General features: G+C 44.0%; 1 protein-coding gene across 1 annotated transcript; it reads right to left on the bottom strand.

Moving 5' to 3' along the window:
* Window positions 1-72,195: 72,195 nt before the first annotated feature.
* On the bottom strand, window positions 72,196-140,982 carry LOC132834690 (ras-related protein Rab-8B). The gene is made up of 8 exons (XM_060853649.1): window positions 140,821-140,982; window positions 91,233-91,293; window positions 84,358-84,418; window positions 84,041-84,118; window positions 81,086-81,175; window positions 80,896-80,961; window positions 77,948-77,998; window positions 72,196-75,081 (listed from the first exon to the last, which is right to left on the bottom strand). Exons 1-8 carry the CDS (start codon window positions 140,942-140,944, stop codon window positions 74,986-74,988), a joined length of 627 nt encoding a protein of 208 aa, XP_060709632.1. The 5' UTR covers window positions 140,945-140,982; the 3' UTR covers window positions 72,196-74,985.
* Between the last annotated feature and the right edge of the window lie 973 nt (window positions 140,983-141,955).

The following is a 141,955-nucleotide window of genomic DNA, read 5'->3' as shown; positions in this document are numbered from 1 at the left end:
CTGGATTCTGAATAGTCAGGTGTACTGAAGAAGGGTCTTCTCCACCTCCTGATGCTGCCTGGCTTGCTGTGTTCTTCCATCCTCCTGCCTGTCTATTTTGGGCAGGATTCCAGCATCTACAGTTTAATTTTGTCTTTAATTCTGTTATAACTGTCCTCTTTATCAATTCAGCTTCTGTTCATAAGTGATCTTCCAGTCATTTGGACTGCTGCAACCAATACATTATTATATTCTAATGATATCAAAGCTTTATACATGATAAACTTACTTTGAAATCTGACTCTCGATGTTAAGAGGTTGTAACATCTGCATTTGTCATTACATCTCAACAGTAAGCACAGGTACTGTAGGGATGATTCATTGTATAAGCTTGAGTGGTTCAGAATAAAAGGCTTGCATTTAAAATGTTTAAGCAGAATCTCTCAGCAGACATTCACAAAAAGTATAATCATGTTTTAATCTCCAGGTAAACTCCAGGCTCATTCCTTTTGAAGAAATACACAGGCTGGTATGAAGATTTTCTTCTGGTCTGAAGCAAGGAGCACAAAGTTGATGTCCTCTGCTTTGGCAGCAAGAATAGAAAAGCGATATTTAATTATTGACTACAGAATGAGACAATACTGATGAATCTAGTACGTGAATCAGTGTTAGCATGCACGTGTAATTGGGAATGTAAATGCAATACAGGCCTTTATTGCAAAGGTGATAGTGTTAAAAGGATGGCACTTTGCTAAAATTGGAGGACTTTATGTAGAGCATTTTGTGCAATTTTGTTCCCTTACTCTAGGGTGTAGTTGCATTAGAAACAGAGAAGTGAAAGTTTACTGGGCTGGTTTCTGGCCTAGATGACTTGGAGAATGATTGGTCCTGTACTTGTTAAAGTTCAGAACAGGAGATAGTGATCTTACTGAAATGTGTAAGATTGAGAGGATGTTCCCCTTGTGGAAACTAAACTGAGATACAGTTAATAAATAAATGGCTTTCCATTTAATAGAAACGAGGCTTTGACATTGTCTTCTGCAAAGATTAGGAGAAGCTAGGGTCATTGAATATGTATCAAAGTCAGGTCAGATTTAATGTGCAAGGAGGTGGAGTATTATGGACAGTAAGGAGGAAAGTGGGGTCATGGGGGCAAATCAAATGAATCATAGTTTTACGAAATGGTGGAGCAGGCTTGCTCTGGCCTGTTCCCACATTTTGTCTTTGGATCTTGCATTACTGAAAAGTAAATGTACATCCTTTTGCTGCACTAATGTGGAATATACTTTACATCCCATTTCGTGAATGACTAAGATAATTGTAAAGGTTCTACAAAATTGGGTGCAGTTTTTAATCAATGGTCATACATTTATTCTTGGGATGTTGTCAATGTGGGTGAAACTGACTTTATTGCTCACTGCCATTTTGAGCGAAGTTGTCTTAACCAGTTTGGTTTAAGACTTAGTGGTTAGGCCAGACTGGTTTGAGGAAGGGAATGTGAGGATTTGGATTCAATGACTATATAGCATGATTGTATGCAAATCAGGTGAATGTGACTTGGATGAGATGGCATTGTAAGCAATTGCTATTCTTGTTTTACATAAGGTCTTAGCAGTTAGTGTGTATTCTGCAGATCTGACATTATGGTCTGATTAAACCAGTGGAAGATATTTTATCTAATGTTAAGATATTCAGGTGTTTATATGTTCAGTTCTCATATTTCATGCTGTGACTGCACATTGAAGTGAGTATTCAGTCAGTCATTTGAGTCTTACAGATGGTGAGAAAGGTTGAGATGTCAGTGATGCACCATTGATGTTTAATGATAGAGGCAGAACCTCTGAACTAAGTATCTAGATATACACTTGCATACAAGGTGATGAGCCAAGTGCTAGAAAATGGGATTGGATACTGTAGTGAATTTTGACAGGCACAGGTCTAATGGGCTGAAGGGGCTCTTTCTGTAATGTATTTTCTGCTGTTCAAGATGGTTGTTACCTGCATAAATGAAATTACCTTCCTCTTCTCGGGCTAGACACTAATTTTCTTTAAGAAGTTCTAGTCTGGCACCGATCTCTTCCATTAAAAAGGAAATTGTGAATGGTACCACTCACTGCAAAATTGCCAACAATTTGGGATCATGATACTTCTGTACAGACACTGCTGCTTCAATGAATGTATTAGTAGCCTCTCCTAAAGTGGATATTGAAGAGGGGAACAGTGCATGAGTTCAGTATCGAGTCCAAAGTTTAAATCCCTCAAGAACATTGAAGTGATCACATGACAAGTGGTACAATTTCTGGTTCTGCCTTTAAGTTCTTTTTCCATTTGTTGAGTTGGTCTATGGGCAAGGCTGCCAGTATCTTCAGCTCCATAATATCTCTTGACTCACCCTGCCAAAAATTGGCCATAATTACCACCAGCATAATGGACAGGATGAAAGCCTAAGTCAGAGTTGAACCAGACCATTCAGCCTGTAGAATCCACACTGACCTACCAAGGAGCATCATATCCAGATCCCTGCATTCCCCATGGGCTACTCCACCTATGCTGCACATTCCTGGATAATTTAGCATAGCCAATCCACGTAACCTTTTAGACTGTGGGAGGAAACTGGAGCACCTGGAGGAATCAATAGACGTGGGGAGAATGTGCAAGGTCCATACAGCCACTGTTGACAGCTGTTTTGATTTCAGACAACCAAATAGTCATACAGCTTGGAAGCAGACCTTTTGGTCCAACTCCTCTGCACTGGCCTGACATCCCAATCTGACCTAGTCCCATTTCCTAACGTTTGGTCCATATCCCTCTAAACCCTTTCTATTCATATACCCATCCAGCTGCCTTTTAAATGTTTGTAATTGTACCAGCCTCCACACATGATTTAAAAACAGCTAAAATGCAAGAATAGAACAAGTGAATAATTTAACTTGACATTTTCTTACACAACATTTTCACACAAAAAGGATTGTTATAATTGAACACGCAAGTAATCTTTATATGATTGTCAAGTGATTAATTCTGTTAAAGTGCATGCATATGACAGCCTCAGTACATGCCCTGTGGCAAAAACAGTACATTGTGTAATTTAAATGGACTATGCGTTAAAAAGCGCTCTGTATGTAATGACAAAGTGTCATCATAGATTCCCTTCCAGATAATTGTAGCAGAATATCATTTCTACTCCCATTTCCGTGCTACTTGATACAACAGTGAAGTTAACTAGACTAAACAAATACTTCAATATTTAGGAGCTCTAACTATGCAAATACAATGGTGATTAGCATTCAGCTGCTTTTGTGTATTAGTCTCACTTTCGGGGTTTATTCTGACCTTCAGAGGAATGATATTCATGTTTGAGCCAGTCAGTGGAGTGTCTTGTGCTTATGTCATTGCCATAGCAATCTGCAGTGCAAACCTACAGCCTATCATGTCAAAGACAAACCCTAACTATTCTAATCCCAATTTCCAGCACTTGCCCTAGTGATTGCAAACACACATCTAAATTCTACAATGTTGAGTGTTTCAGCCCCCACCACCCTTCCAGGCAGAGAGTTTGATTTTTCTACCACCTTAGCCTAAGTCTATGCCACTGAGCTAATAGCTATCACCTGTTTTTGGATTTGCTTTGCAGATTGTTTTCTGCTCGAGCATCATTCCGCTAGCCAATCTCTACCTTGAGTAGGGCAAAGAGACGGGTCGTGAAGTCATCCCAAGTGGAACTGGGATTGAATCATGTTCTTGTAACACAGAGTTGACCCACTTTCTGTCCAGTAAAAAGTGAGGTCTGCAGATGCTGGAGATCAGAGCTGAAAATGTGTTGCTGGTTAAAGCACAGCAGGTCAGGCAGCATCCAAGGAACAGGGAATTTGACGTTTCGGGCCAGAGCCTTCCTGATGAAGGGCTTTTGCCCGAAACGTCGAATTCCCTGTTCCTTGGATGCTGCCTGACCTGCTGTGCTTTAACCAGCAACACATTTTCAGCCCCACTTTCTGTCCAACCAACTGAGTCAACCAGCCTGACCAAAGAGTCAGGGTTGCTATGACAATGTAATTTTACATGTACTTGGTAGCCTGGATCATAATGGTGGAAGCGGCAATGCTTTAGCAGCATATGTCTGACCAAGAATCTCGTGTCCTCAGTGCTGGTCAGTAGAGTGTCTTGGAAGGATTATTGTTTGGCCATGTCCTGAATTGGTCTTTCTTGGCTAACACTGCTTGGAGTCTAGCTTTAACTTAGTGTTTTTGGTGCTGAAGCTTAGGAGAAAGCGAGGATTGCAGATGCTGGAGAGTCCAAGTGGGAAAGTGTGGTGCTGGAAAAGCACGGCAGGTCAGGACATCCGAGGAGCAGAAGAGGTGATGACTGGAAAGGGTTCTGAGAGATAAATAGGAGGGTGGGGTGGGGGGAGGAAGGTAATTGGGAAGACAATAAGTAGATGCAGGTGGGGGGTGATTGTGATAGGTCAGTGGACAAGTGGGACAGCTCTAGAGGGCGGTGCTGAATTGGAGGTTTGGATCTGGGATGAGGTGGGGGTAGGGGAGATTTGGAAACTAATGAAGTCAATGTTGATGCCATGTGGTTGGAGCGTTCCAAGGCAGAAGATGAGGTGTACTTCCTCTAGTCGTTGTTTGTCTTGGATTTGGAGGTAGAGCAGGCCCAGGCAGTGCCCACTACTACAGAAGAACATGTTCTATCGTAGTCTCTGGGTTATCTAAGAAAATAATTAGTCTGTATAACTTTGATAATAAGACAGGGTTAATTGGCCTTTCCCTTCAGTAGAAGTCAGAAGTCTCATTACAGCCTAAAGTTTTTGATGATGTGAAACAGATTATATACCTTAAAAAATATTATATTTCATCTACTGCAATGACACTAGTTAAAATAAATTTCAGGACAAAGTTGTATCGAATCCCTACAGTGTGGAAACAGGCCATTCAGCCCAACAAGTCCACACCGACCCACCGAAGAGTATCCCACACTTAAGAACAAAATTCACTCCATGTTTCACTTTGAGTTATGCAATCTGCCAGAAAGGTGATAAGCTAGAGAAAACAACAGTTTTGTTTATATGGCTTTGATATAATAAAATGGTCTAAGGCCACAAATCTAAGTAAAATGAAGAGGGTGGTCATGAGCTCTTGAGAGTTTCTATGTGATCCCTTTAAACAATTCAGACTGTTTGAGGAGATAACAAAGGTGCTTGTGATTTACAGAAGATCACAAAGGCACATTTATGTTAAAGGATATCTCTTCCTTGTGCAGAAGAAACAGTTCCATTTTCTCTTAAAGAAGTGCAGTAAGTCATTGTACACATTAGTACCAATGACATAGGAAGGGAAAAGGATGAGATTCTGAAGGGAAAATATAGAAAGTTAGGCAGGAATTTAAAAAGGAGGTCCTCGAATGTAGTAATATCTGGATTACTCCTGGTGCTACGAGCTAGTGAGGGTAGGAATAGGAGGATAGAGCAGGCGAATGCATGGCTGAGGAGCTGGTGTATGGGAGAAGGATTTACGTTTTTGAAATCATTGGAATCTCTTCTGGGGTATAAGTGACCTGTACAAGAAGGGTGGATTGCACCTGAATTGGAAGGGGACGAATATACAGGCAGGGAGATTTGCTCAAGCTGCTCGGGAGGATTTAAACTAGTAAGGTGGGACCCAGGGAGATAGTGAGGAAAGAGATTGATCTGAGCAGAAAAGGAGCAAGTCAAACAGGGCAGGCAGGAACAAAGAAGAGAGCAATGTAGGACTGATAACTAAACTGCATTTATTTCAATACAAGAGGCCTAACAGGAAAGGCAGGTGAACTCAGGGCATGGTTAGGAACATGGGACTGGGATACGTGATATCATAGCAATTACAGAAATATGGCTCAGGGATGGACCGGACTGGTAGCTTAATGTTTGAGGATACAAATGCTATAGGAAGGATCGAAAGGAGGCGAGAGTGGAACAGGAGTGGCGTTTTTGATAAGGGATAGTACTACAGCTGTGCTGAAGGAGGATATTCTCGGAAATATATCCAGGGAAATTATTTGGGTGGAATTGAGAAATAAGAAAGGGATGATCATCTTATTGCGATTGTATTATAGACCCCCAATAGTCAGCAGGTAATTGAGAAATTTGTAAGGAGATTTCAGTTATCTGCAAGAATATTAGGGTGGTTTTGGTAGGGGATTTTAACTTTCCAAACATAGACTGGAACTGCCATAGTGTCAAGGGTTTAGATGGAGAGGAATTTGTTCTGATTCAGTATGTAAGGTCCTAGAGAGTGTTGCTGAACAAAGAGACCTTGGAGTGCCGGTTCAAAGTAGAGTTGCAGGTAGATAGGACAGTGAAGAAGGCGTTTGGTATGCTTTCCTTTATTGGTCAGAGTATTGAGTATAGAAGTTGGGAGGTCATTTTGCGGCTGTACAGGACATTGGTTAGGCCACTTTTGGAATATTGCATTCAATTATTGTCTCCTTCCTATCGGAAGGATATTGTGAAACTTGAAAGAGTTCAGAATAGATTTACAAGGATGTTGCCAGGGTTGGTGGGTTTGAGCTACAGGGAGAGGCTGGATGGGCTGGGGCTGTTTCCCTTGGAAGCTGAGGAGTGACCTCATAGAAGTTTATAAAATCATGAGGGACATGAATAGGGTGAATAGACAATGTCTTTTCCTTGGGGTTGGGGAGTCCAGAATTAGAGGGCATAGGTTTAGGGTGAGAAGGGAAAGATATAAAAGAGACCTAAGGGGCAAATTTTTCATGCAGAGGGTGGTACGTGTATGGAATGAGCTGCCAGAGGAAGTGGTGGAGGTTGGTACAATTGCAACATTTAGAAGGCATCTGGATGGGTATATAAATAGGAGGAGTTTGGAGGAATACGGGCCAAGTGCTGGCAGGTGGGACTAGATTAGGTTGGGATATCTGGTCGGAAGGGTCCATTTCCGTGCTGTACATCTCTATGACTCTATAAAGTGCATATTTATTTCTCTCTCCTTTCACACATTTTTAAGCTTATATCGAAATACACACATTATTAAAATATCAAGCAGAATTGTTAATTTCCATTTCATAGAATACTGGGAGCAAAGTATAAAGAAGCAACGGAACAAAGATACTTCTGAGGTCTTTCTTCCTTCTCTACATGACTTGATTCCATAACCTACAGTTTGCCTTCAACCCTACTTTTAAAAATTCAATTATAGAGAGCCTCTTACAACCTCCAGATGTTCCAAAGTACTTCACAGGCTACTGGAGTGACATAGTAAAAATATATTTTTAGAAAATGCAGCAACAACTTTGCTTATTTCAACCTGCAAACAAGAATGAACTAATGACCAGAGACCCGGGTTCAATTCCCGCCTCAGGCGACTGACTGTGTGGAGTTTGCACGTTCTCCCCTGGGTTTCCTCCGGGTGCTCCGGTTTCCTCCCACAAAGATGTGCAGGTCAGGTGAATTGGCCATGCTAAATTGTCCGTAGTGTTAGGTAAGGGGTAATGTAGGGGTATGGGTGGGTTGCGCTTCGGTGGGTCGGTGTGGACTTGTTGGGGTGAAGGGCCCGTTTCCACACTGTAAGTAATCTAATCTAATGTTTGTAGTGATGCTGAGGGAGGTGGTGGAGGGCTCTGCTATCATAGCATCTTTGCTGTCACTTTAGCTGGTAGACAGTGCTAGTCTGTGGTGCTAATGTGTACAAAAATTCTCATCTGGGATGTGCTATCCATGTTTCTCAAATCAGTCGTCCTCATCATCAACTTCTCTCACACTTTATCCTCTCCTGAAAGAGCAACATTGGTCACTGCTGCTTTTTGTAATATATCAAGCTTAATTCAAAATTTCAATCATCTTCCTATCCACAGTTTGTTCATGTCCAGCCATGACTCTGAGAGGAGCACGAATGGTTGGCATGGACAAGTTGGACCAAAGGGTCTGTTTCCATGTTGTATGACTCTACAGTGGAATGATGATACAAGAATAATTAAGGTAGGGTTTGATGAACAATTTCCATTGCAATGGCCACGCATCAGAACAAGCACCACTTTAGTGATTCACCATTTTCCTATAACTTTAACCCTCTGAATAATTCTTCTTCTGGAAAAAGGAGTTCAACTGTATCCATCATAACGTTTGGAAGGCTTCACCAAAATGTTCCATCTTCAAATGTCATATTGAAGGCCGTGGTTCCACATGACTTCTCTCACCTTGATTTGGTGTCCATTTCCTTGTGCATATTTGTGACAGATTTCAGAATGTTTTACCAAGAATCCCTAGAGTGTGGAAACAGGCCCTTCGGCCCAACAAGTCCAAAGAGTAACCCACCCAGACTCATTCCCCTACATTTACCCCTGACTAACATGCCTAACCTACACACCACTGAACTCTACGGGCAAGTTAGCATGGCCATTTCACCCTAACCTGCACATCTTTGGACCACAGGACAGAGAGAATGTGCATTTCCACACAGTCACCCAAGGCTGGAATCAAACCTGGGTTCCTGGCACTGTGAGGCAGCAGTGCTAGCCACTGTGCCACCCTATGTTGAAGTTTATTTTCGAGGGCAGGTTGTTAGATGGGGACTGACAAAGCCAGCAGAGTTTTGGTATGAGCCAACATAGATTTTGATATCCCCACAAACCTTCAAATATTTATTCCCAACTTTTGGGATTATATTTTGTATATGAGCTCACACTAGGTTTGATCCTATGGCATATTGAATATTGCAAAAAGTGTATGTGAGGGAGTTGTGTTGTACGTTATCTCAAAGAGACAGCTGGATAGTTCAAAGAATGTGCCATACATATACGATCATTAACCAATTCTACCAGCCTGTGGAGCAACAGTCATATGCTGATACATTGTCAGTGTTACGCAGCAATTGCCTGGGATAATTGGAATGACTCAGAGCATGACAGAGTGATCAAGTATCATATTGTTAGGGACTGTTGTGGTCAAGCTAATGTTTTTTAAACAGTTTTCCACTGACTGGTTTAACCTAGTTGCTGCTTTGCAATGCAGAGTGATGCCAACAATGTGGGTTCAAATCCCGCACTGGCTGAGGTTATCATGAAGGGGCCTTCTCTACCTGTTCCCAAGCCTGAGGTGTGGTGACCCTAATGAGAGAGTGGGACTATGGGGACTTACATTATGACGTGTCAGTGATTGGCCCAGACATTCGTTCTCATTTTAATGTTGCCATGCAATGGTCTTCACTTACCAAAGCCTTATTCTTACTATCAATGTAGAATGCAGTTAGATAAGCATTGAGTTTTTTGTTTTGAAGGAATTCCAAAGACTGCAATCCTACAATCGTACCAACTTCAATAAGAAAAACACTTATTAAAAATAATTGCTAGGTTTTAAGTGGGAAAATAAAACCTACCAATCTCTTGAAACCCAGACTAAGTGTTAGCCATGGATAGAAAATAACATGAATCCAAAGGTTACAGATTCACAATTCTGTTCCAGAGATTTGAGAACAAATAGTCCTGAGAGGGTAGTACCTAAAGGAACCTCATGGTCAGGGGGTGCTGTCCTTTGGGTGAGATATGAGGCAGCTCTCCTTCTGCCTTTTGCAGTTCCCATCCCCTCAACCTGTTCTTACCTTCCTGAGGTTGTGAAATTTGAAACGCACTTTCATGCTGGTGATCCATTTTACAGAAGGGACGCCTCCTCAACTAAATAGTAGATCCAAGAAAGGCAGTTGGCTGCGATAGTCCAGCTCAGTTCTGCAGAAGGATGATATCATCTCTCTCCACTCTCTGCAAGGTGGGGGGGGGGGGGGGTGGTGCAGTGACTTAGTGGTTAGCACTGCTGCCTCACACTACCAGGGTCCCAGGTTTGATTCCAGCCTCAGGCATCTATCTGTGGAGTTTGCACCAGTTTCCTCCCACAGTCCAAAGTGTGCAAGTTAGGTGAATTAGCCAAGTTAAATTGCCCCTAGTGCTTGATGAATTAGTCAGAGGGAAGTGGGTCTGGGTGGGTTATTTTTTTGGAGGGTCGGTGTGGACTGGTTGGGCCGAAGGGCCTGTTTCCGCACTGTCGGGAATCTAATCTAAACTGCTGAGTTTCTCCAGCATTTTCTATCCTAATATTCTGGCTTGTCATGTTTAGCTTTCAATGACAATATGAGACTTCAGTTGCCATCAATGTTATACACTCTTTGGTGGGATGTTTGGGGACACCGGGGGGGTGGCAGAGGAAATGCTGCATTCTTAGGCAGCGCTGGTTTTTGTTCACTGTCGGGGCGAGTGGATTTGTTTATCTGTTTGAATCCACCCCCATGTTGTGTTATTAATAACATTGACATTACGGTTATGTAACACATATCAGTTACAGCAAGGAATTCAGGTCTCACAGTAATGTGCAGTGCTATTAATGAGAATTTAATCGCAGCTCGCTGCTCGTATTTCACTTCCAGGATGTGGATTTGGTGCATGAAGTGAACTATTCTGGATGGCTACATGCTCTGGACAGGAATACATCAATCCAGCCTGACAACTGAATTGCAAGTTACCTCAACTACTGAAAGCACCAAGCCTTTAACTTCACTCCTTCCTGTAAAAGGCTGCTAGTCTTTGGCACATGAAACTCCAGGAAAATGCAGGTCATCCAACTGCCCAGTACTTGTGATAGATAATATCATATAATGTGAAAGCTTTTACTGTCATGTTTGCTGACCTGCATTGATCAAGCAAAGTCTTAGCTTTAAAAATCTCTGTCGAATGTCCCCTCCATGGCTTTACCTCTCCCTAACTCTATAACCTCCTCCAGCTCATCACCCTCAGATACATCGGTGACTGTCTCATTCTGGTCGCTGCAGCTTTCCCAATTCTAATTGCTTCACCACTGGTCAGTATGTCTTCAGTTGCCTAGGTCCACAAGCTCTGGAATTCTGTTCCAATCCCTCTCTCCCTCATTTTCCTACTTATTCAAGACATTTCTTGAATCCTATCTCCTTATTGAAGTTTTACACGATCTGACCCAATACTTCCTTAGTGGACTTGGGGTCACACATCCTTTTATAACATTCTCTATCTGGAATGTTTCACTACATTGAGGGTGCCAAATAAATATAAATTTATTAGAACGAAACATTATAAAATCATAGAATGATTGCAACATAGAATGAGGCCGTTCAGCCTTACATGTCCATGCAAGCTCTCTGTGCCTCATTGAATGAGGCCATTCAGCCTTACATGTCCATGCCAGTTATCTGTGCCTCATAGAATGAGGCCGTTCAGCCTTATATGTCCATGCAAGCTCTCTGTGTCTCATATAATGAGGCCGTTCAGCCTTACATGTCCATGCAAGCTCTCTGTGCCTCATAGAATGAGGCCGTTCAGCCTTACATGTCCATGTCAGCTCTCTCCAGCAGCTCATCTAGTTGCACAACCTCATGTTTTCCCTGTAGCTCTACAATCTTGTTCCAACCAGCTAATGATGCAATTCCTTTCCAAAAGCCTCATTTTACTCTGCTTCTGCCACATTTCAGATCCCAAACCACTCGCTGTTTATAACATGTTTCTCAGGTGACAAGGTAGGACTAATAAATTAAACTGCATTTATTTCAATGTAAGGTGCCTAACAGGGAAGGCAGATGAACTCAGGGCATGGTTAGGAACATGGGACTGGGATATAGCAATTACGGAAACATGCTCAGGGATGGGCAGGACTGGCAGCTTAATGTTCCAGGATACAAATGCTACAGGAAGGATAGAAAGGGAGGCAAGAGAGGAGGGGGTAATGCTATCCCTTTTGATAAGGGATATCTTTACAGCTGTGCTGAGGGAGGATATTCCCAGAAATACATCCAGGCAAGTTATTTAGGTGGAACTGAGAAATAAGAAAGGGATGATCACCTTATTGGGAATGTATTATAGACCCCCCAATCGTCAGAGGGAAATTGAGAAACTTGTAAGGAGATCTCAGCTATCTGTAAGAATAATAGGGTGGTTATGGGAGGGGATTTTAACTTTCCAAACATAGACTGGGACTGCCATAGTGTTTAAATGTAGAGGAATTTGTTAAGTGTGTACAAGACAATTTTCTGATTCAGTATGTGGATGTACCCACTAGAGAAGGTGCAAAACTTGACCTAATCTTGGGAAATAAGGCAGGGCAGGTGACTGAGGTGTCAGTGGGGGAGCACTTTGGGGCCAGCGACCATAATTCTATTAGTTTTAAAATAGTGATGGAAAAGGATAGACCAGATCTAAAAGTTGAATTTCTAAATTGGAGAAAGGACAATTTTGACGGTATTAGGCAAGAACTTTCGAAAGCTGATTGGAGGCTGATGTTCGCAGGTAAAGGGACGGCTGGAAAATTGGAAGCCTTCAAAAATGAGATAATGAAAATCCAGAAAAAGTATATTCTTGTCAGGGTGAAAGGGAAGGCTGGTAGGTATAGGGAATGCTGGATGACTAAAGAAAGTGAGGGTTGGTTAAGAAAAAGAAGGAAGCATATATCAGGTATAGACATATGCTTCAGGTATATATATGACAGGATAGATCGAGTGAATCCTTAGAAGAGTATAAAGGAAATAGGAGTATACTTAAGAGGGAAATCAGGAGGGCAAAAGGGGGATATGAGATAGCTTTGGCAAATAGAATTATGGAGAATCCAAAGGGTTTTTACAAATACATTAAGGACAAAAGGGTAACTAGGGAGAGAATAGGGCCCCTCAAAGATCAGCAAGGTGGCTTTTGTGTGGAGCCACAGAAAGTGGGAGAGATACTAAATGAGTATTTTGCATCAGTATTTACTGTGGAAAAGGATATGGAAGCTATAGACTGTAGGGAAATAGATGGTGACATCTTACAAAATGTCCAGTTTACAGAGGAGGAAGTGCTGGATGTCTTGAAACAGGTAAAGGTGGATAAATCACCAGGGCCTGATCAGGTGTACCAGCGATCTCTGTGGGAAGCTAGAGAAGTGATTGCTGGGCCTCTTGCTGAGATATTTGTATCATTGATAGTCACAGGTGAGGTGCCGGAAGACTGGAAGTTGGCAAATGTGGAGCCACTTTTTAAGAAGGGCGGTAAAGGTAAGCCAGGGAACTATAGACCGGTGAGCCTGATCTTGGTGGTGGGCAAGTTGTTGGAGGGAATCCTGAGGGATAGAATGTGCATGTATTTAGAAAGGCAAGGACTGATTAGGGATAGTCAATACGGCTTTGTGCGTGAGAAATCATGACTCACAAACTTGATTGAGTTTTTGGAAGAAATATCAAAGAGGATTGATGAGGCCAGAGCAGTAGATGTGACCTATATGGACTTCAGTAAGGCGTTCAATAAGGTTCCCCATGGGAGACTGATTAGCAAGGTTAGATCTCATGGAATACAGGGAAAAATAGCCATTTGGATACAGAATTGGCTCAAAGGTAGAAGACAGAGGGTGGTGGATCTGAGGAGCATAAGTTGGGAGCATAGGCTGTCAGGGAAGGATGTCATTGAAATGTGGAACTTTTTCAAGGAACAGATACGACGTGTCCTTGATATGTATGTACCTGTCAGGCAGGAAAGAGATGGTCGTGTGAGGGAATCTTGGTTGACGAGGGAGGTTAAATGTCTAGTAAAGAGGAAGAAGGAGGCTTACATAAGGTTGAGGAAACAAGGTTCAGACAGAGCGTTGGAGGGATACAGGATAGCCAGGAGGGAGCTGAAGAAAGGGATTAGGAGAGCTAAGAGAGGGCATGAAAAATCTTTGGCGGGTAGGATCAAGGATAACCCCAAGGCCTTTTATGCGTATGTGAGAAACATGCGAATGACAAGAACGAGGGTAGGTCCGATCAAGGACAGTAGTGGGAGACTGTGTATTGAGTCGGAAGAGATAGGAGAGGTCTTGAATGAGTACTTTTCTTCAGTATTTACAAATGAGAGGGACCGTATTGTTGAAGAGGAGAGTATGAAATGGACTGGTAAGCTAGAGGAGATACTTGTTAGGAAGGAAGATGTGTTGGGCATTTTGAAGAACTTGAGAATAGACAAGTCCCCCAGGCCTGACGGGATATATCCTAGGATTATGTGGAAAGCAAGAGAGGAAATTGCAGAGCCGTTGGCAATGATCTTTTCGTCTTCACTGTCAACGGGGGTAGTACAGGGGACAGGAGAGTGGTGAATGTTGTGCCCCTGTTCAAAAAAAGGGAATAGGGATAACCCTGGGAATTACAGGCCAGTTAGTCTTACTTTGGTGGTAGGCAAAGTAATGGAAAGGGTACTGAGGGATAGGATTTATGAGTATCTGGAAAGACACTGCTTGATTAGAGACAGCCAGCACAGATTTGTGAGGGGTAGGTCTTGCCTTACAAGTCTTATTGAATTCTTTGAGGAGGTGACCAAGCATGTGGATGAGGGTAGAGCAGTGGACGTAGTGTACATGGATTTTAGTGAGGCATTTGATAAGGTTCCCCATGGTAGGCTTATGCGGAAAGTCAGGAGACATGGGATAATGGGAAGTTTGGCCAGTTGGATAGAGAACTGGCTAACCGGTCGAAGTCAGAGAGTGGTGGTAGATGGTAAATATTCAGCCTGGAGCCCAGTTACAAGTGGAGTTAAGCAGGGATCAGTTCTGGGTCCTCTGCTGTTTGTAACTTTTATTAATGACTTGGAAGAGGGAGTCAGTAAGGGTGGGTCAGTAGATTTGCAGACAATACAAAGATAGGTGGAGTTGTGGATAGTGAGGAGGACTGTTATCAGCTGCAAAGGGACTTAGATATGATGCAGAGCTGGGCTGAGGAGTGGCAGATGGAATTCAACCATGTCAAGTGTGAGGTTGTCCATTTTGGAAGGACAAATAAGAATGCGGAATACAGGGTTAACGGGAGGGTTCTTAGTAAGGTGGAGGAGCAGAGGGATCTTGGGGTTTATGTTCATAGCTCTTTGAAAGTTGCCACTCAGGTGGATAGAGCTTGTAAGAAGGCCTATGGTGTATTAGCGTTCATTAGCAGAGGGATTGAATTCAAGAGTCGTGAAGTGATGTTGCAGCTGTACAGGACTTTGGTTAGGCCACATTTGGAGTATTGTGTGCAGTTCTGGTCGTCTCACTTTAGGAAAGATGTGGAAGCTTTGGAGAGGGTGCAGAGGAGATTTACCAGGCAGTTGCCTGGAATGGAGAATAGGTCGTACGAGGATAGGTTGAGAGTTCTCGGCCTTTTCTCATTGGAACGGCGAAGGATGAGGGGTGACTTGATAGAGGTTTATAAGATGATCATGGGAATAGATAGAGTAGACAGTCAGAGACTTTTTCCCTGGGTACAACAGAGTGTTACAAGGGGACATAAATTTAAGGTGAAGGGTGGAAGGTATAGGGGGGATGTCAGGGGTAGGTTCTTTACCCAGAGAGTGGTGGGGGCATGGAATGTGCTGCCTGTGGGAGTGGCAGAGTCAGAATCATTGGTGACCTTTAAGCAGCAATTGGATAGGTACATGGATAGCTGCTTAAGCTAGGACAAATGTTTGGCACAACATCGTGGGCCGAAGGGCCTGTTCTGTGGTGTATTGTTCTATGTTCTATGTGGTGGAGGGTTGGGTTTCAGACTGGAGGCCTGTGACCGGTGGAGTGCCACAAGGATTCGTGCTGGGTCCTCTACTTTTTGTCAGTTACATAAATGATTTGGATGCGAGCATAAAAGGTACAGTTAGTAAGTTTGCAGATGACACCAAAATTGGAGGTGTAGTGGACAGCGAAGAGGGTTACCTCAGATTACAACAGGGTCGTGACAGATGGGCTAATGGGCTGAGAAGTGGCAGATGGAGTTTAATTCAGATAAATGCGAGGTGCTGCATTTTGGGAAAGCAAATCTTCGCAGGACTTATACACTTCATGGTAAAGTCCTGGGGAGTGTTGCTGAACAAAGAGACCTTGGAGTGCAGGTTCATAGCTCCTTGAAAGTGGAGTCACAGGTAGATAGGATCGTGAAGAAGGCGTTTGGTATGCTTTCCTTTATTGGTCTGCATACTGAGTACAGGAATCGGGAGGTCATGTTGCGGCTGTACAGGACATTGGTTAGGCCACTGTTGGAATATTGTGTGCAATTCTGGTCTCCTTCCTATCGGAAATATGTTGTGAAACTTGAAAGGGTTCAGAAAAGATTTACAAAGGCATTGCCAGGGTTGGAGGATCTGAGCTACAGGGAGAGGCTGAACAGGCTGGGACTGTTTTCCATGGAGCGTCGGAGGCTGAGAGGTGACCTTATAGAGGTTTACAAAATAATGAGGGGCATGGATAGGATAAATAGGCAAAGTCTTTTCCCTGGGGTCAGGGAGTCCAGAACTAGAGGGAATAGGTTTAGGGTGAGAGGGGAAAGATATAAAAGAGACCTAAGGGGCAACTTGTTCATGTAGAGGGCGGTACGCGTATAGAATGAGGATGTGGTGGAGGCTGGTACAATTGCAACATTTAAGAGGCATTTGGTTGGGTATATGATTAGGATGGGTTTGGAGGGATATGGGCCGGGTGCTGGCAGGTGGGACTAGATTGGGTTGGGATATCTGGTCGGCATGGACGGGTTGGACCAAAGGGTTTGTTTCCGTGCTGTACAACTCTATGATTCTATGAGTCACCGAAGTGTTTTTCACCAATCTCCTTAAATCAGTGTCGTCTGGTTATTGACTCTTCCAGCAATGTCGTTCTAACCCTGAAGATCACGTTGTAATCTGTGGACTGCAAATGTTAATGACTCCAACAGTCAGTCATGGTCTACCCACAGAACTGCTTTCATTGGAATGGCAGGTGTTCTGAGTATTTCTTTTCCTACACTCCTTCCTTAAAGTCACCCTTAGATGACTGTCCAAGACGATGACAGTTTTTGATTCTGACCAAAACTGCTGGATGTTTGAAGTAAACCTTACATTCCATATTTTTGTTTGTAGGGGCCGCACCGACTAAAAAAATATTTCTCATGTTTAGTTGGATTGATTGCCTGCTCAGACAGTGCTCGAGTGCTTCCTGTTTCACTGAAGTGAACTGTGAACTTCAGAATAGAATCACCCAAGTGTTAGAGTGCAGAAGGTGACCATTCAGCCCATCATGCCTGTACCAGCCCTTCAAACAGCATCATTACTGAGTGTCAATCTCCTACTTTCTTGTCACACCCTCACGAATTATTTCAATCGGAAATAATCATCCAATGCCCTCCTGAAGGTCTCAATTAAACCTGCCCCCTATCAAACACTCCCAGAACTGGGACAGCACGGGGTTAGATACAGAGTAAAGCTACCTCTACACTGTCCCCCATCAAACACTCCCAGGACAGAGACAGTACAAGGTTAGATACAGAGTAAAGCTGCCTCTACACTGTCCCCCATCAAACACTCCCAGGACAGGGACAGCATGGGGTTAGATACAGAGTAAAGCTGCCTCTACACTGTCCGCCATCAAACACTCCCAGGACAGGGACAGCACGGGGTTAGACACAGAGTAAAGCTGCCTCGATACTGTCCCCATCAAACCCCCCCCCAGAACAGGGACAGCACAGGGTTAGATAAAGAGTAAAGCTGCCTCGATACTGTCCCCATCAAACCCTCCCTGAAAAGGGACAGCACGGGGTTAGATACAAAGTAAAGCTGCCTCTACACTGTCCCCATCAAACACTCCCAGGACAGGGACAGCACGGGGTTAGATACAAAGTAAAGCTGCCTCTACACTGTCCCCATCAAACACTCCCAGGACAGAGACAGCACAGGGTTAGATACAGAGTAAGGCTGCCTCTACACTGTCCCCCATCAAACACTCCCAGGACAGGGACAGCATGGGGTTAGATACAGAGTAAAGCTGCCTGTACACTGTCCGCCATCAAACACTCCCAGGATAGGGACAGCACAGGGTTAGATACAGAGTAAAGCTGCCTCCCAGGACAGGGACAGCACGGGGTTAGATACAGAGTAAAGCTGCCTCTACACTGTCCCCATCAAACCCTCCCAGTACAGGGACAGCACGGGGTTAGATACAGAGTAAGGCTGCCTCTACACTGTCCCCATCAAACCCTCCCAGGACAGGGACAGCACAGGGTTAGATACAGAGTAAAGCTGCCTCTACACTGTCCCCATCCAACACTCCCAGGACAGGGACTGCACGGGGTTAGATACCGAGTAAAGCTGCCTCTACACTGTCCCCATCCAACACTCCCAGGACAGGAACAGCACGGGGTTAGATACAGAGTAAAGCTTAGTCTATACTATCCTCTGATCAAATACTCTCCTCTACCCTTTTAAACACAAAGTCTAAAAATAGTGAAAGAGCCTTGCTGGGACACTGTACCATAAAACAATGCACAGATTAACAGTTGAATAGAATCTGAATGCCTGTTAAACCACAGTGATGTAAACCAGGTCTGGAGCAGCATTTATATTCCACTAACTCATTCCTCGTTTGCGTGTATGGAAATCGATTGGAATTAAAATAGCATTCAGGGTTCACATTCCCACATGTGACACAAGACGCCTTTTTCAATTTGATCACAGGATGTGTTTTGGTGCCTATCCCATCCCAGAGGGCAATTCAGTCTGGAGTCACATGTCGGCCAACAAGTTCCCCTCCCTCAACAGTGTTTGTGATCCTGTTGGTTCTTTTTGTAACAACATTTGGCAATGTTGCATGATCGCCATCAGTTTAGTTTTTAATTCCAGATTTTTATTTTTCTGAATCTGCCCCAGTGAGGTTTGAACCTAGAACATTAGCCTGGGGTTCTGGATTATGAGCCCAGTGGCATCATCATTACCCCTCCACCTCCCCACGTATGCCCTTGTGTTGGTGTTGTGAGAGATAGATTAGATTAGATTACTTACAGTGTGGAAACAGGCCCTTCAGCCCAACAAGTTCACACCGACCCACCAAAGTGCAACCCACCCATTCCCCTACATTTACCCCTTTACCTAACACTACGGGCAATTTAGCATGGCCAATTCACCTAACCTGCACATCTTTGGACTGTGGGAGGAAACCGGAGCACCCGGAGGAAACCCAGGCAGACACGGGGAGAATGTGCAAACTCCACACAGTCAGTCGCCTGTGTCAGGAATTGAACCCGGGTCTCTGGCGCTGTGAGGCAGCAGTGCTAACCACTGTGTCACCGTGCCGCCCACATAGGTGGTAAATTTCTCACTCCCTCTGAAAGGGAGGACCTAAATGTTAACACCGACCCTTACACACTAACTCTGACCTCCAACCCTAAGCTCTAACGCTGACTCCTAACCTGAATGCCAATGCCCACTTCAATGCCAACTCTAATCCTAACTACTACCTGGATGCTCCCTACACTCGTCCTAACGCAAGATAAACTGTAACGGTAGATATCACTGTGTTCAGCTCAGATGTCAGTGACTGATGTGTTAGCAGTTCATGCCTTCTGTAGGAGACTCACCGGATTTGCAAATGATAACTCTGCTATCTCTCCACAGATGCTGCCAGACCTGCTGAGTTTCTCCAGCTGTTTTTGTACAGGTCTTGCTGCATTCGAACACGGATTGCTTCAGGACCTGAGAGGTGGCGAATGGTGTTGAACATGAATGAACATCCCCGCTTCTGACCTTGTGATGGAGGGAAGGTCATTGAAGAAGCAGCTGAAGATGGTTGGGTCTGCGACACTGAAATAACTCCATAGAGGCTGGTATCCTGTCACCAGGACCCCTTTTATTTACACATGCACAGTACTCCACACTGATCCAGCTCCCTCGGAGCCAGCTCCCTCGGAGCCAACTCCTGACACTCCTGTTTATGCCTGTCAGCCAGGGCTCCCTGATTGGACCAGCTTAACAGCCCCAATCAGGATGCCCATCTGGCTGACCATCACTACAAACCCAACCATGAGGAACTCCTGCAGTGATGTCCTGGACCTGAGGCGACTTACTTCGAGCAACCACGACCATCTTCCTCTGTACCAGATATGACTCTAACCATCGGAGAGTTTGCCCCTAATTCCATTCACTCCAATTTCGTCAGGGTTCCTCAATGTTACCCTCATCTTGAATGTCAAAGGCTATTGCTCTAACCTGTTATGGACCAGGCCATACCCCCACAAACCATTTCAAGAAAGTAGCCCAGACCCTACCCTTGCTAGTTATTTTAAACAGGTATAAAATGTGTATCCCAGGAGGGATGCAGTTGGCTTAACCACTTAGTTTTAAATAAAAAAGAATTTATTTACAAACTACTGAACGAAACACAAGCAAAAGAGAATTTAGAATAACTAAACCTACCTGAAAATCGACTCTTTGGCACTCATAGAGTCATAGAGATGTACAGCATGGAAACAGACCCTTCGGTCCAACCCGTCCATGCTGACCAGATATCCCAACCCAATCTAGTCCCACCTGCCAGCACCCGGCCCACATCCTTCTAAACCCTTCCTATTCATATACCCATCCAAATGCTTCTTAAGTGTTGCAATTGTACCAGCCTCCACCACTTCCTCTGGTAGCTCATTCTATACACACACCACCCTCTGAGTGAAAAAGTTGCCCCTGAGGTCTCTTTTATATTTTTCCCCTCTCACCCTAAACCTATGCCCTCTAGTTCTGGACTCCCCAACCCCAGGGAAAAGACTTTGTTTATTTATCCTATGCTGTTCCAAATATAGGTATCCCTTGCTTTTCGAACGTCTGCTTGAGGCAATTTCGCTTTTACGAAAGACCTACGTTATGTGAATCTGAAGAGAATTTTTGTTTTTATGAAAAACAGCCATATTGTTTTTCCATACAAAACATGCACCTTCACTTTACGCCATTTTCAGCTTACAAAAGATTTCTTGGGAACGCTCTACTTTCAGATAGCGGAGGCAACATGCTCATAAACGCACCCTTGGCAAAAAAACTAATAAAATCAGACACAGGTTCTTACAGGAGAGATGTCAGAGAGAGAGAGAGAGAGAGAGAGAATCAGCAAGGAGCTAAAACCTTGACCAGCAGCATCAAAACCTAACCTCGGAGAACTGGCCACTCCCCTTTGGTTGTGCAAGTGTTTTAAAAACATTTCAAAGCCTTTTGCCTGAGGCAGTACCTGTTCTCCATAATCAAATGGCCACACCAGCCAAATCGGACCCTCTGCCTTTTATAACCCCTTTTGGAAAAAACCAAGGGTGACCTAACCTTGTCAAAGGAACAACATCATGACACACCTCATCTTTAAGATTCAGCTCTTTTGTCCGATCCCTCACCTCCAGGTTTCAGCCCAGGGACTATTTGCATGCGTATTCTGAACACTCCGAGGATGGGATCGACAATGCCAATGGAAAGCAGAGAATCAGACGGCTTGTCAAGGCAGTGTCGCCATGGTAACCCATGACCTTCATGAGTGAGTGACTGGTTAAATTGGTCTACCATCGCCGATATTTGTCTTAACAGCTGCTAAACCAAACTGCGCCAAGAACATAAAATAGACACAAGTTTCTGAATGCCTCTATGATTCCTCAATGACATCCATAGCAGTGTCCTGGACATTAACTAACAGGTGGTGGATGCATCAGGGCAAAGGGGCTATTGTGGGACAGGGTTAGTATCTCTCCCTTTGGTATGAGTTCAAATCCCACCTGTACCAGAAGTGTGTAAGAATATTTCTCTGAATAGCTGAAACACGTGTTGCTGGAAAAGCGCAGCAGGTCAGGCAGCATCCAAAGAGCAGGAGAATCGATGTTTCGGGCACGAGCCCTTCTTCACGATTCCTGAAGAAGGGCTCATGCCCAAAACGTCGAATCTCCTGCTCCTTGGATGCTGCCTGACCTGCTGCGCTTTTCCAGCAACACATTTTTCAGCTCTGATCTCCAGCATCTGCAGTCCTCACTTCCTCTTATTTCTCTGAATAGGTTGATTCAGGACAATCCCAGAGGTATGCTAACCTTAGTTGGCATTTTAGAAAGCATTTGCTCTGGGGATGTAGACGTCGCTGGCTGGTCCAGCATTTATTGCACATCCCTGGTTATCCTCGGAAAGGTGGTGGTGAACTGCCTTCCTTGAACTGCTGAAGTCCACTCGGAGCAAGTTCCAGGATTTTGACCCAGCCACAGAGAGAAAGATCCAATCCCACGTTGAGTGGCTTGGAGGGAAACTTGCAGGAGTTTCCATAGATCCGCTGCCCTTCTGGGTGGTAGAGGTCGTTGGCTTGGAAGGTGCTATTGAAAATGCCTCAGTGAGTTGGTGCGGTGCACCTGGCGTACAGTGCTGCTGTGGGAGATGGAGGAAAAAACAGGGACCCTACCTCAAACATTGAACTCATCTCTGGCCACGGGAGTGGTGCCAGAGGACTGGAGGAGAGCTAATATGGCTCCACCTTCAACAAGGGTGTAGAGATAGTCAATTCACTGAATCTGACATCAGTGGTGAGGAAACCATTGGAGAAAATAGTGAAGGTGAAAATGATTCTCCAAGTAGAGGGGCAAGGCTTGATCAGGGATAGTCGGTGTGGCTTTATCAGAGGGAGGTCATGCCTGATGAACTTGATAATATTGTTCAAGGAGGAGTGCGTGTGTAGAAGAGGGTAGGCTTGTGAATGTGGTTTATATGGATTTCAGCCCAGGCCTTTGACATTGTCCAACTTTGGAGAAACTGATGAAGAAGGTGAAAGCTAATAGGATCCAAGGTAGGTTGGATCCTAACTTGGGTTAGTGACAGGAGACTGAGGGCAGTGGTAGAAGGAGATATGCGTGACTGCAGCCCAGTGTGCAGCGGTGTAGTCCTTTAGTGGACCACACCGCTGGTCCCTCACTGCTTGTGATATTCACACATGATGAGAATGTAGGTAAGTGCGTTTGTGGATGATGCAAAGATTGGGCAAGTGATTGACAGTGAGGACAAAGGTCTTAGGTTACAGGAGGTTTGGTCAGATCAGTAGCAGATGGAATTTAATCCTGATAAGTGTGAGGAAGAAGGAACAAGGCAAGAGAGTACTCAATGAACAGCAGGACACTGGAAGCTCAGAGGAACAGAGGGATCATGGGATGCTTGTCCAAGATTGCTGAAAGTGGAGGAATAGGTCAACAGGGGAGTTAAGAAGGCATACAGAACACTTGCCTTTATCAGTCCTGGTATTGATTGTAGGCGCAGGGCCGTGATGGTGGAATGTTGTTTCCACACTCTAGAGATTCAAATTCTAACAGTAATTGGGAATGGGTTTGAGTGGGATACTCTTCGGAGGGTCGGTATGGACTTGTTGGGCCGAAGGGCCTGTTTCCACACTGTAGACATTCTAATTTGCAGAACTTTGGTTAGGCCATGACTGGAATAGCTAGGCCACTGCACTATAGGAAGGATGTGAGCACACTAGAGGGGGTGTGGAGGAGATTCACCAGGATGTCGCCTGGGACGGAATACTTCAGCAATGAAGAGAGGCTGGATAACCTCGGGTTGGTTTCCTTGGAGCAGAGAAGTGGACCTGATAGAGGTGTAAAAGATTACACGGAGCATGGACGGGGTGGGGAGAAGGCAGCTGTCTTCCTTAGCCAAAGGGACAAAAACAAGGGGGCAGAATTTTAAAGTGAATATGAGGAAAGCCTTTTCCCCTTGAGGATGGTGGGTGACCTGGAATGCAGTGGCTGGGAGGGTGGCTGGGGGTGAGAAACTTCACAACCTTTGCAATGTACTCAGCTGAGCACTTGGAGTGTTGTACTGTTTGTGGATATGGGCCCAATATGGGGAAAAGGGACTAGCATCAGCAATTGAGTACTTTTGACAGTACAGGATCAATGGACCGAAGGGACTCTTCTGTACTGAATGATTCTTTCTGCTGCTTATTAATTAGATTAGGTTCCCTACAGTATGGAAACAGGCCATTTGGCCCAACAAGTCCACACCAACCCTCTGAAGAGTAACCCACCCAGACCCATTCCCCTACCCTATATTTACCCCTGACTAATTCACCTAACAGGTAAAAACAATGACTGCAGATGCTGGAAACCAGATTCTGGATTAGTGGTGCTGGAAGAGCACAGCAGTTCAGGCAGCATCCAAGGAGCAGCGAAATCGACGTTTCGGGCAAAAGCCCTTCATCAGGAATAAAGGCAGAGAGCCTGAAGCGTGGAGAGATAAGCTAGAGGAAGGTGGGGGTGGGGAGAAAGTAGCACAGAGTTTAAAGGTGGTCCGGAGTCCGTGTGGGATGAGTTGGTTACGGAGGCAGGCACTGAGGAAGCAAATGTGGCTGTTGTAGCGAGTTTACACAACTTGGTTGAAGAGCTTCAATGCACCTAACGCTACGGGCAATATTGCATGGCCAATTCACCTGACCTGCACATCTTTGGACTGTTAGAGGAAACCAGAGCACCCGGAGGAAACCCACGCAGGCACAAGGAGAATGTGCGAAGTCCACACAGACAGTCGCCCGAGGCAGGAATCGAACCCGGGTCCCTGGTGCTGTACCACCCCTGCTATTGGGCATCAGTGAAGAATGTGAATTTTTAAAGTGGTGAATGAAATGCCAATGAAATGCACCCTTCCCCACACCAATCCGCACCCGGATGGTGCTAAATCTCTTGAACTCCTGCTCTGTAAATTATTTCTGACGGTAATCGTTCCATACTGACCCCATTCCATTTCTAGGAGGAATTGAGCACTGCAGATGCTGGAGATCAGAGTCGAGAGTGTGGTGCTGGAAAAGCACAGCAGGTCAGGCAGCATCCGAGGAGCAGGACAAGGGCTTATACCCGAAATGTCGATTCTCAGATGCTGCCTGACCAGCTGTGCTTTTCCAACACCCTTCTCTCGACCCCAGTCTGTTTCTGGCTAACACTAAACCATAGGATATTGATGGTGGGGGGGTTCAGCAGTGTTAATGCTGATTAGATTCTTTCTCCTTGGAGAATGTTATTGCCCGGTATTTGTGTTGCCAATTTACTGACACAAACCTAGATATTGTCCAGCTCTTAGTAATGAACACACAGACGGGTTACCCTAAGTCACGACAGTGACTGAGAACACAGCCTAGCAACAAGGGGTAAGCCATTCTGGGAGAAAGGGAGGACTGCAGATGCTGGAGATCAGAGTCGAGAGAGTGATGCTGGAAGAGCACAGCGGGTTAGGAGCATCCGAGGAGCAGGAGAGTCAACATTTCGGGCATAGGTCCTTCATCAGGATTTGTAAGCCATTCAGGATTGAGATGAGGAAGAATATCTTCATTCTGGGAGTTGTGAACTTGTGGAATTCTCTTCCACGGGAAGCTGTTGGGGCCGGTTCGTTTGATGTACTCAAGTGGGGGCTGGATATGCCTCTTGGGGCTAAAGAGATCAAAGGGGGATAGGGAGAAAGTGGGAGTGGGATCCTGAGATTGCAGGACCATATTGAATGAAGGTGCAGGCTCAAAGGCCTACTCCAGCATCTATTTTCAATGCTATGGTGTTTCTATCTGCTTAACATACTGGGATCATACAGTTATCATTTATCTATTTTCTTACATTGACGGAAAAAAAGCACACATTAATAAACAGCCCCGTACAATGAGATCAATCCCCAGACTGGACCCTGCACTTTGGCACATGCAGCAGTGCCTTGGTTCCAGATCTACGCACATCTTCATCAGAGTTTGCATGGTGTGCGTGACTCGATGAGGAAACCTTCGCCCGTCTCCTGTTCCAAAGTGACAGCAGATAGAGACACAGCGGAAGGAATCCTCACAGACAGGGAAATGTCACGAAAATTCTTCATCTTGCTCCTGGCTGTTAAAATATCCTGTAGGAGCCTGACCTGGGCACGGCTGGGGCTTCCCGTTTACACTCAGGACGTGTAGACCGTTGTCTGCACTCGGTATCCAAACAAAGGTGAACTCAATTGTTAACAAGACCTTTGAGCTCCCAGCGCATAGAGGATAAATAATCAGAATATCCGCTCTCTCTCAATTCCCGGTCTGACACTGTCTCAACTTGGTAGCAAGTGCAGAATTAGCTCCAAGACAGCTGGGAAAGGAATTAATTTCATTGATATGGTGTCACTCATGACCTGAGGATGACCCGAACAGCGTTACAGCCTTTGTGAAGTGTTGCTTTAATTGTGAATACAACCCCATAGACAGCCAGCTCTCTCAAGCAGCTTTGATAATCTGGTTAAGTGGTGTTGGATGACAGGTATATATTGATCATGATAGCAAGGAGACGCCAATGGTGACTAGAGTCTAAGGTTTCTCATTAACTGCAAAGCATTTAGAAGTTTCTGAAATAAAAGACGCAGCAAATTCATTCTGAAAGCTTTGTGTTTGTTTATAAGATATTGGGTTAACCTTTACGTGGGCTGTTTGTAACATTTGTAAGGTATTTGTAATTGTCTTGAACAGCCAGGCATGTCTACCCTCAGAAATGTCAACTGCCAATCTCTAGGTGTCCTATTTACTTGAGACATCATTTCATATTTCCGAAGAAATCTCTGAAATGTAAGGATGGGACATGGCTTCAAAACCTAGAATTGTCAGCCAATGGCCATCAATCTTTCCCAGTTCCTGCCCGTTCTGGCCAGCTCAGGGCCATTGTATGAACTGGTTTCTGGGCCACTTTCCATTGGGGCGCATCATCCCCCTACACTTCACCCTCCACCGTCAAAACTTACCCCAACACTCCCTCCACCGCACTCCCCCTCAACACTCCCTCCACCGCAATCCCCCTCCAACACCTCCTTCACCGCAATCCCCCTCCAACACTCCCTCCACTGCACTGCCCCTCAACACTCCTTCCACCGCACTCTCCCTCAACACTCCCTCCATCGCACTCCCCCTCAACACTCCCTCCACCGCACTCCCCCTCAATACTCCCTCCACCGCAATCCCCCTCCAACACTCCCTCCACTGCACTGCCCCTCAACACTCCTTCCACCGCACTCTCCCTCAACACTCCTTCCATCGCACTCCCCCTCAACACTTCCTTCACTGCACTGCCCCTCAACACTCCTTCCACCGCACACTCCCTCAACACTCCTCCACCGCACTCTCCCTCAACACTGCCTCCACCGCACTCCCCCTCCAACACTCCCTTCACCGCACTCTCCCTCAACATTCCCTCCACTGCACTCTCCCTCAACACTCCTTCCACCGCACTCCCCCTCCAACACTCCCTCCACTGCACTCTCCCTCAACATTCCCTCCACTGCACTCTCCCTCATCACTCCTTCCACTGCACTCCCCCTCCAACACTCCCTCCACTGCACTCTCCCTCAACACTCCCTCCACTGCACTCCCCCTCAACACTCCCTCCATCGCACTCCCCCTCAACACTTCCTTCACCGCACTCTCCCTCAACACTGCCTCCACCGCACTCCTCCTCAACATTCCCTCCACCGCATTCTCCCTCAACAATTTATGAAGGGGAAATTAGGCTTGACTAATCTTCTGGAATTTTTTGAGGATGTAACTCTGAGGATGGACAAGGGAGATCCAGTGGATGTAGTATACCTGGACTTTCAGAAAGCCTTTGATAAAGTCCCACATAGGAGGTTGGTGAGCAAAATTAGGGCGCATGGTATTGGGGGCAAAGTACTAACTTGGAATGAAACCTGGTTGGCTGACAGGAAACAAAGAGTAGTGATAAACGGCTCCATTTTGGAATGGCAGGCAGTGACCAGTGAGGTACCGCAGGGATCAGTGCTGGGACCGCAGCTTTTTACAATATATATTAATGATATAGAAGATGGTATTAATAGTAACATTAGCAAATTTGCTGATGATACAAAGCTGGGTGGCAGGGTGAAATGTAAGGAGGAAGTTAGGAGATTACAGGGTGACCTGGACAGGTTAGGTGAGTGGACAGATGCATGGCAGATGCAGTTTAATGTGGATAAATGTATGGTTATCCACTTTGGTGGCAAGAACAGGAAGGCAGATTATTATCTAAATGGAGTCAAGTTAGGTAAAGAGGCAGTATAAAGGGATCTGGGTGGTCTTGTACACCAGTCAATGAAAGCAAGCATGCAGGTACAGCAGGTAGGGAAGAAAGCCAATAGCATGCTGGCCTTCATAACAAGAGGGATTGAGTATAGAATCTAAGAGGTTCTTCTGCAGCTGTACAGGGCCCTGGTGAGACCGCACCTGGAATATTGTGTGCAGTTCTGGTCTCCAAATTTGAGGAAAGACATTGGCTATTGAGGGAGTGCAGCTTAGGTTCATGAGGTCAATTCCTGGAAGGGCGGGACTATCTTACGTTGAATGATTGGAGCAACTAGGCTTGTATACCCTTGAGTTTAGAAGACTGAGAGGGGATCTGATTGAGACATATAAGATTATTAAATGATTGGACACTCTGGCAGCAGGAAACATGTTTCCGCTGATGGGTGAGTGCCGAACCAGAGGACACAGCTTAAAAATAAGGGGTAGGCCATTTAGGACAGAGATGAGGAGAAACTTCTTCACCCAGAGAGTGGTGGCTGCGTGGAATGCTTTGCCCCAGAGGGCAGTGGAGGCCCAGTCTCTGGATTCATTTAAGAAAGAATTGGATAGAGCTCTCAAGGATAATGGAATCAAGGGTTATGGAGATAAGGCAGGAACAGGATACTGATTAAGGATAATCAGCCATGATCGTAATGAATGGTGGTACTGGCTCGAAGGGCAGAATGGCCTACTCCTGCACCTATTGTCTATTAACACTCCCTCCACCACACTCTCCCTCAACACTCCCCCCACCGCACTTCCCCTCAACACTCCCTTCACCGCACTCCCCCTCGATATTCTACTCACCTCACTTTCCCCTCCAACATGCCCTATACCTCACTCCCCATCAATACCCTGAACAGCATTGATGACCAGTGGGATCTTGGGGTTCAAGTCCACAACTCCCTGAAAGTGACCCCACATGTAGGTAAGGTGGTAATGAAGGTGTATGACAAGCTTGGTCTGAGAACTGAGTACAAGAGTCAGGATGTCATGTTGCAGCTTTATCAGACTTTGGTTAGGCCGCACTTAGATTATGACGTTCAGTTCTGGTCACCATGTTACAGAGAGGATGTGGAGACTTTGGAGACGGTGCAGAAATGGTTTACCAGGATGCTGCCTGGATTAGAGAGTACGAGCATATAAGGAGGGAGGCTGAAAAAAATCAGGCTGTTATCTCTGGAGGGGCAGACACTGAGGGGAGACCTGATAGAAGTCTATAACATTATGAGATGCATAGATAGGCTTGATGGTCAGAATCTTTTTTTTCTGAGTTGTAATGTCTAACGTGAAGGGGCATGCATTTAAGGTGAGGGGGGCAAGTTCAAAGGAAATGTGAGGGGCAAGTTTTTTACCCAGAGTGTGGTAGGCATTTGGAACAGGCTAGGAGAAAGTGAGGACTGCAGATGCTGGAGATCAGAGCTGAAAATGTTTTGCTGGAAAAGCGCAGCAGGTCAGGTAGCATCCAAGGAGCAGGAGAATCGACATTTTGGGCATGAGCCCTTCTTCAGGAACAGGCTGCCAGGGTTGGTGGTGGAGGCAAATATAACAGGGTCATTTAAGGGGCTTTTAGATGAACGCGTGAATATCCAAGGAATGGAAGGATATGGACCAAGGGCAGGCAGAAGGAATTAGTTTAATTTGGTGTCATATTCAGCACAACATGGTGGGCCGAAGGGTCTGTTCCTGTGCTGTACTCTATGATCTAACACTCGCTGGGAGAAGAAATGTTTTCACATCTCAGTTTAAGTGAGTATCACCTTATTCTGTAATGATGTCCTCTAGTTCGAGATTTTCTCATGAAGGGAAACTACTTCTCAACATCGACCCTGTCAAACCCCTCCTCAGGAACTCCTCAACATCTACACTGTCAAACCCCTCCTCAGGAACTCCTCAACATCTACACTGTCAAACCCCTCCTCAGGAACTCCTCAACATCTACACTGTCAAACCCCTCCTCAGGAACTCCTCAACATCTACACTGTCAAACCCCTCTTCAGGATCTCCTCAACATCTACCCTGTCAAACCCCCTCCTCGGGATCTCCTCAACATCTACCCTGTCAAACCCCCTCATCAGGATCTCCTCAATATCTACACTGTCAAACCCCTCCTCAGGACCTCCTCAACATCTACCCTGTCAAACCCCTCCTCAGGACCTCCTCAACATCTCCCCTGTCAAACCCCCTCATCTGGATCTCCTCAATATCTACTCTGTCAAACCCCTCCTCAGGATCTCCTCAAAATCTACCCTGTCAAACCCCTCCTCAGGATCTCCTCAACATCTACCCTGTCAAACCCCCTCTTTAGGATCTCCTCAACATCTACCCTGTCAAACCCCTCCTCGGGATATTCTCTACATCTCCCCCGTCAAACCCCTCCTCAGGATCTCCACAACATCTACCCTGTCAAACCCCTCCTCAGGACCTCCTCAACATCTCCCCTGTCAAACCCCCTCATCTGGATATCCTCAACATCTACTCTGTTAAACCCCTCCTCGGGATCTACTCAACATCTTGCCTGTCAAACCACCTCCTCAGGATCTCCTCAACATCTTCCCTGTCAAACCCCTCCTCTGGATCTCCTCAACATCTACCCCGTCAAATCCCTCCTCAGGATCTCCACAACATCTACCCTGTCAAACCCCTCCTCAGGATCTCCTCAACATCCCCCCTGTCAAACCGCTTCTTGGGATCTCCTCAACACCTACCCTGATAAACCCCTCCTCGGGGTCTCCTCAACATCTACCCTGTCAAATCCCCTTGTCAGGATCTCCTCAACATCTACCCTTTCAAACCACTCCTCAGAATCTCCTCAACATCTACCCCGTCAAATCCCTCCTCGGGATCTCCTCAACATCTACCCTGTCAAACCCTTCCTCAGGAACTCCTCAACATCTACCCTGTCAAATCCCTCGTCAGGATCTCCTCAACATCTACCCTGTCAAACCCCTCCTCAGGGTCTCCTCAACATCTACCCTGTCAAACCGCTTCTCAGGATCTCCTCAACATCTACCCTGTCAAACCCCTCCTCAGTGTCTTCTCAACATCTACCTTGTCAAACCCCTCCTCGGGATCTCCTCAACATCTCCCCTATCAAACCCCTTCATCAGGATCTCCTCAACATCTACCCTGTCAAACTCCTTCTCAGGGTCTCCTCAACATCTACCCTGTCAAACCTCTCCTCAGGGTCTCCTCATCATCTACCCCATCAAATCCCCTCCTCAGAATCTCCTCAACATCTACCCTGTCAAACCCCTCCTCAGGATCTTCTCAACATCTACCCTGTCAAACCCCCTCGTCAGGATCTCCTCAACATCGACCCTTTCAAACCCCTCCTCAGGATCTCCTCAACATCTATACTGTCTAACCCCTCCTCAGGATCTTGTATGTTTCAATAAGTTCAACTATCATTCTGATAAACTCTCATGGATAAAGTCTTGACCTGTTCTTGATAAATCAGCCCCATTCAGGCGGCATGGTGGCACAGTGGTAAGGCGGCATGGTGGCACAGTGGTTAGCACTGCTGCCTCACAGCGCCAGAGACCTGGGTTCAATTCCCGACTCAGGCGACTGACTGTGTGGAGTTTGCACATTCTCCCTGTGTCTGCGTGAGTTTCCTCCGGGTGCTCCGGTTTCCTCCCACAGTCCAAAAATGTGCAGGTTAGGTGAATTGGCCATGCTAAATTGCCCGTAGTGTTAGGTAAAGGGGTAAATGTATGGGTGGGTTGCGCTTCGGCGGGTCGGTGTGGACTTGTTGGGCCGAAGGGCCTGTTTCCACACTGTAAGTAATCTAATCTAAAAAATTCATCCCCCTTCAAGAATCTCTTTTGAACTGCCTCCAAAGCCAGTCCGTTGTACAACGCAGGGAACGAAACCTGGGCACAGTTCCCTCAAAACTTCCCTTTCGTCAGAACGGTTTCAGGATGGAGAGATGCCTACCTTTGAAAACGATTTGCCTTGACCAGTTTACACATCACCCTATTTACATCAATACCTCCTGGTGGTTAAGTAAAAGCACTGGCTGTTGCCTAGCAACCTTGTGCTAATTCTAGATGATTAAATATTGATTTTGACACTCATGAATACAATCAAGTAATTAACTGGTTAGTAACCTGGGCATGGCCCAGCCTACTATAACACCATTACCCCAGTATGAGGCGACCAAGGCTGCTGACCTGGATGTACATATCCAATTGAATGCGCTAACTTTGCAAAGTCATATTCAATGTCAAATTCAATGGACGCGGAGAATCAAAGAAGCAATTATTTCACCTTGGTCACTTCACACCTTACAGTTCAGGATAGAACATAGAACAGTACAGCACAGAACAGGCCCGTCAGATCACGATGTTGTGCCGACCACTGATCCTCATGTATGCCCCCTCAATGATGATTAGGGAAGTATATTAATGTCTGTGTGTACCAGAAGACAGAGAGCAAACAGTGCCAGCTCACCCTGAGATCGGGCTGGGTCATTCACAGAGAAGGTCAAAGTGACGTGGGGAAATGTTTGAGTGATGAGCGAGGGCTAAAGAGTGTCCTTGCATTTACCGATGGGCCAAATAGCCTCCTTTCTGCACCATCACGATTCTATGATTTGTTGTTGCATCTTTCTTTTCGACAAACAATATTTATAAACCGTTAAACAATAGCCGTGGTCCCACAAGAGTGTCACACTGAACAGCTGACTGTGACATTCACTGTTGTGTTGTGCACACTGCTGTTTGTCTCTGGACGTGGGTCTGTACTTAATGGAGCTCAGAAAAATCAGACTTGACCTGTCTGAAACTAATAATATTTTTAGGACGACTTGTCAGGGTCGATGCAGAGAGACCGCTCCCCCTAGTGGGAGGTTGAGAACTAAAGGGCACATCTCAGAGACAAGGAGTCACACACCTATGAGTTGAGAGTGTGGTGCTGGAAAAGCACAGCTGATCAGGCACCGTCCGAGGAGCAGGAGAGTCAATGTTTCGGGCAAAAGCCCTTCATCAGGAATGAGGCTGGGAACCTTGGGGGGGGTGGAGAGATAAATGGAAGGGGGGGGGGTGGTGGGGCCAAGGGGAAGGTAGCTGCAAATGCAACATTTGGATGAAGGTGGAGGTAAAGGTGGTAGGTCAGAGAGAAGGGTGGAGCGGATAGGTGGGAAGGAAGATGGACAGGTGGGATAGGTCATGGGGACAGTGCTGAGCTGGAAGGTTGGAACTAGGGTGAGGGGAAATGAGGAAACTGGTGAAATCCACATTGATGCCCTGGGGTTGGAAGTGCCGAGGCGGAAGATGAGGTGTTCGTCCTCCAAGCGTCAAGTGGTGATGCAGGAGGCCCAGGACCTGCATGGCCTTGGCAGAGTGGTGGGATTGGTTGGTGCGAGTGTCCCAGAGATGTTCCCTGAGGTGCTCTGCGAGTAGGCTTCCTGTTTCCCCAATGTAGAGGAGACCGAATTGGGAGCAACAGATACAGGAGATGACGTGTGGAAGTACAGGTAAAACTCTGGCAGACTTTCTGTCCTTGGGGTGCGCAGGTTTTGCACTTCCTGCAGTGGCAGGGAAGGTGCCGGGAGGGGATGGTGGGCTGGTGCGGCGTGGACTTGACAAGGGAGTCACAGAGGGAATGGTCCTTATGGAAAGCAGATTGGGGAGGGAAATATATCTCTAGTGGTGGTGCCCGTTTGTAGGTCACAGAAATGGTGGAAGATGATGCGATGTGTATGGAGGTTGGTGGGGGGGAAGGTGAGGACCAGGTGGGGGTTCTGTAGAGAAAGGAGGAGAATTTCTTCAAGGTAGGAATCCTTGGAAGAGGCTTCGCAGTAAGGTTAAAATCAACTAGGAGACAGTGAGGACTGCAGATGCTGGAGATCAGAGTTGAGAGTGTGGTGCTGGAAAAGCACAGCAGGTCAGGCTGTATCTGTGCTCCTCGGATGTTGCCTGACCTGTGCTTTTCCAGCACCACACTCTCAACTCTGATCTCCAGCATCTGCAGTCCTCACTTTCGCCTAGTCATAGGCATAAGACTGAGATGAGGAAACCTTTCTTCTCTGAGGGAACTGAATCTGTGGAATTCTTTATTGCAGAGAGCTGTTGAGGCTGGGTCATTAAGTGCATTCAAGGCTGAGACAGATCTTTAACCAGTAAGAGGAAGAAAGGGTTATGGCGAAAAGGCGGTAAAGTAGAGTTGAGGATTATCAGATCACGATCTTATTGAATGCTGGAGCACACTCATAACATCCCTAGTGTGGAAACAGGCCATTTGGCCCAACAAGTCCACACCAACCCTCCAAAGAGTATCCCACCTAGACCCATTCCCCTACCCTATTACTCTACATTTCCTATTCCTAATACACGTAACCTACACATCCCTGAACACTATGGCCAATCCACCCTAACCTACACATCCCTGGACACTATGGCCAATCCACCCTAACCTACACATCCCTGAACACTATGGCCAATCCACCCTAACCTACACATCCCTGAACACTATGGCCAATCAACCCTAACCTACACATCCCTGAACACTATGGCCAATCCACCCTAACCTACACATCCCTGAACACTATGGCCAATCCACCCTAACCTACACATCCCTGAACACTATGGCCAATCAACCCTAACCTACACATCCCTGAACACTATGGCCAATCCACCCTAACCTACACATCCCTGAACACTATGGCCAATCCACCCTAACCTACACATCCCTGAACACTATGGCCAATCAACCCTAACCTACACATCCCTGGACACTATGGCCAATCCACCCTAACCTACACATCCCTGAACACTATGGCCAATCCACCCTAACCTACACATCCCTGAACACTATGGCCAATCAACCCTAACCTACACATCCCTGAACACTATGGCCAATCCACCCTAACCTACACATCCCTGAACACTATGGCCAATCCACCCTAACCTACACATCCCTGAACACTATGGCCAATCAACCCTAACCTACACATCCCTGGACACTATGGCCAATCCACCCTAACCTACACATCCCTGAACACTATGGCCAATCCACCCTAACCTACACATCCCTGAACACTATGGCCAATCCACCCTAACCTACACATCCCTGAACACTATGGCCAATCAACCCTAACCTACACATCCCTGGACACTATGGCCAATCCACCCTAACCTACACATCCCTGAACACTATGGCCAATCCACCCTAACCTACACATCCCTGAACACTATGGCCAATCCACCCTAACCTACACATCCCTGAACACTATGGCCAATCCACCCTAACCTACACATCCCTGGACACTATGGCCAATCCACCCTAACCTACACATCCCTGAACACTATGGCCAATCCACCCTAACCTACACATCCCTGAACACTATGGCCAATCAACCCTAACCTACACATCCCTGAACACTATGGCCAATCCACCCTAACCTACACATCCCTGGACACTATGGCCAATCCACCCTAACCTACACATCCCTGAACACTATGGCCAATCAACCCTAACCTACACATCCCTGAACACTATGGCCAATCCACCCTAACCTACACATCCCTGAACACTATGGTCAATCAACCCTAACCTACACATCCCTGAACACTATGGCCAATCCACCCTAACCTACACATCCCTGGATACTATGGCCAATCCACCCTAACCTACACATCCCTGGACACTATGGCCAATCCACCCTAACCTACACATCCCTGGACACTATGGCCAATCCACCCTAACCTGCACATCTTTGGATTGTGAGAAGAGACCCACGTAGACACAAAATGTGCAGTCACCCATAGTTGGAATCGAACCCGGGTCCCTGGCGCTGTGAGGCAGCAGTGCTAACCACTAGGTCACCGTGCCACTGATGGGCTGCCTGGCCTACTTCTACTCCTACTTATGGTCATCCTGGTTTCAACGTCAATCCCCATGCTGATCCCCAGAGTGTGTTGGATCGGTTTTATACACCAATGTTATTCCCTGCAATGGACTGCTGATGAGCAAAGACTAACGTACCCAAGTTAGCACTTAACCTCTTGTTAGCGTTGTCTCAGGTTTGTCCACTGCCTCGGATCCCTGACAGCGCAGTCAGCTCCTGGGTTTTCTCTGCACGGCTCCAATTGTTAAATATCTCTCTGTGTGACAGGAAATGGGCCAGGAGCAGGCAGGTGGGTCTAGTTTAGTTTGGGATTGTGTTTGGCATGGACTGGTTGGGCCAAAGGGTCTGTTTCCGTGCTGTGTGACTCTGTGACTCAGGGTGAACGTTGTCCACAGCACGACCATGATCATCATCCACCTCAGGTTTCTGTTTATGGAGCTATTGGTGTTGGCCAAATCTCAACTGGTTTTGATTGTTCCACTCCACTGACTGGACATATGTACTGTCCTGGTTACTGGGACCCTTCCGTTCCTTCCAACTTCATCCTTGGCTCTTTCAATATCCTTCACAAAGGTTGCTACTATATTTGCTAATGTTATTTAAAATTAACCCTGGTTCTGCATTCTTACATACAACCTCCAATTGTTAGAGTCACACAGCACGGAAACAGACCCTTCGGTCCAACCAGTCCATGCCAAACATATACCCAAACTAAACTAGTCCCAGCTGCCTGCTCTGTTGATAACTTCATCAGATATAGGAGCAGAATTAGACCATTCGGCCCACTAAGTCTGCCCCACCATTTGAATGGGGCTGATATGCTCCTCACCCCCATTTTCCTGCCTTCTCGCCATTTCCCTTCAACCCATCACCAACTAAAAATCTGTCCAACTCCTCCTTAAATCTACTCACTGTCTGAGCATCCACCACACTTTGGGTAGCAAATTCCCCAGACTCACAACCCTTTGAGGGGGAAGTAGTTTATCCTCAACTCCATCCCCCATCACGAAGGAAAATCTCCATCCCCCATCACGAAGGAAAATGGACATCCAGTCCCTGTACACCTCCATCCCCCATCACGAAGGAAAATCCGGGATTTTCGCTTCCCCAGTCCCCAACGCCTTATTTTCACGATGAACATCCAGTCCTTGTACACCTCCATCCCCCATCACGAAGGAAATCCAGGATTTTCGCTTCCCCGGTCCCCAACGCCTTACTTTCACGATGGACATCCAGTCCCTGTACACCTCCACCCCCATCACGAAGGACTCAAAGCCCTCCACTTCTTCCTTTCCCGCCGCACCAACCAGTACCCTTCCACTGACACCCTCCTTCGACTGACTGAACTGGTCCTCACCCTGAATAACTTCTCTTTTCAATCCTCCCATTTCCTCCAAACTAAAGGAGTTGCCATGGGCACCCGCATGGGCCCCAGCTATGCCTGTCACTTCGTAGGGTATGTGGAACAGTCCATCTTCCGCAACTACACTGGCACCACCCCCCACCTTTTCCTCCGCTACATCGATGACTGTATCGGCGCTGCCTCGTGCTCCCACGAGGAGGTTGAACAGTTCATCAACTTCACTAACACCTTCCATCCCGACCTCAAATTCACCTGGACTGTCTCAGACTCCTCCCTCCCCTTCCTAGACCTTTCCATTTCTATCTCAGGCGACCGACTCAACACAGACATCTACTATAAACCGACTGACTCCCACAGCTATCTGGACTACACCTCCTCCCACCCTGCCCCCTGTAAAAACTCCATCCCATATTCCCAATTCCTTCGTCTCCGCCGCATCTGCTCCCAGGAGGACCAGTTCCAATACCGCACAGCCCAGATGGCCTCCTTCTTCAAGGACCGCAGATTCCCCCCAAACGTGATCGACGATGCCCTCCACCACATCTCCTCCACTTCTCGCTTCTCCGCCCTTGAGCCCCGCCCCTCCAACCGCCACCAAGACAGAACCCCACTGGCTCTCACCTACCACCCCACCAACCTCCGTATACAGCGTATCATCCGCCGTCATTTCCGCCACCTCCAAACGGACCCCACCACCAGGGATATATTTCCCTCCCCTCCCCTATCAGCGTTCCGCAAAGACCACTCCCTTCGTGACTCCCTCGTCAGGTCCACACCCCCCACCAACCCAACCTCCACTCCCGGCACCTTCCCCTGCAACCGCAGGAAATGTAAAACTTGCGCCCACACCTCCTCCCTCACTTCCCTCCAAGGCCCCAAGGGATCCTTCCATATCCGCCACAAGTTCACCTGTACCTCCACACACATCATCTATTGCATCCGCTGCACCCGATGTGGCCTCCTCTACATTGCGGAAGGCTTCAGAGAACACCTCAGGGACGCCCGGACCAACCAACCCAACCACCCCGTGGCTCAACACTTTAACTCTCCCTCCCACTCCACTGAGGACATGCAGGTCCTTGGACTCCTCCACCGGCAAAACATAACAACACGACGGTTGGAGGAAGAACACTTCATCTTCCGCCTGGGAACCCTCCAACCACAAGGTATGAATTCAGATTTCTCCAGTTTCCTCATTTCCCCTCCCCCTACCTTGTCTCAGTCGGTTCCCTCAACTCAGCACCGCCCTCCTAACCTGCAATCTTCTTCCTGACCTCTCCGCCCCCACCCCACTCCGGCCTATCACCCTCACCTTGACCTCCTTCCACCTATCACATCTCCATCGCCCCTCCCCCAAGTCCCTCCTCCCTACCTTTTATCTTAGCCTGCCTGGCACCCTCTCCTCATTCCTGATGAAGGGCTTATGCCCGAAACGTCGAATTTCCTATTCCTTGGATGCTGCCTGACCTGCTGTGCTTTAACCAGCAACACATTTTCATTTGTTTTACATTTGCTGACCCTTACCCTAAGACCGTGACCTCTCGTCCCAGAATGCCCCACAAGAGGAAGCATCCACTCCACATCTATCTTATCCACACCTTTTATCGTCTTGAATACCTCCATTTGATCTCCCTTCATTCTTCTAAATTGCAGAGAGTCTAGGCCCTAAACTGCTCAATCTCCCTTCATATGACGAACCCCTCATCTCTGGGATCAATCTAATGAACCTCCTCTGAATTGCCTCCAATGCCACTCCATCTTTCCTCAAATAAAGGGACCAAAGCTGTGCCCAACATTCCAGGTGTGGTCCGTTGGCCCATATCCCTCCAAACATTTCTTACTCATATACCTATCTAAATGGCTTTTAAACATGGTAACTGTACCCACATCCCCCACTTCCTCAGGAAGGTCATTCCACACACAAACCACCCTGTGTGTAAAAAAGTTGTCCTCACGGTCTTTTTTAAATCTTTCTCCTCTCACCTGAAAAATACACTCTCAAGTCTTGAAATCCTTTATTCTGTGGAAAAGACACCTGCCATTCACCTCACCTACACCCCTCATGATTTTATAAACCTCTAAAGGTCACCTCTCAACATCCTACAGCCCAGGGAAAGAACCCAGCCTCTACATTCTCTCCTTATAACTCACACTCTGCGTTCCTGGCAACATCCTGGTAAATCTTTTCCGAATCCTCTCCATAAGACCATCAGACCATAAGACATAGGAGTGAAAGTAAGGCCATTCGGCCCATCGAGTCCACTCCGCCATTCAATCATGGCTGATGGGCATTTCAACTCCACTTACCAGCGTTCTCCCCGTAGTCCTTAATTCCTCGAGACAACAAGAATCTATCAATCTCTGCCTTGAAGACATTTAGCATCCCGGCCTCCACTGCACTCCGTGGCAATGAATTCCACAGGCCCACCACTCTCTGGCTGAAGAAATGTCTCCGCATTTCTGTTCTGAATTGACCCCCTCTAATTCTAAGGCTGTGTCCACGGGTCCTAGTCTCCTCGCCTAACGGAAACAATTTCCTAGCGTCCACCCTTTCCAAGCCATGTATTATCTTGTACGTCTCTATTAAGTCTCCCCTTAATCTTCTAAATTTCAATGAATACAATCCCAGGATCCTCAGCCGTTCCTCGTATGCTAGACCTGTCATTCCAGGGATCATCCGTGTGAATCTCCGCTGGACACGTTCCAGTGCCAGTATGTCCTTCCTGAGGTGTGGGGACCAAACCTGGACACAGTACTCCAAATGGGGCCTAACCAGAGCTTTATAAAGTCTCAGTAGCACATCTCTGCTTTTATATTCCAACCCTCTTGAGATAAGAGACAACATTGCATTCGCTTTCTTAATCATGGACTCAACCTGCATGTTTACCTTTAGAGAATCCTCGACTAGCACTCCCAGATCCCTTTGTACTTTGGCTTTACTAATTTTCTCATAATTTAGAAAGTAGTCTATGCTTTTATTCTTTTTGCCAAAGTGCAAGACCTCGCACTTGCTCACGTTAAATTCCATCAGCCATTTCCTGGACCACTCTCCCAAACTGTCTAGATCCTTCTGTAGCCTCCCCACTTCCTCAGTACTACCTGCCTGTCCACCTAACTTCGTATCATCGGCAAACTTCGCTAGAATGCCCCCAGTCCCCTCATCCAAATCATTAATATATAATGCAAATAGCTGTGGCCCCAACACTGAACCCTGCGGGACACCGCTCGTCACTGGCTGCCATTCTGAAAAAGAACCTTTTATCCCAACTCTCTGCCCTCTGTCAGACAGCCAATCCTCAATCCATCCCAGCAGCTCACCTCGAACACCATGGGCCCTCACCTTGCTCAGCCGCCTCCCGTGTGGCACCTTATCAAAGGCCTTTTGAAAGTTTAGATAGACCACATCCACTGGGTTTCCCTACTTGTTACCTCTTCAAAGAATTCCAACAGGTTTGTCAGGCATGACCTCCCCTTACTAAATCCATGTTGACTTGTTCTAATCAGACTCTGCTCTTCCAAGAATTTAGAAACCTCATCCTTAATGATGGATTCTAGAATTTTACCAACAACCGAGGTTAAGCTGATTGGCCTATAATTTTCCATCTTTTGTCTTGATCCTTTCTTGAACAAGGGGGTTACAACAGCCATCTTCCAATCATCTGGGACTTTCCCTGACTCCAGTGATTCTTGAAAGATCTCAACCAATGCCTCTGCTATTTCCTCAGCCACCTCTCTCAGAACTCTAGGGTGTATCCCATCGGGGCCAGGAGATTTATCAATTTTAAAACTTTTTAACTTTTCTAGCACTATCTCTTTCATGACGGCAACCATACTCAACTCAGCCCCGTGACTCCCTTTAATTTTTGGGATATTACTCATGTCTTCCACTGTGAAAACTGACGCAAACTACTTGATAAGTTCTCCTGCTATTTCCTTATCTCCCATCACTAGGCTTCCAGCATCAGTTTGAAGTGGCCCAATGTCTACTTTTGCCTGTCGTTTGTTTCTTATGTACTGAAAGAAACTTTTACTATCATTTCTAATATTACTGGCTAGCCTACCTTCATATTTGATTCTCTCCTTTCTTATTACACTCTTCGTTATCCTCTGTTTGTTTTTGTATCCTTCCCAATCTTCTGATTTCCCACTGTTCTTAGCCACTTTATAGGATCTCTCTTTATCTTTAATACATTTCCTGACTTCCTTTGTCAGCCATGGTTGTCTAATCCCTCCCTGGATAATCTTTCTTTTCTTGGGGATGAACCTCTGTACAGTGTCCTCAATTATACCCACAAACTCCTGCCATTTTTGCTCTACTGTCTTCCCGGTTAGCCTCTGCTTCCAGTCTATTTTTGTCAGTTCCTCTCTCATGCCCTCAATAATTACCTTTATTTAACTGTAACACCATTACATCCGATTTTGCCTTCTCTCTTTCAAACTCCAGACTGAACTCTACCATATTATGATCGCTACTTCCTAAGGGTTCCCTTACTTTAAGATCTTTTATAGAGTCTGGTTCATTGCAAAGCACTATGTCCAGATTAGCCTGCTCCCTTGTGGGCTCCATGACAAGCTGTTCCAAAAAGCCATCCTGTAAGGATTCCATGAATTCCCTTTCTTTGGATCCACAAAGCTCTCCAGCTTAATATAATCCTTCTTATAACATGCTGTCAGGTAAAGAGAATTGTAATTTCATTCCAAGTATAGCTATGGAATATATGTAAAATGAGCTACAGCCCAGTGGTGTCAGTTTACAGAACAGGTGTGTGGGTGCATAGGGTTCTCAGTAAGATGCCCTTTCATCCCAATGCTCAATAAAGCCTGCTTCTGTTCCTTTACAAGTGTAAGGATCTCACTTTAAGACATTGTCTAATTTCATTGATGATCTTGGACTGGCGTCATCTAGCCACTTTCCATTGATTTTTTTTCTGCAGGTTATTGATGTAAATGAGAAGGATTAGTAGTTACAGCATTGAGCCTCATATAGCCTGCTCGCGGCTAGCAACCCATCTAAAATTACTTTTCTAAAAGGCATGATTGTTTCCCAACCTTTATCCAGTTTCAGGGTTTACCCCGAGTCTCTAGAACACCAATCGTAATTAACAGCTTTACATGTGGAACTTCGCCAAAAGCCTTCTGAAGTTGAGGATGCCATTTTTCTTTTGGATTCAAACTCTTAAATCGGGGAACTTTAAGAGTACCATTTGGCATGGGGGTGGGGGTGGGGGTGGGGTGGCATGTTACCTTTTGCAACCAAATTGCAATCTAATACTAGCCCAGACACTGGTGTGTTTGTATGTAACAGAAAGCTGTCAGAAACGTTCTGTTGGATTCTTCAATACCGCTTTGAAATATTATTCCATCCTCCCTCTAACTTACGACATGTTCTGGGAAAGTTTCCTTCTACCTCTGAGCGACTTAGGTCTAACTTTCATGCGTTTATTCAAAATTGTTTTATTTACACCATTGTACATTTTACATTTCAAGTTAATTTCCTCTGTCAGTGCAAAGAGGAGCTGAATAAGAAGAGGGGGCTGATTGGTTGGCAAGTGGACTTTTTTGATTGGTAGAGTCATTGTCATAGAGAACACTGATGGACTATTCTCCCTTCCAGGCTCTTGCACATGACCATTGGTGTCACTGCCATATCACTGTGCATGTCACTGTTCCATTCTCATGGCAATTAACCCATTAATCTATAAGGAAAGTTGCCTTCTTGAACCGCTGCAGTCCCTAGGCTGTACCTAGATCCACAATGCCATTAGAGAGGGAATTCCAGGATCTTGGCCCAGCAACATTGAAGGAACAGTGATATATTTCCAAGTCAAGGCTGACAAATGGAAGAGAATCTTCAGGTGGTGATGTTACCATAAATCTGCTGCCCTTGTCCTTCTAGATGGGAGTGGTCGTGGGGGTGGAAGGTGCTGTCTAAAGATGTTTGGTGAATTTCTGCAGTGAATCTTGTAGATAGTACACACTGCTATTGCTACTAAGCATTGGGACTGGAGTGAAGTGAAAGTTTGGATGGTGGATGTGGTGCCAATCGAGCGGGGCTGCTTCGTCCTGGATGGTGTCGAGTTTCTTGAGTGTTGTTGGGGCTGCCATCATCCAGAGCAAGTGGGGAGTATTCCATCACACTCCAGACTTGTGCCTTGTAGATGGTGGGCAGGCTTTGGGGAGTCAGTGGGTGAGTTACTCACTGCAGTATTCCTAGACTGACTGTCACTTAGTCATTGTCTCTTTTTACAACAATATTTAAGTTGACAATGAGCCAAAGATTTTCATCTGCCACTTAGAGTCATAGAGAGGTACAACACAGAAGCGGACCCCTCGGTCCAACTCAACCATGCCAACCAGATATCCCAACCTAATCTAGGCCCATTTGCCAGCACTTGGCCCATATTGCTCTAAACCCTTCCTATTCATATACCCATCCAAAATACCTTTTAGATGTACCAGCCTCCACCACTTCCTCTGGCAGCTCATACCATACATGCACCACCCTCTGCCTCTTAAGTCCCTTTTAAATCTTGCCCCTCTCACCCTAAACCTACGCCCTCTAGTTCTGGACTCCCCCACTCCAAGGAAAAGACCTTGTCAGTTTATCCTATCCATGCCCCTCATGATTTCAGGACTTCAGTGAGAATGCCTGGATATGCATTCACCGATCAACATCAACCTTCAAGATTTAAATTTAGTTTGGTGGCGAACTCTCAATTATGCCGTCTCCATAGTAACACACCTACCAATTAGAGTCCATTTGCCAACCAATCAATAATGTCTTCTCATACAGTACAAAGTGCTGTTTCTTTCTAAGGGGAGTGGAAAACTCAGGAAGATGCCGACAACAAAGTGTGAGATGATTAGATTAGATTACTTTTAGATTACTTACAGTGTGGAAACAGGCCCTTCGGCCCAACAAGTCCACACCGACCCGCCGAAGCGAAACCCACCCATACCCCTACATTTACCCCTTACCTAACACTACGGGCAATTTAGCATGGCCAATTCACCTGACCCGCACATCTTTGGACTGTGGGAGGAAACCGGAGCACCCGGAGGAAACCCACCATGATTTCAAGTGACAGCTGCCAATGAGGTCAGGCTGAATTAATAAGGGTGCGAACATAAAAGAGAAAGGTCTGACACTGACCCCATAACCTTCTCTAACCCTCATGCTCTAACAGCAGTAAGTGGAGGTGAGTGAAGATTGAGCCCAACAGTCACAGGGCCCAGAGGGGAGCAGGATGCCATAGTGGGTAAGCTGGTGGTCGATGGTCTTAGGTCCAGTGTGGTCAGCCTGTCACAGGGGGTGGTCAGTGGGTGGACTGGAGCCCGGTGTGGTCAGCCTGGAGCCCGGAGTGGTCAGCTTGTCAGAGATGGCGGTCAGTGGGTGGACTGGAGCCTGGTGTGGTCAGCCTGGAGCCCGGTGTGGTCAGCCTGTCAGAGATGGCAGTCAGTGGGTGGACTGGAGCCTGGTATGGTCAGCCTGGAGCCTAGTGTGGTCAGCTTGTCAGAGATGGCAGTCAGTGGGTGGACTGGAGCCCGGTGTGGTCAGCCTGGAGCCCGGAGTGGTCAGCTTGTCAGAGATGGTGGTCAGTGGGTGGACTGGAGCCCGGTGTGGTCAGCCTGTCAGAGATAGCGGTCAGTGGCTTGCGAGCCCAGTTGGGTTTGGCCCAGTGTGAGAGTGGAGAGCGAGACCATGTGTGGAAATCCCCCAGTGTGGATCAACTGCAAACTGTAGAATGGCTCTAGTGTAGAACCCTGGCATCTGTGGAATCGGTTTCTGTGGTTTCAGTTATCTGCTGTTTATCGTGGTCCGAAAATATTACATGGAACATTCCAGAAATAATCCTGGGGGCTGCTGAGAGGTACATGTCCCATTTAAATGATAGGATTCACTCCTATCCGGGGTTTCAGGTATCAGCGATAGGTCTAGCAACGTATCACCCGCGGATACAGGAGACGCCTGAATGCTTATCTTTTAACTTTATTTCTTTATTTCTCTAATGCATACTATGAAAAACTGCAGTGTAGAACTTCTCACTTTTTTCTTTGTTTCTCTATTTTCGTACCTAATCTATTTTACCAACTAAGATTTGTACCTAGGTACTTTGTATCCAGGATAGCGCTGTGTATGTCAACATTGTATGCTTTTCACTGTACTCCTGTACTCGTGTACACGTGATAATAAAACCTAATTCTATCTCGAATGCCTCATGCCTGAACACCCTCTCTGAGCTGAGCGGTGAGATGTTCTGCGTTGCTGGATTCCGAACGATGCCAAAGAACTAAAGAGCAACCCATGGACAATAAAATCCAAGTCAAACCCCCAAGGAACAAGCCACAGATGGAGAAAGAACAAGCAAATGTCTCAAACATCCCCCAAACAATCTAACTGAACCACAGAAAGAGATGATTTGCCTCATGTTTCCAGTGTTGGGATTTGTAGTTGGGGAGGGCACTCAGATCCCTGTTTTAATCTCGTAGAATCTTCACCTTTTTGCCCATTTGCAATCTCTGAAGGGCAACATTTCTTGATTAGGTACTGTCATGTGTACCTAAGTACAGTGAAAAGTTTTCTTTTGCATGCAATACAGGCAGGTCATACAATACAAAGTGCATCAGGGTGATAGAACAGAGTGAGAAATATAATGCTGAGGCTGCAGAGAAGGTGCAGAGAGAGAGAGAGAGATCAACATTTAAATTTATAATTTGAGAGATCCATTCAGAAGTCTGATAACAACGGGGAAGAAGCTGTTCTTGAAGCTATTGGTCCATGTGTTAAAGCTTCTGCCCAATGGAAGAGGTTGGGAGAGACTATAACCGGGGTGGGAGGGGTCTTTGATGACCTTTGCTGCCTTCCTGAGGCATTGAGAAGTGTAGATGGAGATGGAAGGTGGTTTGTGTGATGAACTGGGCTGTGTTCACAACTAACGCGGTCAATAAAGATCGAACATTTCAACCTGAAATGGACCTGAATCTCAGCAGCAATTTTTCCGGTTGTTCTCAGAAAAGCAATCTCATTGTACTTCAATCTTTCTTTTTGAAATGGTTTTCACGGCAAATGTAAGGATAACCTGCACTGAGCCCACCAGATGGCAGTGTTGTCTTACCAAGAAAACATGATGCATTTTAAAATTTTCTTTTCAAAACTGCCCATAACAATTATGTCAAAAAGTAATTGAGTGTGTGTCATCAGCCTGTCTGTGTAATAATTTCTAGCATCTTGTGGGAACACCAGAGTCACAGAGATGTACAGTGAGGGAAACAAACCTGTTGGTCCAACTCGTCCACGCCGACGAGATATCCTAAATTAATATACTCTCAATAGCCAGCACTTGGCCCATCTCCCTCGGCAGAGGAACCTCGATTATCTGAACGAGATGAGCGGACACTATTTCATTTGGATAATTGATTATTCGGTTAATGGATTCTTTCCTCTGGGGCTGGGAGTTTCCTGTTAAGTCCGCTCTCCGTTCAGGAGACATTTCAGCAGCAGCACATGGCACGCAAGCACCTGCCCACCACCCCGTCCGCCCCCACCCCATCCACCATCCAACACCACCCCGTCCGCCCCCACCCATCCACCGTCCAACACCACCCCGTCCGCCCCCACCCCATCCACCGTCCAACACCACCCCGTCCGCCCCCACCCCATCCACCGTCCAACACCACCCCGTCCGCCCCCCACCCCATCCACCGTCCAACACCACCCCGTCCGCCCCCACCCCATCCACCGTCCAACACCACCCCGTCCGCCCCCACCCCATCCACCGTCCAACACCACCCCGTCCGCCCCCCACCCCATCCACCGTCCAACACCACCCCGTCCGCCCCCTACCCCATCCACCGTCCAACACCACCCCGTCCGCCCCCACCCCATCCACCGTCCAATACCACCCCGTCCGCCCCCACCCCATTCACCGTCTAACACCACCCCGTCCGCCCCCTACCCCATCCACCGTCCAACACCATCCCATCCGCCCCCACCCTATCCACCGTCCAACACCATCCCATCCGCCCCCACCCTATCCACCGTCCGCCCCCACCCCGTCCGCCCCCTACCCCATCCACCGTCCAACACCACCCCGTCCGCCCCCTACCCCATCCACCATCCAACACCACCCCGTCCGCCCCCACCCCATCCACCGTCCAACACCACCCCGTCCGCCCCCTACCCCATCCACCGTCCAACACCACCCCGTCCGCCCCCACCCCAACTCCCGTAAAAGCCCCTGCCTGCAGTCTGACTTGGCCACCCTCTACCGCCCCGTGCGCCCCACCCCCCCAAAGGCAGCTGGACTGGACACCAACAGTAAGACTGCTGTTTGGGGAGGTGGGTGAGTTTCCAAATAGTGCACACACCCACACACACAGACACATCCACACACACATACACACATACATGCACACACACATATACATACATGCACACATAGACAGGCAGACACACACACAGACGCACAAAACTTTTTGACAGGTTCCACCTTTGCCCTGTACACGACACTATTGGAGAGGTTATCTGGGGAAACGTGGTTCAGGGTACACCCCTGTGTAGGACTCCGGGAAAAGTGCGGGGAGAGAGAGAGGGCCGGAGGTCAGTCATCTGGAGACGGTACCTGGGCTCCCATCGATGTCCAGGACTGTTCTTGGCAGCATTTCAGTAAGCCGAGTCCGTTTTTAATCACTGTAAACAAAACACACGATCAGTGTTGGAAACATGTCTTTGATGTAATGTTTCTATCGAATAATTTGATATTCAGATGATTGACACTCGGATAATTGAGGTTCCTCTGTAAACCCTCATGCACCCCAGATGCCTTTTAAATGCTGTAATTGTACCAGCCTCCACCACTTCCTCTGGCAGCTCATTCCATACACGTACCACCCTCTGCGTGAAAAGGTTGCCCCTTAGCTTCCTAGCGAGTTTGTATTATCAGCAAAAGGTGCTGAAGATTCCATTCAGAGCCAGAAAACTGAGTGAATCAGTGACCTGGAGAGAAAAACAAACTGATCAGAGCAATCAAAAGCAAAATACGAATGCTGTAAATCTGAAATAAAAACAGAAATTGCTGGAGAAACTCAGCAGGTCTGACAGCATCTGTGGAGAGAGAAACAGAGTTAACATCGTAAGTCAGGTATGACTCTTGTGAATGAAAGAGAGCTGTAAAATGATCGTTCTTACACTGTTAACAAAGTGTGGTGGGGAGAGGAATGGAACTGATAGTGAGAGTGCAGAGAGGAAAATACAAAGGGACAGTTAATGGTAGTGGAGGAGTGATACAGATACAGAATAGGTGTTAATGGTATATGGGAATATTAGAAAATAGGTCAGCTCTGTTGAGTCACGTAAACAAGTGGTTGGGGGTGGTGGGTCAAACCAAGATGGAGAACACTGTTCTTGCTCTGAAGTTATTGGACTCTGTGTAGAATCCTAAAGTGCCAAAAAGGAAAGATGAGGCACTGCTCCTCCAGCTTGGATTGAGCGTCATTGGAACACCGAAGAAAGGCAAGGACAGAAACATGAGGGGGACAGCAAGATGGCGGTCAGAGAAGTTTTGACAATCACGAAATGTGACTTTTCTGTGGTTACTGCTGAGTATCCCACAGTCTTTCAGCTTGTTTTTAACAGAAGAGCGAAGTTCACCCAAACCCAAAGCTTATGTCACATATAAGACTCTTGTGCTAACATTAACAAAAGCCTGAACAAAACTTTAATAACATGGAGCTAAAAGGTGAACAGGGTGGCTCAGTCGTTGGCACTGCTGCCTCACAACCCCAGGGACCCGGGTTCGATCCCAGCCTTGGGCAACTGTCTGTGTGGAGTTTGCACATTCTCCCTGTGTCTGAGTGGGTTGCCTCCCACAGTCCAGAGATGAGCAGGTTAGGTGGATTGGCCATGCTGCGTTACCCATAGTATGCAGGGTAGGTGGGTTAGCTGTGGGAAATGTGGGTTTACAGGGATTGGGTGGGATGCTGTGTGGAGGGTCATTGGCACAGATTTCCGGGGCCAAATGGCCTCTTTCTGCACTGCAAGGAATTCCAAGTCCTCACAAATGTAAACAAGACGCTCCTCATATGAGTTTATAAGTAAGGCAAACCCTAACATGGTGAATGTAGCAGTTCCTCATGAACCCCAACAAACTCCATAGGCTAATTACAATTAAATCCATAAGAAGTTAAGGCAGATCTAAACACCCAAATCTAAATTCAATCTGGGCTTGAATCTAATCAATGCTTGGTCCTGAGTCTAACCAACAGTAATGATCTTGGTCTAAATTCATGAGTTTCTTTAGGAGGGGGCAGGTCCAATCTTTTAACCCGACACATTCTCCTGAAAGGCGTCATTTCATGTCTCAATCTTCCACGGTATTGCCAACAGATTGTGGATGATGGCACAGGAAAACCGGGCAGGCAGAACCTGAGATAATTGGAAATGGCAGATGCCAATGAAGTAAGGCTGAATTAACGAGCGAGCAAACACAACAGGGGAAAGGTCCCACGCTGACCCTAAAACCTTCTCTCACCCTAACCCTCTCAACAGGAAGTGAGGGAAGATTGAGGGCAGACTCCAAGGCAGAACATGAACCATAAACAGTGACAAATACCTAAGGCCTGAACATCCTACTCCAGAGGAATAGTCATACACACTCTGCTGCTACTCAAGGACAAAATAGTCCTATGGACAATAAAATCCGGGTCAAACACCCGAATAAAACACTCTCTGAAAAAGGTGACCAAATGTGACAAAATGTCTAAAACACAAGAAGTGAGGGAGTGACCACACAAGAGCTGATTACTCCCAGCCCAGTCGTCTTTCCCTAACCATTCCCTCCAAGCCACTCATCGTCCTGACTTGGAAATATATCGATGTTCCTTCACTGTCACTGGGTCAAAGTCTTGGAATTCCCTCCCTAAGGTCAGTGTGGGTCTACCTACAGCAAATGGACTGAAGCGGTTCAAGAAGGCAGCTCACCCTCACCTTCTCAAGGGGCAACTAGGGACAGGCAATAAATGCTGGGCTCAGCCAGACATGACCATATCCCATGAGTAACTAAAACACACCCTTGAAAGTGACACTTTTTTCATTGTGGTAGTTCGAGTGGTGCTATAAAAGAAAATCATTGACAGGACAATACAGATTGGGTTTATAGCCAATTTCAAACTGAACACACACACACACACAAAAGGATTAATGCTGGATGACTAGAGAAATCAAGGCTCTGGTCAAGAAAAAGGAGGTACATGGCAGATATAGACAGCTGGGATCGAGTAAATCCCTCAAAGAGGATAAGAGCAGAAGGAGTATACTCGAGGGATATCAGGAGGGCAAGAAGGGGACATGAAACAGTTTTGGCAAATAGGATTAAGGAGAATCCAAAGAGATTCTACAAATACATTAAGGGTGAAAGAGTAATTCAAAGTTTGGGAGAAGATTTGTAGCTCGGGTGCTCGTTGTTGTGGTTCTGTTCGCCGAGCTGGGAATTTGTGTTACAGACGTTTCGTCCCCTGTCTAGGTGACATCCTCAGTGCTTGGGAGCCTCCTGTGAAGCGCTTCTGTGATGTTTCCTCCGGCATTTATAGGGGCTTGTCTCTGCCGCTTCTGGTTGTCAGTTCCAGCTGTCCGCTGCAGTGGCCGGTATATTGGGTCCAGGTAGATGTGCTTATTGATTGAATCTGTGGATGAGTGCCGTGCCTCTCAGAATTCCCTGGCTGTTCTCTGTTCTCTAGGAATCCCTAGAGGCATGGCACTCATCCACAGATTCAATCAATAAGCACATCGACCTGGACCCAATATACCGGCTACTGCAACGTACAGCTGGAACTGACAACCGGAAGCGGCAGATACAAACCACTACAAATGCCAGAGGAAAGATCACAGATGCGTTTCACAGGAGGCTCCCAAGCACTGAGGATGTCACCTAGACAGGGGACTAAACGTCCGCAACACAAATTCCCAGCTCGGTGAACAGAACCACAACAACGAAAGAGTAACTTGGGAGAGAATAGGGGCCCTTACAGACCCAAAAAAGCCATCTTTGTGTGGAACCGCAGGAGGTGGGTGTGACGCTGAACAAGCATTTTGTGTTACTATTTACCATGGCGAAGGATATGCAAGCTAAAGAACTTGGAGAGATAATTTGTGGTATCCTGAAAAGTGACCATATTACAGAGGAGGTGGTGCTGGATGTCTTAAAATGCATAAAGGTGGATAAAACTCTGGAACCTGATCAGGTCTGTCCCAGAAATGTGTGTGAAGCCAGGGAAGTGAATGATTGGCCCCTCGCTCGACAACCATGCCAGAAGACTGGAGGATGGCTAATGCGGTGATCTTATTTCAGAAAGGTGGTAAGGAAAAGCAAGTAATCCAGGTGTAAGTGGTGGGTACAGTGTTGGAGGGGATTCTGAGGGTCAGGATTGACCTGTGTTTGGAAAGGCAAGGACTGATTAGGGATAGTCAACATGGCTTTGTGTGTGGGAAATCATGTCTCACAAACTTGATTGCGTTTTTTGAAGATGTGACGAAGCAGATTGATGAGGGCAGAGTGGTGGACATTGTTTATGTGGATCTCAGCAACACTTTTCACAAGGTTCCCCATGGGAGACTGATTAGCAAGGTTAGGTCTCACGGAATCCAGGGAGAGCTAGCCATTTGGATACAGAACTGGCTCAAAGATAGGAGACAGAGGGTGGTGGTGGAGGGTTGTTTTTCAGACTGGAGGCCTGTGACCAGTAGAAGGCCATAAGGATTGATTAGATTAGATTACTTACAGTGTGGAAACAGGCCCTTCGGCCCAACAAGTCCACACCGACCCGCTGAAGCGCAACCCACCCATACCCTTACATTTACTCCTTTACCTAACACTATGGGCAATTTAGCATGGCCAATTCACCTGACCCGCACATCTTTGGACTGTGGGAGGAAACCCACGCAGACACGGGGAGAACGTGAACACTCCACACAGTCAGTTGCCTGAGTCGGGAATTGAACCCGGGTCTGAGGCGCTGTGAGGCAGCAGTGCTAACCACTGTGCCACCGTGCCGCCCACACGGTGCTGGGGCCACTGCTTTTTGTCATTTATATAAATTATGTGGATGTGAACATAGCAGGTATAATTAGTAAGTTTGCAAATGACACCAAAATTGGAGGTGTAGCGAAGAAGATGACCTCAGAGTACAATAGGATCTTGATCAGATGGGCCAATGGACTGAGGAGTGGCAGGTGAAGTTTAATTTATATAAATGTGAGGTGTTGCATTTTGGAAAGGCAAATCATTGCCGGACTTATACACTTAATGGTAAGGTCCGGGGGAGTGTTGCTGAACAAAGAGACCTTGGGGTACAGGTTCATAGCTCCTTGAAAGTGGAGTCACAGGTAGATAGGATAGTGAAGGTGGTGTTTGGTATGCTTTCCTTTATTGGTCAGAGTACTGAGTACAGGAGTTGGGAGGTTGTATTGTGGCTGTACAGGACATTGGTTAGGCCACTGTTGGATTACTGCATTCAAAATTCTAGTCTCCAAGCTATACGATGTTGTGAAACTTGAAAGAATTCAGAAAAGATTTACAAGGATGTTGTCAGGGTTGGAAGATTTGAGATTTAGGGAGAGGCTGAACAGGCTGGGGCTGTTTTTCCTGGAGCGTCGGTGGCTGAGGGCTGACCTCACAGATTTATAAAATCATGACAGGCATGGATAGGGTAAATAACCAAGGTCTTTTTCCCTGGGTAGGGGAATTCAAAACTACAGGGCATAGGTTTAGGGTGAGAGGGGAAAGATTTAGAATGGACCTAAGGGGCAACTTTTTCACGCAGAGGGTGGTACGTGTATGGAATGATCGAAGTCTGTGAGAAGATTTGTAGCTCAGGTGCTCGTTGTTGTGGTTCTGTTCGCCGAGCTGGGAGTTTTTCTTGCAAACGTTTCGTCCCCTTTCTAGGTGACATCTTCAGTGCCTCCTGTGAAGCGCTTCTGTGCTGATTCCTCTGGCATTTATACTGGTTTGAATCTGCCGCTTCCGGTTGTCAGTAGCTGTCTGCTGTATGGAATGAGCTGCCAGAGGAAGTGGTGGAGGCTGGTACAATTATCGCATTTAGAAGGCATCTGGATGGGTATGTGAATAGGAAGAGGTTAGAGGGATATGGACCAAGCTGGCAATTGAGACTAGATTAATTTAGGATGTCTGGTCAGCCTGGATGAGTTGGACCGAAGGGTCTGTTTCCGTGCTGTACATCTCTATGACTCTATAACTGAGAAACTGAAGTCCAGTTTTACTTGTTGTTAGGATTGGAGTTAGTACCATCCAAACGATGCTTATCAATAAAGGTTCCCGCCCAGAAAGAGGTCTGATCTCTCCAACCTGGGCCTGTTTGTCAGGTAAGGCAGACAGTCACACTTTTGTTCACATCTGTGCGGCAATCCTGCTGGAACTTCCCCAAAAAGAATTTTTTTTATAATTCCCACAGAATTCGTAGACAATGAAATCCAGCAAATTGCATAAAATGCCAAATTTGCTTTCTCAGAATCACCCAGCTGTGTTGGATTTCTCTTGGAGAAGCGAGTTAATTTCAGTCAAACACACCTTCTTAAAATACATTATTTATTTCACAATCTTTGCAAATGTTCAGGTGGCCTGCAAGCCCACTAGATGGCAGTGCTAAATTACCGAGATAGTTACTTATTTAAAGCAGACAACGTATGAACAAAATTTGGAGATGCCGGGGTTGGACTGGGGTGTACAAAGTTAAAAATCACACAACACCAGGTTATAGTCCAACAGGTTTAATTGGAAGCACACTAGCTTTCAGACCGTCACTCCTTCACCTGATGAAGGAGCGTCGCTCCGAAAGCTAGTGTGCTTCCGATTAAACTTGTTGGACTATAACCTGGTGTTGTGTGATTTTTAACTATGAACAAAATGTTCACCTCAGAAGCTGGGAAATGTAATATCTCTCAGAAGACACAAAGCTGGATGGGAGGGTGAGCTGTGAGGAGGATACAGAGGTGTTGCCGTGTGATTGAGACAGGCTGAGTGACTGGCCAAATGCATGTTAGGTGTGGCATAATGTTGATAAATATGAGGTTACCCATTTTGACAGCAAAAATGGGAAGGTAGGTTATTTTTTGCATGGCTGTAAATTGAGAGAGGGAATGGTCAATGAGACAATGGGTGCCCTTGTACATCAGTCACTGAAAGTCAGCACGTGGGTGCAGCAGGCAGTAAAGAAGGCAGACTGTGTGTTGGCCATCATAGAGAGAGGATTCGAGTACAGGAAAAAGATCTTTTGCTGCAATTATACAAGGCACTGGTGAGGCCACACCTGGAGTTGTGTACAGTTTTGGTTTCCCTATCTGGGAAGGATGTTCTTGCTATAGAGGGAGTGAAGGTTTACCAGATTGATTCCTGGGATGACAGGAATGAGGTGAGATGGAGTCGATTAGGATCGTATTCACTAGTATTTAGAAGTATCAAGGAGAGGTCCCATAGAAACCTTTCATACCTGTAACAGGACTTGACAGGCTAGACGCAGAAAGGATGTACCTGATGGTGTGGGAGTCCAGAACCAGGGGTCAGAGTCAACTTGTAGTCTTATTAAGTGGTGCAGCAGACTTGAGGGGTCGAATGGCCTACTCCTGCTCCTACCAACATTGGGCCCAAGTCCCTCTAAACCCTTCCCATTCATGTACCCATCCAGATGATTCACCGGTTACCTTGTGTCAGTAGTAGGATGACCTACAAGGCTGCAATGAATGAAGAAATAATCCTGTTTTTTGTGTGTGTGTGTGTGTGTGTGTGTGTGTGTGTGTGTGTGCGTGCGCGCGCGTGCGTTTGTGTGTGGGGCGTGGTACGAGGGAGGGAAAGCTGCTTAGCAAATTCACACACTGGCTATACATTCAAGACAGAGAACACGACCCACAGACTGGCAAAATGAGTTGAAACTGGCAAGTTAGGAAGTTAGAAAAGAGCAGCCCAGGAAGTTTTCTTCGCAGTATAGTTCAGGTTTGTTAGAGTTAATTTACATTATTTAGCTGGATGGCTGGTTTATACTGCAGTGTGATGCAGCCATTCCTGATGAAGGGCTCCTGCCCGAAATGTCGATATTCCTGCTCCTCGGATGCTGCCTGACCTGCTGTGCTTTTCCAGCACCACACTAATCTTGACTCTGATCTCCAGTATCTGCAGTACCCACTTCCGCATAAATTTACATTATCCCAGTCCCAGGGCAGTGAAAGCAATGAAATCACCATCGTACCAGAGGGCTGCTGTCACAATGCAGAGAGACGGCTGGTGGTGGTTTAACCTGAGGGTCACCGTGCCTCAGGTGAGGGGAGAGGTTGGGAAGGAGACTCCTTTGTGACAACCTCAGCTGGTGCAGGAACTGAACCCACGCTGTTAGCATCGCTCTGCAGTATAAACCAGCCGTCCAGCTCACTGACCTCAGCAGGATAGAGAAACAAACTTCCTCCACACTCTGTCATCAAACAATCCCAGGAGATGTACAACTTGGGCTGGATGCAAAGTAAAGATGCCTCAACCTTGTTACATTTAAACAAACCAGAACCAAGTGCAGGATTGAAAGAGAAAAACATATAATACAGCAAAAATTAGTGGCAAGACTCACATCACACTATGCAATTAAATATTTCCAGAATGTGTTTAATACCGAAAAAACAAACAACACTGTTCCGTAGGTTAGATACTGAGTAAAGTTTGACAGAGCAATCTTAGTGACAGAACTTGATTATACTCTTCTATTACAACCTCTGTCATTGACACTTTCCCATTGACAGATGTTAAGTGAACTACCTTATAGTTACCTGCTCTGCAACTTAATTAAAATATTACATCAGTAATATCTTTCCAATCCTCTTGAGACTTTCCCAGAATCTAAAGAGTTTTGGAAGATTACGGCCAGTGTATCCATTACCAGTTGTATAAAATTCTGGTGCGGCCGCATCTGGAGTCTTGTGTGCAGTTTTGGTCGCCATACTATAGGAAGGATGTGGAGACACTGGAACGGGTGCAGAGGAGGTTTACCAGGGTGTTGCTGGTATGGTAGGAAGATCATATGAGGAAAGGCTGAGGCACTTGAGGCTGTTTTCATTGGAGAAAAGAAGGTTTATGGGTGACTTAATAGAGGTGTACAAGATGATTAGGGGTTTAGATAGGGTTGACCATGAGAACCTTTTTCCACGTATGGAGTCAGATATTACGAGGGGGCATAGCTTTAAATTAAGGGGTGGTAGGTATAGGGGTAGATTCTTTACTCAGCGAGTCGTGAGTTCATGGAATGCCCTGCCAGTAGCAGTGGTGGACTCTCCCTCTTTATGGGCATTTAAACGGGCATTGGATAGGCATATGGAGGATAGTGGGCTAGTGTAGGTTAGGTGGGCTTGGATCGACGCAACATTGAGGGCCGAAGGGCCTGTACTGTGCTGTATTTTTCTATGTTCTATGTATCTCTGTAGCTATTTCTTTTAATATCCTACAATGTATCCTCTCAGGTACAGGTGATTTATCAGGCTTTAGTCCCATTAGTTTCCCATTCACTTTTTCTCGACTTGCTTCAGTGCTCCGGGGAAGAACAGCACCTCGTTTTCCGCTCAGGAACTGTGCAGTCTTCTGGACTTCATGTCAAGTTCAACAACTTTAGGGCTTGAACTCTCCCATGTCCTTACTCCAACCTCCACACACCAGGCCTTGTCGTTATATAGTCTGCTACTACAGGCAATCCATTGTTAGGCACAAACGGTCCCCATTAAGAGCTATTCACCCTCCCAGCCAGATCGCTATCCACTCCTTTGTCTGTCCAAATGTTTTTCCATCTTTGGGCTCTATCCCAACCCCCCTATTGTTTACTCCTTATCCCCTCCCCCACCCTATCTTCGACAAATTAACCAACATTTTCCTAGCTACTGTCAGTTCTTGAAGAGTCACTCAACCAGAAACATTAACTCTGGTTTCCCTTCAGTGACGCTATCAAACCTGCAGAGTTCTTCCTGCAATTTCTGCTCATGTTTCTGATTTACACCATCCGCAGTCGTTCTAGTTATTATTTTCTCTCTAGTCATAGTTATTGTGTTTATTTCCTTTACTCTTTCCGCCCTTTGATTATTTAGTAATTTTCGAATGCTATCACCGTCTCCTAAATGAAGACTGATGCAAAGTACTGATCCAACTCCTCTGCCACTTCCTGGCTCCCCATCATTATTTCCTCAACCTTATTTTCAAAAGGCCTATTTTAAATTTAGTCTCTCTCTTCCCTTTCATTCTTAAAGAAGCTCTTGTTGTCCATCTTGTTATTACTTGCATGTTTACCCTTAGAGCTTATAAGACCATAAGACACTGGAGCAGAAATTAGGCCATTCTGCCCATCAGGTCTGCCCTGCCACTCAATCAGGGCTGGTACATTTCCCAACCCCATTCTCCCTGTAACCTTTGACCCCCTTGACAATCAAGAACCTATCAATCTCTCCGTCAATCTTATCATCTCCTGTTATTTCTCACCTTCTGTAGGTTTTTAAAACCTTCCCAATCCTTTAGCATGCAACTAATCTTTATCATATTGTATGTTTTTCTCATTCAATTTGATGTTAGACTTAACATCCCTAGTTAACATTGGCATCTTATTCCCTTCGGAGAATCGTACTCACAGGGATATATTTTTGTTGTAAGCCAGGAACCATTTTCTTAAAAGTCTGTCATTGTTCCTCAACCATCTTCGCTGCCAAACACCTCTCCCAGTTCACTCCAGCCAGCTCTGCACTCATTCCTTTGTAATTAGCCTAATTTAAGTTTAGCACAGTTTCTGACCTAACCCCCTCGCTCTCAAACTGAGTACTAAATTCTCCCATGTTATGGTCACTGTTTCCGTGGGTACCCTTTACTCTGACATCATTTATTAAACCAGCCTCTTCCTTACTCATTATATTAGATCCAAAATAACCTGATTCCTCGTTGGATCCATGACATATTGTGTCCCGAATACAAAAAAAAGTGAATTCTTGCTCACAGCCACCTGTCAGTCAGTCTTTCCCATGAAGATTAAAGCCACACATGATTAATTATTGCCTTTTATACATGCTCTCCTGATTTATTTCTTTTTACTATGCAACTAATATTGGGGAGTCGGAGGTGGGGGGTGGTGCTACCAGCATTCGTGGGCGGCACGGTGGCACAGTGGTTAGCACTGCTGCCTCACTGGCTGGCAGGAAACAGGGAGCAGACGCTAATGGGCCCTATGGAAATGGCAGGTTTTCATAACAAACATGTCCACTATCTAGTAGGCACAAGTTCGCAGTGTGACGGGATTCTGCCTGGATCAGTTTAAAGCTTGAACAACAGTCAAGGAGCGTGACACCATTGTGGGAACACCACCCCCTGCAGGTTTCCCTCCAAGACACTCTCTGTCCCTACTTGGAAATATATCGCTGCTCCTTCAGTGTCAAAATCCTAGAACTCCCTCCCTAATAACACTCTCGATGTCCCTATACCCCAGTGACTGCAGACTTTGGCTTAACTTTACAAGGTAAGTAGGGATGGGCAATAAATGCTGGCCCCATCAGTGATGCCAACATATAACTAAATAACATTTTAGGCACTTACATCAGTCTCAAGTTCATTTTCAGCATGACTATTATTACAAACAGGTGATCTTGTCAATGTCAGCAAAGCAGACTATTTGAGGATGATAGGTGGAAGTGGGTACTGCAGATACTGGAGATTAGAGTCAAGGTTAGAGTGGTGCTGGTAAAGCACAGCAGGTCAGGCAGCATCTGAGGCAGTATCATCTGAAGGGCTCCTGCCCAAAACGTCAATTTTCCTGCTCCTTGGATGCTGCCTGACCTGCTGTGCTTTTCCAGCACCACTCTAATCTCGACTCTCTTTGATGATGATGTGGTAGTGTCCCAACCTCTGAGCCAGCAGGCTCAGCTCCAACTCTCCCGGGATGCACCAAAGCATTTCTGAACGTGTCGATTAGAAATATCTGCAAAGCGAGAATGTTGTTGGGCTTTCATGGAGCTGCTCCTGTGAGGGCAGATACAGGAAAAAAAATCTGCTGCTGCTTGAAAGCAATAGGTATTCACCAGAAGTGACAGAAAACAGTACTTGTTTGGTGGATTTTCCAAAAAAAACCCCACACACTTTCAGAGGCTTGTCAGAGTTGGAAGGGAAATTACTGTATTCTGTGGTTCGCAAGGAATGAGGAAGTTCTGGGGACTGTTGAATATTTTGCCTCCCACAACACTGACATCTATCTATTCCTTTGTGGCCGATGGTCACTGGCAATCGTGAGTGCTTGTGTTTGACAGTGATTACCAACGTGTATCCAGCGTCATTTACCCCGACGTTGGTTCGAGTCTCTCATCCTCTTTTTGGTCTGGGTGCACGCTTCTGGTAGTATCGATTGGGGAACTTGGTTTTTTGCCAATGAGTGACAAACACGAACAAAGTGTTTGAGTTGATCTCAATATTGTTTACTGCGAACAGAAAACCCTTCCTGATGTGGGTAAACACCTCACTGCATTTTCTGGTTAAGTCCCAATCTGTTTCGATACTGCTGCTGCAAAGGTCAGTGAGGAACTGTAATGACCTCCTCAGGAGACAGACACATGCTGCAACCTTCATTGTCCAGTACATCCCCAGGAGCTGCAAAACTACGCTATGTTCTTCGCAGCCTGCAGCACATAATCAATGAGGGTCAGCACTTCACCAAGATCTTCCCCACACCTCGCCTTTAAACAACCGCCAAACCTCAAACAGATAATTGTTTGCAGCAAGCTGCCCAGCTTTCAGGACAACTCCATACAACCCTGTCACAGGAGACGCTGCAAGATGTGTCAGCGTTTCGACACGGATACCATCATTAGGTGTGGGGACACCTCCCAAAATGTACATGGCAGGTCCTAATGTGACTCAGCCAACGTTGTCTATCTCATACTCTGCAGGCAAGGATACCCTGAGGCATGGTAAATTGGTGAGACCGAGCAGAGGCTACGGCAACAGATGATGGGCACCGCACAACAATCAACAGACAGGAGTGTACCCTCCCAGTTGAAGAACACTTCAGCGGTCCAGGACATTTGACCTCAGACCTTCAGGTGACCATCCTCCAAGTCAGATTTCAAGACAGGCAGCAACGCAAAGTGGCCAAGCAGAGGCTGATAGCCAAGTTCAGTCCCCATAGGGAGGGCCTCAACCGAGACCTTGGGTTCATGTCACACTACAGGTGACCCCACTGCACTACACACCGACGCACACACACACCCTCCTACAGAGCCACACACTCACACAGACCCTCTCTCAAAAACAAGCTCTCTCATATGCTCACATATACACTCCCACACTCAGGCATCCTGTCTTAGACTTATAACCCTTTACACTCACACACATACACACACTCTCTCACACACACTCATAACACCATGGTGCGTGTATGGAACGAACTGCCAGAGGATGCGGTGGAGGCTGGTACAATTACAACATTTAAAAGACATCTGGATGGGTATATGAATATGAAGGGTTTGGAGGGATATGGGCCAGGTGCTGGCGGGTGGGACTAGATTGGGTTGGGATATCTGGTCAGCATGGACAAGTTGGACCGAAGGGTCTATGACTCTATGATCCTCTCCCTCATCGCGCCCCCCCCCCCCAACCTCTCCACACACACCCACATGCACGCACACATACACATTTGTGGGGGTGAATTTGTACTTGCAGAATTACATTTTATTTTGCTCAAAAACTACATGAATCCATGTAAGATTCTGTAAATCCATACTTTAGATTAGAATCAGCCTAACCATTGTGGCACAGACAGCCTCACACAGGGCAGCACACACCTTAAATGCATTGTCTGGGTCGACATGACACCAATTGCTCAAGTTCACTTGAGAATGCAACTTTAGAAAAGTTCTGTGATTTACATGTGAAAGAACCGAAACCAACGTGGTCATTCTAAAAGATGAGACTTAACAAACAATCCAGGTCTTTTTTAATATATAATTTCAGTTACATCACAGTCAACTTTTGCTATAAATTCTGTGTCTTACGATCTTATACTCCACAACCACCTGATGAAGGAGCGTCACTCTGAAAGCTAGTGCTTCTGAATAAACCTGTTGGACTATAACCTGGTGTTGTGGGATTTTTAACTTTGCTTTCCCCTTATACTGTGGATCAGTGATTTCAATGGTATTTTGGGATGGCAGTGGTTAGCCCTGCTGCCTCACAGCACAAGGGACCCGGGTTCGATTCCCACCTCGGGTGACTGTCTGTGTGGAGTTTGCACATTCTCCCTGTGTCTGCGTGGGATTCTTCTAGGTGAAAAGGTGTGCAGGTTAGGTGAATTGGCCATGCCAATTTTTCCATTCTGCTCACGGGTGTGTACGTTAGGTGTATTAGTCAGCGGTAAATGTAGAGTAACTGGGAATGGGTTTGGGTGGGATACTTTTCAGAGGCTGAAGGGTCTGATTGCACACTATAGGGATTCTATGATTTCTGTGCACCCACTGCTCCCATGTATCCATTTGTGCTGTCACTAAAGTAGATGATTCAAAACCTTAATGAAGTAACCTACAGGACATTTCAGCATTTACCCCAGAATGAGTGTTATCATAGAATCCCTACAGTGTGGGAATGGGCCTTTGGGCCCATCAAGTTCATGCCAACCCTCTTAAGAGTATCTCTTGCAGACCTAGCCCCACTATCCAATCTCTGTAACCCTGCATTCCCCATGGCCAATCCACACCCCTGGACACTATGGGGCAATGTAGCATGACCAATCCACCTAACCTGCACATCTTTGGACTGTGAGAGGAAACTGGAGCACTTGGAGGAAACCTACACAGACACAGGGAGAATATGCAAACTCCACAGAGTCACTCAGGGATGGAATCGAACCCTGGTCCCTGGCGTTGTGAGGCAGTAGTGTTAACCACTGAGCCACCGTGCTGCCCTTTTCACTGTATTTTGTAACAAGATACCTGTGACAATAAATGAATCAAACACTAAGCGAGAATGGAACAGGAAAAGAAATGTTCAGATTGCCTTCTACTTGGTAATAAGGGTGAGCATATTTACGTTGTTTGGATTCCTTTAGGCTATGGGGCTGTGGTTGGGAGTCTGGGTGAGATGCTCTTCGGAATGGCCTCTTCATGCACTGTAAGGGTTCTGTGGTTACTTTGAAGGTCATTGCCTCCCATGTGAAGCATTCACAGGAGCGTGCAAGTCATTTCCAGCAGCATCAATCCAGAGCGATAGCTTTGTCTTTCTCCAGTGCTCTGTGGCACAGTTAGTGAGACAATCTTCGAATCTCAGACATGTTCATCACTGCAGGTACATTTAGTTTGCTCAATCTTGGTTAATGGTCTCATTCAGTTCTCACTTAGTATTTGATCTACTTATTGTCACGTGTATTGTTACAAAATACAGCGAAAAGTATCATCTAGTGTTATCATTCCAGCACCATCTCAATATACAGAAAAGTAAATCAAAACATAAAATATGAAGGCAGAAAAAAGAAATAATGAACATTAAATGTTGGTTGTTTTGTGCATCATATTCTACTATGAAATATATTGATTCAGCAAAAAAAAATGCTTTTGGTGACTTTACTCAGACTCCAGAATCTCAGAAACATTATCCAACTCTTCACCACATAATGAAGTAGTGAGGCCACTTATTTTTGCCGTCTATGAGTGCAGCACCTGCTATTGCAACTTCAAAACAGCGCAGCTACATTTGCCAATGTGGAAATTCACACGATGCTTCTGGGAGCACACCAAGGAGCAGTAGATAGAGATTGTTATCTTGTTCAATCTGCAATGCAGTTATACAACTTCTCTGTAATGACTAGAGATTAATTTTTTTAATTGGATGGTTATTTTTGCAAGAGTTGCGTGTGTCCACAGTGTGCAAGCTTTCTCCTTGGTAAATGTGATGTGGAGTGCCTTGTGTTTGCTAGTGTGTTACCAAAATCCCAATTTGAAATGCTTTCTGCAGCCTGAAAGGTTTCTTACCCGAAAGCCACGTTTCTTACATTTCACCATGCTGTCACCATTGGGAAGTTGCTCTTGGGACAGAATTCATAGCTTTAACCCAATACATTTACAATAAGAACCATATAAGCTGTTAAAAATTGATCCTTGCAATTGACAGCTCTTTCCAACGTACTGCCTCTGGTGGTACGCATGTGTCATAGCCTCAGGTGAACAGAACCCCACACACAATACACTAATGCAGGTGTGCTGCAGAGATTGTGATCTATTGAGACCAGAAAAATAACTGAAAGATGAATAAATGTTGACTCATTGACATGTATACTCGACAACAAACAGCATGGTAAAACACAGTGAAACACTTCAACTGTCACCACAATCCATCACCATTCGAATATTTCAAGAATAAAAAGACAAAAAAAAGTCCATCTTCACTCTGCCACCTCCACCACGATGCCCAGCCCTGACCCGGCCGACCAATAACATTCGCCCTGTCACCTTGCCAGACCCAATATTGGAGTTACCACTCTTCAAACACCATCTCTTCGTCGCTGGGCCCACCTCGCTGATGGGCTATCGGTGCTGGGGTCCCATGCTGACCAGACTAGATTCCCTACAGTATGGAAATAGGCCCTTCAGCCCAAGTTCACATCAACCTTCCAAAGAGTAACCCACCCAGACTCATTTCTCTACCCTGGATTTACCCCTGACCAATGCACCTAACACTATGGACAATTTAGCAGGGCCAATTCAGCTGACCTGCACAACTTTGGACTGTGGGAGGAAACTGGAGCACCCGGAGGGAACATACACAAAGGGAGAATGTGCAAACTCCACACAGACAGTCACCCGAGGCAGGAATTGAACCAGGGTCCCTGGTGCTGTGAGGCAGCAATGCTAACCACTGAGCCACTGTGCTACTGGACCCACACTTACCGCACAACCAGGATGCCCCTGCTCCACTGCCTCACTGACAGCCATGGGTCACCGCTGCTGCTTGGTCAATGCCTGAAGTCCCTGTTCTGGGCCCACCATAACCAGCAGTCCTTGGCTCAACTGAAGCCACCACTCCAGGAATACCACACCGCTTCACTTGCCACCTGTACTTCCCGCTCCAGGCCCACCACAATCAGGAGTCCCTGGCTCCTCCGCCAGGCTGCTACCTCGCTAAGAGTCCTACTCCGGGTAGCCACTCCCCCCCCCCCCCCACCCCCCCATGACGTGACTCCCAACACAACTCCAATGAAACACCCACGTAGGAGATGAACATCCCCAAGCTTATGCTGATCTGGTTCACTCTTCCAGTGAAACTCAAATACAGAAACAAGCATGAACACAAGCTGGAGAAATAAATCAGGCTTGTGGACTAAGTGGAAGTGTTCCAAAAAGTGATCAATCGGCATTTGATGTGGAGGAGGCAGTGTTGGACTGGGGTGGACAAAGTTAAAAATCACACAACACCAGGTTATAGTTTTTAAATTAAGTCTAACTTTGTTTACGAACAATAACCTGGTGTTGAATGATTTGTAACTTAAATTGTTTAACATACCATTACAATTCCTTTTTGCTATAAATTCTGTGTCATATGGTCATGTTCTACAATCACCTGATGAAGGAGCAGTGGTCTGAAAGCTAGTGCTTCCAAATAAATCTGTTGGACTATAAAACCTAGTGTTGTGTGATTTTTAAATCTGCTTTTGTTCAGTAAGCCCCATTACAAAGATATAATTAGGAACAAAAACTGATCAACTACCACCACCCACCCCCTCCCCAACCTTTCATTACGATCAAGGCTGATTGGTTTGTGTTTGAATTCCATGTAGTCACCGATCACTGACAATTTTCGATCTCACTGCCTAACTAACCTGAATCTACCTCCACCTTCGCTACATTCTCAGCCGCACAACTCTGAGAAAAACACTTCTGTCTTCTTACCTAACAGGGAGTCCCTTAACTTTTACACCGCATCTCCCCTGCTCCAGGGCTCAGTCAAAGAAAACATCCTTTCTACATGCACCTTGTCAAAACCATTCAAGATATTGTATACTTTTATTAAAAGGTGAAAGTGGGGTTGCAGGTTAGAGTCGAGAGTGCGGTGCTGGAAAAGCACAGCAGGTCAGGCAGCATCCTCGGATGTGGTGTTTTAGATTAGATTAGATTACTTACAGTGTGGAAACAGGCCCTTCGGCCCAACAAGTCCACACCAACCCACTGAAGGGCAACCCACCCATACCCCTACGTCTACCCCTTACCTAACACTCTGGGCAATTTAGCACGGCCAATTCACCTGACCGGCACATCTTTGGACTGTGGGAGGAAACCCATGCAGACACGGGGAGAACGTGCAAACTCCACACTGTCAGTCGCCTGAGTCGGGAATTGAACCCGGGTCTCAGGCGCTGTGAGGCAGCAGTGCTAACCACTGTGCCACCGTGTTTCCAGCACGACATTCTCCACTATACTTTGATTACGTCAGCCCTCAATCTTCTAAACCCCAGCAGAAACAAGCTCAGTCTGACCAAATGTTCCTCATAAAAAGGGGCGCAACCTCCAGGCACTAATGTAGTAAACTAGATGTCCACATTGTCAGTAGTGAATAAAATAGATTACTTTGGAAAAGATATATGCAAATTGCTGTTTTATGTGGAACGTGTGTTTAGGAGATTTAGAGATCTCAGAGAAATTAGCATAGGTGAGCCAAATAACCATGTTCACCAGTGCCAGCACCTTCCCTCCCCCAACCCTCTCTTGGGAGGGTTTCATTTTTATTTTCTATCTTTCTTTTCGGTTTTGCTTTCAGACAACAGTAAACTTTCACGAGTGCATTGCAAATTGTTATTGTGTTCTGTTCACTTGAGGCTACCAGAGGGAAGACACTAGAAAGAACCACAAGTCATAAGGAACAGGTTTTAACAATTCTGTCCTTGCAATTAATAATCCAATACCCTCTTGAATTTCTGCATTGAACCTGCCCCCCACCACATTCTGAGGCACTACATTCCAGATCCTACTGTATCGAAAAAGTTCTAGAGTCTCCGTCGCTTCTGCTGTCAATTACCTTCACTGTGCCCCCTTGTTCTCAGTCAAGATTAGAGTGGTGCTGGAAAAGCACAGCAGGTCAGACAGCATCTGAGGAGCAGGAAAATCGACGTTTCAAGCAAAAGCCCTTCATCAGGAAATGCTTTTCCAGCACCACTCTAATCTTGACTCTAATCTCCAGCATCTGCAGTACCCACTTCTGCCTCTTGCTCTCAATCTATCCAACAATGGGAAACATTTCTCTAATCTGCTCTTCAGGACTTTAAGCACCTCCGCAAACCTCCTTGTAATCATCACTTCTCCAAGAAAATCTCCAACTTCTCCAAACTGTCCAAGTAACGGGAGTTCCCCAGCTCTTGAAGCATTCACGTGAATCTTTTCTGCCTTCACACTTTGCTAAAGTGTGGTGTCCAGATCTTGACTCGATTCTCCAGTTGAGGCCCAATTAGTGGTTTTTCTAAGTTTAACAAAACCTTCTTGCTTTTTTTTAAAAGATTAGATTAGATTAGATTAGATTACATAGTGTGGAAACAGGCCCTTCAGCCCAACAAGTCCACACCGACCCGCTGAAGAGCAACCCACCCAGACCCATTTCCCTATATTTACCCCTTCACCTAACACTACAGACAATTTAGTATGGCCAATTCACCTGACCTCCACATCTTCAGACTGGGGGAGGAAACCGGAGCATCCGGAGGAAACCCACGCAGACACGGGGAGAATGTGCAAACTCCACACAGTCAGTTGCTCGAGGCCTTTTGTAGTCGAAAAGTGTGGTGCTGGAAAAGCACAGCCGGTCAGGCAGCATCCGAGGAGATGCTCTTCCCGAAGAAGAGTTGATGCCCGAAACGTCAACTCTCCTGCTCCTCGGATGCTGCCTGACCGGCTGTGCCTTTCCAGCGCTACACATTTCGACTCTGATCTCCAGTACCTGCAGTCCTCACTTTCCCTTTTGTACTTTTTATCCGTTAATAACATCTCTAATACCGTGCACTTTTTGTAACTGCTTTCTCTGTCTGTCCTGCCACCTTCAATAGTTCAGGCAGATATATATCCAGCCCTTGCTGCAAACACCTGCTTGAGATTTTGCTTCATTTATCACTGGATTCTTCTTACCAAACTATATCATTTCACTTTTCTCTGCATTAAAATACATCTCCCACTTGTATGCCCATTGTCTGTGTCCTTTTGCAGATTTACACTATCCCCCTTACAATGTTTCCAACTTCTATATCATTTGTAAAGTTTGACATTGTGCTGTATACACCTTCAGGTCACTAACATAGATCAAGAAGAAAAGTAACATTAACATCTGAGGAACTCCACAATAAACCTTCCCAGAGGGAAAGATAGCTGCTACTCAATTCTATTTTCTACCACTTGACAATTTCATATAAAAACATAAAATAGGTGGTAGAGGCCATTCAGCCCTTTGAGTGTGATCCGCCATTCAATATGATCTTGCTGATCATCTAACTCTGTTCCCAGTTCCTGCTATCCACACCATTATCCTTTGATCCCTTTAGCCCAAGTGCTATATCCAACTCGTTCCTGAAATTATGCAATGCTTTGGCCTTGACATCTTTCTGTGGCAGTGAATTTCATGGGCTCACCATTGTCTGGGTGAAGACATTTCTCCTAATCTCAGCCCTAAATAACTTTGTCATATCCTTAGACTATGATGCCTGGTTTACGACTGCCCACCATAAGAAGTATCCTTCCTTCACCTACCCCATCCAGTCCTGTTAGAATTTTACAAGTTTCTACGAGATTCCTCTCACCTCTACTCCCATTCTTCTAAACTCCAGCGAATATAATCCTAGCCGATTCGACCTCTCCTCAGGCATCAGTCCTATCACTTCAGGTATCGGCCTTACGGACCTTCACTGTACTCCATCTCCAAAACATCCTTCCTCAGATAAGGAGACCAAAACTGCACATAATACTCCAGGTGTGGTCTCACCAAAGTCCTGTATAATTGTAGTAAGAAACCCCTGCTTTTGTACTCAAATTCTCTTGCTGTGAAGGCCAACCCATCGTTCCCCTTCTTCACCTACAAGCCTCCCTTCAGCAACTGGTCTGAGGGGACACCCACATTTTGTTGCACATTCCCTCTCAGTCCAGACAATCCAAGGTGGATAACTTTACACTTATCCACATTATCCTGCATTTGCCATTTGTTTACTCACTTGCTCAACATGTCTAAACTACACTGAAGCATCTCTGCATCCTCCTCACAGCTCACTCTCCCACCCAACTGTGTATCAGCTATAAACAGAGATATTATTTCACTTCCTTATCCAAATCATTCATATATATTGCGATTGGTGAATTCCTGCCACTAATCCCATCATCACTGGCTGCCACTCTGAAAAAGACCCATTTATTCTACTTGGTTTCCCGTCTGCCAACTTGATTTCTATCCACCTCAACCTTCACCTAATCTTTGTATGTGGGACAGTGATGTAGTCTGAAAATCCAAAGAAAATATATCCACTAACTCTCCTACATCAACTCTACTAGTTGCATCCTCAAAGAGCTCCAGTAGATCTGTCAAGCATGATTTCCGCTTCATAAATACATGCTGACTGTGTCCAATCCTGCTATGATGCCTCACCACATGGATACTGTCTTTATCATTCTCCCGGCTACAATCTTGCTCACAAATCTGTTGGGTGGTACCTTTTGCAAAATCATCCACTGTTTCTTTCACCTTTTCAAAGTCTTTAAAGCGCACAATCTATTTGTAACAAATTTACACAGGCTTTCCTTAACTTTTTTTTTTAAATGACTACTGACTGTGTCTAATTATTGCTGCTAGAAGCCTCCTAAAAGTTAAGGTATTAGCCTATGGTCTCTGTGCTTAACCTTTTGAACAGTGCATAAACATGGGTTGGCACAGTGGCTAGCACTGCTGCCTCACAGAACCAGGGGACCCGCGTTCGATTCCAGCCTCAGGCAACTGCCTGTGGGGAGTGTGCACATTCTCCCCCTATCTGCGTGGGTTTTCTCCAGTTGTGATGGCTAGCTCCCATAGTTCAAAAATATACAGGTTTGGTGGATTGGCCTGGGTGGGATGCTCTGAGGGTCAGTGTGGACTCGATGGGCCTAAAGGCCTACTTCCACATTGTAGGGATTCTGTGATCTGCAATTCTCCAGACTTCCGGCACCACTTCTCTGCCCACCCAACCCAATGTAAGGGAGACTGGAAAACTCTGGCCAGTGCTTCTGCAGTTTCTGCCCTCACCTGCCTCTGTCCTCGGATGAAACTTTGTCAAGACCCAATGACTTACCAACCTTGTGGTATTGGGATAGGCTGTACCCAAAGAGAAAATGATGGAAAATCTCAGCAGGTCTGGCAGCATCTGTAAGGAGAGAAAAGAGCTGACGTTGAGTTTAACTGACCCTTTGTCAAAGCTAGGTTTGACAAAGGGTCAGTTAGACTCGAAACGTCAGCTCTTTTCTCTCCTTACAGATGCTGCCAGACCTGCTGAGATTTTCCAGCATTTTCTCTTTTGGTTTCAGATTCCAGCATCCGCAGTAATTTGCTGCTATTCAATACCAGCTTCTATATAAACTTCACACCTTTCAAGGGGCTAAATTTTCTTCTCTATTCACCACAAACCATGCCCCTGCATCTTCCTTGGTGAAGACCGATGCAAATTATTCACTTAAATCTGCTTTTAGATCCTTTATCTTCGTTGGTGCTGGCACACCTTGGATAACAAAGGGACAGCAGTTAAAGGGGCAAGTGTTATAATCTCCTGGATTTGAACAGAAAGGTGCTGACAGGAGAGTTCAGGGTGACTGAGGAATGGACCAAGGGATCAGAGAGGGTCTCCATTCAGAATGTTTAAAGTAGAGGGGATAGGGGGAGATACATTTTGAAGGCATCATGCTTGGGGTAGACAAAATGGTAGAAAATGTTCCATCGAATATAAAGGCTGGTGGGATGCAGGTGGAGGACAAGGGAAACTCCACTGTGGTTTCGGAGGGAGGGTTCTGGGAGCACAGCCTGAGTTCTAGGTTTCTGATCTCCCACTGGATCATGACCTCCACCATCAGACTGTTGTGACCTAATCTTCTCTAGTGATTTCCACTCCACGGCTTTTCATATTCAAAACTTTTTGTACCTCCTTCCTATGATCCAAAGCAGGACTGTTCTGGTAGATCTCGCATTTCAGTTTGTTCCTGCCCCACTGCACTAGTGCCTTCTTGCTTCGAGTTTGATTTCTTCTTGTCCAACTCTCCCTACCAACATCCATGCACTTCTGCTGCCCTCCGTTACTTCAAAGGTTTCTAATTTTCTGGTCTTCTCTTTGCCATGGGCATCCGAGTGTTGCACGGATCACACTGTAAACCTGAAGGCATGAGAGTTCTCTGCTTCTTCCTTGAAGAAACAGACAATTGCTACCCACCACTGACCTCTTCCATCTGGCTGAACTTCTTGCCTCAATTCTCCTCTAACATACTGCACTTCCTCCTAGAAGGTGCTGCTCAGAGTACTGGCGTGAATGCTCAATACCCCTGTCTTTTTGTAGCATGTCAACTATTTCTTGTTCCAATCTGACTTGTGCTCCTCCTCGACTCTTTTTCCAATACATTGAGGATTTGACGATGCTGCGGCGGGCCGTTCCCTCAAATTGAAAAACAGCAGAGGGCAGTGTGCTGGTTCAGTGGGTAGCAGTGCTGTCTCACAGCACCTGTTCAATTCCACCCCCAGGCCTCTGCCTGTGTGGAGTTTGCATATTCTCCCCGTGTCTGTGTGGGTTTCCTTCCATAGACCAAAGATATGCAGGTTAGGGCAGATTGGGAAATACAGGGTAACAGGGAGAGGGTAGTGGGCTGCTCTTCAGGGGGTCAGTGTGGACTTCATGGGCTGAATGGCCTGCTTCCACTCTATGATTCTATGATCAATTTTGTGAAGCTGAGAAGGGTGAATGTTGGAAGCAGAGAACATTGTCAACTCTTCCTCCTTTGATGTCATCATTCCCATTGATACACTATCCAAATAGCATTCATTATAGGCCAACTGACTCACATCTATCTTGACTGTACTTCCTCACATCCTGGTAAAGATCCCATTCCACTCTCCCAGTCACTTTCTCACACTGACAGTTGAGCTAAGGGTGAAACTTTTACTTTCTTCAGCCTCAACAGAAGAGCCCATCACTTGATGCGGTTGCTGTGATCCTGAACTCATAAGTAGGCAATACCAGGGAAGAGCAACACACTTCCATCCCAAAGAAAGTCATTAGTGAACCAGAGGGACTGCTATAACAATAGACGACAATCTCATGGTCACCATTATGGAGACTAGCTTTACATTTCAGAATTTCTTTCTTTCTACATCAGTAAGGGTTCTTCCTCACAGCTGAACGCTGTTTTATTCACCATTACCAAATCTTCCACGACATTTCATCCCCCCACTATAAACCACCACCAGTAAAAAGCCGAGGTTTTCCAATTGACTAATTTATATGCAAATATCGTTAAGGACAATGCAGACTACCAAAGTTGAGGGGGGGGGGGGCAAGAGGGGATCAAAGTGGAGCTGGAAGGGGAGATAAAGCACTCTTATCCCCTGCGGAACCCACCTCTCTTTAAAGGCATCGAGAGTACTGGTGTGCTCCATCTCCAAAGGCACCTGGGAACAAGCGAGGCCACGGATATATTCTAGACTTTATCAACTTATTTAAACCCCCACCCGTGGTTCTGTTGGAATTTGAACTGGCATCTCTGACATATCACACTCGCCTTAAAAGGGACTCCAGCAGAATGTGATAACTCTAACGAAGTACACCGATGTGCAGTACTTCAACCAACAACAAAGCAGATGATACCCACCCAGAGTGCAGTTGCGAGTACGTGGAACACAGTTTAAGTATGCTGTGGACATCGTCCTTCCTGTATCAAACACCTGTTCAGGTGCTTTTCCATTTTTTGACATCTTCTTGAAGCTCGCATACAACTTTCTCCTGAAAGTCACGGACAATCATTTTTGACCCACAACAAGTGAATCAATGCGGGTAATGATTTGCAGTATAAGTGAATTTAAGAGATCAGGCAATGCGAACCGTGGGAATTTACTGAAGCCATTCTCCCAGAATGCAACATTCGAAACATAACATTACGTCAACTGAAGACCACGGTGCTAGTTTTGCCATTTAATCTTTATTTCAGACTCATTATAAAAAAGTCCACACAGAATAATAAAACCCATCAAGTTTACTTAACAGAACATCAGTACACGTGAATTAATCCAATTCAAATGTTAAAACACTTGTCATAGGAACCCATCCCATTCATTTAGATGCAAGATCTTTCAATACTGGCAGGGACTTGCAAATATGCTTACAGATGCTTATAGTTTTAAAAAAAAAATAAAAATTTCTAAAGCGGCTTCTTTTTATAATGGGGCAAAAGAAAGAGGGAGTGCATGTAATTTAGCTTATGTAAAACAATGGACTAAAATTATAATGGTCCCTGTTAAGTGTCTTCAACAATCTATTGGTAAGGCCGTAGAAAAATGCTATTGTTATTTCTGTCTAGAAGTGAAGTGGACAGGTTTTATGCAACATGATACCATCATGGACATAAACTTGTGCTGAGTTACCATAAACTCACTTATGCCACACTGCATTCCACAGGACCTAGATTAAAAATAAACACTGAAGTAATTTATTAAGAATTAATAATAAAGTGCAGCCCTGGAAACAGTAATACTGCTGCATGTATGCATTTTCATCTATAGTTGAGTCTCTTGTAAACCATACACAATGATCATTTCATGAAATAAAGTTATTCAGTAAAATCCACAGGAAATAGTCTTTCTTCACAATAATTAGTATCTGTACTGCAAGCCAACCCCCAGTTTTGCAGTCTTACTGTTACAGTGTTGTGAATTAAGTTCACAATAAGAAAGCATTTATTACCAATGCAAAACGTTTCTTTTAGAAACCTCACTCTTGCCATGTGGAAAGTGAACTTCCTACGGCCTTCCGCGATGTATTTACAATCTAGCGTAGCTACATTTAAGAAAATAGCAAACATTTTATACATCAGAGCATATACTCCAGCGTACTGCTGGGTTAAGAAGCACATCTGATTTAGTCGTCACAGGCTGGAGAAAGTTGTACTCAGAGTTGGGCATATACAAGTGTACACATTCTTAAAGCAAGGCAATTGCAAGTAAATAGTCACGGACAAGTCAAATGAAGTTACAACTTCGAGGACACCTGAGATGCAACTGAAAGTTGACATGTGTTCTTGTCTGTAGCCAGTTTATGTAAAATAATTAAATAAGGGAATTAGTTCAATGTTGTTAAACACACTTTGTAACTGTAGATGATCCAAAGCATGCTACTGAAGTTTGTCAGATGTAAAAAGCATGTCAGAGACACTCTGCTACCACACAATGCATCAAAGCTATGGTTTGAAAGGAAGAGTGATTGCTCTAATGCTTCAGCAGTTAGTGCACACAGATCTTGGCGCTGAGAGAGAAAGTCAGTTTTTTCTGAGCGTATAGTTTGTTCACATCAGAAGGGAGCCAGAGGCAGTCCGTGTCCAGTAGCAGGAGGCAGTTAATAGTAAAAGTGCAAAAAACAGAGGGGCTGTCAATGAAGTATGTATGGGCATCAGTGGGTAGGTTGGGCTTTGAAAGTGCTACAGAGAGATATGGAGAGGCAGAGACGGTGCCGTCATTTGATTGCGGTTCCAAATAGGGAGTGGGGCAGACAGGAATCAAAGCACAGTCTGGCAGAGCCAGTGAAAATTTACATTCAGTCAATACTTGAAACCTATCACACATTTCATTCAAATTTACTTTTGTGTAGTTTGAAGGGATATTCCCTTCTGTTGTGAGTTACGCCAGTTTTTCCATTGCTCTGCTCTGAACTCACTGCTACTATATCAACATCCTGTGTTATACGACTGCAGTGGCCATGCAGATGTGAGAGCCCTAAACAGCCAACCAGGCTAGTTAACCACAAGGAGCAGCACACCAAATCCTAACCTGCTTCGCACCACCTTGTCGCACATATATTTCAGCTAAGGTGGAGGGGTGCTCACAGGGAGAGGCAGATGGCAGAGAGCATACAGACCATAAAACAGGTGGTGGGGGTTGGCTAACATCCCCCACACTGGCTGAAGGGCAGGGGGTCCCACTGTAGCACTTCTGCTTATTGGCCGGGAGCGGTTCATTCATTCTCGGATGGATGGCACAACCAATCATAAAAGGGGGAAGTTTCACTGAAAAAAAATCAACTCACCAGGTTTTACTTCAGGGCACTTGAGAAACAAATACTAACTATAGAGGTTCCACCAGCCCAGGACCACATGTGCTGCCACATATAACAGTAATTTTCTGCTAATGTTTATGAAGTTATACCAAACTCTGCTACTCAAAGTGAAAAAAAAAATGAGGAGATACAAATTTTTATTTTGGGTAATGGATGGGGCTGGAGAGGGGTAAAGTAGGGGAAGAGATCAACAATGGAAATACTTCTGGTTCTAGATAATCAGAACAGCATATGACCAACCAGTAAAAGCTTTTTGGAACAGGATAGTTTTTGGCGTAGATAATTTGTGGATGGTTCCAGACACCGGCGACAGCTTTTGCGATAGGCAGTTCAGGTTAAAGTCTACACAGAATATTCTCATGTCTCCAATCCTGCAATTACCATTCTCATCATTGCGACGAAAAACACCAGCCAATGTTTGGGGAGTGGTGGGGAGGGTCGGGGAGGGGGAGGGAGGGTCGGAGGGGGCGGTCGAAGAGAGACACTCGAGTGTGTACCTGCACAGCCCACTCAGCAAGACCAACAGGTCCTCTGCAAAACAGCGAGCTCTTGGCAGCAGAAGGTGGAATTTATTTCAGAGGTTGATCAACACTGTGCTTTCAGAAAAGCAAAGAAGGTTGCTGCAGTCTGTCAGTAACAAGTCCATCAAAGCAATGTACATCGAAAGAAGCTGCTTCTCTTTGACTGGTTCTTTGCAGTGATTTTAACTTGCCCACTGCTTCCTGGAGGACTGTTTTCATTCTGGAAATGGAGGAATGTGTAGGCAATGAGATGTTATAAACAGACAAAGTACAAGCTGTTGACATGCAGAGCCACAAGACCCATCAATAAACAGTGCTCATCATTCTAAGAACAAGCTCAAAAGATTCCTGCCATCATCCGGTGAAAAGCTTCGGCTCAAAATATTGACTTTCCTGCTCCTCGGATGCTGCCTGACCAGTTGTGCTTTTCCAGCACCACACTTTTTGACCCTGATCTCCAGCATCTGCAGTTCTCACCTTCTCAAATCACATTAGAGGGAAATGGGTCTGGGTGGGATACTCTCCGGAGGGGTGTGGACTTGTTGGGCTGAAGGGCCTGTTTCCACACTGTAGGGAATCTAATCTAATCTGATCACATTTTATACTTCTAAGTGCCTGCACTTCGATCTTATACATATGTTAATAGATATATCTCTGGAGCAGGTGGGACTTGCGCCTGGGCCTTCTGGCCCAGAGATAGCGACACTACCACTGGTGCCACAACACCCTGAAACTCTTGTTATATAAGAATGTGTGAAAGTCGAATTATTTAGATTACTGATCATGCACTGCTCAGTTCCAATGCCCATTTATTCATCAGTGTGACAGGAAAGTAAAACTAATCATAACTAGAGTCGCTGGGTGATAGAGATATATGGCATGGAAACCCTTCAGTGCAAATCATCCATGCCAACCAGATATCCCAACCCAATTTAGTCCCACCTGCCAGCAGCTGGCCCATATCCCTCCAAACCCTTCCTATTCATATACCCATCCAGATGCCTTTTAAATCTTGCAATTGTACCAGCGTTCACCACTTCCTCCAGCAGCCCATTCCATACATGTACCACCCTCTGCGTGAAGACGTTGCCCCCCGTAGGTCTCTTTTATATCAATCCCCCCTCACCCTAAACCTACTGGGCCGAGAGATGGCAAATGGAGTTCAATGCAGATAATTGTGAGGTGATTCACTTTGGGAAGAATAACAGGAAAGCAGAATACTGGGCCAATGGAAAGATTCTTGGTAGTGTGGATGCGCAGAGGGATCTTGGTATCCAAGTACATGGATCCCTGGAAATTGCCACCCAGGGTGATGGTGCCGATAAGAAAGCATACGGCGTATTAGGTTTAATTGGCAAAGGGATTGAATTCCGGAGCCATGATGGCATGCTGCAACTGTACAAAACGCTAGTGCAGCCTCACTTGGAATATTGCATACAGTTCTGGTCACCCCATTACAAGAAGGATGTGGAAACATTGGGAAAGGTGCAGAGGAGATTTACCAGGCTGTTGCCTGGTCTGGAGCAAAGGTCTTATGAGAAAAGGCTGATGGACTTTCATCTGTTCTCATTGGAGGAAAAAAGGCTAAGAAGGGATTTAATAGAAACATACAAGACGATCAGAGGATTAGATAAGGTGGACAGAGAGAGTCTTTTTGCTAGGATGATGACGTCAGCTTGTACGAGGGAGCACAGCTGCAAATTGAGGGATGATTGATTTTAAGACAGATGTCAGAGACAGGTTCTTTACTCAGAGTGTGTTAAGGCCGTGGAATGCCCTGCCTGCCAATGTAGTTAACACAGCCACATTACGGGCATTTAAACATCTCTTGGATAAAGACATGGATGATGACGGGATAGTGTAGGGGGATGAGTTTAGATGAGTTCACAGATCAGTGCAACATCGAGGGCTGAAGGGCCTGTTCTGTACTGTATTATTCTATGTTCTATATGCCCTCTAGTTCTGGACTTTCCCACCCCAGGGAAAAGACTTTGTCTATTCATCCTAACCTTACCCCTCTTAATTTTATAAACCTCTGTAAGGTCACCCCTCAGCCTCCGACTCTCCAGGGAAAGCAGCCTGGGCCTGTTCAACCTCTCCCTGTAGCTCAATTCCCCCAAACCAAGCAACATCCTTCTAAATCTTTTCTGAACCCTTTCAAGTTTCTGACTGGAGGGAGACCAGAATTGCATGCAATATTCTAAAAGTGGTCTAACCAATGTCCTGTATAGCCATAACATGACCTCCCAACTCCTGTATTCAATACTCTGACCAATAAAGGAAGGCATACCAAACACCTTCTTCACTATCCTATCTACCTGTGACTCCACTTTCAAGGAGATATGAACCTGCACTCCAAGATCTCTTTGTTCAGCAACACTCCTGATGACCCATTATCATTAAGTGTATAAGTCCTACTAAGATTTGCTTTCCCAAAATGCAGCACCTCACATTTATCTAAATTAAACTCCATCTGCCACTCCTCAGCCCATTGGCCCATCTGATCAAGATCCCATTGTAATCTGAGGGAACCTTCTTCACTGTCCAATTTTGGCGGGGCAAATTGAAGCCAATGAATAATCAGGTCTCAGTAAATTCATTCATTGCTCTCATCGAAGATATCATGACAATGGAAAATTAAGCAGCTCACAAAAAATTAACAAAAAAAAAAGAGAAAACCAACAAAATTAGCACTTGCACACAGAAAGAGTATTGCTGATGGTTTGGAAGTTCATCATGGGACACTAAGTATACACATGGGAAGACTCAGTCACCGCCCATGTTTGTCATATTGTAGAACTGAAAATGGGACTTATAGAAACGCCAGCCACTACTTACTTTCCAGCTCTGAAGGAACCCAGAGAAAAGTCTGGAGACATTCCCAAATGTGAAGACATGCAGCACATTTAGGAAAAGTGGTGGCGAGAGAGCAACCACAAAGGTGTACTGTGAAGTGCGGGTGAAATGTCAGACCCTTAATATTTATAAGCACTCAACATGAGCACAGGCAATTCAGAGCATTTCAAACTGCATCTGGATGCCTAATTCAAAAACAGAACCCTACTGCTTTGAAAATATTCACATACCATTTTCCTGTTGAGTTTCGTCATGATGTCTCGTGCAAGTGTAATAAATGCCTGCAAGGTAAAGATGAAGAAATCATTGACACATGGGTAGCTGATTTTCAATGTACCTGTCATTCAGGAAATGACAAAATTGATCGTTCCAGTTTAGCCCGTGATTTCATACAAGTGTTCGAATTGATGTAGGAACACAGGAATTAGGAGTGGGCCTTTCTGCTTGGTCATTTGATGCGGTGAAGTCTGATCTGACTGCAGCCACAGTCCAATGTTCACACCTACCCAGGATAACCTGTGAGGAATGTTAAGCTCCACCAGGCTGCTGCCAACAAGCTGGTCCTCACACAGCAGCTTACCAGCTGAGTTTCTTCTTTCTGCCAATAAGAAGTTTCAAGACTGGAAGACTGAAGTGTTTAGAACATGCAAACAATTTGCAGGCACATCTGGAACTACTGCCATTTGTAATTCATGTCTCATAGTTGAAAGAGACTGTGATCTTGCAAATACTAATCATAGTTTTTTCCAGAATTCCACTTTTGATGTTATTGATTGAAATAACTCCAGTCTACCTCAAGATTTGTAATTTTGGAGAAAAATTGAGAGAGTTCCATAGATGCACTTTTAATTTCTGTAGATCATTACCCACACACTTAATTATTTAAATCCTCTGGTAGTAATTTTTTGTTTTAAAGTTTAAACATAACTAAGAGCAGTAGTTAGAATCTACACCTCCGTTAAAATCAATGCAATTTGGCTGGGTCCTGCAAAGTCACTTATTAGTGTCATAGAGTCCGACAGCAGAGACCGGCCCTTTGGCCCAAACGGGTCCATGCCGACCAAAACACCACCCATATTAACTCCGTTTGCCTCCACTTGGCCCTTCTAAACCTTTCCTATCTATGCCTTTTAAATGTTGTTAATGTACCCACCTCAACCACTCCTTCTGACAGCTCATTCTATTTACGTACCATTATTCTGTGGTTAAAACTGAACTGGGAGAGTGTTACATCTTTAGCTTTGGCAAACACTATGTTTAATATACTAAGGAGTAACTGATACACTAAGTTTACCCTATTTGTGGATATGACCACTTAATCACCTAACTCTACAGTTGGTACAACATTAAGAAACACTATACTTGTGAACAGAATTAAATGGTTAATACATTTACTTTGTTAGGAAGAATTCTTGGAGGCGGTTTCAAGGCAGAGCAGATCCAAAGCCTGGCAGTCAGAGGGGCAAAGAGGAGCAAACAAGGGAAATGGCAAGGTAGAGGCAGAGGGACATGATACTGGAGCAGAATAGGTCACTGCTGGAGGTGGGAACATGGTTTCAGCTTAGGTAAGGGCACCATCCCAAATCAACTTTACTGCGGAGTTTGACACCTTTGACCACTTTGCCTCTTCTAAATCTTTTGCTCCCACTTCCACTCTTCCCAGTGCTGAACCTGTGAGATGAAATATACTTGATCAGTAGTCTATGGGGGACTCAGGGCAGCATGGTGGCACAATGGTTAGAACGGTCTCACAGCGCCAGGAACCCGGGTTCGATTCCAACCACGGACAACTATCTGCATGGAGTTTGCACATCACCAGATTAGATTATTACATTACTTACAGTGTGGAAGCAGGCCTTTCGGCCCAACAAGTCCACACTGACCCTCCGAAGAGCAACTCACCCAGACCCATTCCCCTACACCTAACACTATGGGCAATATAGCATGGCCAATTCACCTAGCCCGCGCATCTTTGGACTGTGGGAGGAAACCGGAGCACCCAGAGGAAACCCACGCAGACACAGGGAGAATGTGCAAACAGACAGTTGCCCGACGCAGGAATTGAACCCAAGTCTCTGGCGCTGTGAGGCAGCAGTGCTAACCACCGTGCCGCCTCATTCTCCCAGTGTCTGCGTGGGTTTCCTCCGGGTGCTCCGGTTTCCTCCCACAATCCAAAGATGTGCAGGTCAGGTGGGTTGGCCACGCTAAGTTGCCCATCGGGTTAGGTGCATTAGTCGGGGTAAATGTAGGGGAATGGGTCCGGGTGAGTTACTCTTCGGAGGGTCAGTGTGGACCTTTTGGGCAGAAGGGTAGGGAATCTAATCTAATTTAATTGAAAACTGGGAAAAATAATCTGCTGAGAAGTGGGAAAAGGCAGAATTAGGTAGAGAGATCTTCAATAATTGGGACAAATCAGAGAGAAAGTTGAGTAAATAGTTTTCTTTGTGAGGGGTGATGTGAAGTGGAGTGGGGGAGGGGAGTGTTGTGGTGCTCAGAGGAGATTTAAAAAAAGGCATAAATGCAGCAGCAGAGGAGATGGGATTACATGCTATATCTAACGTGGGTCAGGAAAGGACTGGAAAGAATCCAGAGCTGTGGTCGGAGGTCGAGGTGGGAGCAAGGGAATAAGACAGTTGAGGGAGGCAGCCAGCAAACTGAGATCAAGGAGAGCAGCTTCCATGTCAGCAATGATCTGGAGACAGTTTCTGTTAATTCACATTTTAAAGTTGAATAAGCAGCAGCAGATGGGGACATAAGGAGATAATGACGTTTTCTTTTCCGTTCTTTGTATCACTGACAAACGCACTGCCCGTCTCCAACTCGCCCTTGAGAACAGAGAGTCAGCATCCATTGGAAAGGAAATAGGAAGATGTGGCAACCAAGCCTAAGGTTGATAGGTAGGTGATCACAAGTGGAGAAGGGGGAGGTTAGGTGGTCAGATTTTGAGAAGATAAAAACTCACAAACCATCCTGACTTGGAAATATATTGCTATGCCTTCTCTGCCAGCAGTCAAAATTCTAAAATTGTTCCTAACAGCACTACAGAGATACTGCTGGACTAAAGAGGTTCAAGAGGCAGCTCATTATTACGTTCTCCAGCACAATTAAGGATGGGAAACAAGCTGAGTGTGTAAATTTGTCAGTGAGATTAGCACGCTGAAATTTTCAGCCTTCTTACCTCTTCAACATTTATGCTGGATTTCGCACTGGTCTCCAGGAATTTAATCCCATAATCTATTGCTAACTGGAAAAACAATGATAAGGATTATAAACTTCAAATTGAAATAAGGGCAATTTACACTCGAGCCATAGTACTCAGCCGTTAAATTGGTTGACCAATTTCTTCCAGAAATTTCTGACAGCCTTACCTTCTCTCCTCGCTCTTTTGACACCTGTCGCTTCTCATTCATATCACACTTGTTGCCTAGAATCATCCTTTCCACGTCTGAAGATGCATGCTGAGGAGGGATAAAGAGATCGCTTTTAAATCTAAAGTTAAAATTCATCTGGATCAACGTTAAAATCCTCTCATCTGTAGGAATTCCGACAAAGTATATAAAAAGGTTACATTTGGTAATTCGCATCACAACGTACAACTTTCCATTTCAGAATACACATGCAGTTTCAAAACAGCAGATTCACATCCCGTCTCAGTTGGTATCTGCTGCGTTTCTTGCACAAAACCCAAATCAAATGAGAAAATGGCTTGAACTATCATCAATCAGAACTGTTTCATCGATGTACAGGCTGTTCTAACACCAAGGCGGTGACAAAAATCATTCTTGCTTTCTCCAGTGAATAATGCAGTGTTTTTAATTTTTTAACCTAAAAGGTTTAATGCCATTATTTTCTCAATATCACTAAGTTTGAGTATTAAATTAAAAAAGCTAACCTTAAACTGGGCAATTGCTTAGTAGCAAACTTAACCAGGAATCACTGTCCATACTGCAGCACATGCCATCACAAACTCAAAAACTGGTTACCTAAACTATAAACCTCCAGCAACGTGTAACATTAAAGGACGTTCATTTATGATATTTGTGGCTTGATTAGGTAGTAGAAATGTTAACTATGAGGGATACATATCCTATTAAACTTTGAATTTCACAGGTTAGAGAAGAAACCAAAACATAGTAAGCCAGTCAGGAGTATTCCAATGCTAGCTAAAAATTCAATTTATTCACTTTAGCATTTTGAATATTGTGCTTGCTTACTCTGGCAACGAAATGACTTTTCAGCAATCTATCACAAGCTCTTCAATACTCCATTACCCGGGGATCTGTTTCTGAACTTCCCTTCAATTCTTTATTTACTACACTGGCCAGAATTGCATACTGTATTCCAACTGCGGCCATTCTGTAGCTTGCAGAAACCTGCACCTTGGCAGAAGTCCTAAGATCTAGTCTGTATCATCACAGTATGGAATAGCATTTCTGCTAGCTTCAGTGAGATACTCAACAGTGCCCTTGGATTCCTTCCCTGTAGCCACTGGATCTTTAGTTCACACTCCTACCAAATTCAGATCAAAAATATTCGGAAAACAGGAATGCATGATGCTTTATGTAAATAGGATCTAAATTTGTAAGCTGAAGAAAATGAACTGAAGTGATTGAGAAACAGGTTCAAAAGACTCAATAAAAACCGAAAGAACTGCAGATGCTATAAATCAGAAACAAAAACAAAAGTTGCTGGAAAAGCTCAGCAGGTCTGACAGCATCTATGGAGAGAAATCAAAGTTAGTGTTTTGGGTGCGGTTATCCTTCCTCAGGAAAGGGTCTTGGGAAGGGTCACCAGATCAGAAACATCTCTTCTTTGATGCTGCCAGACCTATTGAGCATTTCCAACAACTTCAAAATACTCAGTGGGTACAGAGGGCTGAGCAATGCAAGGCCACCAATATATCTAAAATGGTTCACGGTTGCAAATAAGCAATCAATACACAAAAGTAGTAGGAGGAGGCAACTTGGGCAGCAGCATTTGAACCCTCCTTCTCCAACAAGTGGATTTTAATATTTGATGCATCCATTTAAATTAAAATATAATTTAAAAATAGCTCACTGTCCTAAAATTTGAGGATATGTAAAATAAGACAATAAGATGAAAATGCTAAACGAACTACTATTCCTACAAGAGAAATGTTAGTTCAAAAAGTGAGGTCAAGAAAAATGATGATCACCAAATCACAATTAGTTCATACAGAAATGCATTTTTGTGCTCAAATTAAGGTTCAAAGTGAATCAAAGCAGTTCCCACCAACGTCCAATTTAAGCCTCCAGTATTCTAACCAGGGACATGATTGAATAAATCAAATTCTATGGTTATAGAATCATTGAATCCCTACAGCATGCCATTCAGCTCATCAAGTCCACACCGTCCCTCCATCCATCTCACCCAGACCCACCACTCTACCCTATCTCCCGGTCATTCTGCACATCCCATGGCTAATCCACCTAATCTGCACATCCCTGGACACTATGGACAGTTTAGCACAGCCAACCCACCTAACCTGTACATCTTTAGGTTGTGGGAGGAAACCGAGCACCCAGAGGAAACTCAGAGGCCCAGGGAGAATGTGCAAACTCCAATCTGACAGTCACCCGAGTTAGGAATTGAAGTTCCAGGCGCTGAGAGGCAGCAGTGCTAACCACTGCAATGGAACATTACAGATTTGTGTCTGAAAGTTCCTGTACATACTCTGAATTGGCTTGTGCCACAAAGCAGGCACAAACATGTACCTTACCGACCTAGTAAAATGACCTTTGACCTAGCATCAATAAAAGTGACACAAACTCAAGTTTAATCACATGGTGGCTTTAGAGTATCGTGACCAGTATGTATTACATGGATTAATGGGGTTTTTAAACCGGTGTTTTGGAGGCAATATTGCACAACTTTATGTATTTCCCCTTAAAACGGATGACCAAAGATTAAATAAAGCCCCTGCCACTCTGCACTTTAGCACTACAAACTCAAAAGGAAATTTTTACATGTGCCCTATAATGCAAGAAAGTGAAAAATTTGCTTGTCCATTTTAGGCCATTGAATCTCAAACTGAAACAATGTGTTTACATGAAAGATCTGATATTGTGCACCAACGTTCAATTAATGCCTAGAAATTAATACCTAATAGTCCTCATGATGCCCATCAGTCCATTTCCCTTAAATGAATGTTCCCCAATTCATCGACAGTACCCATTAAAAATGAATCAACGGCTGCAAATTATAACATGTTATCACAGTATTAATTGACCTGTGGAAACCAACAGTGTGCATGATCTGGTTGATGCAGACAAATCCTAATGTCTTCAACAAGGCACCCTCACCTCTTCAATGTTCCTTATCCAGTTCTTTATGTTGTCAAATGACTTTTCATTTGTGATATCATACACCAACATTATTCCCTGGAAACACATGACAAACAAAATGGCTCAGATTAAACAGGGTACATTTCCACCTTGTTTCTTCCATCTAAATCAAAATATGGTATTCCAACAGTGGTTTCAATAGAATAAGATATCACAAGCTACTCCAATGTTACAAAACAAAGTACAACACTGAGGCACATGAGGATCAATTCAAACAGGTGACGAAAAGCTTGAACTCAGAGTCGGCCTTATAGAAGCAGGCTATATATGCTTACCATAGCTCCTCTGTAATATGCTGTTGTGATTGTACGGAATCTTTCTTGACCTGCTGTGTCCCTTAAAAGAGAAAGTAGATAAAATAAGAGTAGCGTTATTAACAATTATAGAAACAACGGAACTTCAATTTCTTAGGATTCCACCAGGTGGTTTATTAGGCAGTTACTATTAGGAATGCAGCGAGGAACTCAGGATTCTCAGTTAAAGCAACTGAAGCCAATCTGGGAGCTCTCTTACCTGTTTCTGACTCTGGGACCCCACTTTGCATTTAGCTGGAGTTACAGTGTCACAGTAGCATGTTTGAAGAAGCAGCTGCCTAAAGCAGTGACTTCAGCTTGCATCTGCCAGCAGCATTATTACAGATAACTGCACACCCAGCTCTGAATTCTGGCAGCCAGTGAGGTAGGAAGGGGCTTGGGTGATGTCAGGGGAACATTTGCAGGTGATTTTGGGTCAATGGTGGGTCTAGAGGCTGGAGCTGGGCGAGGCATTAATGAATTGGTTGATTTAGTTGACAGCAGCAGGGTATGGAGTGCCACAGCAAAATTAGCTGTGCAACCGAGAGCACAATGGTCAATAAAGCAACCCCCCAGGCCTTCCTCATCCGCCACTGAATCTTTTTCAAAGACAGAGAGATGGTCAAGGCTCTAATGTAACTCTTAGGTTGTTCGGATTCTTTACTTTTCAGGGTCAGCATAGTCAGTCCAATTTTTCACACTGGCACCATACATGTCTCATATGGTAATGCTAATAGTATCGTTTGATGGTCTCAACTGCTCCTACAACCACTAACTAGAAATTCCAATAAAAATGAAGTGTTGATTACAGCTGAAGATAGATACAACCCAGTTTAGTCATTCAGAACGCTGGGAACGTTTGCTCAGTTAGTGAGCTGATTACTACTGATATGCCCACTTTGTACAACATTCCAGTGTCAATATTTATAAGCATTGTGTGAACATACAAGTTGATCAAAACTCCAATTATGGGACTGATTGCGTTAATGGACTACACCAGAGGCCAGAACGAATGATCATGAATCAAGAGTTCCAAGTCCACCATAACACCAAGGCAATTTAAATAACACTGGAACAAACTGCAGTCTCACTTATGATGATTACAAAATTATCAGGATCAGCATAAAAGTATATAAGGATGCCCAGTTATCTTTTAGGAAGAGTAATGAGTTGGACCGAAGGGTCTGTTTCCATGCTGTACATCTCAATGCCATTTTACCTAATCTGTCCTAAACAGGATGCCAAATCTACAGAAATGTGATCGACTCTTAACAGCTCACTCAACTGGTTGAGCAACCCACTCAGTTGTATCAAGTTAGAACAGAAATGAGTCTAAAAATAAAACAGTATTAGACACCTGGCATTGGTCAAGGCACCAGACGCAACAAATTTGCACACTACCCAGTCAACCCTGCTAACATCTGGAAAACACAAGTCAAGCAACAAGATAGTGTCACACTTTCAGAATGATATAGTCAGACTCATACAGCATGGAAAGAGATCCTTTGGTCCAACTCATCCATGCTGACCAGATATCCTAAATTAATCTAGTCCCATTTGCCAGCACGTGGTCCACATCCCTCTAAACCCTTCCTATTCATATACCCATCCAGATGCCTTTTAAATGTTGTATTTGTACCAGCCTCCACCACTTCCTCTGGCAGCTCATTCTAGACACACACCACCCTCTGATTGAAAAAGGTGCCCCTCAGGTCCTTTTTAAATCTTTCCCCTCTCACCTTAAACCTACGCGCTCTAGTTTTGGACTCCCCCACCCCAGGGAAAAAACCTTGTCCATTTACCCTATCCATATCTGTCCTGATTTTATAAACCTCTCTAAGGTCACCCTCAGCCTAAGCTCGCGTCCTCTTCACAACTCACTTTCCTAGCTATCTTTGCCATCAGCAAATTTAGCTGCCATTGAAATCATTCATATAAATCGCAAAGACTTGAGGCCCCTCACCAGCTCCTGTGGCATATCAATCATGCCCGCCTAAAAAAGGCCATTTATTCCGACTCTCTGCTTCCTGTTAGCCAATCTTCTATCTGTGCCAGTATATTACGTCTTACAGCCTAAGCTTCTATTTTCCCTAATAACCTTTGATGAGGCACCTTACTAAATGCCTGAGAAACCAAACAATACATACACTGGTTACCTTTATCTATAGCACAAGTTACTTCTTCAAATAACTCCAATAAATTAGTTAAATATGATTTCTTGATGAAAAACCCATGCTGCCTCTGTCTGATTACCTTAAAATAGTTAACATCTGTTATTATCAAGGATGATGGTGCTAACAGAGCACACTGAAACAAGAGGAAATTCCATCACTGAAAGAGTTTAAGATTAAGACTTTGGTGATTTTGGAAAGGCTGCCTGCACTTAAAGCTGACAAAGCACTGGGATAGATGAGTTTTTGCTTTAATACATTCATTTGTGAGACGTGAATGTTACTGGCTGGGCTAGCATTTATTGACCATCTTTCATTGCCCTTGAGAAGATGCTGAGCAGCCTTCCTGAATCACTGCAATTTGTGCTGGAGGTATATTCATGATGCTGTTAAGGAGGGAATTCTATGAGCTTGTCACTGTTCCTCTGGTGTCACTGGGACATGTTTCCAAGTCAGGATGGTGAGGACAACCAAAGTTACTAAGGGAAGTGAGAATGGAAAAAGCAGAAGCTCGACAATCATTTTTCAGTCTTCCTCAACCTCACAGATTACCCGAGAGGACTGGAGAACTGTAAGCATTATCCCCTTGTTCAAAAAATGGTGCAAGGATAAATGAAACAACTACAGATCAATCAGTTTAACTTTAGTAGTTGGCACATTTCCAGAAACAATAATTCAAAACAAAAGTATTCATTCATTTGGGCAAGTTGAGGTTAAGGAGAGCCAGGATGAAAGGAAAATTATGTTTAACACACTATTAAGCTCGTCTGAAGAGAGATATAGAAGGTTGATCAGGGCAGTGCTGCTGACATAGGATGCATAGATTTCCAAAAGACACTTTACAAAGAGCTGCATAAAAGATTTTGTGCAAAATTATAGCTCATTGAATAAAATGGACAGTTGCAACATGGATACAAAATTAGCTGACTAATAGCAATAGGGAGTAATAGTTGATAGATGTTTTCCATGCTGTAGGATGCTTTGTAGTGGGTTTGCAGTTCCTCAGGGGTCAGTGTTGGGACTCTTGCATTTCCCGGTTTGTTAGTGATCTAGACCTTGGCATATAAGGCATCACTTCAGATGTGAAAAGTGTGGTGCTGGAAAAACACAGCAGGCCAAGCAGCATCCAAGGAGCAGGAGAATCGACATTTGTGGCATACGCCCTTCTTCAAGAATGGCATTCCTGAAGAAGGGCTTATGCCACAAACGTCGATTCTCCTGCTCCTCGGATGCTGCCTGGCCTGCTGTGTTTTTCCAGCACCACACTTTTTAACTCTAGTCTCCAGCATCTGCAGTCCTCACCTTCTCCTATCATTTCAGATGTTACAGGTAATACTGATTTCTTTGAAGAAGAGAAGACTGAGAGGAGACCTGAAAGCATTAAGTGGGATGCTTGGTTGGAGAGGTGACATCAACAAGTTATATGCCTCCTTTTGCACTAACAACTTGTAACAATCTCCATCACCAATGGTGGCTTATTATCACCACTACTGACCCATCCATGAATAATATAATTAGAAAGTTGGACAGTCATAGGTTATACAAAACCCAACATAATAGAAAATTCTATTCCATTTTATCCTAATTGATTTACTCATCATGGAAATAATATTCCCTTCTCCATTGGCAGTCTTTCATCAAGGATTACTTGTTCCTCTCCTGTCCAGTTGGGCACAAAGGCATTTCAGCTGGGTTTGTGTAATTATCACCTCAACGCTGGGCAGGTTGACAGGAAAAAGATACCACTCTCGGACTGCCTCAGTCATCAACAGATTTGGAGGATCTTGCAAAGACAGTGCTGCAGTCACTTCTGCAGTGTTTTGAAGAGCTTGCACATAATCAGTAAATAGGAGTGCAGGGTCATTGTGACCCAGCAACCCAAGACCTTACTCTCTGGTTCAAGTACCACTGTGTTAAATAGAATAGATTTAAAACAAATCAACTCAAATCTAGCCGTGCTAAAAACTAGAATCCATGAGGCATTTTAAGCCATCGACAAATTGCACTGCACCACAATCTGTAACCTCATAACTGGCGTATTTCTCAATCTACCACTAACAAGCCAAGGAACTAATCTTGGCATGCAGGAAAGCATACCTACAAGACATAGCTAAAATTGAGATGTCAACCTGAAGCTACTACACAAGATTACATACGTGATAGACAGTGGAAGTAACATATCACAAAGTTATTCCTCCTGCAACCAGATCAGATAAAACTTTGCATCACTATGACATTCAGTCATGAATGGGCATAGACAATGAAACTAAACCACTAACAGGAGGAAAAGGCTTCATATCATCATGATCCTCATTGATGGTGAAGTTCAGCAGGAGTGTATTTAAAGACAATACTGAATCATTCACAATCATCCTCAGTAAGATGCGTCGAGTGGATAACTCATTTCTGGAGAAAATCTTCATTCATCTCAGGGTTAATTTACTCGATGTGACATCCAAAACAACTCAATGCATTTGATAAGCAAAAAGTCTGACAACATACCACCTGTCATGTGGAACTATTCTGTTCAAGAATGAGCTGGACTCTCAGCCATGCTGAGATCTTGCTGCATTGAAAATGGTTGCTCTAACAAATAATCTCAAACAGTTAAAGTCACTTTTTGTTTCTCTGAGACGTGATGAGGACATATAAAAGCCAGTGCGGTCAACTATGAGATGCTAGCAGAGAAGGAAGATATTATCCTTGGCTTATATTAACAAGTTTTGCAAAAAACCTGATTGCTGGATTAGAAATTGATTACTATCTATGGTCAGCTAGTTCAGCACAATCTAAAAAACCACCCAAGTTCTTTTGGTCATTAACTATTAACTGCTTCAAGATGGAGGGATTTTTCAGATTTGCTTTATAAAGGCATGTAAGCCTCTCATATAAGGCAACAAAAAAAAGGTTGAGGGAGTTGAATCAAAACCATCTGCACTATAATAAACCATGATAAAGTTATCTTATGAACAACTGTCACCAACAAAGCAGAATTGCCAAGTGTTAAAGTGACAATTAAACAGAATTAAAATCTCAGATATATATAATAATGACGCTCAGAGACTATCCAGGAAACAGGGCAAGGGCAAGGGAATGTAGACAGCCTGTTAGACTGTGACAACACCTGTATTAAATGAACTCTAATCCTGAAGAGTTCCTAAAAACTGAATTTTATATTTTTACTGTCACTAGATCAAGCGCTGTGTTAAACAAAGACAAATGTGTCGTGCTCAAATATGAGAAGAAAATTTTACTGGTATTATATGTAATAAGTTGGTTGATAAACTGTTTATAATGTTGCATTAAGACAGTAATAATTTTTATCTTTTAGGAGGTGGCGTCACAAATGCAAGGTTTCATATGACGACTGCATTTTGGAGCGTTTCCTGAATCAAAGCTACAATGGAAGAATGAAGAATGATATGATTTACTATGAGTATGACTAACTACAAGCCTGTGCAGATTGGTTACCATGGGGGCTCGGAGGCTATTGGAATGCACATACTACAGTTCACATCTGAAAACAGTAGTCACAGCAGCTGGATGGACTGAAGAGAATTTTTGACCTTGAGACAGAGGCAGAGACACAAAGAGAGATCACACAAAGATAAAAGGTCACTGCTGGTCTGTTCAGCAGAGTGGGAAAAGCTGGAAGGCTTGAGTGAGTCATCAAGGACTCAACAAGGAACATTCCACATGTTACACTAAGCGAGATATAGCTGGAAGCCATCTGAGTACCCACAGAATCAGTTTTGATTTGGGGAGGGAGGGAGAGAATGGAGTTAAATGTGAAGTTGCTCAAGTGAACAGATCTGGCCAGCAGAGGTTGGTGGTGATGGATGCCAACCAATTGGCATTTAATGAACCTTTTCCAATTCATTATGACTCCTGCTGCCAACTGTCAACAAGTTTGGTACAGGTGTGCATGTGCATCCTGACCCACAGTGAAGCTGCAGGTACAGCTGCTCCTGACACCTTTCCGATTGGCAGCAGGAGTTTTGAATAATTAAAGGCTATATTTTGTCACACTGTATTGGAACATGCAATGTAAGCATTTCCCATGGGAATTCAAACAAGAACATTCAATATTTATGTACAATTCTATCAAGTGCCATTATAACGCTGTAGCATCTCAGCGCACTACTGCAACACAAAAACGTTATGTTGGCAACAATTCCCCTCAGATCTGAATCTGTGATGGGACTCCTATCTCAATGAGCTTTCATGTAAGGGCTGTCATCTTAGGCTAGACCCAGTGTCACTTCACTTGACAAAGTGGCGGCACTCAAAAATCCCTCATACTCAAAAACCTTTTGTACTGTAACCTGGTATCATGTGACTTCTGACCCAGTCCAACATCAAAACCTCCACATCATAGATCCACATCAGTGTAAAAGCTTTGTGCAGATAGCTTCCACAGGCACTGGGCAGTTCAACTGGTCATTGCTACAGCCAATGCTTCAAGCCTTCTGTTCAGTGATGTCTTTCAATATTTTATTTTCAATACTTATTTTTTAAACCAAAAATTGTCATTAATTCTCTACAGCTGAAGTGAAGAATCACGTTTACTGAAATTACCTGAGCAATTTCAATGTTTTAGTTGTTTTTAATTCATGATTCTGATCAGTAAAAGCAGTGCTTGATTCAACAGATAAATTTAACGTAATGCAAATTATTAGTACTCACCATATCTGTAACTTGATTTTCTTCCCATCTAGCTCTACCGTTCGTATTTTGAAATCAATTCCTGTAAAAGAAAATATCAAATTAATTGAGCATGTAAAATACGCTTCAAAAAAAAAAGGAGCCTTTAGTATAGGTTTTTAAAGTTCATTTCAACTCCTCTCCCCTGTTGAAGTAGAATTGCTCCATGTGTAAACTTTAAAAAACGCAACCTGACAACCTGCTGTAACACATAACAAGAGACACAGCGTGGAGATTTAAGTGAAAACCCAATTGCTCTACTGTCAATAACCAGCAATAATTAAGCGTTCAAAATTATAATGATTGCTTACATCACAAAATGCTCTGTTAATCACGAGTCTGCATAAAGCAAAGAATATCTTGGATATTATGAAACTGTTACCTGAAGTTGAAGGTGGCTGAAATGTGAGGTAATAACAAACAAATATGATTACTGGCAGACTACTCGTCCCTTCACTATGTGAGCACGCATAGCTCAGACACTGTACTACACTATGAACATTGAAAGGAAGGATTCCCTTTCATGTACTTCCTGTTTCTTGCTCCAACTAGACCATGTATCAATCCATCTAAGAATGGTAGCAGCTTGCACACAAACTGGAAGATAGCCTTGCTGTCATATCTGTCCTTATTGGCAGTAGGGGAGCTCTTATTCGGCGACCTGGTCAATAGTTATCATTCAAATCAATAACACTGAAGATGGTTTGATCCATTGTTCCAATGCGGCATGTGAGAACTCACTATGCAAGTTAATCAGCAACTTTGCCTCAAACTACAATAAAGATCTAAGTGTTTAATTGGCTATAAAGTCCTTTGGAACATAGTACATTACAGTGCAGTACAGGCCCTTCGGTCCTCGATGTTGCGCCCACCTGTCATACCAATCTGAAGCCATCTTGCCTACACTATTCGATGTACGTACATGATGTATATAAGTAGGATTAATGATAGGTGCTATTTCCTTAGGATGGGGGATTTCAAGACTGGGGAAGACATTTTTAAAGTGAGAGGAGAGAGATTTAAAAAAAAGACATGAGCGCAGTTTGCGTATGGAATGAACTTCTAAGGAAAGTGGTGAATGTGGGCCCAGTTGCAACATTTAGAAGTCACTTAGATAAGTACATGAATAGGAGGGATATGGGGCAGGAGAAGCAGGTGGGACTACTTTAGTTTGGCATTATGTTTGGCATGGACTGGTTGAATCAAAGGGTATGTTTCCTTGCTTTGTGACTCTGTATCGGAGGTGGTCAAGATTTAGATATAAATATATTGGCTTTGACTAATAGCAAGTTCAATTCAACAGCTGATAAATTTGATTTGTAGTCTTTGATCCAGGCACATATGTGGATGTCTTTACCACTTACAGTTACACAACTTTAATGAAGAAGGGTCCTTGTGACAAGCTACAATCATTGCTGAGTCCCAGGATTTGCAGCTACCAAGTAATCAGTCTGTTTGACTCAACAGCTAATCCTTTAATTATATGTTGACTGAGGTTGGGTGCAAGAATTGCCATAGTTTCTGAACAGTTTTCAACACAAGGAAAAAGAAGTGTTTCCAGAAAGCATGAAAACATACCTGTCTGAGTTAGTGATAGCCACGGTGACATCCTCCATTAACATGGAATCAGATTTTCTTTACACGCAGATAACATCCAATTCTACTTCTCCACCACTTCAGTTGTGCAAACACAACTGTCCTGTCAGATTACTCAGGCTACTACTGTTTGACCTCAAGATTATTACAGGTACTATAGAAATTCAGGTCTTTTCAGATTTGTGATCTTTCAAATAACACTTTCTCTTGCTCTGACCAGCAATGTCTTTTGAAGCTTTGTTCATATGCATCAGGGAATACCAAACTGCAAAGATGTGTAGCAGGGTCGATCCAGAGACCCAGATAATGTTCTGGGGACCCAGGTTCAAATCCCACCATGGCAGATGGTGGAATTTGAATTCAATAAATATCTGGAATTAAGAGTCTAACGACTACTATAAATCAATTGCTAATTGTCAGAAAAACCAATTGGTTCACTATCATCATTTAGGAAAAGATGTCTGCCATCCTTACCTAGTCTGGCCTATATGTGACTCCAGACCCACAGCAATGTGGTTGATTCTCAACTGCCCTCTGGGCAATTAGGGATGGGCAATAAATGTTGGCCTAGCCAGAGACGCCTCACCCTGTTATTGAATAAAGAAAAAAGAACACAGGCAGGAAAATCCCAGTCTTATCCCTCCTCCACCCAGAATTAACTGATCTCAACTATAGCAGTATTGAAATACGGTGATGGGGAAGAGTAATTGGCAGGAATGCAAAAGATGACCATCAAAATGGTCACCTCTCCATGAACAATTGGATCACGTGACCTCATTCACCAGCAACAGGTATCCCTTAACGAGAATATGTCTGTGCTTGGGCAGCCAACATTATCGTCCACTCATATGCAGACACAAGCCCACTTCCATGCTCACCAGCCGCCTAACAGATAATTGTGCCACCGAGACCCGGGATTGTAGGCTGCCAGTTGAATAGTGTGATCATTCATCTGTGGGTTCAAGCACAGCAGGAGCAGTGTTTCATCTTTAAATGAGCACCTATGGGAACTGCACTGTGCAATTCACTACTCTTAGTGTATCCTGCTCCTGCAAAGGAAAGCCAGCACATTCCTCCAGTTTATTTATCACTACGAGTGCAAGGGTTACTCTGAAGGAAGGGAACATTCAATTAGCCACAAGCCCTCAAATGTGCAATGCCTCAAGTCTGTCCAGTTTGTGCAATCACTACAACTACACTGCCAGTGCCATCTTTGTGATAGCCATTTACTATCGCTTCTCCATCGCTGAGCAGTGACATTACATTGTAATGTTGTGCTTGTGCATGCACACTTGTGGTGGCATTTCACAATACTTTCTTTCCCTTCTCCCAGTTAATCACCTCAATTCAAGCAATAAGCAAAAGCATCATAGATATCAGAGAAATGCAAGGTGTGTAGTCAACTCAGACAGGGGAAGTTTGAAACTCAAATATTATTAAATAATCCCAGACTTACTAAACATTCAAGTATTTTCAACTTTTATTTTGGGAAGGGGGTTGGCTGGGGAAATAGGAACAACGGAGAGTTGAGGAACCTAAGATCAGTTATGCAATAAAACAGGTTTGTGGTGGACAAGAGAGCTGAGGTTGTACAAACTGATAAGAATAAGATTTATAGGGAGTATCAGAGAGGGCCAAAATATGGTGCTTTACATTATCAGTGGCCTCATACTGTTCCACTGACTCTCAAAGATAAATGTCTGTGACAATAAATGAGTTAAATGGGAGCAACAGACAATACACGTGCTAATTACAGATAGAAGAGACAATTGATGAACTATATTATTCCACTCATGACTGCCCTTTGCATTTGTATTTTTCTGAAATATTAAGATGTAAATCTCTTCCGTTTTGCTGATCATAACTTTTGCCCTTTTCAGTTTTGAACATTAAACGGCTATTCACAATAATTCCTTTTTTTAAACATGACTGAGCTGTTTTCAATAGAAGTGGCTCAGCAATAAATATACATTCTGTACTGTTTCATTTGCTGATTAGGATAAACTCAACAGCAACAGCAATTGTGTATGGTTTGAGCGTTCCAGTTCTGTCAAATCATGCATATAATAACCATTTCAGGTCCAGGAATCCCATACACGTATAGACCATTTGGGAACAACTCTAATGTCAAAGAAGTGTACTAAAGGAAAGTAGAGGTAGCGAGGTGGAGAGTTTTAAGTTGGGAATTCCAGAGTTCAAGACATGGGAGGTTAAAGGCATGGCTACCATAGGCAGAAAGAAATAAATGTCAAAGCAAGAACTACTGAACACTGCTGGTCTGTGCATAGCCTAAGTAGATTACATCATTTTGCTTTGCAATTACTATACATAGTCTTAACACATCTCAAAGTTCAAACCTTCTGCCTTGGTCTATCCCACAATGTCAGCTGACCAGAACTTGCAATTGCAGCTCATCTCAGTACTTTTTTGCCAAAGTTAAAAACGAGAGACTTTTATCTCACTAGTTTCAGCTGGTCTCAAGATACTGGAGATGAAAAGGCAATGCAAACATGCATTGCAGCTTCTGGTCTTCCCTTTCACCTAATATTTTATATTTTCAGACTGTTTAAAAGAACGCTCAAAATTAGGAGCTTCTGACTGGTAGAAAGATCTTAAATAATGAAATCGTGCATAGACTTTAACACTGCACCACACAAACTAGGAAAAGATTAGTATTTGACATTACACAGCAGTAATTCAATGAAGTCACCCACATCAAGTTAAAAATCTGTTCTGTTGCCATTGAATATATTTCAAGATAATGGCCATTCTCCTTACACTGCAGACATTCTTTATATTGTTGACAAGCTATTTCACAGCATTCCCACACTGCTGATTACCAAAACCAGTGCAAGTCACAAAGGTCGAGTACAATGATTTACAGATTTGACTGGAACTGCACAAAGGACAAGATGCAGAAAACTATTTCTGTTACGAATGCTGACAAAGAAACTGTTAGAACAAGTCCCCAGAAAACTCATGACAGTCAGCTGTTCTGCTATGAGAAGCCACTGTGTTCTCAATTCTCAACACTTTCACAACCCAAAATGATCAGCTGTAGTATGTCATTGCAAGCGTGCCACATCATTTCCCTCAGAGGGGTCCCAACCCACCTTCCTGCTGCTTCACTGGGACGTTTCTTCCCCCATTGTGAAACATCCTACTTCCATACATGCAGCACAAAACACAATTCATCATCTTTTGGGCTTTTGTTTGAACCACAGGGAAGAGTTGTCATAGAAATTATTTTGGTAATAGGAACGCATCAAATCGTGTCCCAAGTTATTGTGAAATGAAGAACAAAGTTTAAGATGGGGGAAGCCTTCTCAAGTAAGGAAAATCCATTTGCTCAATACTTTGATGCCTTAGAGCAATGCATTTATACAGTGAATTTTGTCACTACAGGATGTTCTAAAATATTCCATCACCAATTAATTTTTTTGAGATGAGCTACTGTTCAATGCAGCATTGAATTGAATTGAATTTATTGTCACGTGTACCGAGGCACAGTGAAAGGTTTTGTCTTGCGAGCAGTACAGGCAGATCACAGAGTAAAATAGCATAGATAATAAATAATAGATAAACAGCGGCTAAAACAAAACAGGTGAATGGTAAGAGTTTGAGAGTCCATTCAATATTCTAACAACAGTAGGGTAGAAACTGTTTCGATACCAGCTGGTGCGTGTTCAGGCTTCTGTACCTTCTCCCTGATGGTAGAGGTTGTAGAAAAATATTGCCAGGGTGAGATGGATCTTTGAGAATGCTGGTGACCTTTCCTTGACAGTGGGCCTGGTAGATGGAAGCTAGAGATGGGAGGTTGGCCTTTGTGATTGTCCGGGCCGAGTTCAACACTCTCTGTAACCGTCCCTGATCTTGAATGGTACAGTTGCCATACCAGGTAGTCATACATCCAGACAGAATGCTCTTGATGACGCATCTATAAAAGTTGGCAAGGGAATTCGCCATCATGCCAAATTTCCTTAGCTGCTCGAGGAAGAGGAGACATTGTTGGGCCTTTGTAACCAGTGCGTCCACATGAAGAGTCCAAGAGAGCTTGTTGTTGATGACCACTCCCAGGAGCTCGACACTCTCCACTTGTTCCACTTCTGTACTGTTAATTGTAGGGGAGCATGAGTAACACCCACCGAATGTCAATGATATGCTTGGTTTTGCCAGCATTGAGAGCTAGGTTGTTCTCAGTGCGCCATTTTTCCAGGTATTCCACCTCCCGTCTGTAGTCTGTCTCGTCACCATCTGTGATTCGGCTGACTATGGTGGTGTCATCAGCAACATTGTAAATGGCATTAGTCTGGTATTTGGCAATGCAAGGAAACCAAAGATAAGATTTTCAAACTAAAATTGGTTACAACTCAGTTGAAATATCGCGTCTGGTTCTGCACACTAGACTTTGGGTCTTAAAATGTCAAAGTCTTCCAGAGGGTTTGGAGAAGACAGACTGAAATGATATCAGGAACAAGAGACTACAAGTGAATGGATGGAACAATTGCTGACGTAACCAGTGTCCTTCATGTCCCTTGAACAAATATTTTTTAAAAAAAGAGAAAAGCCCAGGGAGCTCTCCTTGTATCCAAGGAGAATAAGGGAACAAGGATTTTGATAGACTAACTATGTGGCCCCTGATTTTTGTACTTATGAATGCTGCCCCATACAGAGATGCTATTTTAAAGGCTTAACATACAAACATTTCCTATACTTCCAAACAGTTGCTTTACATGCTTTTGGGGAGACAATTAATCTTCTAGGAGAAAGTGAGGACTGCAGATGCTGGAGATCATTCCTGAAGGGTTCCCCATTCCTGAAGAAGGGCTCATGCCCGAAATGTCGATTCTCCTGCTCCTTGGATGCTGCCTGACCTGCTGTGCTTTTCCAGCGACACATTTTCAGCCCAGTAGTATTAATCCAGAAACTCAGCTAATGGTCTGGGGACCTGGGATCAAATACCACCATGGCAGATAGTAGAATATGAATTCAATAGAGAGTCTGGAGTTAAGGGTAAAATGATGACCATGAAACTGTTGCCAATTATTGGAAAAACCCATCCAGTTCAATAATGTCCTTAAAGAAGGAGATCTGCCATCCTTACCAGGTCTGGCCTACGTGTGACTCCAGATCCACAGTGATGTTGTTGACATCCAGAGAAGACACCCACATCCCATGAGTGAATTAAAAAGAAAGTCTTTCATTGTGTTCCAACTTGCGAGTGGGCTCCACTAATGAACCCAGGGACTAGCTGGAAGGAGGAATGGCTTTCTATGGTGAATTATCATTACACTACAGAATATGCAGTTAAAGTAATTGGGAAAGGATTCAGAGGCAAGATGAAGAAAGCTTTTCTCTTTGAAAAGACATAACTGCAGCAAGTGCATGCAGTGCCTGAAAGGGAAAGGTTCAAGATAGACATTCAAAAATCACTTGGAGGAAGATAGGCAGAAGTGCGAGAGTAATTAGCTATCTCTTTCAAAGAGCTGACAGACATAATGGACCAACAGGCCACCTTCTGTTCCATATCACCCTTAAATTCACTGAAATTAGACCCCTATGATTACTAACCGATTCAAAGTTAAGAAACTGAAAACGGTTTGTATCACATTAAACATCACCCACATCTTTAAGTGAAGCCTAAGTAAAATATCCAAGGAAATTCTTTCTTACCTGGCTAGGATAGAATATCTTTTTCCATTGGTTTAAGCTATGAAAAGTATTTCATCTGCACTCAATCCACCAGTTTCCACAATGTCAAAACCAAACGCTTATTTGCTGGATTATGAGCCTAGGCCTGTGGATCACCTGCCACTAAATAATTTCGAAAGTGTGTAGAAAGAGAACATTGTCAAGTTGGCTAAGTTAACAGGCACCTGGCAGATGAATTTCAATGCAAAGAAATGTAAGGCAATGCATTTTGGTAGAAGAACATGGAGACAAGTGGTACAACTTTGAGGGGAGTAAACGAGCACAGGGACCTTGGGATTTACATGCACAAACCTACATCCGCATGCACGATGCTCTGAAGATGGCCAGGCAAGTTGAAACAGTTGTTAATAAAGCCTCATGGGATTCTTGGGTTTATAAATAGAGGCCTAGAGTATAAAAGCAAGGGAGTGATGCTAGGCTTCTACAAATCATTGGTCAGACTACATTTGGAGTAATGTATTCAGTTCTGGGCCTCTTATTTAAGGAGGGATATTAAAGACCTGCATAGAGTTCAAAAGAGATTTACTAGAATGATACCATGAATCAGGGATTTTTGATACAAGGAAAGGTTAGAGAGAGAGAGATGAGGAGAACCATCTTTACTCAGTTGTTATGGTTTGTAATGCACTGCTGGGAGAGTTGTGGACGGTAATTCCTTATGAGATTTCAAAACAGAGATGGATACATATTTGAAAGTTATGAATTTAAAAGGGCTACAGTGATAGGGCTGGAGAACAGGACAATTTGGTTGGCTTTTTTGAAAGTCAGTACAGATACAATAGGTCAAATGGTCTACTTCTGTACTGTAAAATTCTACAACTGTAAGATTTGAAAGAATGGATTCAGAAATGAGGGCCTTCAAATGCATAGTGGGACTGGAGATGCTGAGGTTGCTTTCCTCAGAAATGAGAAAGTTAGGCGGAGGAGTTTTGATAGATTTTACTAACAACCTACAGACAAAAAAGCAATTTCTGGGCTGTGAGAAAACTGCTGAAGTGCGGATCTGGTGGCCATTCTTAAGTACAGCCAACTTGGACATGGACAGACCTCCTCCAGAGTATTACTAATTCTAACAAATATAGTCAGGCCCACTATATGCAATTCCATTTCATGCAAAAGTCACCAAAGATTAAGATGACCAGGCAATCATAACCTAACTCTTCCTCTGCTCTACCTTAGCACATTTTCCAAACCCCAGACTCAGGTGCTTGCCACAATGATTGATAGGTTTCTATTGTATACACCATTGTTCTGAATTACTCTGATAACTTAATGGAATAATTCAATAATATGAGCCTTACCTACGAGCAAATTGAAAGGACGCACAAGTATTATGCAGAGCTCCCAAACAACAATTCTACAGTTGTATTTTAGCTAACTCTACACTTAGAAATGCTGGATAAATACTTCCAAATAAAAAAAACTGCAAATCAGGAGAACAGGGAAATATTGCCAAATGTTGGCAGTCATCAAACAGACGAAGCCAGATTCTGCCAGAAACTCTAATGAAGGATAAAGAATAATCTCCTTCCTATTTACCGACAAATGACTCCGCACAACCTAATGTAAACCCAGAGATCATTTCCAAGCCTAACTGAAGTAGCTCTTTCCTCCTCCCCCCTCCAAATACAGGGACACTTGTGCTGTACTTATGCCAATAGATCACAGTCCACTGTCCTCAGTCTGCTGAAATTCCAATTCTATACACTAATATTACATTTGCAATCCGAACACAAAATGGAAGGAATAGGAGAATGTATTCTGGAAGTATTTCAGAACTATTTTATTGACTGTTGTGCCAACATGGAATCTGCTTTTGCTGTACTGGGATGTTTGGGTTCAGTTATTGAAGCAGCTGAACTGGTTACTATACTTTCACTTTAATGGATGGCCACAAAGCCAAACCCGGAAAATCTTAATTTTTGCTGTAAACTTGAACAATCAAATTCAAAAAATCATCCGTGCAGGTTGCAATAGCTAGGATCAAACATGTTAATTACAACTAGTACTACTAACCACATTTGAAATTCCTGGCAAGAAATGACGAAATTACTAAAGTGCAATGTCTCAATGAGTCAAAAGCTTGGCACATGACTGCTCTATGAATCCCAATGAGCCTATAAATGTGGTCTACATTATTCAAAATACTACACTGGGGTATTCATTATATGACTTGCTGCTTTTCATATTCAAATACTAAATTAAAAAAATACAGTAAAACAAGTGTATGGAATGAGCTGCCAGAGGAAGTGGCAGAGGCTGGTACAATTGCAACATTTAAGTGGCATTTGGATGGGTATATGAATAGGAAGGGTTTGGAGGGATATGGGCCGGGTGCTGGCAGGCGGGACTAGATTGGGTTGGGATATCTGGTTGGCATGGACATGTTGGACCAAAGGGTCTGTTTCCATGCTGTACATCTCTATTACACTATGACTCTAAAAAATGTCTTCATTCCATTTGTTCATCATTCACTATGCATTAACCTTGAGAGTGATCTTGCAAAACCCGGTAGTTAGCACTATGTAAAAGTTGAAGGCAGCCATTCTTATCCTTGATGTGGAAGGGCTGTTGTTGGACCGGGGTGGCTAAGTTAAAAATCACACAACACTAGGTTACAGTCCAACAGGTTTATTTGGAAGCTTCCTAATAAACATATTGGACTATAACCTGGTGTCATGTGATTTTTAACATTCTCATCTTTGTGCTGGCTGAGAGAATGCTTAGGTATTGAACCATTCCAATATTATCCTTGGCTTTCAGAGTGATGGACAAGCCACTCTTTTGTAATATTCATTTTCTGTATCATGCCAGAACTTTGCACTTGCTATATCAACTTCATCTTCCCTTTGATCAACAAAACTTAACTTTGTCATAGCTTTAGCCACAGTCTTTCCAAGTTACTTCACAAAGGACACCATTCTGCTCCCACCGATCTTCGGAGTTACATAACCACAAGGTAGAAGAAGCTGGTTTCCTTCCACCACAGAAGCATCTCTTTTCAGATGGATTTCAGCATTATTTTTCTCGTGAACCCTGACAAAGGTTCTGCAAACCTGTATGGACCACCACAGATCAGTCAACCATCGGCATTGTTCTACTGCTTTTGCTATTCTGCCAGCAGGAACAGTGGATAACTTTGACACAAATTGCACTTCAGGTCATTAGCGTTTGACACAAAGTACCCTGTATTTCAGCCACCTAAGGGTTATCAACTCAAGTCATTAGAATCTAGCCCTAGGCTCTCAATGAACCACACCAGCACACGATAAAACTGAGTGAGAAACATGATTTAACTTATTTGATGCTGCTCCAATCAAAATGTTATATCTTCATGACTGCCAGATTAGAATTTACATGTATATATCTGATGATCAATTCTGATTCAGTATTCAATACTCATTTCAGTGAAATATGTTTGATGACTTTATTTGGATGGGACTTTTGAACTGAATATGACAGTGGTTCAGTGGTTAGCCCTGCTGCCTCACAGCACCAGGGTCCCAGATTCGATTCCAGCCTCAGGTGACTGTCTGTGTGGAGTTTGCACATTCTCCCTGTGTCTGTGCGGATTTCCTCTGGGTGCTCCGGTTTCCTCCCACAGTCCAAAGATGTGCAGGTCAGGTGAACTGGCCGTGCTAAATTGCCCATAGTGCTAGGTCAATTAGTCAGAGGGAAATGGGTCTGGGTGGGTTACTCTTCGGAGGGTCGTGTGGACTGGTTGGGTCGAAAGGCCTGTTTCCACACTGTAGGGAATCTAATCTAAAAAAAATGCCCAAGAGTAATGACATCCATTCACAAAATAAAATGTTATTATTACTGAATGCTTAATCTGCTTAGTGTGAATTTATGACTTTTCCTGAAGCTGACACTCACTGTGGTTTAACTTCTGACAGATAGCAAAATCTGGCAAAAAGTAAACCTGGTTAACGTAGCTTGGATGAAATATTAATTTACAGAGTACAAAGCTAAATTGGCTGACAGGATATAATATGACAGCAGAGGTGCAGGAAGTGGTAGAATGTCAATTTGACTCAGGACATAAATGCATCACACCACTTCCTGTAAATGCAGCTTATAGCTGTCTTATATTTCCAACTCTTACCCTCTGCAAATCTCTCAAAAGCCCATCCCACATTACTGTGAGTAATTCAGTCTATTTTTAGACAAAAGCTTGTTACTGAAAGATTTTGCAGATAAAATTGTGAAAACTTTCCAACAGCAATTTTAAAGCGAGGTTTGTTCACTGTGAATAATCGAGACCTGATTTCCGAAATTAAGCTAGTACGACGCTGATGCCTTGATACAAGTTGTTCCTTTCAGTTGGCTGAAATCTGTGGCAGTCATATTCCTCTCCTTCAGGTTTTCTTTTAGGATCTAACTTGAGTTTTGGAATTCTGGCTGGTTCTGCTGGTATCACCTATGCCAATGCTCCTATCCCTCTCACAGAACTTTGCAGACACATACAAATCAAAAAGAGAGACTTCTATGCAAGCTCTGAGCAGAATTTTGATGGAGAGGTAACACCTATTCTGACAAGTCCTGACGAACCTATCCCAACAGTCATTGCATCAGAGGTCAGATCAGCTTTCCTTTGTGTGAATCCAAGGAAAGTGGACCCATCGGAGTGCTAGGCTGTGCACTCAGAGCATGCACAGATCAACTGGCAGAGGTCTTCTCGGACATCACCAACCTCTCCCTGCATCAGGTCACTGTCCCTGCCTGTTTCAAGAGGACCAACATCCTCCCTGTGCCTAAGGCGGCTCATGCAGCATGTCTCAATGACTACCACCCAGTGAGCCTAACTTCAGTGGTCATGAAGTGCTTTGAAAGGCTGGTCATGGTATTAATCAACTCCAACCTCCCCACTACTCTTGACCCACTTCAATTTGCCTGTTGGACCAGCCTATCCACGTCATATTTCCTCACTTGCCCTATCACTTGCCCTTCACTCCTCCCTAGAACATCTTGATACCAAGAACAGCTACGTAAGAATCCTACTCATTGACTACAGTTCAGCCTTCAAAACTATTATCCCCTCGAGAGTGATTACTGAACTTAGTGACCTTGGACGAAGCCCCACTCTCTGCAACTGGATCCTTAGTTTCCTGACTCACAGGCCACAATCAGTGAAGACTGGTAACAATATTTCACCCTCACTACACTCAACACTGGAGCCCCCTAGGGTGCGTACTTAGCCCCCTACTGTACTCACTGTATACCCATGAGTTCGTCACCAAATACCAGACTAATGCCATTTACAAGTTCGCTGATGACACCACCATAGTCGGTTGAATTTCAGATAGAGATGAAACAGACTACAGACGGGAGATAGAAGACCTGGAAATGACGCACTGAGAACAAGCTCGCTCTCAATGCCAGCAAAACAAAGGAACTCATTATTGACATTCGGCAGGATGTTACTAATGCCCCCCCTACATAGTAACAGAACAGAGGTGGAACAAGTGGAGAGTGTCAAGCTCCTGGGAGTGGTCATCCACAACAAACTTTCTTGGACTCTTCATGTGGATGCACTGGTTACAAAGGCCCAACAATGCCTCTTCTTGCTCAGGCAGCTGAGGAAATTTGGCATGACAGCGAATGCCTTTGCCAACTTGTATAGGTGTGCCATCGAGAGCATTCTGTCTGGATGTATCACTACCTAGTATGCACCATTCAAGATCGGAGACTGTTACAGAGAGTGGTGATCTCAGCCCGGACAATCACAAAGGCCAACCTCCCATCTACAGAATCCATCTACCAGGCCCGCTGTCAAGGAAAGGCCGCCAGCATTCTCAAAGATCCATCTCACCCTGGCAATGCTTTTCTACAACCTCTACCATCGGGGAGAAGGTACAGAAGCCTGAACACACGCACCAGCCGGTTTCACAACAGTTTCTACCCTACTGTTGTTAGAATACTGAATGGACTCTCAAACGCTTACCATTCACCTGTACCTGTGTTTTGGTTTTTGCTGCTGTTTACCTATTATTCCCTTATCTATTCTATTGAACTATGTGAACTGCCTCTATTGCTCTCAAGACAAAGCTTTTCACTGTGCCTCGGTACACGTGACAATAAATTCAATTCAAGAGAGAAGGGAAAAAGCAGAACAAAAACATAAAATGTAACTCAAAGTAGCTGTGAAGACAAACTAATCCTTAGCTCTTATAAGATCATAGCAGGTGTAGGCCATTCCACTCTTCCAACCTGCTCCACCATTCAAATCAGTTTGCGGTCTTAATTCAATTTTCCAGCCTGTCTCTAGATTCCCTGCGGATGAATCTGTCATACATGGCTGTGAATATACCAAATCTTTTGGTACCTTTGACATCGATTTCATAAGGCATACAAGGACAACACAGAAACTTGAAACAAAGCAAATTCAAAAACAAAGTCTGTCAGAAGATTTGTAGCTCGGGTGCTCGTTGTTGTGGTTCTGTTCGCCGAGCTAGAAATTTGTATACAAAGGTATATAGGAAAGCCACACACACAAACCAAGTCCTAAACAACGAAAGCAACCACCCCAACACACACAAAAGAAGTTGCATCAAGACACTGTTCAAAAGGGCCACAACACACTGCAGTACATCAGAACTGCAAAAAGAGGAAGAACAACACCTATACAATGTATTCGCCAAAAACAGATACCCCCGCAATTTCATCAACAGATGCCTAAGGGAAAGACAACGGAATAAGGACATGCCACAACCCAAAGGACTAGCCACACTACCATACATCAAAAACATTTCTGAACTGACAGCCTGACTACTGCAACCACTAGGACTCATAACAGCACACAAACCAACAGCCACTCTCAGACAACAACTCACCAGGACAAAGGACCCGATACCCAGCATGAGCAAAACCAATGTATTGTACAAAATCCCATGCAAGGACTGCACAAAACACTACATAGGACAAAGAGGAAGACAGCTAACGATCCGCATCCATGAACACCAACTAGCCACGAAACGACATGACCAGCTATCCTTAGTAGCCACACACTCAGATGACAAGCAACATGAGTTCGACTGGGCCAACACTACTATTATAGGGCAAGCCAAACACAGAACAGCCAGGGAATTCCTAGAGGCATGGCACTCATCCATAGATTCAATCAATAAGCACATCGACCTGGACTCAATATACCGACCGCTGCAACGGACAGCTGGAACTGACAACCAGAAGCGGCAGATACAAACCACTACAAATGCCGGAGGAAACATCACAGAAGCGCTTCACAGGAGGCTCCCAAGCACTGAGGATGTCACCTACACAGGGGACGAAACGTCTGCAACACAAATTCCCAGCTCGGCGAACAGAACCATAACAAATTCAAAAACAGCCTAAAAATATTCAAATGGTCCTCCTAAACCTAATTTGCACTCTTTCCTATGATAAATGCAAATAATATTGCAAATCTAATCATTTATACCTCGGAACATATTTGATAAGCTACAAATTTACACTGCCCCAGAATTTGCACCAGGGTTCTTAAAGATGAAACACACTAAAACAGAAATTGCTGGAGAAACTCTGGCAGCATATATGGAGAGAAAGCAGAATTCAAGGGGGTGGGGATGAGTGGATAAGTGCTGAGGGAGCCTAGAGAAAAAGAGAAAAAATAGTAGGCAGACAAAGGGATCGAGATAGTAAGCCAGGGAAGGAAAGCAGCAAGATAGGTGATATGCCATCAATGAGCCCGCAAAAATGGGTGAAATGCTAAAAGCAGCCCATGTCATGACAGGAATTTGGTTGTGGGGTAGTTAATAGACATGGAAGGAGATAGTAATGCAATAGAACTACTGAACTCAATAGTGAATCATGAAGGTTGTAAGATCCCATGAAGAAGATGAGGTGCTGCTCTTCTAGCTTGCATTGAGACTCTTTGGACGAACGCAGCAGGCCTGAGACAGAGATGTTGGCCAGGGAGTACGGTGATCTGTTAAAGTGGCAGGCAACAGGAAGCCTGGGGTCTTTTGTAGATACAGAGCGCAAGTGTTCTGCAAAGTGGTCACTCAGATGAAACACAATGTCTTTTTCCCACCTCTACCCCAGGTATAATTGGTTCGTGGACTAGTGACCAGTTTTCTTCTGCCTGCCAAGAACGATGCGATCAACTCTTAGGCAGCTGAACAGCTTGGATCTATGAACAAAATGCAAAGATCTCTACCAGCCCGGGTGCTCTCCCTGTGCTCTGCAGTTAAAGCCACTTCAAGTTTCAAGAAAACCAGTTTATCTTGAAAGTTGCTGTAAGTTTTGACTTTTAATTAATAAGTCAGGGACCTTTTATTAGTGATCCAGCCACCGTGTGCCTCTTGAAAAAATCCCGAGAAGGAAAATCAGTAGCAGCATTCTGACCAGCACAAGGACCAGCTCAGCAGATCCTGTGAATAGAGACCACTGAACCATTTTTCCTCCAACTGCAACATCTATATTTGTGTGTACATGCATTTATAAGGGAATTAGAATTTTAATTAGTCATTATATGCTGAGTGTTTGTAGGTGTTTACTTGTAACCACAACTTAATTACTTGTAACAAAGAGTAATTTTTATTCAGTTCAGAAACCTGGCCCATGCTTCATCAACCTGGGTCTTTAAGGCAGGCAAACGGAGGAATGCTGCTTACTCTTTAAAATCATTAACTTTTGCAATGATTCCAGAGATAGCAAGGCTTGACTTCCAGCATGCACTGAGGTTCGACGGGGAACATACGATCAACTGTGTAAAATGTAATGCAGGGCTGACATTAGGAGACCCTTTCCATTGGATTTCAGGCAGAATAGAATATGGAACAGTATAGCACAGTAATGGTCCTTCGGCCCGTGATGTTGTGTGAGCCTTTTATCCTACCCCAAGATAAAATTAAACCACATACCCTTCATTTTACTATCATCCATGTGCCTATCCAAGAGTTGCTTAAATGTCCCTAATGTATCGGACTCTATTACCACTACTGGCAGTGCATTCCACGTACCCACCACTCTGTGTAAAAAACCTACCTCTGACATCTCCCCTAAACATTCCTCCAATCACCTTAAAATTATGCCCCCTCAGCCATTTCTAGGGAAAAAAATCTCTGGTTACCCACTCTATCAATCCCTCTCATCATCTTGTACACCTCAATAAAGTTGCCTCTCATCCTTCTTTGCTCCAATGAGAAAGCCTTAGCGCCTTCAGCTTTCTTCATAAGGCATGCCTTCCAGTCCAGGTAGCTTCCCAGTAAATCTCTGCACCCTCTCCAAAACTTCGCCATCATTCCTATAATGAGGTCACCAAAACTGAACACAATATTCCAAAGGTGGTCTAACGAGGACTTAATAGAGCTGCAGCGTAACCTCACGGGTCTTAAACTCAATCCCCCTGATAATGAAAGCCAACAAATCATATGCCTTCTTAACAACCCTATCAACTTGAGTGGCAACTTTGAGGGATCTACGGACATAGACCCCAAGATCCCTCTGCTCCTCCATGCTGCCAAGAATCCTCTCTTTAACTCTGTAATCTGCATTCAAATTCAAAACTTCCAAAATGAATCACTTCACACTTTTCCAGGTTGAACTCCACCTGCCATTTCTCAGCCCAGCTCTGCATCCTGTCAATGTGGGCGGCACGGTGGCACAGTGGTTAGCACTGCTGCCTCACAGCGCCAGAGACCCGGGTTCAATTCCCGACTCAGGCGACTGACTGTGTGGAGTTTGCACGTTCTCCCCGTGTCTGCGTGGGTTTCCTCCGGGTGCTCCGGTTTCCTCCCACAGTCCAAAGATGTGCGGGTCAGGTGAATTGGCCATGCTAAATTGCCCGTAGTGTTAGGTAAGGGGTAAATGTAGGGGTATGGGTGGGTTTCGCTTCGGCGGGTCGGTGTGGACTTGTTGGGCCAAAGGGCCTGTTTCCACACTAAGTCTAATCTAATGTCCTGCTGTCCGAGATCAGCCCTCCACACTATCCACAACTCCTCCAATCTTTGTGTCATCAGCAAACTTACTTAATCCACCCTTTCACTTTCTCGTCCAAGTCATTTATAAAAATCACAAGAGCAGAGATCTAAGAACAGATCCCTGTGGAACACCACTGGTCACCAAACTCCAGGCTGAATATTTTCCATCTACTACCCCCCTTTGTCTTCTATGAGCCAGCCAATTCTGTATTCACACAGCCAAATTTCCCTGTATCCCATGCTTCCTTACTTTCTGAATGAGCCTATTCAGAACGCCTTGGAAAATCCATGTACACCACATCCGCTGCTCTACCTTCATCAATGTGTTTTGTCACATCCTCAAAGATTCAATAAGGCTTGTGAGGTATGTCTAGCCCCTCAGAAAACGCTATCTCTAATCAACTGTACTTTCCCAAATAGTAGAGACAAATCCCCCAACAATCTCATGCAGCAAAAGAAGGGGCACAGGATAATTCTGATGATGAACTAAGGTAATCTGGGTTGCCTTGCTTCAGTGATGTCATGGCATTTTGTCAAGTCACAGCAGCAGGCTGTATATTTGGCCTGTGTGTAGAGGCAGCAGTACAGTTCCTGCTTAGTGAAATGAACAAACAACTTTCAATTGTATACAATTCATAACGTGCTGCTTTCAAATTGGAATTACAGAGACCCTGGCTACAAGGTTGTCACAGTTGATTTCTGACATTGTAGAATTCGCCCTGCATAGTAAGTAGGGCTGATTCAACACCACAATGCTTTGAACACAGAGAGGCCTCTTCTAAAAGCTACTAATACAGATGAGATATGAATTAGTCAATGAAGCACTCTTTGTAAAAATCATTTTCTAAGGTGATCAGAGTGCACTACATATAAAAGGTATGAGGAAAGTACATCAGTTGGAAGCCCTTATGGATAATCTGTATGTATTAAGCTTACAACATGTTAGAGAATCCTTGCTGTCGAAATGAGTTAGGCCTAACCACTACCGTGTCATGAGTTTCTTCTACTTTGAAAATCCAATACCTAGACTTCTCTATTCTCATAAATACCTAGCCAATCTCCCAACGTTTTACGCTCCATCGAGTCAAGGTCTGTCAAAACTTGCCAATGTCTTAACTTTCTTCCTAATAACATTGTGGACACGTGTATCCTCCACAGACATGAGCAGCTCAAGGCAGCAACTCACAAGCCTTCATCATTCAAGGTCAATTAGGGAAGGGCAATAAAAGCTGGCCTAGTCAGCAATGTCCACAGTGGAAAAATTAAACAATGATCCTGGCATTTTAACGTAGTAAAGTAGCAATTGTCAGGTCTTACTATTAAATATTTCAACAACCAGAGCTCATGGTCATGCTTTCCAAACAGCAGCCCCATAAACCACATCTCCTGCAAGTAAATCTTAATTATTTTTCTCTTCAGGCTACATGTGTACTTACTGGTGCCATTTCAGAAGTTTAAACAGACATGTAAAAGCCCAATTAACAACCTGTTACAAGGATTGGTGCTGGGTCCACTGCATTTTGACATTTATATAAATGATTTGGATGTGAACATTGGAGATATGGTTAGTAAGTTTGCATCTGACACCAAAATTGGTGGTGGCGGAGTGGACAACCAAGTAAGTTACCTCGGAGTACAACGGGACCTTGATCAGATGGGCCAGTGGGCTGAAAGAGTGGCAGATGGGAATTTAATTTAGATAAATGCAAGGTGCTGCATTTTAGAAAGGCAAATCAGAGCAGGACCTATACACTTAATGTTAAGGTCCTGGGGAGTATTGCCAAACAAAGAGACCTTAGAGTGTAGGTTTCATACTTCCTGAGTGGAGAATCGCAGGCAGACAGGATGGTGAAAGCAGTGTTTGGTATGCTTGACTTTACTGGTCAGTGCACTGAGTATAGGAGTTGGGAGGTCAAGTTGCAGCTCCGTAGGACATTGGTTTGGCCACTTTCGAAAAACTGCTTGCAATTCTTGTCTCTCTGCTATAGGAAGGATGTTGTGAAACTTGAAAGGGTTCAGAAAAGATTTAGAAGCATATTGCCATAGGTGGAGAGTTTGAGCTATAGAGAGAGGCTGTTTTCCCTAGAATGTCAGAGGCTGAGGGGTGATCTTATTGAAATTTATAAAATCATGAGGGGTACAGATAGAGTGAACAGACAAGGTCTTTTCCCTGGGCTGGGGGATTCCAAAACTAGAGGGCATAGGTTTAAGGTGACAGGGCAAAGATTTAAAAGGGACCTAAGGGATAACTTTTTCACACAGAGGATGGTGAGTGTATGGAATGAGCTGCCAGAGGAAGTGGTGAAGACTGGTGCAATTAAAACATTTAAAAGACATTTGGTTGGGTATATGAATAGGAAGGATTGAGGGGGATATGGGCCAAATGCTGGCAAATGGGACTAGATTAATTTAAGGTATCTAGTCGACATGGACGAGTTGGACCGAAGGGTCTGTTCCCATGTGGTACACCCCTGACTCCAAAAGCTCAAAAACAATAGAAATAATACAAGGATAGTTTGCGCATGTGTGGAAGCTGTAATTCAGTTGTGTTTCTGAATGGAATTTACTATTCTGCAGTATTAATCAAGTTGCTCAGCAGCAAAGAATGCAAATTAGGTTAAAGGTTTCAAGTGCAAAGGCAATTAGGGGAATATGTACTAAGTGTATTAGGTGGGCATGCATGTTTCACTGTCAACTCTGTGCACCAAAGAGAGATACACAAACAGAACCTAATAGTATACAGGGCAACCCCGGTATCCACAGAATAGTGTTCCGTAGTTTCAGTTACCTACAGTTTACCGCAGCCCGAACATATTACAGAAAAACCTCTGTTATCCGGCACTAGATTATCCAAATATCAGATCACCCGGTAAAATTGTAAGTTCCGATACTTGGCTAAACTATGTTATCCAGCTTTTGATTATCTAGAATTCAATTAACTGAACAAAATATCACCCGCCCCCCCATCATTTGGATAATCGAGGTTCCTGTGCATAGGGAACCTTCCACAATTAGGGACCGGAGAGGGGGGGGGGGGGGCTGCCATTTAAACTAAAGGGTTCACCCCTATCTACGGTAGGTCTTGGAATGTAGCCCCTGTGGATATGGGGGGACTACTGTGCAGGGCACTTAGCAGATCATATTCTAAGAAAGACAATTTAAACTATCAACTACATATGGCACTGTTGCACACTGTATCGGTGGGTGGCTCAGGCTCAGAAACTATTTGTTTGTCAAACCACATCAGCAATGTAGGAGAGGAGAAGGTAGACTGAACACATTCCTGATAAAGGGCATATGCCCGAAACATCAACTCTCCTGCTCCTCTGAAGTTGCCTGACCTGCTGCGCTTTTCCAGCACCACACTTTTCAACTCTGGCTGTCCAGCATCTGCAGTCTTCACTTTCTCTCATACTGTGAACACAGTCAAATTACCCTGATTCATACTCGTCAGCATTAGAAAAACCTTCCAGTTACACAAGAGCCAGATGAGGGCAGGATCAGGCTCATAGTGATGTCCTCCACTCTGCAGGAGGACAAGGGTCCTCCATAAATAACATCTACTTGGACAACATGCTGGACAGTCTGTGAATCGTACCCTAAGATAGGGAAAAGCTGAGGAGGAGTAAAACCAAAACGTTTCCAAACAAGGACCAATTTGCCAATAGAAAGTACAATGCATGTTCCACACTAATGTTCACTGATACAACGTATAGTATTGCCAACAGCAACTGTAGATGTACATCTTCATAGATACAGATGCAATAATTCTGCCTAACCATGCTGCCTACACTTGTGAACCAATAAAACCTAATTTGAGGCTGAAAAATTAGTTTTGCTCACTCTCTGTGCCCACATTTTAATATCTCCCATCACCTTAATGTGAATAAACCTATCCACAAAAGTAATCGCACTTCTCTTTTAGTGTTACTACAGACAGCAAACATTCTGATGGCTGGTTCAATTTTACAAGAATTTAGAATCACAGAATGGTGACAAGCACAGCAGTTCATCTGGCCTACCACATTAGTACAACAGCAACTCAGCTGGTCTCGTTCCATTCCCCTTCCAAATAGTCCAGCAAATCACTTTCTTCAGATGTCTACTTAGCTGGCTTTTGAAAAATCAGTTGAATCTGCTTCCATCAGACTCTCAGGCATTGCATTCCAGTACCTAATCACTAACTGGGCTTCTGTCCCATGTCACCAGTGCCTCTTGCCTGTCACCTGAAATTGACAGTGCCAGATCTGACCATTCTGCCAATGGAATGGTCTTGCCTAACCCATTCTGCCCACAACTCATGATTTTCAGCATGTTTGTCAAAGTTCCTTGCTTCTCTAAAGAGAACAGTAGCTTCCCCAATCTGCCCCTCAGCTGTCCCTCATTCCCAAAACCACTCATAAATCTTATGAATTCCAATCTTTTCTTAAGAAATTGGACATTATTTCAACTGAGCCTGAATCAAAGTTTTATAAACATTCGTCAGAACCTCCTTGCTTTTGTACTCTCTGCTCCAATTTAGAATCTCAAACTTTATTGACTACTAACCTGCCCTGTCACCTTCAATATTTTGTACATGTATACTGACAGGCAGGGCTTAGAACACGAGGTACATCAAGACCCAATAACAGGAACCCAGTGCGACAGGGATTTGCTCTGCTGGAGATAGGATAGTGGTCTCATCACCAGAGCTTTCCAACAAGCACCAAGATAAGCACAAGACACCGTGGGTGGCACGGTGGTTATCACTGCTGCCTCACAGCGCCAGAGACCCGGGTTCAATTCCCACCTCAGGCGACTGACTGTATGGAGTTTGCACGCTCTCCCCGTGTCTGCGTGGGTTTCCTCCGGGTGCTCCGGTTTCCTCCCACAGTCACAAAGATGTGCGGGTCAGGTGAATTGGCCATGCTAAATTGCCCGTAGTATTAGGTAGGGGGTAAATGTAGAGGTATGGGTGGGTTGCGCTTCGGTGGGTCGGTGTGGACTTGTTGGGCCGAAGGGCCTGTTTCCACACTGTAAGTAATCTAATTAACATCACTTGGCTGGTGATAAGGAGGACACTACCTGCACGATCCTTCGTGCCCGCCTGGACACTCAGTGCCTCTGTATGCTGCCCTCAAAGCAGCTGGGGATGGAAACAAACTCTCACACATCTCCTTCTGGAGTGTGCCTTCGCAAAGGAGACCTGAAGACAGACGCAGTGGTTTTTGTCAAGGTTTGTCCTGAGCAGCTCCATATTACAGGACTCCGTACTCTGTTCCGCAGGACACACGCAGAAACAAACATCAACTGCGCCTGGAGGATCATCAACTTGGTGAAAGACACTTTGCTCTGCCCAAAAGTTGTTGGGCTTCCAGAGCAAGGAGTTGATCTTGACTAAGTGTTGCGGACTGGCACATTCCCTGGTCCATGATTATGTACTGAAGGACACAGTAAATCCTGGGGCATTTACAGCCAAGCTTCAGTGGGGGGATAACCTACCATCTCAGGTCTTTCTGACAAAGTCCAATGGGGGCCCATTCAGTTATCGGTCCCACCCGGTCCCTCAAATGTAAATATAGTCTTGTATAAGAAAGAAAGCCTTTGGGTTTGTTTGTTCTCCATATGCAAAGACTGTGTGCAGAATCAATCTGCTCTAGTGACTATGTATATAAAGATATTTCTAGGAATAAAGTATAGTTATTAATAATTATTATTTCTGTTCTGGACATGGTATGACCCTGGTAGGTAGCAACAAGGTGCATGATTTCTCTCCCAGCTCCTGTCCAAGGGTCTCTATTCAGCATCCAGCTTAGAACTGCACCCTTGACTTAAGGTGGAAGTGGGTACTGCAGATGCTGGAGATTAGAATCAAGATTAGAGTGGTGCTGGAAAAGCACAGCAGGTCAGGCAGCATTGAAGGAATAGATAAATAGACATTTTGGGCAAAAGCCCTTCATCAGGAATGATCATTCCTGATGAAGGACTTTTGCCTGAAACGTCGATTTTCCTGCTCCTCGGATGCTGCCTGACCTGCTGTGCTTTCCCAGCACCACTCTAATCTTACCCTTGACTTAATACTGGCTCTCTTCATTCTTCCTACCAAAATGAATTTCACCTTTTCATCTGCCAGGTGGCTGATCATCCCAGTACCTCATGTCCTCCCGAAGCTTGTAATATAATCACAATACTTGAAATTTTGTGCAATCTACAAATTTGAAAATGCACACTGCACATCAGAGTCTGCAATCCATACAAGCATGGGTCCACATGCTGACTCTTGGAAACCCCCACTATTTACCTTCTTCCAGTCAAAAAACAATCAATCATTCTCCATGGCACAGCTTCCTGTCACTTCGTGTCCATGCTGTCACCTTCCCTTTTGTTTCACAGGCTTCAATTATTCCCCTCATTTTTATTGCTTTTTTGACTTTGTTCCTCCAGTTCCATATCAGACAATGGGACAAATCACCAGTCACTTGGATATGTTTAAATTAATATGAAAAGCAAAAACTTTAAATGTTATTTGTTTTTTTTAAAAAGCTTGTACTCCATAATTAATCCTTTAATACAGCATTCTGCACTTTGTTGAGACATATGCTAACACATTTCCACACAGCTATTTGCCCCTCCACCTTGCTTACTTTATTCATCAAACATTAATATACACCTACTAGAAACCTAATATAGATTTTACTGCCTTGCCTTCACTGCCAGCCCAAATACCTTACTATTCTTATTCCTCTTCTCCCAGTTCTTCCTGCAACGCATTTATCTGTCCTTGTGCTCCTACCCAATTATCAGGTTAGTCAAAATCCTCCCACAAACACCAGCAAACCATATGTGAAGAAACTGGTCTGGCTGTTGAGTTGTAATCTGGTCAGCACGTACATCTCCTCTGGAACCAGTCCGAACATTTCCAGATTCAAGGGCACCTTCTTATACCATTTCTCCAGCTACCAATGTGTCTCCTTTATCCTAATTCAACATAACACAAACACTACTGGTGATTACTATCTTTGGAGGGGCAGCTTGCGAACCTCTTTCCTAGTTTTAATCAAATAAGGTCACAGAGGAATATTACAGAATGTGAGAACGAATGCTTTGGTTTTCAGAGGCAGAAAACTGACTGAAATATTTATATTCAATTACATTAGTCATTAAATCTACATAACTGGCATCACCATACAATATTTTGTCCCATAGCAAGATGTCAAATTCTCATATCCACCCACCAAAGCCACTTGTTAATTGGATGTAAAACATGATTGGAAAGGGGTTGAATGTAACTTCACCTGCTTTGACAAAGCTTAAAAGGTAACAATTCAGTTTTGGAAATGATTCGGTGTGAAGCTAAATGGATAATAGATTCACTGTATAAATATAAATCCATAGTTCTGGGCTGAATCTTACCACGTTTTGGCAAAGTGTAACTTTCATCAAGCTTCATGGAGGGATTCTGAGAGGCTGAGCAGGTTTTCTCATCCCAAACTGACCTTATTAATCACATACCATGCCTGATTCTGCCACTCACTCTAACGTTTTAATTAAAATATATCCGTTTTGAAAAACCTGAAGAATTTAATATTTTTGTTTAAAACTTAATAGAATAGCAAACCTATGGGGCAACCTTTTATTTTTACACAGAGGGTGGTACGTATACGGAATGAACAGCCAGAAGTGGTTGAGGTGGGTACATTAACAACATTTAAAAGGCATTTGGATAAGTACATGGACAGAAAGATTTGGGAGGATATGGGCTAAGTGCAGGGAAATGGGGCTAAATGTGGATGGACATTTTGGTTGGCATGGACCAGTTTGGACCAAAGGATCTGCCTCTGTGCTGTTGACTCTATGAAATCAGTAGCTAAATTACTGCAGTAATTTCTTGAACATGGCAAAAAAATAAACTAACCAATAACAATTAAAACAATCAAGGAGGTCCTTAAAACTAAGTTTTTCTCTCTGTCTCTCTCCCCCCACCACTTTAATTTACTTCCAAACAATATTTCACAGTACTAGATGGTACTGCAATACCATCAGTTCTCTCCAGCACATCCAATACCAGGTTTCAGTACTGAATGATCTGAAATTTTCTCCACTTTTTAGAAAGACTGAAGCCATCATCAAACACTGTTCCCCTCTCTCGCGATTGTTTGAGGATGAATCAAATTGCTTGCAAACTTGGTGTCTCATTTGACACTGAGGTAAGCTTTTAACCACAGATCAACATGATCTCAAAGACATCAACTTCCTCCTATACAACTGTCAGACCATGACTATATCAATTGACAGATGCCGAAACTCCATTTTCAACACACTTTTATCGTTATTACTTTATTTTTCCACCTAATACGAAGAACTGTAAAGTTAAAAGTTAAATATCTTTATTTTTCTACTTTAACTAAGAACAGTTAAAGTAAATACTTTACTTTCTCTATGTTATTATTTGCACATAAGTTTTGTATCTAAATACCTTCATACCTAAAATGGCACCATGTACAGCAGCACTGTACACTTTTCACTGCACTCCTACACTTCTGTACTTGAGCATACATGACAATAAAGTTTAAATCTTAAATTTAGTTTAGGACTTTGTTATCTTGATTGTTGGGAGGACATTGGAATAATCAGTCTCTAATGTCCCACCTTCCATAAAGAGAAGCACATCCAAAATACTATTGGCTGCATTTGAACTTGCATAAAGTCCCATTCATATAGCATTTTTACTGGTCTCTACTGGTTCCAGGTCCAGACCATCTCATCTTTCCTGACTTGAAGCACATGAATTCAGAGTTACTTATGGAAGTAAAACTAATTCTAGGTGGAGGTTCCATGAATATATCTTACTTCAACAATGGAGAAGACCAGTATTTCAGTGCTAAACACAAGGCTGAAATATCTGCAACCATCGTCAGCCAGAAATGCTTGGTGGATGAACCCATCTTGGGAGCTTTCTCCGATCCCCAGCAACAAAGATGCCAGTCTTCAATTAAACTCTCTCCACACGATATCAGCAAATGCTGAAGCACTGGACACTGCAAAGGTGACAAGCCATAACATCAATCCAAAGATGTGCAGGTCAGATAAATTGGCCATGCTAAACTGCCCATAGTGTTAGGTGCATTAGTCAGAGGGAAATGGGTCTGGGTGGGTTACTCTTTGGTGGGTCGGTGTGGACTTGTTAGGCCGAAGGGTCTGTTTCCACACTGTAGGGAATCTAATCTAATCTAGTCATCACAACACTGGCACTAAAGACCTATACTCCAGAATTTGCCCAACCCCTAGATGAGCAGTTCCTGCACAGTATCTACTTGGCAAACTGCCAGGTTATGTCCTGTCCACACAAAGCAGAAAAAATCCAATTGTCACTTACTTCCTAAATCAGCCTCCTTTCACTCATCAGTAAAATGATGGAAGCCAACAGCACTAAGTGGCATTTGCACAACAACAGCCTTCCTACTAATGGTCAGTTTGGGTTCCACTGGGATCACAACTCCTGACCTAAACTGAAGAGCCGTCACTGGACTCCAAACGTTAACTCTGCTTTCTTGCTACAGTTGCTGCCAGACCTGCTGAGTTGTCCCAAGCAATTTCTGCTTTGTGATGATAATTTCATGATCACCACTGAGAGGTGGTTTTAATTTCAGATTTGTAAATTAAATTCAAAGTCCACCAACTGCCATGGAGGGCCAGAAATAAAGCCTCTGGGTTAGGAGTCCTGTGACATTATCACTATCACTTGCTCCCCATACCACATACTGCAGTACATCTTCCCCTTTAGGGTCAGGGGAAGAAGAAGCTTTTACTTCAATGTATATCATTAAACAGCATTCCAACAAAACTAACAAGTTAATCAAACTAACAGCAACTCCATATTTGCTCATTTATATGCACAACTCAAACTGCTGTAAATGGAGTAAGCGTGCGTGTGCGAGAGACAGAGAGAGAGACAGAGAGAGAGAGACAGAGAGAGAGAGAGAGAGAGACAGAGAGAGAGAGAGAGAGAGAGAGACAGAGAGAGAGAGACAGAGAGAGAGAGACAGAGACAGAGAGAGAGAGACAGAGAGAGAGAGACAGAGAGAGAGAGACAGAGAGAGAGAGACAGAGAGAGAGAGACAGAGAGACAGACACAGACAGACAGAGAGAGAGACAGACACAGACAGAGAGAGAGACAGACACAGACAGACACAGAGAGACAGACACAGACAGACAGACAGAGACAGACAGACAGACAGAGACAGACAGACAGACAGAGACAGACAGACAGACAGACAGAGTGAGTGAGTGAGTGAGTGAGTGTGGGGGGGGGGGGGGGGGTTTGGTGTGGACAGACAGCACAAGAGAGAGAGGAGAGAGAGACACACACACACATACACACACAAAGAGACAGGCAGAGTGTCTCCCCGAGACAATGCAAAGCTTTACAACTCCACATTAATTCCCCTGCAAGATCAAATGCTTTCTTGAAGGAGAAAAAAATGTTCCACAGTCAAACTGGTTTACCAACAGTACAAAGCTAACAATTAATTCACTCTCATTTACGATCTTTTGGTTGTTTGTAAACCATAGATTTATGAATGCTCTAATTATATGTTCAAGCTCCCAAACAATTGAATTAAGCATCCATTGTAACGTTGAACCATACAAACCACAGATTATATAAATTGTAGATTAATCTCGATCCAGACTGCCATCCGGCAAGTGCTGTTGGAAAATGTGTGGACATACGTCAAGGAAGGAAGGAAGGATAATATTGTCCTGGGTTGGAAAACTTCCTATGGCACTCACTATCGAAGTTTACAAAGAACCAGAAGACATACTGCTCCTTATTGTGCCTCTGAAAGTTTGTGTTTTCAGCTGAGGTGTGGAGGAAACAGAAAAGTTGAAGACAAGATTTCTTTTATCGCTTCTCTTTACCTGGAACTACTTATTTAAAGAATGGCTATTTTTAAGCATGTGTAGATCACGGGTTGTATTAATGCTGATTTTGTCTTTCAGTGTAAACTCATATCTGCCAATCTTGTCTGGATCAAGATAATTTGCTGCAGTAACTCTTGTGACAGTGATACTGGTTGCCCTTTAACATAATTTTACTGTCACAAGCTGGAATTAGTACACTCAAGATTTGGGAATTTACATTAGTTCCCCAAACATTAGAATTTCTTAAATAAACAGGGTTTTTTTGTATCAATCTAAAATCTTTTACAATTTGCCTGGACTTAACAGTCATTTAACTTGTATATCCAGAAAACTGTACAACTGAACCAAACATACACGTTACAGTATAGTCACAGTCAACACAGTTCTCAAAATCAAGCAATCCCAAAGTGTTCTGTTTAAAGTTTTCTCAAGTGTGGAAATGGACACATCCTCCTTTTACTGAACATACTTCCTTTTATCAACATCAAACCATTGCTCGCCACTGAAGTAAATAATTGGTCACTTTACATAAATATTGCAAGAAGCTGCATATAAATAGATGCACCGATAAAACTACACAAAGGTTATAATCCCGAACAAAACTCAAAACTTTTGAATAATTACTTCCGCTGCCGGATCCCATTAGAAAGCCCAACTATTCTCTCACACAGTTTAGTCTCGAGCCTAAGCTAAACCTAAACTTGCACTGCGTCCTTACTACTATGAACATGCCAAGATGTCGCGTAGAACTGTGGTGGGAGGTAAATCAAAGAAAACTTTGAAAACCCATAGGGAAGCTGACTGCTGGCCAAAATGAAAGAAACGTTGGAAAAGGGAGAGATTCCGTAAGCCCAATAAATAAGCTTACAACAGATGATACAACATACATTTACAAAGTATATTTTATCCAGCACTGACTAAAATCACAATGGATGAGATAAAAAAGGATTGATCACAGGACAGAATAAGAACAGGCAAGTTACACTAAAACAATAAGACATTAGTTAGGCAGTTGCTAAAGCAGGTGGATTGGTTAGTTCAGTTGATGGACGACTGGCTTGCAATGGACGTCAACTGCACAGATTCAATTTCTATGCCAGGTGAATTCACCATGAAGGTCCCTCAAGCTAAAACTACCAAGTCATCTCTCTTTAAAATGGAGTCTAATGCACCTAGAGGGTCACTGCTGATGAACAGCCCTGGGAGATAGCTGTAGAATAAACATAAGAGAAAACCAGAAGAATCCAAGCCCTTCATGGCAGATCAAGCTAAAGAATTTCCAATTCTCAAGACCTCAGAAAGCAGATAAAAACACTGCAGGAACCAGATTCGCTCACCTCAGACCCAGTAGGCCATGTTGACATGCCATCTCCTGCCTGGCATCCACATAGGATAGCTGCGACACAAACTTTTCCAAATAAAAAACTTCACACAAAGGCTCCTGCATCAGGTCTCTACAGTAAGTATCCTTATTGGTCTGAGTAACCACCAAGAGTTCTGTTTCTCATATTACAGTAGGATGTTAAGGCACTGGAACAGGTACTGCACTGGAAATGTCTGAACATGTTGACAAGAATGGAGAAGTCTAGCTATAAGGAAGGACTGGAAAAGCTGCCTTCTTGTTTTCTTTGAAACAGAACAAGTCATGGGTTTGGAAGCTGCTGTAAAGGCAGCTCAAAAAGTTGCTTTTGCAGTGCATTTTGCACGTGGCACTCATTGCTGCTGCTATGCATGGGTAGTGGAGCAGATGCTTGATCTGGCAGTTTAATGGACTGCTTTCTCCTGAATGCTATCAAGCTTCTTAAGTACTGTTAGAACTGTTGTCAATGCAGCAGGTGGAGAGTATCCCATCACACTTATAAACACAGATGCAATCAGTACTGAACAATGGTCAAACAAGACAAACATCCTCCTGAGGATTTGACTGTTGAAAAGCTTAAAAATTTTCTTTCCCTCAATGTTCCCTCACACAAAGGAAGGAGATCGGGGTTCTCAGAAGCCAATCATCTCAGCCTCCAAGACACTGGTACAGGAATTCCTCAGAGTAGAGCCCTAGGCCTCAGCATCTTCAGCTGCTTCATCAATGACCCTCTACCTACAATAATATCAGAAGCAAGGATGTTCCTTGATGATTGCCCAATGCTCAGTACCATTTCTGACTCAAATACCGAAGCAGTCCTTGTCGAGATAGAGCAAGCCTGGACAACATTCATGCTTGGGAGAGGTGTCATCTCCATCCCCCCCTCAGTGGAAGCAAAATGCTCAGAGACACAGTATAGTTTTACCTCCTTCATTTTTATTCCAGGCCCTGGAGGGAGACAGAACTATCGCCCATGTGCACAGAGACATGAGTTCTCGATCTTCTCTCTCAAACAGCAGTTTCTTAATGAATTATATAGTCATATACAGGGAGGAGCATCCAGACATGGCACATCTATATTGATTGGGTGACCATTACAATCAGCAAGCATCAACAGTAAAGATTAAGCCATCTGCTGTTACACAATGAATGTTCTTAACCTTAACCTTCACAGAATGAATACTTTTCACCTTGTTAATTGAGCTTATATAGTGAACGCTTCCAATATTGTTAAATGGCTCTAGATAATGAATGCTTTTCCACCTTTTTAACCCATTACCCTTGCCTCCAGCACCCCATGGCTAACTGTAAGTTCGTATATGATCTCTGTTTTACAAAATTCAGAACTTAACTCTTTCCCTAAAATCTTAAAACATCAAACTGAAAATGTACTCTTCATTTTGTGAACACTCTGCATTAAAAATACAGCAAAGATATTTTAATACAATACTCTCATCTGGCTAAAGCATGACCACTGACCCAACATTTTTTATTAAAAATAGGCATTGTAGAACTTGAAACAAATCAGGGGCTCAAAGCACTCAATCAATTTGGTTTCAAGTTTGATCATTTTAAAAAGGACGTGACGTTGTACAATTTCAATGTGAAATTAAATCTGCCCCATTACATAGCCCACAAAACACAATTTAAATCTTGATTCAAACAAGGCAAAACAGTTACTTAAAAGGATTTTCTGAACCAGTATTTTAACAAACCAAAATTTTTAAACATCAAACAGTCTCAGCATTGCACAGCTTACATTGAAACTTTCCTTTTTCACCCAAGTATTAGTACAACCTTAGTTTCAGCGTTTCTTGTTTGTTTTTGAATTCTCTCACTGAAATTGCACTGATAAAAAGAGAGCGCCCTTGCAGCGGACCATATAGTGCTGCAGCCCAAGCCACTCTCTTTCTCCAGAGCCTCAAACTTCACCACTCAGGAACTTTAACCCCTTTCTCACTTTACTCCTCACGGGGGGGGGGGGGGGGGGGGGGCTCAAACCCCAATCAAACACAGAGCACTCGAATCCCACTTAAACCCAGAGAACTCTAATTTCAATTAAACACAGAACTCAAACCCCGCTTAAACAGAGAGCTAGAACCTTGCTTAAACACAGAAAGAGCTCAAACCTCAGCACAGTGCAGAGGGCTTAAACCTCTAATTAACCCACCCAGGAGATTCGAACCCCAATACAGCACAGAGGACTCGACCCTCAATTAAACCCTCCCAGGGACTCAAACCTTAATTATGCGCCCCCAAGGGACACGAACCACAATACCATGCAGAGGACTCAAACTTCAATTACACCCATCAACCTTTAATACAGAGCAGAAGACTTGAACCTTTGTTCGCCAGCGTGCTTGCAAAACTGTGTTTCTCAACTGAACTAACCACTGTTCAAGGAATCCGTAGAATAGAGCGCAGTCAAGTGAGGGGACTGTCTCTGGCACACAAGAATATCAAGAGGGACCAAGGAATCATACCTTGTGGGCCCACCCAACTTAAGACACCGATGTTCCAGATGGCCGCTGACAACAATCGTAAGTATTCGTTTGGATCCTGCCGACTACATCAATATTGTTGTCCCGTTCCCCCACAGTTGAAACAAAATCTCAGAGACACAGCGTAGTTTTACCTCCTTCGCCTTTATTCCGGGCCCTGGAGGGAGAGAGAACTATCGCCCATGTGCACAGAGACATGAGTTCTCGGTCTTCTCTCAAACAGCATTTCTTGATGAATTATATAGTAATTTTACAGGGAAGAACATTCAGATAAGGCAACATATATATTAATTGGATGACCATTACAATCAGCAAGCATCAACTTTTAAGATTAAACCATCTGCTGTTACACAATGAATGTTCTTATCCTTAACTGGCTTCACAATGAATGTTTTTCACCTTGTTAATTGACCTTACATGCTGAACACTTCCTATATTGTTAAATGGTTCTACATAATGAATGCTTTTCCACCTTATTAACCCATTACCTTTGCCTCCAGCACCTCATTGTTAACTGCAAGTTCTTATCTGATCTGAGTCATGCTCAGCTGAACCACGTTTCACAAAACTCAGAACTTAACTCTCTCTACCTGCTCATACCATATACACATTCTCAGTGGCAATTAACCAGCAAACAACATTCACATCACCTAAGTGTCAAGCAATGGTCATCTCCGAGAGAGAATCTAATTATTTCCCTATATACATATACAGTACAGTTACAGGAATAGGTGAGGTGCTGACAACTTTACAGCAAAATAATTCACATTCTGACTGCCTAAAAAGCACAAGTCAGGAGCACAGTGGAATAACTGCAAATTGACAGGACACAAGCAGATCAAACAACACTCAAAGTTTGACATCATCGAGGATTAAGCAGCCCACTTGATTGGTACCCCATCCATTACTGACACAGTGGTTGCAATGTATACCATTTACAATATGCAGTGGTTCAACAAGTCAGCACATCATCCCTTCTCCAAGGCAACGAGGGATGGGCAACAAATGTCAGCTTAGCCAACAAACCAGCTTTATCTTTTGTGAATGAATAAAAAAAAGACCTGAATGCATGCAAGGTTCACCTTAAGAATCTGTAAATGACAAAACACAGGAGCAACCAGAATGGACGCAAGTTGTGATTGCTGAAGGAGCAGACAAGTGGCATGTGGAATTTAACAAGAAGTGAGAAATGATAATATGCAGGTGACAAGAATAAGGGCTAGCAATATAAATAAAATACACATTTCCAAAGAGGGAGAAGGAGCAGAGAGCCCTGTGGATGTATCGGCATCAATTGTTGATGGTGGCAGGACAGGTTGAGAAAATGATCAAAAGTGCTGACAGAATCTTTGGCTTTATAACAAAGATTACAAAAGCAAGGAAGTTATGCTGAACACCCACTTGCCCTCAACTGGAGCAGTATTCAATTCTGGGTTCTTCAGGAAAGCCTTGAGAAAGGGTGTTGAATATTAAATTAGAAGGACTTCAGTTAAATAAATAGAATGGAGAAGCTGGGGATGTTTTCCTTAAAAAAGGTTGGGAAGAGAATTAATCGAGGTTTTTAAAACCTTGAGAGGTCAAGACAGCAGAATACAAGAAACTACTTTCATCGGTACAAGAGCCATGAAACAGAGCATATGGATTTAAAGCAACTAACAAAAATGCAATAGAAGGAAAAGTATTTTACACAATAGATGACTAGGATTGAAACAAACTGCTCGAGTGTGAGATGGAGGCAGTTCAATCATGAATCTCAAATGGTGTTTCATAATTAAAGAGATGAATGTTCAGGGATAAAGGGTAAGGAAATGGATCTTGCTAAATTGTTCTGAATGCCAGGACACACATGATGGACTAACTAGCCTCCTTCTGTGGTTTAACTATTCTAAGAACTAGCAAGAGACAAGACAGTAGTTTTTATGAATTTTGCCGAGCTTTACACTTTAGCACAGTTGGCTGGTTTGTGATGACAAGTGATGCCGACAGCATGGGTTCAATTACCACACTAGCTTGAGGTTACCACAAATGACTCTCCTTCTCAACCTCTCTCCTCACCTGAGGCAGGGTGGCTCTTAGGTTAAACAACTACCAGCCGCCTCTCTCTAATGAGAAAGCAGGTAGTAATAAAGAGTGAAATGTGGATGTATAACAGGTCACATGTTATGAACCCTGCTTTCAGTGACCGTTTAGCAATAATTTTGTATGATCATACTCAATGAGGAAACATACAAGGGAATTAAGGGCTACGGGGAGAATGCAGGTAAGTGGAGTTGAAATGCCCATCAGCCATGATTGAATGGGGGAGTGGACTCGATGGGCTGAATGGCCTTACTTCCACTCCTATGTCTTATGGTCTTATACTCTAGCATGGATTGATTTTGAAACCCCAGCTTTAGAGCTCCCTCTCAAATGAATCATCAGTGGAGTCATGTTTTGTTTGTCTAGAGAACATTAATGTCACTAAGGTGAAAAAAAAGTCTCAGCATAACTTCAGTCTCATTCTATTCACTTCCTTGGCAAAAACAAAAGGACTGAGATTTGGACTGTCTATTTGATACACTGAAAGGCTAAAATAAGCATCTAATCAAATGGCTTCACATGCTATCCTTGTAAAGGTTTACAAGTAGAGACAGCATAAGTACACATTGTCCTTGAATTCAACTGTAATCCCATTTGTTAACACCATCCATGAATTTAGCTCTTTACACAGAGCACAACACAGACACAGATAATGAGAAAGACATGGAAAACAGGTCCACAATACTGTACTTCAGCTCCGTATGATCTAACCTGCTGTATGGTGGGAAATTTCCCTTCCATCTCTTCATACTGATTGAGCTAACTGTTGGATTGAATATGGGCTCCTCATTTCTAGTCTCTCCTCTCCTTCCACTAGCTAACCCTGGAGTACAGTTGTGGTTTGATCTGCAAAGACCAACTAACGCCTTATTCAGTTAACATTATTACTTATGGTTACCAGTGGAGAAGCAGTTTAAATCACAATGTTAGCAGGCACCATTATTAAGGCATGTTCTTCCAGACTTGAAGCAATGTGAATATTCCTTGATCCATCTCTTAAAAAAGGTCAAACTAACTCTCTCATTTTTGTAAAAAAAACCTCGAGTTGAACAATTCAACTCTACGCACACTATTTAAGGCAAACTTTAGTATGACAAATCTGATTGAAGATTTGTAGCTCGGGTATCCGTTGTTGTGGTTCTGCTCGGCGATTAGTATGACAAATTTGCACCCACTACACTAACACTGGAGGCGCAACAGATACATAGTTACAAATATAATCCTTAAACTTTCGTGCAAGGTCATTCAGCCATGGGTTTTTCCCTCACTTCATCACTGTTAAAGTTGTGGGGTGTTCCAGAAAGTCATGACTTACTGAAACACCGGCTCCCATTGGAATATTACACTGGAATATAGCACTGGATACATTTTCTAAATGCTTGCACTCACTTCTTCCCTCTTTCAAACTCAGTGCGAGTTAGAACCTGAGTAAAGAGCAGCAAGGCAGAAGCAGCTTTGAAATTCATTCAAAGAAAACACATGGATTGCAAAAAGCGCCAGTATAGCTGAACTACCAGAACGCACATTTTCATGATGTCAGAGCTCCAGCTTTGCATCATGTCTGGATCTTGATTGGAAAATCAAGTTCAAAAGAAAGCTGTTACACAGTGAACCAGAGTGGGGCGAGACAGCATTTCGGAGGCCAGGAATGAGGGAGGCACCAATCAAAGTCACACAGGAAATAGTGTTAAAATGAATCTTGTGTCACAACAAAATTACTGGTCCCATTAACTAACCAATATTAAAAACTTTACCTTAAACAAGGACTGACTGCAACCCAAAACTATTCGCATGCTGACCCCTCCCTCCATAGCCCTGAATTTTTCTTTACATCAAGTACCTAGACTAAATTTCAATAAACCCAAAGAAATTCCCTGAACTATTAAACAGAGACTAACCCAACAGCAGCGACCAAGATCTCAAAACAAATTCTTTACAAGAATTCTAACTATTGACAAAGTAAATCAAAACAGAAAATGTTGGGAACACTGGACAAATCTGGCTGCATTTCTAGACAGAGAAACAGAATCAACATTTCAGGTCAATGACCTGACATCAGAACTGCGAGTTTCAGCATTTTGCTTTCACTTTGAATTTTTGGAATTCTGCATAGCATTTTGTTATTGACAAACTCAACGTTGCCAAATTTTAAAAATATTCCTGATTCTAAAGAAGAAGAATTCACATCAGAATTAATGCTTAAAAGTGCATTAGTACAAACAATGTAAGGCAAGAAATTTCCCCAAAACTTTCCCCAAAATCACAAAAACTGAATATATCTACTGTTAAACCCATTATCTTTGGCTGAATAACAAAAGTCCTAAATGCAACTATGAAGAAAACACTCTCCACCACATTGGAATGTGTCTAAATTGCTTGATTTACACTCACTATGTAACAAACAAACTACGTATTCCACATTGATCTAATTTACTTTAACAGATGCCCATTCCATAAAGTTTTCACTTTTCCAAAACAATTATTTTAAAAAAGAATTCCACAACTTTCAAATAAAATATATATTTTAGTGGTCTTTTTAAAGAAAGTTCATATTTCTCACTTGAAATATCATGAGAGACCACTTCTGCAAGCAAGCTTTCACTGACAAAAACAGTGCATGGTATGAAGTAAGCCCACAGATTAAACAAAATCCTGTAACTAGCTCATTGGAACTGCCATGATTTAATAGTCTAAACTCCAACAGGAAATATGCCACACAGCTTTATAAAAGGTTACAAGCATAAATTGGCTTAAGGCAACTCTTCTTACTAGTGTACATTTACCCAGTAAAGGTTACAGGTTAAAAAAAAACTTGTATCTGCATCCAAATACAGATAATTAGTTAGGGATATCATAACTTCAGAAAAAGACATATCTGTGATTCTGTTTCTAATATCCAAAGTTCAATCAGATATATATTAAAAAAATTTTGTATATCAACTGTCAGAGTCCCATTCTTCAATGGTGCCACAGGACTTTATGATACTCAACGCCCGAACACTGGAACAACATACAAGTTAGGAGCAGAAGTCAGCTACTTGTCCTTCAAGATATGAACTGGTCTCACTATGGCCTTAACTCCACTTTCCTTACTTTAATTCCCTTGTAGATCAAAAATCGGTTTAACTCAGCCTTTAATATATTCAATAGCCCTGTTCTGTGGAGAAGAATTTTCAAAGATTAACAACCGTCCAAGATGAAATTCCTAATCTGTTTGAGATAGGAAATGTCACATTTCCATAAAACAAAAACCACCAAAAACTGTAGACAATAATCTAGATGCGATCTCAGCATTGCCCTTTTTAGTTGTACTTTCATACTTCATTTCCTTTCAACACCTCAGCTTAAAGACAGCATATTCTGACGAGAATCATTCCCTCACTGCTCAAGATTTGAACCAAAATTCTCTGACTCAGAGGTAAGAGAGCTACCAGGTGTGAGCTGATATTGGCAGGATTACCTTTGGGGCTAAAATCTAGGAAATGGAAAAATCTAAGATAACTCAGTAATATGCCTGAAAACGTATGGGTAAGTTGTCAGTAACAGAAATAATATTCTAGCAAGAGAAATTTTTAGAACCAGCTGATCAAAAATTGAAAAGGAGCTGCAATCCATCCAACTGATTGAACCAAATCAAACCAAATGTCTATAACTTTATGTCAGCTAAGAACCTTAGCCTTGATAAGTCTAATGAACAAATATGGGCAAGGACATCACAGAAACTCTCCCGTTCTTCATAAAGAGTGCCACTGGATTTTTACTGCACATGAGATGGAACAACAAGACAGAGGAGCAAAATTCAGCTACTTCCCTTCAAGATGTGAACTGGTCTAATTATGGCCTTCACTCCACTTTCCTGCCAAACACACTTACTCTGACTCCCTTGTAGATCAGAGAACTCCAGAGAACAAAGGATTCAGGTAAAAAGAGGTTTTAATTAAAATATTAACATACAAATGTCTCAGACTTAATTTAACAACACTTGAGTAGTTACAATATATTCAGACTGATTAATGCAGGAGTCCCAATTCACAAGCAACAAGTGGCAACTCACATCAATGTGCAGATATAGTGTGTAAAACTAGCTGGGCAAATATGCATGAATTAAAGAAAACCACCAGAGCTTTGACAAGGACAAATCAATTCAACTGACTAGAGCCACTTTTGATGAAATAAACGAGGGTTGATGAGGTGTACTTGTTCTTCCAAAAGACAGAAGGAGTCGTACAACAGACTTGAGAAAAAAAGTCAGAATCCATGGAATAAAAAGGGACAGGAACAACTTAGATACAAAATTAGCTGAGTGACAGGAGACAAAGTAATTCATACAGGTAGATACTTTTCACACTAGAGAAAGATTCACAGTGGAGATCCTCAGGGATCAAAGTTGGGGCCCATGATCTAAACCTTGGTTTATTGGACAATTTCAAATTTGCAGATACAAAACTTGGAGGTATTGCAAACTTAGAGAAGAATACTGGAGAACTTAACAAGTTGGTGGAATTAGCAGACAGTTGGCAGATGAAATTTCATGCAGAAAAGTATTAAGTGATTCATTTTGGTGAATGCGAACTTATAAAACAAGCAGTGCAAATTAAAGAGGGATATAGGAACAGAGGAATCTGGGTGCATAAATTACAGAAGGTGACAGGACCTATTCAATACATAAAACACATCCTGTTCTTTGTCAGTAAGGGCAGAAAGTCTACTGGCAAGAAAGTCATGCTAACTTTATATAAAATACAAGTTTGGCCTCAACTGGAGTGCTGCATTCAGGTCAATATTACATTTTAGGAAGGGTGCAAAGATATTAGGAGGAGCCCAGAAAGGAGTCAGGAGAATGATTCAAGGGACAAAGATCTTCAGTTATATAAAAGATTACAATTTGAGACTATTCTCCTTGAGGAAACCCAACATTGAGAAAAGATTTGAATAAGTACTTGACATTAGTAGAGCTCAGACAATAAATTGGGAGGAAACGTTCCTGTTGGTGGAACAATAGAGAATCACAGACCTCAAGTGGGCTGGCAAAAGCAATGGTAACACAGGGGAAAATGTTTTCATGCAGAGTGGTTAGGATTTGGAGTGCGCTGCATGACAGTGCCCTGGGGCCGAATCTATAGAGGCTCACCAAAAGGAATGTGATCATTACATGGAAAGAAAAATATCAGCAGGGCTATGAGGTAAAGGGAGGAGAGACACCAGGTGAGCAGCTCCATTTGAGGGGGTAGTAAGGATAACAGACCACATGGCAGGCTGAATTACATCGCTCTGTGCTTTTCTTCATTCATTGTGGGATGTCAGCAGTACTGGTGGGGCTAACATTTATTGCTCAGCACTAGTTCTGCTTGAGAATATGGTGGTCAGCTGCAGTTATGGAAACAACAGTCCATTTGCTGTAGGTAGACCCACAGTGCTTTTTTTTTGGGGAGGGGAGAGGGTGTGGGGGAAAGAAGAGAGAAGAGGTGGCGGTTTCCAGAACTTTGACCACTCACAGTAAAAATAAAAGTGAAGTTTTCCCAAGTCAGGATGGTGAGTGGCTTGAAAGGTTACATGCAGGCGGTTGTGCTTTCACGTGTTTGCTGCCCTTGTTCTCCCAGTTGGTAGTGGATTTGGAGCATCTTGTCTAAGGAGCCGTGTTGAATTTCTGCAGGGCATCTTGCAGATAGGTACAGACTGCTGTTGATTCATGGTGTAAAGAGAGAAAATGCTTTTTGGATGGAATGCCAATCAAAGAGGTGGCTTTGCACTAAATGGGGTCAAGCTTAGTTATTTGGAACTGCACTCATCCAGCTAAGTATTCCATCACAATCCTGACTTTATGCAAATTGTGGACAGGCTTTGGGGAGTCAGGTGGTGGGTTACTGTCCCCCATTCAATCTTGTGATTATTAAATCTTGGGTTTTATGCAGAACATTCATGACATCATCTATATATATATATATTTTTACACTTCCTGTTCTGGATGTATCACTTGCATTTGTAAAATGAAATGAAACAAGGCAAAATTATCGTAATGTTGAAGATATATGAGAAAACATTCAGTAACTAAAAATTCATTTTTACAATGTTGATTCAAGACAGTGTCAACATTACAATATTCTTTCATCCAATTAAATTTGTCACTGCTGCCTACCAGCTTCACTCCAGTCCTCCACATCATCAATCCTCTGGGAGTACCAACTGAAGAGGATAGTTTATTCACAATAGGCCTCTGTTCTTTCAGACATCAGGACATAGGCCTCTCAGCTGAACTTCAGCAAACAAACACAACTGGCACTGTAAGAAGATGCATGGAAGAAAAGGGCCCACAGGTTTCTGGTAGATATATTTCTGACCTTGTCCACAATATCGGGAGGAATTCAGGAAGGGGAAAGCTTTCACATGTATAAATATTAGTAGCCAGCAATGCAGCAAAAGCAATAACTAGAAAAAACAATTAGATCACATAATCCCTCAAGAAGCACTAGAAGAGAAAAAGAAAGTGAAATAACCTACACAACAATAATGCCCAACAGACAAATCTTTCCCTTTAACACCTCAATATTTTCCACTTGCCAATTCAGGGCCTCAAGTCATTCAAATTGAGCAAGTTTATTCAATAATAAGGCAATACACAGCAGCAGACCATTCAACCCATTGGGCCATTTAGTATGATCACAGCAGATCTTGGGCTTCAATTCCAAATTCTCACCTGCTCATGTCTTTTGATTCCCTGATAGAACAAAATAAATCTCTCAGCCTTAAATCTATTCAAGGAACAAACATCCACAAACTTTAGAGGTAAACAATTCCAGAGATTTACGCCTTTTAGGTGAAGTAATTTCTCCTCATCACAGTCCTAAACAGTCAATCCCTTATTCAGAGACCATGCTTCTGTGTTTTAGATTGAGCAGCCGGGGAAACAGTGTCTCAGCTCCATCAATAAGTTACATGTTTAAATGAGATGATCTCTCGTTCTTCTAAGCTCAAGAGCATATAGGCCCAATTTACAGTGTCTGTAATGACAAGACAACCCCTCCAATCCCAGGGACAAATTTAGTGAACTTCTATGAACTACTCCAATGCGAATACATATAGTATTCGCTGTTCAGAGTGTTGAATCCCCTACATAAGGGAAAACAAATGTAGACTGACTAACCACTTTACACACAAAGCAGGACCACCAACTTCCAGCTGTCTGTTATGTTCATTCTGTGTCACACACCTAATGTAGGCGCTTTTGCGAAAGACTCAAAGGAAACTGTAAGCTCAAGAAATAGCATTTCATAACCATTTAGGCACCTTTGACCCTCCTGTACTCAACACTGAATTCAATAATTTCAGATTGTAAATTCTGCTTGTTTTTGTCTGGACAGCAACTGTGAGCTGTGAATTGGAGTTACACTGATTTGGGCATGTCTTGCGCATCCTTGTTTGCCCTCATGACTCTTCAGCCTCTCACTTTTGTCAGTTAATGCTTTTACCCTATCGCATTCCTTCCCTTTTGTTTTTTTTAAAACTCCCTCCCCTCTCCCCCAAACTCTGTACTGGCTGAAAACCTGTTCAGTCTGCAATTTCTTTTCCAATTCTGATGCAATCTGTAACATTTCCCTTTCCACAGATGCCGCCTGGCTTCCTGTGCATTGAGTATTTTCTGTTCCTATTTCAGATTGCTAACAACTGCAGTATTGTATGTTTGCAATAGACCAATCTACAACTGAACACATCAAAACTATCTTCAAATACACACCTGTACAAGTACAAAGTAAAGTACTGGAACTTTATATTACTTACATACATACACACACACACACACACACACACACACACACACACACACACACACACACACACACACAGACATGTTTACATAATAGGAGCAACAAGGAGGGCTCCTGTGACTCAGTGGTGGTGCCCCTTACTATGGGCCAGAAGGTCTGGGTTGAAATGCCACCTGTCCTGGAGATGCATCACAATATATCTAAAGGGGCTGATTAAAAATACTTCCATTAGGAACAAGTAATCATTGAGTTTGTGATTCAGGAGCTGGAATAAAACTGACTAAATAAACGTATACCTGGACTCTGTCTAACTGAACATTTTTAGAATTACAGAACAGAACAACAGAGGTTAGTTCTCCCAACTGAGCCTGCAACAATGAACCCTACTCATGCTTTCTCCTCTACCAATGCTGCAATTTTTTTTTAATTCCAATTCTTTTCTGAATGTTAGCACTGATCCTGTAAACATATCTTTCTTGGACAAGAATCCTGTCACTATTAGCTTGATATAAGACAAATGGATTAAAAAGTCTAATCTGTCACATGAACACTCATCATGTTCACAAACAACTGGATTTAATTATCTTCTCAGTGAAGCCAAGAGACCCCAAGGAGAATAGCAACTTGTGTCAACAACTGCCGCATTCCTTCATAAGGCTGAACTCGGTACAAAATGCTTTGCCCCAAAAACTTGGCAGTTCAAAACAGCTCTAGTACACAACACACAAACATCAAGCTGTACTGGAGTCACAAAGTTGTCCAACATAACTTGATTTAAACAAATAGTCAAGCACAAGACCTAACAACATGTCCCTTAAACTGCCTCAAGACAACATCAACCTATGTAAAATTGCTCAGTAGCATGTCTCACAAGCAGTGAAGACGAAGGGCAGAGACTGGACATCGACATGTGTTGACTATCTTACATAGCAAATAAGCAATTAGAGCTGCTGGCCAGAACAGGCCAGATGCTTTTAAAACAGCAAGAAATATACAAGGACCTGGGCAGACATCATTCATGAACTGAAAAAAAATCTCAAAGTGGACAATCTCTCAGTTCAGCTTCCTCTTCCTCTTGTAGCTTCAGACAAACTACAAACTGGACTCTACTTCAAATGCTAATAACTTCAACAATTATTGTAATTGATTACAGTGACTGATTGTTTGAGAAAGGGATATCTTAACTCTCAGGGCAGAAAAAAGATAATATTCCAGTTTGCTTATTTCACCCTTATTAAATAATGCCCAACATTTTCAAGGAAGCCCAGATTTTGTTTGGCTAATTATACTACAATTGATTGATGGTTCACAAGGGACGGACTGAAGGTCTTACAGAATATCACCTCCAGGTCTAAAAACTAAGTATTCAGAATTTATAGTAAATAAATTAGATTAGATTAGATTCCCTACAGCGTGGAAACAGGCCCCTCGGCCCAACAAGTCCACACCAACCCTCCGAAGAGTAACCCACCCAGACCCATTTCCCCTCTAACTAATGCACCTAACACTATGGGCAATTTAGCATGGCCAATTCACCTGCCCCACAGATCTTTGAGAGTGCGGAAGGAAACCGGAGCACCCGGAGGAAACTCACGCAGACATGGGGAGAATGTGCAAACTCCATACAGACAGTCGCCCGAGGTTGGAATCGAACCCAGGTCCCTGATGCTGTGAGACTGCAGTGCTAACCACTGTGCCACTGTGCTGCCACTTTTAATTTTAAATCTTTTACAATTAAAAGTAGCCAGCTGAATAACTCAGTCAGTGTAACAAGAATTTCAATGTGAATGAGTTTAAATAATGAACAACCACCCAGTCTACTGAGTTAGCATGTCAGCCTTAGGGCTCAGTTGGTAACATACTCACCTGAGCCACAGAATCTGAATTCAAGTCCCATACCAGGATATGAGCACCAAATAAGTCAACATTAAGACACTGGTTCATGGTTGTACTTAAACATTAAAAGCAAGGCTGTGTTTGCCGTCCCAGGCAGATATAAAAGATCCCATGTCACTATTTTGAAGAAAAACATGAAAGCTCTCTTTGAGGTCCTAGGCAAAACATTACTTAAAGAAAGATTTGGTGATTACTGCACAGCTGTTTGTGGGAGTTTTCTGTCTAAAAATTAGCTGCCACATTTTTTATATTACAAACACGGCAATTCCAAATCATTTAATTTGCTATACAGTACAGTACTTCACAGATTCTTAAGAGTACAAAGTATTTTTTAAAAAGTCTCACATTCCTATAAAGTCCATTGGCTTTACGTTCAGTTTGTGCTGAGTTAACTGATCCTGTCAGGCTGGCTGCTGTGATAGAAGAAATTAGCTCACTATTTCTGGAGAGAGAATGCCCTGTACTTCTAAACCTTCTCCTTAATATCGGCCCTATTGAAAACATCAAGTTGACGATTAGTTAAAAATTAGATCAGGCTCAGTTGTGATGTCCCCTTGTTCAAATAATCTGTCAGTGCAGTCAAGGTTAGCATGAAAACGTCCACTTGCTTATAATTCCAAAGAGTATTTAGTACACGTACAACCCTATCACAGTAAAGGGTTAAGAGACAATTAACTAAAAGGAAAAAAGCCATTCCTTTAATAGCTAGAAAAACACTAAAATAAAACTTTCTGTGCACAATCTTTTGTCATGAAACGTTGCTGAATTAGAATCTATACATTCCTTAAGAGAGAATTAGCCAGCTGCTTAGAAGAAAAGGATATTAAGAGATTGGTAAGCAATTGAGGAGCACAATTAGGCTAGGTAGCTCAAAGAAAAGGTCTGATAGATTTCATCAGCTGAGTGACAGTCACTGGGTTGGAAGGTTTAATGTGAAACTTTTCCCTACTACTCCAGAGTATAAAAAAAGTTGACAAAACAATGTAGACATGCAAGCAAACTCAGCCTCCAAAGCAGCTTGTAAACACTTAAAGTTCTATCATCATGCTCTCAGAAGTTAAAAGCATAAGACATTCTGTTGGACCATACATGTTTACCAATTTAAAACTTAAACTTGTAATACAATAGTACATGCAAGAAACAGATTAAAACAATAAATAAAGAAGTGAAGCCCAAGTGACAAAAGCTGCATTTTCAAAAAGATATCTTACGTGGTTGAGAAATATTTAGGAAGACAAATGATATGTTGGTCTTCATTGCAAGATAATTTGAGTGCAGGATCGAGGAAGCCTTACTGCAGCTGTAAAAGACTTGAAGTATTGAGTGCAGTTTTGATCTCTTCACTTATTTAAAGACTACTTACCGTAGAGGGTGAGCAGCAAAGGTTCACCAGACTGATTCATGGATGGCAGTTTTGTCTTAGGAGAAGAGATTGCGTTGACTGAGCACTGAAGCTTAGAAGAGCGAGAAGGGATTTCATTGAAATATACAAAATTCTGACAGCGCTGGACAGACTAGATGCAGAAATGATATTTACACTTTAGCCATTCTAGACTCAGATGAGGCAAAACTATTTCATTCGGTAGACGGTGAACCTGTGGAATTCTTGACCACAGAAGGAATTCGGCACCAAGTCATTGAATATACTTTGGAAAGAAATAGATTTTTTAGAACTTTGAGTTGTCAAGGGGTTGGGGAGAGTGCGAGAGTATAACTTTGAGTTAAAGGACTGGCAGAGTAGGTTCAATGAGCTGAACAAGGCAAAAGTGAGGACTGCATGTGCTGGAAACCAGAGTTTAGATCAGAGTGGTGCTGGAAAAGCACAGCAGGTCAGGCAGCATCCGAGGAGCAGGAAAATCGACGTTTTGGGCGAAAGCCCTTCATTGGGAATAGAGGGCCCGAAACATCGATTTTCCTGCTGCTCGGATGCTGCCTGACCTGCTGTGCTTTTCCAGCACCACTCTGATCTAAACTCAATGACCTGAACAGCCTACTCCAGTTCCTACTTTTTATGTTTCGATGAAAAAAATCTACCAATTTACTTTTGCTCATATAGTGAATTGAACGGGTTGAAATCTACAGGCCGTGCCATATACTTCAACTTAAAACTGAACTTTCTGCTATGCCTCAAAGATATATTAAAACACTAAAACATTCTACATACTGAAATGCTCCAACTAACAGACTATGGAAAGCCTCTTCTGACTAAATAGTTGTTTCATAACTTCATCTTATTCTGTAAATCGGTAGCTCATAAGATCAGCTAGTCGTCCTCTCATTTTAATCAAGGTTATGTTATGCAACCAGTTGAACAAGTCAATTATGCACCTTTTTGGAACTTTCCCTTATTTGCCCCAAACTGGGTGAACTGCTGTTCTTCTGTCAAAGGAACAAATTAGGTATAGACTGGTTTGTTATTGCAATTGCAGTTACAGTCAGCAATGACCTCATTAAAATCTCAGTGACATGAAATGGAGAAGCCAAAATTTCTACTTGAACTTAGAGAAATATTTAATTACGAACATAATTACAAACTCTGCCCAGCCTAACATAAACGGTAATAAAAAACATGTTGAGCATTATGTAAGATCACCATGAAGCAACAGGGAAATCTATGATTCAGCAGCAGGGTTGGGACAACTTGCAACGTTGAATGAACAGCATTGCCCATGAAACATATCACACAGTTGTGTTTATTGGCAAAAGTGATCTACTCCAATACCAAACCTCACTGATATACAAATTCTGACCAACAGCACCAAGAACAAACTTTTCAGAAAAAGTACTTGAATTTAGATGACATCTAAACAAAGACTTTCAGTTGAAACAATCAGACAACTTTACCACATAATTCTCAACAAGGGGTCAGTGCCCCAAGTGGAGTCAAGAAACCTGAGACAGCAAAGGCCACCTTTCAGCTTTGAACAAGTTATAATAGCCGTTTCCCTAAGTGCTCAGTTCTCCCTGAACGATTATGACGATTTTCAAACCTGAGATAAACTGTGTGGAAAATACTGCCATATATGCATCAAAAACAAATTTAGTGTTCACATTTTTGAAACTGTCCATGCTGAATCAGTACACAGGAGCAGCACATTGGTGAGAGTAGTGTTACTAGTGTCGCCAGGTCAACCATACTGCATCAAATTTTAAAGTACAACCAACTCAATTTTTCTGATTTACACAACATGTTTTGTTGTGTAACTATGAGTATAAAAATTAACTACTGCATCTGGAAATAAAGGCAAAAATGTAAGCTTTTAACATGGGCACTATTTATATCTCGGTCTCCTTCATATTAATGACTAGCTTCTAGTCTCCCGAAATTACAACGAAGCTCCAATCTGTATCACAAGATACTGACTGTATTTTATTTTAAATGACAAAATGGCAGATTCTCAACTCCATTTCCACTTCATTTGTGCAAACAGGATGATGCAGATCTCAATGCTGACAGCTAATATGACCTGCAACTCATTACTCTGCTCACATGGTAAGGTAGAGGGGTGGAGAGGGGGATGTCTGTTGTTTCGAAAATGCACCTGCAGTTCATTTAAAAAAAAATTTTAGAAGTCAACTTGATGCAACATTAGTTCACATCCTGTCTAATTCAGGTCAAATTCAATTGCAACTTTAGTATCTGTACAAGCAGCAACCACACTGTATGAGTATGCTAGACTTCAACATAAATGTACCTGAAAAACGATCTGAAATGTGCAGCTAATGTACATCATACCTAGCTATAAAATTCACAGCTGATGTTAGTTTATTTGGTATTCCTAATAAATATTAAATGGTGTAACAATAAACTGCAGGAGAAGCAGTAGGCAATCGAATTCAGTAACATATGTTCATCTTGTATTAGCATTTTAAATTCATCACCTTAAAACACTCACCACAGCTACCACTGGGGCCCCATTGTGACAAACTCTCAAGCATTTTTCACTGATCAAGGAGTCAAGGTATGAAAAGAGTGTGTAACTATTTCACTGCAATCGTCTGTTACAGCGCGCACATTCTGATTCTAAGCAAGCACGAGATCTCTCAAGATGAAACACAATTATCTCCCCTGAGAAAGTCAAAAATGAAAGCCCACTCCCAAGAAGCAAATGTCAGCTTTTGTACATGTCAGCGCATATTAATTTACATGAGAATTGTGCATAACAGGAAAATGGCACTTTTTACCCCCGAAAAGGTGGCTTAAGTATTATTTGAATAAATACAAATTTTCATAGCCCAGTGGAGAAAGGCTGCAATATCCCCACAGGGAAGGGGGTGGGGAGGGGAGGGGTGGGGAGGGGAGGGGTGGGGTGTTGGGGGAGGGGTGGGGTGTTGGGGGAGGGGAGGGGAGGGGAGTGTTGGGGGGAGGGGAGGGGTGGGGAGGGGTGGGGAGGGGAGGCGAGTGTTGGGGGGGGTGGGGAGGGGAGGCGAGTGTTGGGGGGGTGGGGAGGGGAGGCGAGGCGAGTGTTGGGGGGGGTGGGGTGGGGTGGGGTGGGGAGGGGAGGGGAGGTGAGTGTTGGGGGGGTGGGGAGGGGAGGGGAGGCGAGTGTTGGGGGGTGGGGAGGGGAGGCGAGTGTTGGGGGGGTGGGGAGGGGAGTGTTGGGGGGTGGGGGGTGGGGAGGGGAGGGGAGTGTTGGGGGGGTGGGGGGGGGAGGGGAGTGTTGGGGGGGTGGGGGGTGGGGGGGGAGGGGAGTGTGGGGGGGTGGGGGGGGGAGGGGAGTGTTGGGGGGTGGGGGGGGAGGGGAGTGTTGGGGGGTGGGGGGGTGGGGAGGGGAGGGGAGTGTTGGGGGGGTGGGGGGGAGGGGAGTGTGGGGGGGTGGGGGGGGAGGGGAGTGTTGGGGGGTGGGGGAGGGGCAGGGAGTGTTGGGGGAGGAGGGGCAGGGAGTGTTGGGGGGGAGGGGAGGGGAGGGGAGTGTTGGGGGGGAGGGGAGGGGAGTGTTGGGGGGGAGGGGAGGGGAGTGTTGGGGGGGTGGGGAGGGGAGGGGAGTGTTGGGGGGGTGGGGAGGGGAGGGGAGTGTTGGGGGGGTAGGGGGTGGGGAGGGGTGGGGAGGGGAGTGTTGGGGGGTTGGGGAGGGGAGTGTTGGGGGGGTGGGGAGGGGAGTGTTGGGGGGAGGGGAGTGTTGGGGGGGTGGGGAGTGTTGGGGGAGGGGAGTGTTGGGGGGGTGGGGAGGGGAGTGTTGGGGGGAGGGGAGTGTTGGGGGGGTGGGGAGGGGAGGGGAGTGTTGGGGGGTGGGGAGGGGAGGGGAGTGTTGGGGGGGTAGGGGGTGGGGAGGGGTGGGGAGGGGAGTGTTGGGGGGTTGGGGAGGGGAGTGTTGGGGGGGTGGGGAGGGGAGTGTTGGGGGGAGGGGAGTGTTGGGGGGGTGGGGAGTGTTGGGGGGAGGGGAGTGTTGGGGGGGTGGGGAGGGGAGTGTTGGGGGGGTGGGGAGTGTTGGGGGGGTGGGGAGTGTTGGGGGGAGGGGAGTGTTGGGGGGGTGGGGAGGGGAGTGTTGGGGGGAGGGGAGTGTTGGGGGGGTGGGGAGTGTTGGGGGGGTGGGGAGTGTTGGGGGGAGGGGAGTGTTGGGGGGGTGGGGAGGGGAGTGTTGGGGGGAGGGGAGTGTTGGGGGGGAGGGGAGTGTTGGGGGGGTGGGGAGTGTTGGGGGGAGGGGAGTGTTGGGGGGAGGGGAGTGTTGGGGGGGGAGGGGAGTGTTGGGGGGGGAGGGGAGTGTTGGGGGGGAGGGGAGTGTTGGGGGGGAGGGGAGTGTTGGGGGGGGTGGGGGTGGGAAGGGGCGCCCCTCAAACAACGGCAGGCCCCGAGATCGGCTCTCCCCCTCCCTCACTCACCTATAGTAGAGATGAAGGTCGTGTTAAAGGCGTCCTCCGAGAAGCGGAAGAGGAGGCAGGTTTTACCGACGCCGCTGTCGCCGATCAGCAGCAGCTTGAAGAGGTAATCGTAAGTCTTGGCCATGGCGGGCGGGAGCTGACTGCGGCCGAGGGAGAAACCCAGCACCGTGCGCGTGCGCAGGAACCTGGAGGCGGGGTTCTACGTCATCGGCACGCCCTACTGCTGGTTGGCCTCCTTCCGACGCACGTACGTATGACGTCCACGCCGCAATGATAACTGGGAATTGTAGTCCGTTCTCTTCCTTTCCTCCTGAGCTTCATTCTCTCCTACCTCTCCAGGAGAAGAGGGTCTCTCAAGGCATATTGTTCTTAAAGTGGGACAATTACATTAAGATCAGCAACATGGATCTCGTTGATTTTTTTGTCTGTTCCCCCATGCCCCAGCACAGTGTAGTCTCCAAGTTTTTTTAAAAAAATAAAGAACTGCATATGCTGGAAATCTCAAACAAAAACAGAAAATTGTTGGAGAAATTCAGCTGATCTGGCAGCATCTGTGGAGAGGGATGGAGTTAAAGTTTTGAGTCCAGTAACCTTTTTTCAGACTGGACTGGAAACGTTAACTCTGCTTTCTGTTTCCATGCTGTACATCTCTATGACTCTATATGCTACCAGACCTGTTAAATATCTCCAGCAAGTTTCCGCTTTGAGTTTTATTTTGTTGTCATGGGATGTGGGCATCACTGGCAAAGTTAGCATTTGTTGCCCAAGCCTAAGTGCCCTTGAACTGAGTGGCTTGCCAAGCCACTTCAGAGGGTATTAAAGATTTAACCACATTGCTGTGTCTGGAGTTGCATGTAGGCCAGAGCAAGTAAAGTGACAAAAAAAGTGCAAAATCCAAGGTAGACAAGCAGGAGGTTAGAAGAACATAAGTCGGGCAGCTGCAGGAGGTGGAGAAGTCAACTTTTTGGGTGCGACCCTTCTTCAGGACTTCAAAGAAGGCTTACACCTGAAATGTTAACTTCTCCACCTCCTGATGCTCCCTGGCTTGTGTTCTTCCTGCCTCCTGCTTGTCTACCAGGCAAAGAGGGCAAATTTCCTTTCCTAAAGGGCATTAGTGTACCAAGTGGATTCTTAC

Source organism: Hemiscyllium ocellatum, chromosome 42 (genome assembly GCF_020745735.1).
Source record: "Hemiscyllium ocellatum isolate sHemOce1 chromosome 42, sHemOce1.pat.X.cur, whole genome shotgun sequence".
In the NCBI taxonomy this organism is placed as follows: domain Eukaryota; kingdom Metazoa; phylum Chordata; class Chondrichthyes; order Orectolobiformes; family Hemiscylliidae; genus Hemiscyllium; species Hemiscyllium ocellatum.
Note: the sequence above shows the minus strand (reverse complement) of the source record. Positions and strands in the feature narration are given on the sequence as shown.

Coding starts and splice junctions, on each gene's coding strand:
- LOC132834690 (XM_060853649.1), bottom strand. CDS start 140,944: ATGGCCAAGACTTACGATTACCTCTTCAAGCTGCTGCTGATCGGCGAC. Junction 84,119..84,357: donor CATATTACAGAGGAGCTATG/GTAAGCATATAT, acceptor ATGTGTTTCCAG/GGAATAATGTTGGTGTATGA. Junction 80,962..81,085: donor CAAAAGAGCGAGGAGAGAAG/GTAAGGCTGTCA, acceptor TTGTTTTTCCAG/TTAGCAATAGATTATGGGAT.